We start from the raw sequence: 144,179 nt of genomic DNA, 5'->3' as shown, positions 1-144,179 counted from the left end.
TGGAGAAAGCATTTAAGCCGCAAAAGGTCATCCTCATCCTACATTCACTGCGGCTAATCAAAATGATAATACACACTTACGAAGGATCATCACAGACATGATTAAGAGCAAAAGTGCGAGCCAATAAACATCTGGATATTTCACTAATACGAAATGCCAAAAAAGTTTACATGAAAAGTTGTTAAAATAGAAATGATGGGACTTCACCTCAAGCAGGAAAGTCGTGGTTTAGCTCGGATTAAGGATGTATTTAGTATTTTGTGTCCATCTCTATATAGTACTCAGTTTTTTCATTGCTATAACTATGAATGAGCCACTTGGGATGTGAGACTGGGTCAGGAAATACCAGTGTGGAAGGCAGTGACTCTCCTTAGAATTCCTTTGGCTGGGAGGCCCTTTCTGACTGGCCAGGCTGGAATCTGTAGGAAAGAGGAAACAGGTCAGCTTATGCACTAGTGATCCCTCTCATCAGACTGCTGCAACTTTTCAAAGACAACCCTTTTCAAAGACAGAGGGAGTGAGAAAGAGAGGGAGAGTGACAGAGAACCAAATGGCATTTTTTTTTCCCAGGGAGGAACTAGGGTTCAGCATTCCTGGCATTGCCACTGGCCTTCAACAATCCATACTCTATCCTGTGTGCTGGGAGAGTGAATGGCCACAGTGTGTGTGAGGCTTGCAGGTCCCAGTTTGCCCTGCAAAAGGAGAACAGCCTGCGTTGCCGGCACACATTCGGAGTCTCGGACACCAGCTCTCCTTCCGTCCCCAGCCGCTAAGCCAAACACTGGGATGTCTGAGACGGTACTGTTGAGCCACCACACATGCCAGACCGCTGCTGAAAATGCACTCCAGAAAATAAACAGACTCAGGCCCCATGAAGACCAAATATTTGATCAATCTGAGAAAGGCAAGAAAGGAAAAAGAGAGAGAGGATTAATGTGCGAAGGGAGAGGAGGGGGATTGGAGAAGGAAGAGGATGGGGATGGCTGAAGATGAAAGGAGCTGCTATTGTACAGATCACACTTTCTGGTGGGGGTATATATATATATATCTATATATCTATAGATAGATAGATAGATAGATAGATAGATAGATAGATAGATAGATAGATAGATAGATAGATAGATAGATAGATAGATAGATAGATAGATAGATAGATAGATAGATAGATAGATAGATAGATAGATAGATAGATATTGTTTGGGCTTTTTTTGTTTTGTTTTTTTAAATTCGTTAGATTTTGCTTTGGTTTGGGTATCGGTGCAGCATCTCAGTTCAAACAGTCTTAAACAACCTGTTTTCAATTGCAAACAGGACTCACAAAACCATTCCTATGCACAGCAACCCAATTCACTTTGCAGCTAATGCTTGGACAGCACACAGTACTTCCTGGTTGTCCTGCTATAGCTGACTGGATAGGTGGTGTCTTGTTTGGTTGAGCTTTTTTGCTGTGCACACAGCCAGAGTTGTGGAACTTTAGGGGACCATATTAGGGACAGATGTTCCCAGTCACACAGTACAGTGTCAAGGATCTTTTTAAAAGAAACTGTTTCAAGTCGAGCTTTGAGAGCAGTGTGAAGAGAGCGAAATGTTCCAAAATAAATGGGAAGTATGAGCAGGTCACATGAGCAAGCTTTTTCCTCGCATGGATGACCCGAACATATGCTGATCTCATTATTTACAACTTTGGCTGTGTTTAAATATGAACATATAAATGAATAACGTGAAAAACAGGAAGAACTTTAAATATTTGAGTGGTGGACGTTACTGTTCCCAGAGTTCATTTGTCAAAGTATGACGAACACTAAGATTCTGTTTCCCATTTACATAGAGTGAAAGTCTGCACTGTTCATCTGTTCAGCCCTAAATGTCTCACGCACATGTGCAGAGCAGAGGAAACACTTTCATGGACTGTCAGTATAAATTTTGTGTTGTCATAGTTCATCTATTCTTAGAGAGTGAAGAAACAGATTATTATATGTATGGAAATATCATGGTTACTACTTCAACTGTAGTTCAACTGATTGCAAAAAAAGGATGTTTACCTTATGATCGCTTGCTGGCTTTTACAGTTTCCTCCCTTTAAATTATTACTTGCAACAATCCAGTAGTTAATTTTGTATTGGTGTCATAATAAAGTAGTTACTCTTCAATATTTGATACTCGTGAAGGTGTGATAGCTTGTTAGTTATTGAACAGTAACTGTATGTTATATCACATTCTGATGGTAATTGTGTAGCTGTCTTTCATGATAACATTCAGTGCTTTGCTGAGCCCAATATCCTCACTATACAGATTTTATGGCTCTGTATTTGCATCCTTTTTGCTGCTTGCACAAATGAAATGAAATAACCTTTATGTGAGGACAATCATCCTTTTCTATCAGGTACAACTAAACAGAGGTAAATTTGAAGTTTACGTAATACAAAAACACAAGGGTTAGGATGTGATTTACCTCTCCTGATCCAAACCCAGCAGAGGTTGGTGGTTGATGGAAACAGAAGCAATCCTGTCATTTTCCACCTCATCAGATCAGATGTCATTCCCTCTGACTTGCAATGAGTCAAACTGAAGTCCATCATCCATCAACCCTCACTGGCTTCTTGTCAGAACAGAGGCCTGGTGCCATTGCTCACTGAGCCATATTTCATAAGGAAACAAAAACACTGCTGGTAAAATATTGCTTCTTTTTATGACTCTTGATACAGAGTGTGTGGGTATCCAGTCGAGAGAAAAATGAGCCCCCAGTGCTAGCAAGCAGGAGGCATGTGCAATATCCCTGAAAAATATATATTCTTATGTTTGATATTTTATGTGAATTGATTCACACGTCTTATACCTCACAAATTCCATCCGGTTTGGATGGTTTCTTTTTGAATTTCAGAGAGAGCATATTTTATATTCAGAAAGCTGCAAAAATAGTTTTTTTCATTATTATTTTGTTTGATCATGAATCAAACCATCATTCCTTTAAAGTTTACCTAATTTTTATCCACACTTCACAGACTCAAGTTGTTTTTCATCCAAAAAAAGCTTCTTTTTTGCCCATCCTGGCTGTTGTCTGCGTATCATTTGGTTGCGGTTGAATTCAAAAGACGACCAGATGTGCTGAGGTTTTCTTTATTTGAAGGTTGGGTGTGCTATGTAGCTCAGGCCTAATGGGAAAGCATGGTATACCTTGTCTGTGTGGACTCATGCTGTTACATAACAGTTACGTAAGCTGTCTGAGGCCAACTGATAAATAAGGCTTATTATACAGTACTAGCCCAGCTTGGTGTGCTGAATAGTTGCAGTGGCTGGAGGCTAATCAATCACTTGGGGGAGAATTTACAGACACTGTTTATTCAAACAGACTGCTGATATAGTCTGAAGTGAAACTGTGTATTACCACTGGCTTCATCTTCAGAGCCAAAGTGAGCACCTGGCAATCAAAACAGGCCACTTTCAACTTAGAAGATCCAAATGCAGGATCAGGGCCAGACTTTCCCAGGTCCCTCCCCTCTGTTTTCTCATGGCCCCACAGTGGTGGAGACTCTTGCAGCGTTAAAAGGAACAGCCCTACCTCCCATCCTCTACACCCCATATTAACAGTCAGAGGCCCCATTCGGTACAGTGGCCATTAATATTTATGAGAGCAGAGCTCCTCACGGGGGCCCAAGAGTGACAAACACTGTGACCTTTGAGAGAGCCAGTGTTTACAGTGGCCATCAGGAAACCGGTCGGATAAGGGAAGAGAACACCCCCGCCCATCTTTCTCCGAACCAAATGAAAGCAGGCTGGTGTTTGGTCCGAGCAGATGTTGGTATCACACTGTTACTTTCACATGAGCGCTCTTGTGAATGCCTGTGAGCTGAAAGCAACCATGTCGTATTAAAAGAAAACCCTGCGCCATTCCGAGACGTGTCATTTCCATTCGGCACATCTTTCCCAAAATTGTGCCGTTCACTCACACGGAGGCTCATTTTGTTTATAGTCTACACCCTGGATGGTCTGGGACTCTCTTAAAAATACAGTTCATTATTTGCAGTCTGGGAGTGACTCAACAGAATTCAGCATTCAGCCCCTTCTGTGTTCCAGCTCTTTTTTTGTCATGAAAACACAGAAAGCGGCGTCTGTTCACCGTCTGTGATGCTGTTGTAAATTATAGCTTACTCACTAATTTGTACAAATAAAGTGGTGAAAGGAGAGCACTCACATGAGGAGAATTGTGTTCTGCTTATTTTGGAAGAATAAATCTGGCTACTGAAGGAATTACAGAATGTGTGACTACAGGAAAATTATGACTTGCTTTGACTCTGGTGATTGATTCATCACTAAACTGGTCTTTATGGGGAGTTTGGCACTATTATTATATTATTTTATCTTTACTACTGTGTGGTTTCATAGGAGTAAAAGTAATGGTAAAGTCACCTTTACTTCATTTTCATTTGGTTTGGAGGAAGATGTGAGGGGGTGTCCTTTTCCTTTACAGGACTGGTTTATAGTGTAAGAAGAAGACAACATGGAAATGCTTCTACAAAACAGAATGATTTAAGATGCTCCTAATAATAAATAAAAGGAAGCTCTGTATTATGCATATAACTGCATCTGCTCAGCTCTTATCTCGACACTGGTTCATCTGATCTGCTTCAGCTTTGGCAGATGTCTTACTGGGGTCTCGAGGAAATGCGTCGTAAAGTTTCAAGTTACCTGGATGGCTTGTGGTCGGATTTAGGGCATCTGCTTCTGTTTTACTGACATCATATGGGAGTATAGATAGATCGTTAATATCAGAAAAGGACATTTTAAATAGGAAATGTGAAAAAAATCAGACTTAAAAATGTTTAATTTGGAAGGCCTGAAGATAACTGAAAAGGAGTATACTCTTTTCTGGAAGTTAGAAGGTGTAGGGTGAAAATTTAAATTTTGCCATAAAGGAAATAAATACTTGTCTTGATTAACTGAGGTGCACTTAGCATTTTTTCTTAACTTCTAGAACCACAGATTACAAACATTGTAAGGATAATTACTACTGCAGAAGGCCAGAGCACATTTTTGGTCCCATGGTGTAGAATGCACCCTTTATACATAAACCTTTGTCTACATAAAAGAAGCCTAGTTACATAACAAAGGAGTGGTTTCATAAAAGGTATCTGTGTTAAGTCGCTCAAGCAAAGGCCAGACTTAAACCCAACATATGATCTGTGTAGGGACCAAACAGCCCGAATGAATGGGATAAACGACCCAAATCCAGGTTTCCAAAGTCTGTAGAAAGTTTGCCAGCACTAAAAGCTGTTACCTGCTGTCAGAGGGGCTTGAATTTTAGCTACATGCTAAAAAAAAAAGCTTAGTTTTAGATACTAGGCTCACCATCATGTTCATTGGGCATTTCACATATGGGGAAATTCCAAAAACAGATGAAAAGCTTTTCTAACCCTTGTCTTAAATAGGTCTCTGGCAACATTGTCCATGTTAAGAAGATAAATTAAGAGTGCTGTACAGGGGATTTAACTATTAATAAATCTAGTGAAACTTTTAAAAGTGTACTTTTTGCCTTTATGGGTCACCTAGACTTGATTATTTAAAAAATTGATGTTTTCTCTATTAAAAATTAAATAAGTAAAAGAGAAGTGCTATACTTTCTATCATCGTTAAAAAACCGTCCAAAAAGGGAGTGAAAACATATGTACAACAGATTTTTTTTAATTGCTGGATTTTTATATTGTCACTTAAATGTCAAACAGTTACACTCTCTTGGACAGAAATTTCCCAATAAATGTGTTTTTAACTCAATCGGTGGTACGAAAAGTGCACCAAGAACCCAAGTTGGATGCATAGTTTTTACAGCCCACTATATGAAATTGGCAACTCGTTTGCATTTCAGGACAACAAATAAACATCACCATGGTGAAGCCGCTCTGAATATCCACAGATGCTACAAATAGAAATCTTGTGAGCTCCTGGGAATTGCTTGCTAACGACATGATGATGGATGGAGCAATGCCACCCAGTCCAGTAAACCACTTTACGAGAAAAATTTCAGCACCACTTCCTTCATTCTTCAGCTGTAAAAGACTGAAATTAGTATGAGTCCAGTTCAATCATTCCAGAGTTAAAGAATTTAATTTTTTTATTATGCTGCAGTTGTGGGTGATTGTACTTTTTTGGAATTTAATTTGCAATGCAACCATTGAAACGGGGAAAGCACTTTGGATTCGTCGACTTCCTCTCTAGTTTTCCCTAAACCCCACCTCCCAAGATAAATATTCCTTTAACTTCCTCCTTCAAGTTCACTGCATTCATTCTTTTAGAGGGTTCAGCCACCCGTGTATCGTCTCAACTGAGGACAAATTTGTTTTTCTTCTACAATCCCCTCTGACAGCCAGTATGTCGAGATAGGGAGCTGAGATTTGATAACAGTGACGTCTCGTACAGTGGAGACCACTCTTGGTATTATGCTTGTCTTGACCCTTCCCATCCACCCACAGGTGGTGTCTATCACCGCTAAAGAAGACATTTCCGCAATCTATTCGGCAAACCTTCTGAGCAACATTCACATTGCAGTTGTCAGATAGAGATTACTGTCTGCAGAAGACTGACACATGAGGGGAGGAGAAAATGATAACAAGACCTTTTAAGTTCCAATGTCTGTGGTGAGAGTTCATCCCAGGAGGCCCACCCACGTAGACCGGAGAAAACAGAGCTGAGAAGGCCAAGCTGCTTAGAGCTGGTGGGCGCTGTGGAACACTATGAACCACAGTGCTTTCCACAGTGTCATATTTATCTGTGGTCTTTGTCCAGGAAAAACACAGCTGTGGTTACACTGCCTTAAATCTCAGGTGCATGATTTTTCTGCTCCTCTTGAAGAAAGTTGCTGGCCGTTGATTCTGAATAAATTAACTTAAAGACTCCACCATGGTTTGCTTTAATGTTTTATAACTACGATTTTTAAAGCTATCTAAAAAAAAATCCACACGAAATTAATCATTTGTAGAATTTTATTTGAAAATAAAAGGAGCATATTTTAACTGTGTGTACCAACAAATACCAAGCAGTGGGTCTTGGCACAAAGATTGAAGTCTCTGAAGGCTACCTGCTAATTTGCTTGATGGTCAGTAGGGGCAATCGTAGCTCAAGGAGTTGGCAGTTCGTCTTGTACCCGGAAGGTTGCCGGTTCGAGCCCCGGCTCGGACAGTCAGTCTCGGTCGCTGTGTCCTTGGGCCCGACACTTCACTTGCCGCCTACTGGTGTTGGCCAGAGGGGCCGATGGCGCGATATGGCAGCTGTGGCTACAACTGTAGCTTGCCTCCACCAGTGTGTGAATGTGAGAGTGAATGAATAGTGGAATTGGAAAGCGCTATATAAATGGAATCCATTACTGTTATTATTATAGGTGAAGCAGTGAAAACTTTTAACATCCTGCTGTTGTTTGCACAAAACTAAAGACAGAACACTTCAACTTTGTTTCCCTGCCACTTAGGCTCTCCAGTCAGAGGCTGCATATTTGATAAGATTGATATTTATGTAACATTTATTCTCAGTGCAAATCCTAACAACATGTAAGTCCCATAACTTATGTTTGAACTTACTTACAGCATTAACGCAGTCATGCAGTGCTAGGGAGCTGTCTGTGATCATCTGGGAACCAAATTCCATGAGGAAAAAATGTCTAATTCCTGACTGGTTGCAAGTGGTTGCTGGCGGTCGTTGTGAAACCGTTTGTTAAAATGTCAGTGACCCCCTAGTAACCACCTATCACTAGGAAAAAGTGTGTATCCCCCAACTGATTGATGAGTGGTTACTAGGGTTTTTAATTATCAAATAAGACACACTCTGGCATGCCAGAAGCACAATGCACAACCAGCTGGGCATAGTGTAAATATGTGCTGTATATTCATGTTCTTATAATAAAAGTGCAGTAAAATGTTCTTATTCAGTTTAATCAATACATCATCTAAAACAATAAAGAAAAATACAGTAAATGATGACAGAAATCACATGGGCATTTCCTTTAAAAAATTAGCAAAAAATAAAAAATATTCAAATAAATTACTGTAAATACAGTTATATCAGTTATCCAGTTTATTATTATTAGTTTATTATGCTATGGAGACCAAACGGCAAATCACAATCACATATCACGTGTGCGAAACTGGCCGTGACTGAACACGAAGCACTTGTCTGATACGACTGCAGTCAAATCAGCTTTGGTATTTTTAAGCGTGCCCTTTTTTTGGTCAGTGGCGTTGCAGGTAACGGTCAAGATACTGGATAATTAAGGCAGAATAAAGGACACAAATAATTTATTATTATTATTTGGGATGTCCCAGCTAAAACGGGACAGTTGGCAACCCGAGTGGTTACCAGAGGTTGCTGGCAGTCATCAAGTTAGCTGCAGAGAGGTACGTACTAAAAACCTCGTGCTGCTTTGGTCACTACGTAACAATCTCTAACAGTGTTTTGTTCGGACAACATCGTGTTATCCGCAAATACGTACAAGGCTAAAAAGCACCGGACTCCATTGCTAACATTAGCATGCTAAATTATATGCAATACTGCTAGCATATTCATGTTCACATTGTAGGTAAACCTGTCTAGAACTTCTTTATACCTTTAAATATTTTCTGATTAATACAATGCTACAATGATGGTTTTCATCAGGACACCAACTACTAGTTTGCAACCTACTGGCAAAGTTTAAGAATCATTAGGACTAGTTGTTATTACAGAAAGCTTGTGACTGGTGCCTGCACCTTCACCAATACAGATACAGATTTGGGGGCAGGGATAGTTCAGTAGGTAGAGTGGTCCCCCCCATGATCGGAAGGGCAGGGGTTCAAATCCACTGAATGGTACCCCTGAGCAAGGTACTGTCCCTACACCCTGCACCCCGGTGCGCCTGCTTAGTGGCTGCCCACTGCTTCACTGAGGGAATCTGTTAAATGCAGAGAGAGTAATTTCCCCATGGGGACCAATAAAATATACATTATTATTATACCCCTTACCTAAATTTACAAAATTTCACGTCTGGGCCAAAGTTTTGGTATAATCAGGTAAAAACTATCTTTGAGATTCTAAAATGATGGCTAATCAGAAGTCTCTTTGTCACTAAGTAGATCAAAGGCAACCAAAGAATCAAGCAAAACAGCATTAAATTTCATAAGTTTGAAGTCAACAGCCTACAGCCAAATTCAGATCATCAAACTCTATAGCGCTGATGCATGTGTTTATATATGAATTTATGTATGAAATTTCAGAGCAATCCATCTGCAGTAGACTGACTGGCCTCCATTTTCATAAACAGAGTCATGCTCACAGGGCTACAAGTTCAGCCTTAATCTTGAGCAAATTAAACTTTGACAACTTGCTGTAGTTTGTTTATTATCATTTACACACTTACTCCCAGCTCTCTAAAAGTCTCTTGAGGTCTGGCCACCAGACGCAGAAATCGTTGGGCTGTTAAAGGTAAGGCAAGCTCCGTCTCGGTTGCCGTGTTCACGCATGCTTATCCCATGGAGCTCCCTGTGGGAGTCCTACTGCATGTTTCCTTGACTGTTTGTGTAGCAGTTTGGAGAAAATTCTGACAGCTAATCCACTGAGGATTAGCTGTCCTCACTGGCTGTTTCCCTAGCTGCATTTATACCTCGCCTCTTTAATCACTCTGACAGATGCATTTCTTCCAATTGAACTTATAACCAAGGACTTCACTTATTTGTTCCAGCACTTCCTTAATGACCAAGTACTATGTCTTGTTTACCCACAAATATTTAGCAGGTGTGTCAAGCTATTTGCCATTTCATGCTCAAGTAAATACCAAGAAGTCGTCCCCAGTTATGCAAAAGTAATTACAAAATATCATAGGAGAGAAATATTGGTGAGGAGAAATAAATAAAAAGCATGCTCATCATCAGTATATCATGTATATATCGAGTATATCATGACATTATTGAAAAGGCGGCACTTCCATTTTACCACCTGGCTCTCAGCAGCACCTATTAGAGCTCAACTCATCCAAGGTAACAGAGATCTCCATTTTTGAGACTATAGGGCAAAGGGAAACCTTTGTCAGATTCACAGCTGGCGGGACGTGACTAAAGCACAGGTGCAACTCTGCTCAGGGAGGCAAAAAAAGGGAGGCACAGAGCTTGAACAAATAAGTGTTTTTGTGTAGCTGATGGAACACAGACAACACACAAGCTGTTTTGTGTGTGATTGAGAAAGATAGCGAAACATACACAGAGGGGAGATCTACAGCAACTGAAACTGAGAAAGTGCGATACACCGACCGGAGATAAAGTATGCATTTATTCTGCATGTCTCTAGACAAATTTGAGTCAACATCTTATCATCCACATCTTACTTCTCTTCCAAGAATGTGAAAAGAAAGACCAAAGTATCACCATCGTTAAACTTTTGATATTTTTTTTTTAATGACACAAGTACCCTGACCCTAGATATAGAAATTTACAGTAACCTGAATGAAAAAGATTCAAAAACAGTTCATACATAACAACTATTACAAAGGTCATATTCAGGCACTTGAAACCATATACAGTCCTTGTTTGTCATGCTACACAAAGAATGTCTTTGGTCCTTTTCCCTCCCAGTCAGGTCAGCTGAAACCACAGTCAGAACAAAAAAATGACAAAAAAAGTTTGGTTTCGTAACCAGTATTTACATTTCATTAAGACCCGAGCCTACATCAGACACAAACTGAAAAAGTTCATATATAAAGCCTTCATATTTTTCCATATACATCCACATTGGTTATGAAATACCAGAACAAAAAGGTATAATTATAATGGCTCATATTAGATTTCTTTTTTTTTTACAGCAGTGTTAATTGATATAACTTAGTGGAATATTTTTGATACAAGAGTTGGCAAAACAACAAAGTTGGGGGTCAAAATAACATTGTTACAGGGATACCAAGCACATGACACCCTAAAATCCCAATGCATCAGCATCCATCATGTTCTAGCTTCAAGAGCTCCATCGCTGTTATAACTATATATTACTGAAACTTGTTTTATGTCTTCAGCTGTCGCATTTCTAACACAATTCAGTCGATTTGCTAACATTTTCCACTTGCAGCAGGTTTAGATGCTTGAGCATATGTAAATTTGTGCAACTGGCTTTCTTATCACTTGTTTAAAAAAATTGTTTAATAAAATGATATTAGTGAGAATCATTCAACACAACAGGAAAAATATGTAAACAGAACAATAAGGTAGTGAATTGGGCTGTACTGTAAATATGCAGATGATCATGATTCTTTTATGCGCTGGGTCAATAACAAATTAAACTTTGTGTAGTTGCTAATAGCTGTGTGACCTATTAACTGAATGTTTAGGGCACAAAAGTTTTTTAGATGAAAATGCCCTGAGCAATAAGTTGGCAGTTAGATTCCTTCCTGTCTGGCCAAACCTTAGTACATGTCATTTGCCTCCCTCCTTTTCTTTACGATCTTCACTTTCCCTACCAAATTATCCTTTAAAAATTCAAAACAGGCACACATTGAAAATATAATTTCCTGTTTTGAAACGCAAGTTCATCTAACAAAACAAAGACCTACTCCGTGAAGGCAGCAGAGCCAGAAACTTAAGATGTACAGCTCACAGACCCAGTAAATAGCTTCACACTGAGAAGAATGGATTGTCTTCTACAGCCATGGCTGTTCGACACAACACTGACCCCTTACAGTGAACATTTCGGTTAATGAATGTTCTGCTTACATCAAAGTAAAGGTTCAAAAAAGAAAAGGAAACATAAACTTTCCACACAGTGATAAAAGACACTGCTCAGCTGCAAGGCAGCCATGTTTGATAAGAGTTACTGCACGTAGCCATGGGTGACTGAACTTGCGCCACGTAGTAATTGCTGAAGTTGACGTCTCTGACATAGGGAGCAGGCTGGTAGTAGCAGGTGATGTTGGACAGAGCGGGGATGGCATTCTGTTCGGCCATTACACGCAACGCCAGGGCAGAAATAAGAGCCAGCGTTTGCCGGCGCTCGTGTCCCATCAGACACACAGTGCTTTCATCCACCACTTGTCTCAGAGTCACCAGATACTCATAGCGCTTGTCCTCCATGCCCGCAAAGTGGTTCTGCAGATATCCCTCCAGCTTTCTCTGCTGCTCGCTTATGTCGGGGAAGTCGATGAAGAAGCGCGAGCACATGTAGCGCTGCATCTGTTTCATCTGAGTTGCAGAAGATGGATGGAAACCGCGCACCAGCAGGTGGCAGTACTTGAGCAGGCCGCCGCCCCGGATCTCTTCTGGACTGCGGGTGGCGATGGTCTTGGAGCGGAGGTGATCCAGAGCTTCCTCAAAGTCTCCATACATACTCTCTCCCTGGACTGTAGGGTGGAAGGTCTCGGACATGGCTGTTTCCGAGCAGCGGTCGAACAGCAGCAATGAGTCCAGAGTAATCTGGAAGGAGTCGACGCTGAACTCGAACTGCCTTCTCAGCGTGTCCACAAACTTCAGTTCCACGTTTTTGCCAGTGTTGTTGGAAAGTGAGATGAGGCTCCAGCGATCTGTCTCGTTGCAAACTTTCACCAGCTTCTGAACATACGCCTCCTTTAGGGCAAGGGCTGTGATTCGGTCTCTGCATACCCCTTCGGGCAAGAAGTCCACCAGGCAGTCCAGCACCACATCCTTCACCAGCCGGAAGGTTTTGTCATCAGTCAAACTCAAGCCAAAGATCAGGTCCAGGTCTTTGTAGCCAAGGCCGTTGTCCTCATGAAGTACGTGGCTGGCTGCTGAACCATTCAGCTTAACATCACGTACCATCACGCCATGCTCCTCCAGTCGAGCCCTGACCACCTGAAAGTAAAGACACAGAGAAAAGACACAAAATGAGAGACTAAACACTTTATTAGGTTTATTGTGAAAGTAGAATGCACAATAAAGCATAAATTTGTAATTGAGTTTGATTAAGTTTAAGTATATATTTTTTTAATCTTTCCTTGCATAAAGTAGTTGCTATGTTTTATTATTGTTTAGGGCTTACATGAAGAACACATCTCTGGAGTGAACTAAACGCTGCAGCTTTTTTAAAGAGCAACTGGCACTTAAGTGACTACTTATTGGTGTAGTCTCTCACTCAAAGAGATGACCTCCATTTACATTATAAAGTGACAGACCAGCGACAGCATAAGCAAGAGCACCCACAAACCTCCCTCTGGCAACAGAGCTCTCTATAAGTAGACGGGCCAAAGCCAGATTGCCAGGTGACTGCGAATGCTTTTCCCCCACTTCACCATAAATTCCACTTAACAAGTGAAAGATCCCAGATTCAGTCCCAGGACGAGATACCAGTCCCCTGAGGGGCTGTGTTAGAAAGTTTATCTGGTATAAAAATCTGCCAAATCAAATACGTGGAGTTACTCACTGTGGTGACCTCTAGTGAATAAAGCGGGATTTATGGTTCAGCAGGGGTAACACATTTATAGTCCTCAAGCAGTCTGAGGACGGTCCGTCTACCCATAGAGAGCTTTTTTGGTGATGGAGGCAGTGTACAAAATATATGCCACAACCAGTGTGTGGGCTACTCTTGCTTAGGGTGTTGTTAGTCTATCAGCCAGCTGCAGACGCAAGCAGAGTTACAATATACAAGTAACAAGAATTGAAACCGAGTAAAACCAAAGTTTTTTTTCATGGTTTTCCCATTCCTGGTGAACTCCGCTGTGACCCCTAACCCTATTCCAACCCACCTGTCAACTAACGTATCTTCAACAGGCACATAGGTCATGCACATCCAGCGACGCACTGTTAGGATTTTGGAGAACAAAATAGGAGCACATCTAAAAACCCTTCTCCGCTCACTGTGCAACTAGAACCATGTATGCGGACAGACATTTGTGGCACCATAAATTACGCTTCAGGGAGCAGCTGACTGTAGCTTTTTTTTTTATCTCAAAAAGCTGCTCCACAGAGATAAGATGTGGAAAAGATGCAGCATGTCTGTGCTTGACGGGTGTAAGTGACTCATAAAAGGAACTGTTGAGCTTTGAACTTTTAAACTTATGAATGTGGACCAAATTGAGAAAGGCGTTTATAAGGTTATTGGAACACACTGTACAGATGTACTGCTGTGGTTCTTGGGAAAATTACAGAACTACAGACAGTTAAGATCTTTGTGCTTCCTGTCTGTTACATCACTCAAATCACACTCAGGGGGTTGGGGGGGGAGAGCAACTAACAAAGCCAAGTCTGAAGAAATCCAAAGCACAGCTGTTCACAATTCATTAAAACGCTCTCACTATGTTATGGGAATCTGATGTTACTGTTCAACGGTGTGATGTCTCTTCACTGAATGCATAGAGACAAGCAATGCCTATCCAGTCAGGTAATCCTATATACTAAAAGAGAGTTTAACCATAATGCTGCGTTTAACCTGCAAAAAATACAGGGCACACATACTGAATGCTAAAATATTACTCTAAGCCTTAAGCTGAACTCTAACCTTGGACAAGAATATTAGAATATATCAGAATATTTAATTTTTGGTTTTATTAAACTTTTCTCCCATATTTGGTCATTCGGGGAACAAATTTTAAAAAATGGATGCTTGATTTTTACACCAGATGACTTTCTAACCCAACACTGGAGGATTTGTGTCTCCTCCCAGAATCAAACCAGGAATCTTTTGCTTATTACTTAAATGTGTAAACTACTATACTATGGAGCCACTAAATATGTAATGATTATACCAAGGCAATCTAACATACAGTATCATGCACTGTGCTTAATACTAGAGATGGACCGATCCGATATTACGTATCGGTATCGGTCCGATACTGACCTAAATTACTGGATCGGATATCGGAGAGAAATAAAAAATGTAATCCGATCCATTAAATATCAAAAAAGCACCTCACAAAACTTGCGACACGGCGTAACTCGGCTCATAACCGTAGCATGTCAGAGCAGTGTGCTCACGTGATAGAGGCTGTGTGTATTTGTAGCCTGCTAGCAAACATTTCATCTCCGAGGAAGTTATGTCAGAGAGAAGTAAAGCAAGTGTGTAAGTTCATCTCTGAATGTTTGTAAAGCATTCCCGCGTTAAGCTTAACAACCGATATATAGAGCAACTGCCTCTTCTCTCTCTCTCCTGCTGCTACTTCAATCGTGAAACTGCTTAATGATCAGCTGATCGGCTTTTCTGTCGCGAGTCCGTCTCTCTTCTTAGTTTTTGGCCCACTTTTCACCAGAAAGAGGAAACCAGCGGCTGAACAACAGCAGCACGTTTAACCTTGATAAGCTGTTGTTAGAATTTATTTAATATTACTTTCTACACCAGGATCTTTTTCTATGCAGCTGACGGCTGGTAACTGTGCAGGGGCGGATCTAGCAAAGTTTAGCCAGGGGGGCCGACAGGCCATTAACAGGGAAAAGGGGGGCACAAAGATATACTTTTCTTTCTTATTCTCATTTAAAATATCTAGCTTTTAATTATTTAATAATTATCTGAATCTTACACCCAAAGTTTTAATCTGATGTAAAATGTATAGAAGTCCATTACTGTATATAGTAACTGTTAAGTCTAATATACCCTATTAAGCTGTAGTACTTTTTCCTTTGGGAAAGTACCATCTGTGAATTCTGCAATTCTGTTGAAGAAAGATGTTGAATCTATTTAATTATTCCTGAAAAATAATTTATTTCTGTGAATTTTTTTCACCCTGCATCAAATTAAAGTTGATTACACTGATTAAGCATCATGAGGAAGAGGCTGGTTCCCTATTTTCTTTTGCTGGGAGTTTGCAACCCTATTAGTTAGGTTGCTTAATATTTCTGCTAAGTACTCTTTAAAATACCAGAATAGGGAGGATGGAGTAGGTTTAACTTTATTAGATTGATCAGTGTTGCTGATCTATGAAATATTTTGGGTGCAGTGTTTTGTTTTTTTTTTGTTTTTTGTTTTTTTACATACAGGTATAACAGAATAGCTTTAGTGTTGTTGTTGTTTTTTAACTTGAGTATGAACTTATACAAAAAGCAGCAAGATATTAAAAAAACAGTTTTATTGATTAAAAAACACACTATATCGGATTCATATCGGTATCGGCAGATATCCAAATTTATGATATCGGTATCGGTATCGGACATAAAAAAGTGGTATCGTGCCATCTCTACTTAATACACAGACAATGAAATGCTACATGTCCTGACAACTGAATGGTAGTTTCTTAAAACCTTTTAAACTACAGATTCTGAAAAAAAAGCAACATATTTCTAATAATTCAATCAGTTTGACCACAAATCCAGTATACGTTCTAGTTTTCTGTTACCTAAACCTAAACGAAACAACAAGCAAACACTTCAAGAGCAGCCAAATATATATAGTATATTGTGCTATTAAATGAACTAAAGAAACCCCATTACTCCAAAATCTAATGAGAAAAGGTAAGATATTTTTGCAGAGAGAAATTATGCAGGATTTCACTCCAATGGACAAGACTGCAGAGATTTTTTTAACCTATCCAAGGGAAACCCACAGAAAGTATTTTCACTGACCTCACACTTAAACAGGTGGTTTGAGTTAACAGCACACTATAATGTGTTTGTTTGGGAGTCCCAAAAGTAGTGTATGGGGAAGTACAGCTGTGCTAGCCCCACAGAATGCATCCTTTACCACTCATAAAACAGGATGGTACATTTCCCAAATGACTCACCAGCACCTGATGAGAGCCTAACACTTACAGTGATGTTAGAGTAAAAACACATTACAAAAAGAATTGCAAACACACCAGACTGTCTGGTGTTGACAACGCCTTGGCGACAGTCTTTCCACTTTCCTTCTGGCATCTTAATAGTTTCCTTGACTATTTCATTTAAGCTGTGGACAAAGTGTGTTTTTATTATAGCTGTTTGAAATGACCCAGCCAGTTGCCAGCACATAGTCCCCTGGACGCCAATGAGAGCTCTGGGCAGTGAGACAGATTATCCCTGTGCCAAGTAAATGGCGACATCAAATGAGGAGTTATGAGTCCCTGACCTTCAAATCCACTCCAAGACTAACCCAGCCAGTCAGTAGTACAGTAGCTTGGCAGACAGCGGGGGATGCTGATGATGGTTTTACTTCTGACTTGAAATGCTTCCTCAAATTTCTTATGCACGGGTGCTCATTTCACCTGTGCTCTTAGACAAGAATGGGTTGTGTGCTGAAACATGATGCTCTTGTGATAAAAGTTTTCAAAGAAGGATTCAGTTTCAAGGATTCACTTAAGTTTTAATGTGTCAGTCCACTCAAACTTTATTTGCTAGGAATATATCCAAGGGACCAATTTGGGGGGACTTTTGCTGTATTAGATGTCTGTGCCAGCCATGTAAGATTAAACTGGTGAGAACCACTCTAGTGTGTGTGGATTTATTAGTAAAAAACAGTCTTACTAACCCCACAACCATCTCACTTATCTCATATAAAATCACAAATTAAAAGACTCGGATACAGCACTGGAACAGAATCGTAATAGTTTAGGTGTAAGCATGTAAACTGTTCAGTATGAAAACTTGAGGTGGAAAAACTAGTAATTAAAACGTATACACACTCTTTAATTTTTTAAATTTCATTATGTTTAACACTTAGTTTGTTTGTTTTTTGCCAACTGTATTTTATAACAAGCTATCCTTGCCTATGGCATTGTAATTATTTTTGCTGCTTTAAATATAGTTATACTTAAAAGTAGTCTGTGTATTTGTATTTTAACTCTAAAATCAAGCAAACCAAAACAATAATACCAAGAAACTTTGGTCTTTGAACTCCTGAGTGTTTTTTTTTAGATAACGTGATAACTTGATCCAACCTCGATCCAACCTAGCTACCAAGTCTGAGCAGCATACACCTGAGTTCGCTTTCTGGGATGTAGTATAGTACAGCCGATGTGTAGAGCACACTAGCTGTAGCAACTAACCCTGTTGGCCATGAATGGAACCATAACCACGTAATCAGCTAATCCAGAACTCACTGACTTCTTCCTGTGGTTTGTATTCACACATTTTGGTTAACTTGCAGTTTTCTCGTGTCAAAAGAAGCCAAACTACAGGAAAAAGCTACAAGTTTACAAACACAGCTGATTCAGACCAGAGTAAATGAACTATAGGTTTCAAAAGATAGATTCACTTTATAAAATTTTAATTCGTACCACAAGATGGTTTGATGTAACCTTTACTGCACCAGGTAATTCATTGAGAATGCATCATATTTACAAATACAACCTAGAAAAAGGCATTGGGTGATGAACAATTTATTATAAAGTTTGAGTAATGACAGAGAGTACCCTTAAACATTTTTTAATGTATGGGTTTTAAAATGTAAAAATAAAATCTACACCTTGTGTGTTCCAGATATAGCTATTGCCCTGTCCACAAAAGAAATGATGGGAAGTTTTAGTTTGCAAACTTTCAATTTGAAATTAAAATGAGCAGACAGAAACTCCAACTCATGAATGGAAAGCCCAGCCAAAGAGATACCATCAACACTAAAAAAAAAACATTCAGCCTAGAAATGAATGTTCCCAGGTTACCTCCTCTCGAGAACTGGGAGCATGTGGTGTCTTCATGTTGCTCGGTCCCAACAATAGCCTACTGAGGAGTTGGTTTACAGTCTGGCAAGGGCAACAGCGGCTCAGGCGACTGCTCTCCATTCACCACAGTAACACTTTGTCATGCCCAACCCTCAAGCCCACTGTTATTACAGGCACTAATCCCATCCTCATATTCTGCTTCAAACCCAGGCCATTCGCTACTGTCTGGAGAGTGGAGTAATGTTTCAAGGTTTCATGAAAAATAAGAACCCATACCTCTGCCTCCACATATGAACCCATTCAACAATTTCCGTAACTATGATGCATGCGTCACGTAATCTGCGTTTTTCATCATGTGATATGATGCTCCTCGGTATGTAGTACACTGGGTGTGTGTAGGTTTAGTCTGCTGAGAGGGATATCACAGGATCTGGCTTTGAGCTGTCAACGTTCACAAAAGTGTGAGTAATGGCAAAAGTTTTTCCTTCACTGCTCCCAGGGTTCAGTCACAACCAGACCACAAACAGATGTTATTTTAATGTGGATATTAGACAAATACACTGTTAAGAGATTGTCCTGTGACCCTTTGGGACTGTGATCCATCAGTTACTTTGCCCAGTATGACAGAACAAAATACTAGTGTGGCTACAAAATCACTTAGGGGGATGACTTTGTCTGGTGGGAAGGTTGAAAAAGTGGCAAACTAGTGGTTTTGAATGTTGCAGCCTATTTACTGTGAAACACCCCGCATTACTGTCAACCATTTGATAGTGGCTTAAATCTCAAAACTTTTTCCCCCTCCAACCACACTGCCACTGGTTTCCATTCATGGCCACATGGTATAAAAATCAACTTGCAGACATTAAGTCTTTCAACAGGGAGCATTGTGTCGCTTCATTTTTTTTTGTCACGATATCTGCTAGAGGTGGGAATCACCATACATCCCACGATACGATATTATCACAATACTTAACGCACGATACGATATTATTGCAATTTTTTTAAATATTTTGCGATATTCAGATTCTGTACATAAAGGTAAACTTTATCAATATTCATTTTATCTAATAACAAAGTCTCGCACTCAGTCTTTCTCTCATTTCAGTCAGTTTTATTGTTGACAAACTGAACGGTTTGTATTACAGTCTAGTCCAACTTAACTGAATGCAACCATCTGGTACAATTATAGCTATTCTGAACTATGCAATTTATGAAAACTATGAAGCCCATTCAGCAACTGAAGAATTTGAAAGTAAATTAAAACAAAATATAATTTTACATTAAATAAAAAGTTTTAAACTTAATTAAAATAAAACATGTCTTAAATTAAAATAAGTAAACTGTCTTGTTTATTGCTGCCAAAAAAAAGTTAAACACATTTGGACAGTGAAGGAATGTCAAGATTCTTGCTCTGAAGTCAGAGTTCCAGTCCACAAAAACCTTTTTTGTAACAAAATATCGATTTCTGCTGTCCCTGTATCGATACATTATTAGCAAACAAAATATCACGATACTACACAGTATCGATTTTTTCCCCCACCCCTAATATCTGCATGGTCATACAGAACACAATTTCAAATCAGTCTACACTTATAGATGCAGTGCCTTCATGGTTTCCACCAGAAAGGTTAATCCTGACAGGTTCAGCTGACACAGAGAAGGTGGTTTCAGGGATTTACTGTTGCACTCAATTGATATATTTCTGTAAATGAGCTGTTTCTGTGAGTAACAGATCAAACAGTGAAGCTGTTAGCCCACTTTATAGCTTCTACCAGCAGACATCTTAACATTTCACATTTGGCCAAAAAATGATAGACCTCACACTCACAGTGGATAAGATCAGCTAAGCTGCCATAGCATTTGCCAGGTTCTTCCATACTTTTTGAACTCCTTCGTAGAGATTTGAGCTGGATGTGTGTGACTTCTTAACTACACATTTAAACATTGTTGTTCTTACTTGAAATCCTAATCTGCTCAATTAGTTTTTATTTTATTGACAGCAGCAATAGCAGCTATGTGTTGGTTCAAAGATGTTATGACGCCACCTCCCACTGCTACATTAAGTACTTTCCCAGATTTTCTTAAACACATTTCCAGAAACCGTGGCTCCACTTCTCAAAACTCAAAACACAAACTACACATCTAGTGTAAAATGAAACACACCACTCAAAACCATCTTATCAAAACTTATTTCTTCCACGGAACAAAAAAATACACACAAGCATATTTATGTCAACTGAACTAACAAGAGAATTTTTAGAATTGCTTTCCGCTGCCTCCTCCGCCTCTCGCTCTGCCTCTTCCTCTATAAAACACCTGTATACGTTACTTGAAGCCTCTTTCACACAATGACACATGATCGAATTGTTCTTCGAATTGAGCCTGAACAAGCACAACTGCACAGTTTCTTCTTTAGTCACCCTTTCCACTCACTATGTGTTTATACACCTCTTTGTATTATTTATTAGTTATTATTGATCACTGTCTTCATCCACTCACCCCAACCAGTTTCAAAAGACGGTTGCCTCTCTCTGAGCCTGGTTCTGCCAGAGGTTTATTCCTGTTAGTAGGGAGTTTAACCTTGCCACTGTCACAAAAGTGCTCGCACATACATAAAATACATACATAAAATTGAACTGAATTGAACTGAATTAACTGGGACTTAGCGTGTTGCATTTTGTAAGCCAGTGTTCCTATGTCAACAATGTGTGCAAATTCATGCAAACTGCATTCAGAGATTTGCAAAACTGACAGTGGAATAGTGCAGAGTTTAGCTGGACGGAGGCACGTTGTTTGTAGATGAGCTTCATGTTTTCAGAATTGTGACATCAATGAGTGATGTCACAATTGCTACATCCATCTTTTACATACAGTCTATAGTTTTAGTAAGTTAAAAAAAAACTTTACTGGTGTTTTGGGTTAAGCAGTATTGAGTATGCCAATGTCTCAGCACTCAAACACAATAGATAAAGAATATTCTGGATAAGAAATTTTCTTAAGAATTTAATCCGAAAGTTCCACAAAAAGAATGCAGGCTCATTGTAAGAAAAAAGGGTTAAGGTCCCCTATGACTAGAGGACTATGTAATGGAAGAAAGGCATTACAGGGGAGAGATTACATTGGTAGGCCTCTTTGATTATAGGGGTCTTTGAAATGTGTGTGTGTGTGTGTGTGTGTGTGTGTGTGTGTGTGTGTGTGTGTGTGTGTGTGTGTGCGCGCAAGGGTCTTCCCTCCCCCATATGAACACAGTAGAAAATATTAATCAATCAAGCAACATATGAACCAGGATTACAGGCTATTAATGTCCGGAAAAACTGCAGCCCACGCAAATCCCCACATGTTCCAATTCTAGTAAATATACTGTGGTGTGGTCATTATCTCACAGAAACTGTGAAAAAGGAGGAGAAGCACTAGTGAGCTAGTGGAAAACTGCAGTCACAGTGTCAGATCATTTCCGCTAATGTGTCTGACTGTAAGTGATCGAGTATCTTTTAAAGTTTTATCAGTTCTGCCAAAAATCCTAATTACTGCAGAAAAACAGCAGAATGTGGAGCAAACAAAATATTTCAATATGTAGGCCTGATTTTGATTAACCGGGCTTGTTTAGAAGTTATGTTACTGTGTACCTTTGGAGCAAGTGAAATCTCATTGACTCCACAGTCACTGCAAAATAAATATACTGCACTCACCCACTGTCAGCAGACTACTGTAAACTGCTATTTTCTAATTACTAAAAACTTTATTACCAAGATGGCATATGACACAGTTGTGAGCTACAGTGGCGGAATATCTTTATATATGCAGAGCATTAAAATTGCCTTTCACCCAAAAAGGTAACACACCTTGTGTCAAATCAATCAAAATAACAGTTTTTCATTAATTTCTTTCTTTTTTTTTCTCTGTTTGTTGAGAATAGGGCGATATGGGAATACATGAAACTAAGAGAAGATGTACTTTTCCCTCTTCTCTGTCACTTCTGCTTCAGTGCGTTTTATTAGATAGCAAAACGACTATGAGAGAGCTAGTGAGAGGGGTCTCACCTGAACGATCTGCCGGGGCTGCACGGACAGCGTGGGGAAGTTTCCTCGGCCGTGGATCGGTACGCTCTCTCCAAGGATGGAGTCCAAACGCCGAACCTGATCCCATGACAGCACGCTCACCCGCCGACTCTGCTCCGAGACATCACCGGAGGACATGACGACCGGAGGCAACGGGACGTCCAGAGAAAGTGTCGTTGCACTGTTAGAACAACTTGAAGCAATTCTCCTCACACGAGGAAGAGCCGGTGATGTTAGGGCGACAGTGGGTGTGAAAAGCTCCCAGTGCGTCTCCCTCTCTCACTCACTGTCTGTTCTTGTGGAAAAACTTTCAGAAAGCTCCAAAATGTGTTAACTCTTTTAGAACATCGCACATTCCCAGAACAAAACTTCCTGCGCCTGCGTCGCTCTCTGTCTCCACTGACTGTCTGTCTGTGCGCATTAGAGCCGCCTCTGGACTCGCCCGGGGTTTTAACCGAGCAGGGATTAACGGGCGCCACCCCATTGGCTGGCCAGAGCCTTAATAATGCTTCAGCATACAGACTGCACTCCGTTTGCACACAGACCCACACACACCTACTTCCCTTGCGTCACATGGCATGTTCAATGACTGTAGGAAGTATAGTAATTACTGTGTGCAAGTAAAAAAAAACACAACCTTGAACTGCTCACGTCAGGCTTCAAGACTTTACCCAAACTGCATACAGAACCTCATCTCACACTGGTCTGTTTAATAGGAAGGAGAAAAGACAAAGGAAGTTTACTTCAAATGCATTTTGCAAAAATAAAAAGCAAAAATAAATATATGCGCAACTAAAATGTATGGAAACAAATCATAATATTATCATATTCAAATTCAGTGTTTTTAATGGAGTAAGCTGAAAGTTCATTGTAAAAAAAATAACAGATTTCCTTTTTGATTTGATACTGTGAAGCTTAAACAATTAAAAACAGTAACATTAGCAATCATAACATGCTTCTATAAAGCCAAAGTCCTGAGCTATTTTCACAAGAAAAGAAAAGGAAACTTCTTGAGCCGGTGTTAAAAGATGAACAAATGCTTCACATCACAACATTTGTCTGGCCTTTTCCTCTAGGACTATTTTCTGAATATCCTGCTGTTAGCAGACTAGCATCATTTATCCCTCATGCGACTGTATGGTAAACAGTGGGATTAAAGTTTGGTTGGGTTTAGATACAATGACAGAATGACAGAATTGCATTTCAAGAAAGATAATTAATTTTTTGTTAAAATAACTACTTTGGTTAAGTTAGAGAAACATTGTTACACAGTTATAAAGCCATTGTTATGCCTTAAATAGCAACAGCAATGATCTCTTAAATAATAGCCAAACGTTTTGGAGGTCCATGCATCTACCCCAAACTATTTTCTTTTCTTTCAGACATCTAGAAAACAAAGAAAAATTGACATTCAAAACTTCTAAAACATGTATTCTATATTGATTCCAAGTATCTGCACACATTTTCATGGCAATCTGTCTGAAAGTTAAGCTAATAGCATTTCATCTTAAACTGCTCCCCCAAGTCATCCTTGTCAAAGAAGAGATCAGAGCCCCTTCGCTAGCCCTGCTTTGTTCCTGGACAGAAACTTGTCATCTGTTTTGTTTTTATTTTCTGTAATTGGTGTTGCAAGAAGGTGTTGCTTTTAACTGGAACCACTACATTAATTCAATTCAATTCAATTTTATTTATATAGCACCAAATCACAACAAAAGTTGCCTCAAGGCGCTTCATAGATACAGAGAAAAACCCAACAATCATATGACCCCCTATGAGCAAGCACTTTGGCGATGGTGGGAAGGAAAAACTCCCTTTTAAGAGGAAGAAACCTCCGGCAGAACCAGGCTCAGGGAGGGGCGGCCATCTGCTGCGACCGGTTGGGGTGAGAGAAGAAAAACAGGACAAAGACATGCTGTGGAAGAGAGACAGAGATTAATAACAGATATGATTCAATGCAGAGACTATTAACACATAGTGAGTGAGAAAGGTGACTGGAAAAGAAAAACTCAATGCATCAAAATTAGAATTCAGAATTAGAGGAAATGTGAAAAGAATTTTGCTCAGTGGAAGACATGACCATTTTTCACTCCACGCTCAAAGGAAAATGACCTAATTCGTTTTGGTGATACCATTATGTACAACATAAGGTCATGATGAAGAGTCACACATTTCTGGATGTTTAGGTTGACCATCATACCCGTGTTAGAGAGATTATTCACTTTTGACCCCTGTGGGATGACACAAAGGGATTTGTGACCTTAATTTGCTTTGTCGTTGTTTCATTTTCTTAAGAGCAATTTGTGTGTCTCCTACCATGACAGAAAAAAAACAGGGAAGCCCCAGTGTCATTTTAAAGCAGAATGACAACATGGAAAAATATTGCCATGATTTGCATATCATGTGCATAATGTAAATACTGTACGTCAGTCTGCATTGACTCAACCGGCAATAGCAAATACCACACACTGCACTGTTATCACCAGCTCTACAAAAAGTGTTGTTTTTTTATTGTTGACAGTACACATGAATATAGTTCCTATTTATTTATTTATATTTAAACAGTAGCTGCTGATACCTAAAGTACAACTCATTTTCTGGCCTTTTATGGGTCCATACATTATTCACATAATGTATGGACTATTTGCAGTTTGAAATAATATAATTAATTTGAATAGTATTTCTTTATTTTTTCTTTGCTTATTTCAAGTGGCCTCAAATGAACAGCCAATTGTGTGTGACATTAATGGTGACATCACAATAGCTAAATCTGTGTTTTAAATGCAGTACATGTAAACAACTCAAAATTTAGTTGGTTATTTCCCAGTATTAGTTGTATTGTATTGTATTGATATGAAACCACAAAGGAAGTCTTCAATCAGAATGTCCTTTAAGTTACAGAAGCTAGTGGAAGCCAGTTGACTTGACAGGATCTTCATGAAAAAGATGTATAGTGCTGTGCAAACATCTTGAGTCAATCCCTATTCCTTCTAATGGGAAGTGGGTGCAAAGATTTATTGAAATGCACAAACATACATGCTTTATTTTCAAGTCAATATTTGGTTTGACTACTTTTTTGGATGTTTGCCGCCTTTTGTTCCACTCTATATCAAGATAGTCACACTCGTCTTCAATAAGTTTTGAGGTTCGAGCTCTGGGGATGACAATCCATGACTGAAGTCTTCGATTGTGTATTTTTATATCCGGGCATGCTTTTACTGCATTGGCAGTAGCTAGGAATCATTTTCATGTTGTGAAATGAAACACCTACCAATCAGACACTTGCATGTGCTTGCTTGTGGTATTGCATGCTTGATCAAAATATGACAGCACTTTTCTGTGTTCATAATTCTATCTATTTTGACAATATCCTTAATATCACTGCCTGAAATGTAGCCCCGAACCATGAAAGAGCCTCCATCATGTACACACTGTTGTATTTCTCTCCTAAACTGCTCTGAACGTATGTTTGAAGAGTTGAAACAAATATTTCAAATTTGGATTCATTACTGTATAAGACCTGTTACTACTGATTTTCAGTCCAACTCTTGTGTAATTTGGGTCACCTCAGCCTTTTCTCTTTTTTCACGTCTTGAACAATGGCTTATGATGACAGTTCAGTTAAAATCTTAAACACAAATCCCAAAATTAAAACTACATTCACAAAAGGCCAGATTATTCTTTCAAAATCAAACCATCACCTCAAATTCAGTTATTGTGTGGTCAAAATCAAACAATGTGTTCAGATCATACACACTGCAAGTAAAAATATATTTACCACAGACCATTGATTAGACACTGCATCAAACAATTTAAGATAGAGCACCATGGAATCCAGTTCAAACACTAAAATAGATATAAAGTAATTTAGTGCAAGTGATACAGAAAGACAGATTTCAGAAATTGAGTATTTTCAGTATATGCACTCCAAGTTACGTATGTATTTACATTACAATATAGTTTACAGTACTGTAAAAGTAGCAATTGCGGCTACTACCCTAAACTAACAGTAGGAATATGAGTATCGAATTTTTGCTGAAAGTGTGTGTAGGTTACACTTACTTGCACATACTGACATTGAAGATCTTTGACTCTTGCAGAGTTGAGCTGCCAGGTGCCAGTTATTACAGTTTTGCAACACAAGTGTCAAGTCAAGTCATCTTTATTTATATAGCACATCAAGTGTCGGCCAAAGTGCTGAACAGAGGGTTAATATAATCAAATAGAAATAATTAACATAGATAAGATTAAAACATTATAGAAAACATTGTGAGACATCCATATATGTTTGTAAAAATATATGTGTACATGCAAATATGCACATACATATACAAAAGTGTGCACACACAAGCACAAGCATACGTGAACATAAAATACGTGTATACACATGCAAACATCATCCAAATGAGATAAAAGACCAGAATAGCTAAAACAAAATAAAAGTGGTGTCAGAGAGATCCGAAAGCCTTTGAAAATAGGTAGGTCTTCAGCTTTGATTTGAAGATTTCCAAAGACAAAGAGGATTTTATAAAAGAGGGAAGACTGTTCCAGAGTCTCGGAGCGGCAATGGAGAAAGCCCTGTAAACTGTAAACGCTGCTATAGTTACACCCTCTTGCACACGCTCTACAGTAAAATAACAAATGACGAAACAATGAAGTTCACAGGTTAGAGTTAAATGTCAATCATATATATATCACCTCTGTAATGTTCTTGATATTTATAATTGAGTGATTTGTATATATTAGTGCTATTTCTTAAGTTTGTAAAGTTTGTAATATATTGTATTAATTAATTGGTTTAGTCTGTTACTGTTACTGTCTGGGAGCAACTGTAACCCACATAATTTCCTTAGGGACTATTAAAGTATTCTGATTCTGATAATGAACACAAAGGTTCTGAGCAGCAGGTAATCAAAGGGCACATACATCACTGGCTTTAATAGGTTAATAGTGGAATATTGGCCAAGGTCAGGATGGACTGAAGACAGGGAGACAACGAGGTTAATGCATGGAAGCAAAACATAAAGAAAGAAACACAGCCAATTTATCAGTAGTAGTAGGTAGCAGACAATCTGGCAAAGAGTGAAGGCTCGAGCAGGTCCTTAAATATTTAATTAAATTTACATAGCATGAAATCACTACAGTTGCCTCACAAAACTTTATATTGTAAGATAAAGACTATACAATAAAATAAATAGTGGGTCTTGATTGCGAGCTGATGAAGCACAGGTGTGTTTGAGCGGGGAGCCTGTAACTCATCTCTTACTGTACTCATCACTGGGTCATCCCTTGAGTTAAGTGCCTTTTTTATGCTTGAATGATTAATAGGCCTGCGTTAAGTGACCTAAAAAGAACATAAAAATGGGTAGGTACAGGGACTGGACTGAAAATAAGTGACACATTTGTTTTTTGAAGCTGCAACCTAACCAGAGAAGCCCAGACCTCACTGTCCCTAGCGCCTTCCTTTAGCTCATAGGTGTCAAACTCTGGCCCGCGGGCCAAATTTGGCCCGCAGCCTAATTACATTTGGCCCGTGAAGCCATACCAAATTACTATTAGAGCTGGCCTACTGGTATTATACAGCTAATATATATATAGTTTAGTATTAAGCTTTGCTAGTTCCATATTCAGTTTTTCAGCAAAACTTGTTTGAGTCCATAAGAAAAGATTCATTCTTATATCTAGAGGAAGATTTTTTTTTTTCAATAAATATTAATGTTAGCCCGCGACTTTGTTCCAGTTTTGAATTTTGGCCCACTGTGTATTTGAGTTTGACACCCCTGCTTTAGCTCATCTGGAGGAACATTAATATGTTCCCAGACCAGCCGAGGGATGTAATCTCTCCATGGTGTCATGGGTCTACCCCAGTAGGACATGACTGTAATACCTCAACCACGAATGCCCCAGAGGCATTCTAGTTTGATTCCTTGATCACCTCAACCACATTTTTTTCTATTTGAAAGAGTAGCAGCTCAACTCTGAGGACCTTTAAAATCATTAATCTCCTTGCTCTATCTCTAAGGAAGATGCCAGCCACACGTTGGAGAAAAATAATTTCTGCCAATTGTACCTGCAGTCTCATTCTTTCACCCGTGACCATAGGAGAGGTTAGAAATGTAGATAGACCGGTAAATCAACACCTTTGCTTTTACACTCAGCTCTCTCTTTACCACAACAGACCAGTACATTAGAGTACTGAATCAAAGCCAATACAGGCCCAGTCTGTCAATCTCCAGCTCCCCTCTCCCCCCCCCCCCCCCCCTCGTGAACAAGACCCAAAGATACTTGAACTCCTTACCTTGGGGCAATAAATTGTCCCTGACCTAGAGTGGACACTCCATTATTTTCTTGGTGAAAACCATAGACTCAAGCTTGGAGGTGCTAATTATCATTCCTAATTCTTCACATACAGATATGAAGCATTATGAAGCTGGAAGTCACCAAATGATAAAGGCAACAAAACCACATCATCTACAAAAGCCATAGATGAAATCCCAAGACCAGGGGTGTCAAACTCCAGGCCTCGAGGGCCAGTGTCCTGCAGGTTTTAGATGTGTCCTTGATCCAACACAGCTGATTTAAATGGCTAAATTACCCCCTCAACATGTCTTGAAGTTCTCCAGAGGCCTGGTAATGAACTAATCATTTGATTCAGGTATGTTGACCCATGGTGAGATCTAAAACCTGCAAGACACTGGCCCTCGAGGCCTGGAGTTCGACACCCTTGCCCTAGATCATCAATGTGGAAAACCTGGGCTACTTGGCTACAGCTAGAAATTCTGTCGAAAAACTCATGAATAGAATTATTAACAGAGGGCAGCCCAGCAGAGTCAAAAACGGAGAAGGAGTCCAACGTATTGCTGCCTTTGTGGACCAAGGTCTGGCTGCGGTCATACAGGGACAGAATGATTTGTAACAGTGAGCCAGATACTGGCGCATCTCCAACAGGAAGGGGGGGACACTGTCAAATCCCTTCTCCAAGTCCACAAAACACATGTAGACTGGTTGGTCAAACTCCCACGCACGCTCAAAAATCTTCGAGAGGCTAATGAGCGGCTCCAGCAATCCACGACCAGGTAAAAACCTCCTGAATCTGAGGTTCAAACAAAGGGATGAACCATCGGTCCTGAAGAGGGACTATCACCCCATTTTGCCAATGCAGAGGCACCACCCGAGATTGCTGCTGTTTTTACTAAGTTCATTATTTTTGGACACTATTGTTGATCGTTTGCAATTTTATTGATGAACAATATATATTTTGCTATTCAATATTACAAACCTAAACTTATATTATATTGGTAGTGCTATTGAATTTAACTGGAGTGTCACTTTTGACTACAGGGTAAGATATATGTGAGTTTCTATAGAATATGAAGCCATAGCTCAGTGCTGTGAGAACACATACATCTTAAGTGTCATCTTGCAATTCATTTGCATCTATTCCTCCATTCCATGGAATTTGCTAGTGAGAAAAGCCTCTGACTTCCCAAATTGGCACACTTGTTATTTTTCCACAAAAGGTCACCATAGGGTCTGTCGTCCATGTTTTTCAATTGCACTGACTTTTCCTCCCTGAAAAGAAGGAATATGTGTTTGTGTGTTTGAAAAAGCCACAAAGAAATACAGCAGAACACTGTGTTGACAGATTAGATGATGGCATTTCAAACTAGCCTTTTGTAAAATGTGACAAATGCAGATTTGCTTATCTCGTTAGGCTGATATCAACTCTGATTAACATTTATATTAGCAAATATCATTATCACTGCCCTGTCAATCATAATGTATCCTTCAAAAATCAGTTATCCTTACGTAAAGTTCATTATAATAATATTACAGAAACATTTAGGCTAGGATTTTATAACAAATTCAAATGTTTTATTGGGAGTAAACATATTTGTGGTATGAAAATTATATAATAAAGCTCAGCTGCAGGGGCTTCTGGGTTACATCACAGCCATTTCTCAGGCATTTATCTGTGATGAGCTATGTTGCTCAACTAGCCTCCTGGTATTTGCATTTGGTACCTTGGTTACCTAACAGCCTGTGTGTTTGTGTAATGTCAGCATGGAAACTATAGGGCAGTCCCATTGATGGTGAAAATACCATTGACTGCAGGATTTGATTTAGGACTGTGTGGACTGGATTTCTGGCCTGTTACCCCTGAATATATTTTGGTGACTTAATAACATTAATATACCTGTACACATCTTGTTTGACACCATATTGTCTCAAACAATAAGCTTTTAACTGCTATTTACTGGATTTTGACATACACTTCCAACTCCACTTAATAAAGGACTTAGATCAACATCTTAACTAATTTTTACTAACTAATTTTTAGGAAATTCAGGACATTTATAGAAAATTTGGTAGAGATTAAAGTTATTTAACAGATTAAATCTCAAAGTAATTTAATGTTGATAATTGAATATTTTAATAAATAGATTAATCTGTTAAAGATTCAGGTGTTGTCACGTCTCCAGCCACTTTAACCTTCCTACACTCTCTTCTTCACCTCTCTTGTCCACTGTTCATTGGATGACTGACCCCACCTATTTAAAGTAATCTACCTTCTCTCTGAGCTGATCCCTGATATAAATCCGCCCTGATTTTGGATCCATCTGTAACTCCTACCAGCCACCTTACCACTGTCTTGGCATCCAGTCATATGCTTCAACTTCTAGTCACAGTGTAACTCCCTCTGACCCCCTCCATACTTCTCCATCAACACTCTCAAACCAAACATCACATCTATAGTGTGCTTTCTCTGCATTAAGGAATTAAGCTTCATCACCTCTTTCCCATATCTTCACTACAACAGTTCTGCACATCAACTTTGTTGAAATTCTGTATCAGTACACTTCTTCTCATCTGTCATCGTGTCATCTGGATCAATCATATTCCCAGTCTTTATCATCATCTTACCTGCCTTAACTGTTACACATGCGTCATCCCTTTCTGAATGCCATGTTAAGTTCTGCCTTTGTGTTTGGCCAGGCAAAAATCACTGGTGTTTGTTTACTCAACATATAAAAGTTCTGACTTCAGTTCTAGCTTAATCATATGGGAAAGATGAATGAACTGAAATGTCTTGATGCATTCTCAATCATCCAGGTAAGTAAATCTCCAAAGGTGGATTCTGTTCATATGGACGTAGCGTTTTCAGTGGGAGAAACGTTTCGTCACTCATCCAAGTGACTTCAGTGAAGAAGAAGTCACTTGGATGAGTGACGAAACGTTGAACAGAATCAACCTTTGGAAAATGAACTGAAATGTCACTTTATACACATTTTTATTTATCTACTAACTAAAGATACATGTTTGACTGTGACAACATTTGACTGTTTATCAGCTTAAAATAATGAAGGCAACCAGCTGCCTTTTTTAAAAATTCGGTTAACTTATTTGAATTTCCAGGACCATCATTTGGAATTATTATCAGTGAAAGGTACAAATAGGACAAGCAGCTGCTGAACTCACACCCAACTCTGGAGTTTCACTGGACAAAGTTTTATAGTTTGTCCCAGATCACTGTTTTGCTTTTCTGGCCTACAACTTAAACATTTTGGTTGATACTCACATTGGTTTAATGGTTTTGTGTTTGGTGCAGCAGACAAAAATTGCACTTAGCTAATTAAAATAGACACATCTGCTGTTCATCATATATGATGAACAGCAGATGTGTCTATTTTAATGAGAAAACAAAGATGAGATTTTGTGTAAGAAATCTCCTATAGGAGATTTCTTACACAAAATCTGTCTTGTTACACAATCTCAGACGGATTTTAGGTTTGTTCCTACATCAGAAAAGGACTGTGAAACTAAACAGTTCCTTTAGCTTACAGATGGCATTAAAGAAATCATTTTATTCCTCAGTGAATGTGGGGAAAATTTAGCAAACCAAATAAAACTCATCCTCATTACCATGTTAAATCATATGATTTTATAAGCATTTAAACATGCCAGAAGTATTACTGCATCCAGACAGTATATTGTCCACTCTTGCGTTGTTTCAAAATGAGTCTGCGATTCTTGCTTGTGGCAAAGCAAAAAAGAAACTGCTTTCGTCAGTCAGACGCAAACAAAGAGATACTGAATGTAAACTGGGTACATTTCTACATCGTGACTAATACAACCAACCCAGTGTGGTCTATGAATTGGTGACATGAACACTGTTATGTAAGACATGCTGTGGATTTCCCAGTTACATAAGCTACATTTAATACCAACAAACCAGTATCTCAGCAGCTTTTCTTTGCCCAACTGTTTTGAACACCAAGTGACGTTTCCTGGCCATTTCTTATATAAAAAGTACATTGTTCATCTCTGTTATGAACAATGAGCACCTCTGTTAGTTCCCTGACATTTTACATTATTCTTTAAGCTCCGAGACGTTTTCGTAAAGCCAAAAAAAGACTTGCCAGGCAGTGTTGACACAAGTGAACCAAAAGGACACCGTTTCTTAAGCACTTCCCTTGTTTCACATTGCTGTCAACTTTAATCAGTATGTTCATTATTCCCAGACCTGAGCCACATAGAAAACTCAAGAAGGCTTTGTACCTAAAATCCAAAAGGGTCATCATTTCATCGGTGTTACTCAACAACACCTACCACCAGTCCACAACTGGCTGACCTTTGAAAACAATACCTTGTTGTTTCTACACCAATGTCAGTCAACCCTGGTGTCTGTTCAAAGTCATCATCATCAACATTTTTGCTGGGGTAGAGAAAAAAACTTCACTGGGAATGAAAAAATACACCCCTTATTACTGCTGCTGCCAAATAAGACAAACTACACTCTATGATACTCTATTATGCTCACATTACTCTAACTATAGTTAGAGAAAACTTTGTAACAGTGTAGCCTTGATGATCTGTAACAAAAATGATGTTCGTTGGTAAGTCAATAAGGACAAATTCCTTATTGACTTACCAGTAAGGATTTATTGACACCATTGACATCAATGATTCAGGTTACAGGCTTAATTCTTAACTGATTCTCTGAATCATAACCATATCTATTTTTCATGGAAAAAGGGTGGGTACACAAACTCTGAGACTGAAAAAACAAGCCAATACAAAAGAATCACTGGGTGCTAGCTCCATAACGCTGGGGGATTCCCATGATGCATTGAGTATTTCTTTTCCAGTCACCTTTTCTCACTCAATATATGTTAATATACCTCACTACATTGAATCATTCTTGTTATTAATCTCTGTCTCTCTTCCACAGCATGTCTTTTATCCTGTTTTGCTTTTCACACCCCAACCGGTCACAGCAGATTACCGCCCCTCCCTGAGCCTGGCCCTGCTGGAGGTTTCTTCCTGTTCCACTGTCACTAAAGTGTTTGCTCATAGAGGGTGATGTGATTGTTGGGCTTTTCTCTGTATGTGTTACTGTAGGGTCTACCTTACAATAACAAACTTTCGCCTTGAGGTGACTGTTGTTGTGATTTGGCACTATATAAATAAAACTGAATTGAATTGAAGTTATTGAAACACTTCCCTTCATCTGTTTGCTGTTAAATCTGATCATCATTTTCACAATTCATGGGCTTGCAGCACATATTAAACCCAGAAGGCCTCGTGTTTAAACACCAAAAGGTCCTAATTTTGTTTAACCTCTCAGTGTCATGTTTCGGCTGTGTGGCAGGCAGGGATTGGACCCAAACGCAAACTCACGGGGACAGAACTTGAACTCAAAAGCACAGCTTTATTGCTGGAAAATAGAACACAAGCAATACAAAACTAAACTGGGAAAAGCTAATTATAATGCATACCGGGAGAATCACACACAGCATGAGGGACAACGCAACACTGACTCAGAGAAACACAGGGTTTAAATACACTGGGAAGTAACGAGGGGAATGAGACAGAAGGAGGGCACAGCTAGGAGAAATCAGGACTGACGAGACAAGCAAAGCAGGACGCATTCACATAAGACACGGACCTTCAAAGTAAAACAGGAAGGATCACACAGAGACACAAACTTGACACAGTGGAGACAGCAACTATGAAACACAGAGACATAAACTATAGGGAAGAGGACTCTAAGAACCGAAAGACACAGAGGGAAACTCAAACATGCAGACACAGACTTACACAGAACAGAGGGGACACAGAGAAACATGAAGGGCAAGGGATCAAAACTAGAAACCATAGAATAACTCGCACAAGTACAATAATACAAAAATCACAAAGAACTAAAAACGCTGGGTCAGGAGACCCAGGACCCTGACGCTCAGCGTCCATTAGCAACCCATAATGTTATGTTCATCACAAATGATGACTTAGACCTAAAAGGTTGACTGGTGCAGAAGATGAATCATAATGTAAATGCAATATAGAGCACCTTAGCTTGTTTTCCCCTCATGTTAAATATAGCTATTACAGGGGATTATTGGGGATTTCTTTTGCTCTGTATTGCCACAAATTTGGAAAGCAGTCTGTCGTGGTCTTGGATTACTAGAAAGTATATCTTCTGTTACTGGTGTTTTTATGTATCTACTTACCCCTGCTATCTTACCCTGTTATCTCATTTAGTGTTAGCCTGCATGCCTCAATGTTAGGCACCAGTCAAACAGTCAGTTTTGCTTAGGAAGGTCTAACACCATATTACTAAGAAGCTTAGACTTAGTGCAGTCAGATTTCTGTGTATTCTTATAATTTTGCTTCACATGTTTCCTTGAACTCATGATGTTTTCTGTTTCAGTTGAGCGTGCTAAAAAATGTGTGCTAATGCTGCTCATGGTCCCTAAGAGCACTCGTGCTACCAGAATGATTATTCATTATTGATAAAAGATTTCCTTTCTTGTTTTATTTTTATTACATGAAACATTGTGAAGTATATGTAGTGACAAAAGCAGTTACCACTGTTGTGGTTCACAGTATCACACAGTATCACAGATCAGCCCCATGTTTTGCCTTTAATTGTCCTAAAAACACTGTGAATCACAGCTTCTTGGACCTACTGCTTTAAAAACCGTTCAATGCTAAAAATGTATTATTTAAAAATGTAACAAATGACTACAGTGTAGTGTAAAGTTGTTCCATGTGCTGTATATAGGTGGAAGGAACTGTAAAGTAAGAGAAAGCAGTTTGGAATTCTTAGTTAAAAACTTAACATGCGTAGCGATTTACCTGAATATTAAAGCCACTTCCTGTCTTGTTTAAGGTGTACTGATGTTCCTCTTCAGGCCAGGACTCTGCAGTCTATTTACACCTACAGGCCAGTGGACACTCTTTCAAGGATGAGGATGTACACATCCTGGACAGGGAGGAACGCTGGCTTGAACGCGGAGTCAAGGAGGCCATTTACGTGAAAAGGGAAAGACCATCTCTGAATCGAGGAGGGGGCCTAAGGGTACATCTTTCGCCATCTTACAATGCTGTGATTGCAGCCATTCCCCAACTCTCTGTGAATGGCACTCATGGCCATTGATCAGTGGGTTTTGGTCAGTGGTTGTTGATCAATGGTCATGAGAATTTGCATAATTACGATTAAGGAACTGACCTCCCAGCCCATTGTTCCTCAGCGGGCTGGTTTCAGTCATTATGCAAATGTACTGTTTATAAGATTGGGGAAACCTGCAGCTGAGGCTGAAGAAGTCACTTGGATGAGTGACGAAACGTTTCTCCCACAAAACGCTACATCCAGATGAACAGAATCAACTTTTGGAGGTGTACTCATGTTGTTTTCTCATCTTTGTCACGAGAAAAGCAACATCATGAGTCATTTTAGAAATCGTTTGTTGTAAGTCTGATGTGTTCATACCTTTCGTTTCCTTTTTTTTTAAATTTTGTAATATATATATATATATATCTATATCTATATAGATATATATATCAGGTTTTAGTGGGATTAGGTTAATTGGTAGTTCTAAGACAAAACTACTAAGTTTTGGTAGTTTTGTAATTTTAATCATTCTCCCATATCTTCACAATCAGGGCCGAAAAATATGAATTAAATTCAATAATTCCTGACACATATTGAAAACTATAATCGTATTCTTTTTTTCAGTAAAGTAAATGTTAGGGTAAAGATGCAGAACAAGGGTTAGAATAGTCATCAATGATGACTCAGACCTCACAGGGTTAACATTTGATAATAAAACACGTATCTGGTTTTTGGAAGTGTATTATGTCACAAACAAAGCAGATTTCCAGGGATCTCAGCTAAAGAGTTGCTCATGCTTAAGCTGGATTTTAAAAAAAAAACATCTCTAGCAAGTTGTGACGTAATAAATCTATATTCAGACAGACTGTATACAAACGGAGGAATTTTAATGCTGTTGTTATCCTTTCAAGGAGTGGCTGAAAAAGGTCACTCGGAAAAGAAACTCTTATCACTCACAACTTAAGGCAGGTTACCTGCTAATGCTCTTACAGTGGCTAATGTTAATAGTCATGAGTTAACCATTAAACAAATAAGGGTGTAGTGCCTTTCAGTTTGTTTTTACACCACAACTCTTTTGTTGTGCTTTGGTTGCATATCAGAACTGTAGGTTGATGTTTTTCTGATGTTTCCATACAGCATGTAAATGATCTATATATTTACTTGAATCATATGTAAAAACATACGTAAATAATGTTGCGTAATTCTTGAAATAGTGGCACAGGTTTGGGATAAAGTTGTGCTGCTACTTTTCCAGGAGAAAGTAAAGTTTTTTTGAAACATAATTGAAAACATATGAAAAGGTTATTTTTAGCTTGTAATCTAGCCAATCCTTTTATGGCTCTAATAGAGTTTATATTATACAGATAAACTTAGAGTTTTATTATGATGTGAAATATGACATTAAAGTAGAAACTTGAGCCTTGAGCTATTAGTTTTTATTTGCTTTACATACATGCTTTCTTTAATCTTGTCGCCATCACCAGCATCTAGAGAATTACCACTCAGACAAGACCAGAGAGAATAAAGGCCCAATGAAAACTTTAACCTTATTACTGTGAGATGACTGAGCTAACTTCTTTACCAAGGCACAGGCAGATAAGGAATAAAAACCTGTCATTATGTAACAATTATTTTTCTTTTAATTTAACTAATCCCACCTTAAAATATAATAAAATTAATTATCAAGTGTTGGGTCAAAAATGTACCACACATCTATGTCTGAGAGTGGACCCAGTTCTATTTGTTCACCAGGCAGGTTTAAAGCATTCTGTAGATTCACAAACATACACAAATGTATGAAGCTAATTAAAATATCTTAATTTTATTAAATTAAAATATGTATAAATGTCCAAGGTAAATCCAGAATAATTGAAAACGGGCAAAACGCAGAGAATTCCCTTCACACCACATGATGAGTAGAGATCAAAACGTGCTTTATGAGGTGCCATGTGCCAGTAAAAACTAATGAATGCTCCATTAGGGGTAAACCAATTTTCCCTATAGCATCAAACAACCATGACGTCTACTTTGGCCTCTTGCAGCTACACTTTCATCCCAGTGCTCAGTAGCTGATGCTGGAGGCTGATCTGGGCACACCTGTCAAAGCCTTTGAAGAAGGAAGACTGCTGCTTCTGGTCCCATCTCCAGGAGTATAGTATTTGTGGCTTGCATCAGGATTCCCACCCAATTACTCAAAACACCTAGAGTTTGATATTATAACCACCTGTGGCGTGGTTACATCCTGGTTTTTAGGGCTTTCTATCACATTAAAGCCCTATTCAGATGGGATTAACTTTATAGTGGCAGATGGAGTAACGTGATCATTATGATGATGACTGGATGTGTAAAGCGCTTTGGGGTCCTTAGGGACTAGTAAAGCGCTATACAAATACAGGCCATTTAACATTTACCATAACTGATTGTAATTCAAGAGCTGTCTTGAAAGGGCAGCTCCTTTATTTGGTACATAATAATGTGCATGATAGCACTCACATAACGCATTGGATTTCAGAATTCCTGTTTTTCTTAATGTCCTAATTCTGTTTAAATACAGCCTATCACAAATAGCACAGTAGGAGAAAAGAAAATTTCCCAAAGGTGTATAAGACTGGCTGTCATTCATCCAATAGGGGGAAGCTTTGACAATAGTGTCAAAAGTGCTTCATTCAAATATTGTTAGATATTTATAACAGGTAGATTTTATCTTTTATCCTGTCTTCCTTCTCTCTCCCCAACCAGTCGCAGCAGATGGCCCCGCCCCTCCCTGAGCCTGGCCCTGCCAGAGGTTTCTTCCAGTTAGAAAGGGAGTTTTTCCTTCCCACTGTCGCCAAAGTGCTTGCTCATAGGGGTCATATGATTGTTGGGTTTTTCTCTGTATCTATTATTATAGGTTCTACCTTACAATATAAAGACCTTGAGGTGACTGTTGTTGTGATTTGGTGCTGTATAAATAAAACTGAATAAGTCTGTGAAGGTTCTCAGTCATCCAGGTCATCGTAGTCAAAGGAGCTTGCAAAGAAAAGCGTCTGGACTTCTTTAAGTTTACTTGAAGACGTTTCACCTCTCATCCGAGAAGCTTCTTCAGTTCTAAGGTCAAATGGTGGAGAGTCCCAGATATAAACCTAGTGGGAGTATCCCCCCACAGAGGGACAAAAGGACCCCCTGATGATCTTCTAATCGCCTGAGCCAAGGTGTGAAACTGGGTGTGGGTCCCAATCAGCCAGAGTTTCGGGTGTGTTCATTGTGAAACCTGGCCCCACCTTATCATGCGAATTCCTGAGGTCAGATGGCCCAGGATGTGAGTGGGCGTTAAGGCGTCTGGGAAGGGATCTCAACTGAATAAAACTGAATAGATTTAACCCAAAGAGCTTGAAAACAAAAATTACGTGGAGCTTGACAGCAAGCTTTATTAGACAGTTGGCTTGCAAGAGAAGATAATTCAACAAATCACAAAACTACAAGCTTGTCACTCACTGTCTTCTGTGTCTGACTTGACCTGATATATTAAACATTAAAATATTATATTAAACAGATTGCTTTTAAAAAGTAAGTAATTTTTTGTTTGTTATGAGTTAGCTGAACCAGTTCATATTTCACATACAAATTTGCTCAGTACATACAGAGAAAAATACAACAATCAAATGACCCCCTGTGAGCAAGCACGTTGGCGACAGTGGGAAGGAAAAACTCCCTTTTAACAGGAAGAAACCTCCGACAGAACCAGGCTCAGGGAGGGGCGGCCATCTGCTGCGACCGGTTGGGGAGAGAGAAGGAAGACAGGATAAAAGACATGCTGTGGAAGAGAGACAGAGATTAATAACAAGTACAGTAAGAGTACTGGTAATTATGGTGACTGATAAATCAAAACCTAAAACGGGAAGAAGAAGAAACCTTCAAATATGTTTTCAGATACGTTTTAATGATTTGAGCAGAGTTCGGCAGAGTGTAAACAAATAAAGAAATAAATATATGAAAAATATTTGCTGATGTTTCAGATGATGTGATTTTGAAATCATTGAATTTTGGTATCTTTTTTAAGTCAAATATCGGTCAGCCTCTAGATAAAACTATACATACACTTTCACTAAGCAACTCTTTGTAAGAAAACGCCAAGCATCCTTTTAGATATCCTCTTGCTTTATTTTTAATATATGCACTTTTCTAAATGAATATGAAGGTCTTGCTATGTTAAGTCCCTTCTGTCCGCAATTGAAAAAAGACAGCCTTTCAATGCTTCTCGGAGCCATAGGCCATAAGTGGTTCTTTTTATAAGGACACAGTGCCAATTCAGAGTCCTGGCTGTTGGTCAGCATATAGAACCGCTGACCGACAGCCACCCAAGTGCCGATTTCCCTTTAGTGAAAAGGTGATCCAGAGCATCTCAGTTTTATTTATGTAGCTGCAATTGAAGACTGCACTTGCATATGAAATTATATGTGGTCTGGACAAAATAGCAGAGCTACCACATGAAAAGGATTCTAAAACTACTAAAGTCACAATAAAAAGAGCAATCTGACAAATTAAGATCCAGTGGATGTTAGTGGTAAAAACTGAGGGTACACCTCAGTGAATCAGTGAATCTTAACACACTTTGACAAATGTCAAATTCTCATTTTTGCTGGTATTTTCAGCAGCCAGTAACAAAATCCCCAAACCATCCCCCTAAAACTCAATAATTTCCACATTTAGTGTGTCTCATATATCCCCGAAAAAGTTGTTGTATCTGTCAAAAGGTTTCTCCCACTATATTTTACATGCACGAGTTTTACTCATTTTGGAATTGATTTTGATTTGCACATGAAAGTCGCTCTCTCAGCTTTCATGTGCAAGCTTTCTGTAACTGAGGCTTAGAGGCAGCACAGTGGTGCAGAGGTTAGTATTGTCAGCTCACAGCAAGACGCTTTTTGAATTGAACATGCTGAGTGGCATCGATTTTATATAGTCCCACTGTGCGTTTTGATTTCCTCACACAGTTCAAACTGACAGAATCACACGTGCAGTAGATGTAAATGTGAGTGTGAATGGTTTGTTTCCTGTCTGTGATAGACTGGCACCTCAATGCCAAACAAAAGTTCTCATCAGCAGGTGGGAGAAAATATCTGAAACAGCGTATTGGTATTGCTATTTATTAAAAAAATAATAATATTTTCCATTTTTAAAGGGTGACAAACCTGAATTTAGAGATTGGAGAGGTTAATGATGGAGCAAATTACTTCACAGCTCATATGTATTATTTTTTTTTAAAAACACTGAAAATGTTACTTAAGCATTAAAACTACTGCATTAAGTTTAGAAAAAGATAAAAGTTTGAGTTAAAATATAATGCTTAAATTTTTTAAGAGCTGTTTTCATAGTTACCATGGTAACTATTGGCATCCCCACTTTGTTTCGAGAAAATCTGTAGATGTAAAATATACTATCTACGGTCCATGAAAACATACAGAGCGTTTTCTGTGACCATTTTCATATGTATAAACACTCTTGACATTTCGTTAGCTCCTACTTTGGCTCAGTCCTGTTCACAAGGTGTACTAATTGAGATTGACCTACTGACCTTAAACGTGTAGCACATTACAGTTTTAGCTGCTAGCAGGTCAAACTTTCAGTATATATGTGAAAGTCACATCTTGTTTTTATATGTGGTCTGTGCCCAAACCTTCCTTCAGAACCAAGTCCTGATGATTTAGCCACATGGCTTTAAAAGAACTGGATTAGAAGGAAAACAACGGATTTCGAACGAAAACAACAGAATTAGAATGACAAGAACGGAACTTGAATGAAAACTAAGGAATTTGAATGAAAACAACAGAATTAGAGGAAAAACATTATTTGAATAAAAACAACAGAATTAGAATGAAGAGAACAGAATTTGAATAAAAAGAACAAAATTTGAATGAAAATACAGTATTAGAAAAAAGAGAACAGAAATTGAATGAGAACAACAGAATTAGACTGACAAGAATGGAATTTGAATGAAAACACCGGAAGTTGAAAGAGAACAACAGAATTTGAAAGAAAAAACAGAATTAGAATGACAAGAACGGAATTTGAATGAAAACAACAGAATTTGGATGAGAAGAACGGAATTTGAATGAAAACACAGGAATTTGAATGAAAACAACAGAATTAGAGTGAAAACAACAGAATTTGGATGAGAAGAACGGAATTTGAATGAAAACACAGGAATTTGAATGAAAACAACAGAATTAGAGTGAAAACAACAAAATTTGAATGAAAACAACAGAATTTGAAAGAAAACAACAACATTCGAATGACAAGAACGGAATTTGAATGAAAACAACAAAATTTGAATGAAAACAACAAAATTTGAATGAAAAGAACTGGATTAGAAAGAAAACAACGGATTTCGAATGAAAACAACAGAATTAGAATGACAAGAATGGAATTTGAATGAAAACAAAAGACTCAGAATGAAAAGAACTGAATTAGATTTAAAAGAACTGGATTAGAAGGAAAACAACGGATTTCGAACGAAAACAACAGAATTAGAATGACAAGAACGGAACTTGAATGAAAACAAAGGAATTTGAATGAAAACAATAGAATTAGAATGAAAACAACAGAAATAGAGTGAAAACAACAGAATTTGAATGAAAACAAAAGTATTCGAATGACAAGAATGGAATTTGAATGAAAACAATAGAATTAGAATGAAAACAACAGAATCAGAATGAAAAGAACTGAATTTGAATGAAAACAACAGAAATAGAGTGAAAACAACAGAATTTGAATGAAAACAAAAGTATTCGAATGACAAGAATGGAATTTGAATGAAAACACAGGAATTTGAATGAAAACAATAGAATTAGAACGAAAACAACAGAATTAGAATGAAAAGAACTGAATTAGAACGTAAAGAACTGAATTAGAACGAAAAGAACAAAATTTGACTGAAAAAACAGTATTAGAATAAAGAGAACAGAACTTGAATGAGAACAACAGAATTAGAATGACAAGAATGGAATTTGAATGAAAACACCAGAATTTGAATGAAAAGAACAAAATTTGAATGAAAACAACAGAATTTGAAAGAAAACAACAACATTCGAATGACAAGAACGGAATTTGAATGAAAACAACAAAATTTGAATGAAAAGAACTGGATTAGAAGGAAAACAACGGATTTCGAACGAAAACAACATAATTAGAATGACAAGAATGGAATTTGAATGAAAACACAGGAATTTGAATGAAAACAATGGAATTACAATGAAAAGAACTGAATTAGAATGAAAAGAACAAAATTTGAATGAAAAAACAGTATTAGAATAAAGAGAACAGAACTTCAATGAGAACAACAGAATTAGAAAGAAAACAACGGAATTTGAATGAAAACAACAGAATTAGAATGAAGAGAACAGAATTAGAATGTAAAGAACTGAATTAGAAGGAAAACAACAGAATTTGAATGAAAACACAGGAATTTGAAAGAAAACAACAGAATTAGAATGAAGAGAACAGAATTAGATTTAAAGGCCTCTGGTAAGGTCCCCGGTTCAGGCGCAAAGCCTCGATTCTCCACACCCCTTAACTAATGTTTTCCATTAGCTTTGAGGCACATATGCAGGCTTACCTGAGCTTCAGCCCCCCAACCTGGCTCCCTTTCTCCTCTAGAAGAGAACAAAGGCACCGTGATCCTCATTACATGCCACAGTGAAGATTGAACACAGATGTCAGGCCGTTTACGTTCAACCCAAAAACCTCTTTAACAGGCACATAAATTCATTGGAGTCCGTTCGTTTGATGTTGGACTTGGCTTGCAGGCGAGCCATATACGTCACAGGATTGACAAACTGTGGATCTTTGAAGTCTTGCACTGGTAATCCAGATATTTTGAAGGGTTACTGGATGAAATCAGAGCTACAAAGCTTAGATTGTGATGGTCAGTTAAAATCAGAAGTTTCTCATTCTTAACAAACTTTTTTTAATTATCTTTCCAAATAGGAAATGATGAAACTTTACAATTGCATACTACAGTTATTTCCTTCAACGACACTAAAATGTACCCCTGTGTGCACTTTAACGAGCAATTAATGTAACCAACCTTGGAGATTTTATAAGCCAAGGAAACACTGTAAATGTAATAAGAGTGTTTAATTTGAAAGAGAATTTATTAAATGTTCCTTACAACAATATACCTTTATGCTGTTTTGCATATGGAACATGACTTAATGGCACAGCAGCATCTTTCAGGGGTGGTCCTCTATCATTAGGGCTCCATAGTTATGCTCCATAGGTATCCATAGGTACACTCTTGTGGGCAGAACACATGGCACCCAACTGTGTGAACAGTAACGTGGAGAATAATGTCATAAAGACCTCCCCAAGTAGCAGTAACTCAGAGGACCGTCATATGGAGCTTAGAGAAAAGTTCTGTGTGTGCAAATTCTTTCTTTTATATTATGTTATATGTGAAGGGTAAATTAATGTTCTTGAATAAAGTGAATATTGCATAAACTTTAGGTTGTGTGTAAAAGAAAGACTAGCCTGAAAAGTGAAGCCTATGTGTGTATTGTCTTAAACCTCTATTCTTTGTCAAGACAAACAAAGCGTGATTCCTTTGGTTTCAAAAGGACTTCCAGGTGTACGCAAACTTGATCCTTAGATCCTGGTGTGACTTAATGGTAGGAATATTGCAATAGCTGACATTTGCTGTTTGATGACTGCACGCAAGTACAATGCTAGTTTGAGTAAAACACGTCAGTCTTGGGGTTAAGTTGAGTTACTAAAGCAACAAAATTTGCAGCTTGGGCGAGGTTAGGGTTATGCTTAGACAACTAAAACAATGTTGGGTAGGGTTAGGGAGACGCTTTGGTTATGGTGAAACAACAAAACCTTTTACTCAAATTAAAATGTGACTCACAGTGTGTAATGAATCATTTAAAGCCCAATGCCTTTGTCCATTTGCCACCTTCACCACAACACATGGTGTACTTTCTAACCTGCTATTTCCATGGCAGATGGCCAACAGTGACTCATAGACGTTGTCCTTAATTTAGATTTTTCTCACTTTATTAAAAGTAAGGTAACATTTTTAGACTGGAGTCAGTCTAACAGAAAGATTAGATTTCTATTAGATTGTACGTTTGTTAGCAACTTTGGCCATTTCAATGAAGTTAAATAAAGAGTAAGTGTTAATTTGGTCACTTCTATAACTGGTCATTATTATGTCCTCATGTTTTCAGCTTGGCTTTAACAAGCTCTTCTTTCAGCAAGTCAGCTGTGTGTTTAGCACTGTGAACACTGTGAGAAATCCAACAATTCACTCTCAATGTTGCTTTATTTTGACTTGCATGGAGTCAAAAATGAATAAAGAGTGGTGAGCCCTTTGATTATATTTTCCCACTGATTTATTTTTACTTACACAACACGGCCCATTGACAGAATTGCAGTGCTTTCTCTATTTTAAGGCTCTTATTTTCTGCTTCTTGGCTGAGCTTGCACGAAAGGCCTGACCCAAGCTCAGGTCCATTTAGAGCTTCCATTGCAGAAACCATCCCAACAACCTTCCGAGTTCAAAAACAAGCTCAGCAGAATGATTTCTTTCATTATTGTGCACGCAAAAAACATGCCTTTAATTTCTTTCTCAGTTGATATGACATGATGATGATTATATAGAAGGGTACTCCACTGTCATAATTGCTGCATTACTAGTTAGATTAAGGATTTTATTTTTTATATAAAATGTTAATTTAACTTTAAATATTTCTCTCTACAGATTTAATTTGTATATATGCATATATTTGTTTGCATCTATGTATGTATAAGCTGAAACCTTACAGCAGAGAAGAAGGAACCTTTCCCTGAAAAAATACACACACACACAGTCCAACCCTTTCACCAGGATTTCACGCTGGTGGACCCCACACAGTGTTAGAGGCTGAAAGGTTGGTGGTGAGGTGGGTGAGGCAATGCCAACCCATGCTGTAAAAATGCCCACACTTTATACTAATTGCATCACGAAAAAACCTGACACAGTAATTCTGTTTCAGTAAGGGGGAAACTTGAGAGAGAGAGAAATGTTTGGGGGTGGGGGTTATTCAGAGGGAAGTAAACCATGAGTTCGAATTGAGAAATAAAACACATGGCTCCTGTTCTCTTCTACATGGTCACAAATGCTTCAAGTTTCTTTTAGTTTTTATTTAGCACGTATTCTCAAGGTTCACAGTTTCCATTTGCCTGCTGTCAGTCTGCCAATCAATGAAGAAACACTAATTGAGAGATTCAGTCAGTCAGTCTACAATGGGATTAAATGAACAGTGGATTTCTCAGATGAAGTTCCAAACTTAATGTTTTCTAAAGTTATCTTTCTGTGCTGTATTTATTATAGGAAAGTCAATATTTATCACCTCCAAATCCAAAATGATGAGCCTACCCATATGGAAAAGATATATATAAATCTCATAAAGTTTGTATCTGTCTTGTGTGAAACTTGTATGAAAAGCATACAAGAGTGAAAACAGATATAAGATCCCTTACTTATTTTATTTAAAATTTATATAAATGAAACTTGTATGTTTTGGATACTTACTAAAACAATATATGAAAGTAATGACAAAGTGGCCACTTTCATGAGTAAATCATATAAGCCTTATATGATTCACTATATGAAGTAGGCCACATCTTATGCAAGTCTTTTATAAGTTTATTCTATTTCTTTTCCATATGGGTAACTTTACTCGTAATGGCACTGCAACGTAGACACATCAGTGCAACAGTATGAATGCAAATATGACTTCCCTGACTCAGTACAGGCCTACAGATGAACCTTAACCTGAAATCTCAAACTCATGTTTCTGAGAACTTGGTGAATATGAGTTACCAGTTATTTTACTCTTCTGAGGCTAGGCATGGGAATCAAGAACTGGTTCTTGCAGATAACCAGTTCCCAGTAGCTCAGTTCCTTGGAATTATTTGTCGATTCGGTTCATCTGTTCCACTTGAACTTCCATTACAGTCAGCTGTTTTCAGTTCATGTACCAGATAGTGGTGCAGTCTACAGTGTGTATTAAACATTACTTTATTTTTATTGCACAAAAGGACAAGAGTGCAATGGTAAAGTGCAAGCTTCATTATTCTGCTAACGCAACTTCACATGCTAACGTTAAGCTAGCCAAGATCCCAGAGTGATGTTAAAAGCGAGCGAATGCTGACGCCAGCCCAGCAGTCAAACCCTGAACTGCTTACAAACGGATGAGCAGTCAGGCTGCACCCTCGATTTCTCCTGTTCTCCTGTTCATGTTTCTTAAGTAGAATCACCGTGCCGATCGCTGTGATGTGTCTTTGTTCTGGTTTTCTTCTTTACTTTTTGCTGTCACATTTATACTCATACCTAAATATTAATAGAGAAATATCATATGTGTTTCCTCATTAGGATTTGTGTTGTTGTGTGTAACTACAACCTATATATTTATATTGTTGTTGTTGTTGTGTGTTTCAGATCATTTTACGGAGAAACGAGAAGGTAATGTATGTATTACTTTTTTCTGGAAATAATTAAGTAATGTTGTGCAATACTTTTAAGAAAAGTGCGTGGGCGTTGTTTTTTTATAACAATCCCAACACTGATCACAACATAGAAAGGACATACCTCAAACAAGCATAAATATTTGACCACACAGCATACAATTAATTAAGTCAGCCAAAGAGGGTGATTAGATGTTATCAGAGCCAAGAGGTGAATTCATAGTAAAGGGTGATGAAAAGTTTTAACCTGCAACACACAAAGGCCACACTCATTAGGAAAAGTGATGGGATCTCCTTGGCAACATTTCAGTGTTTTCATGATGTTGCCATACACGACACAGGAGGGGGAGATTCTCCATAAACATTTATTTGTTCTTCCGAGGAACTCATTAAACAAGGCAGCTTCTTTTATCCGAGGGTAACCTAATTTGTCTTGACATTCTTCAGAGGACAGCATGAGAGGGGAGCCCTGCTTCCCTCATAAGTTGAACACATGTAGGACAAACAGGTTACCTATGAGTTGGAGTGCAGAGACATTATCATTTAGATATTAAACAGCTGATGTCCACTATTTTCATCTTTTACATCAGTATTTATGTTTTCACCAACTTTTTACTTTTACGCCTTACATTTGTACACAGATACTTTCTTTTTGAGAACAGCCTCATTACTTTGGTTTTAAGACATTTAAGTGGAGTTATTATTTACTTGCATTCATTGAGAACAGTGAACACTTACCTGTCATACCACCCTGTGGTAGCTGGACTTGAACCTGTGAAAGGTTGGTTGGCCCCCAGTAGCTTTAATGTCATGTGAAAGTTCTGAATATCAATCAGCCAGAATTGGGATTGACAGAAGTAGGATTTAAAAATAGGCCCGCACAGGGCTCTACTACAGCTTTCACCACTGTCCATGAAGATCATGACTTAACAGAAGTTTTCCTTAAATACCATGCTTTCCCTCCTGGCAGGCATGCGACTGTGCCATAGACCTCCTATCTCTTATCATTCTCCGCTAGTTGCCTTTACAGGCTGTGACATCCTGAAAGAGAGGCTATGGAGAAATGCATCCCTGAATCGTTAGCTCAGCCTCTAGTTCATTCACACTTTTTCCTGTGCTCACACTGCCTTGATCACTGTTAGGATTGGATTTTGACTAGCCTTCTAAAGTGCAGCTAACTTATTGTCACTCCCCAAACTTCCAACAGCATTCCAGACTGCAGCAATCCTAGTTAAACATGTATTCTAACTTCATGGTATACCCTGTTACATAGACTCTGATCGGGACCATCAATTCACTTGCAAGGTGCTCTGTACAGCTTTGGGGGCACAAATAAGTGTATCTTCTGGTTTCCAACTTCAGACCAATGGCCAGACAGAACACCTGAATCAGGACGTGGAAGCTGCCCTTCAGCGTGTTGTCTCATCCAACCCTTCCTCCTGGAGCACCCAGTTGTTTTGGCTGGAGTATGGGCATAACATGGATATTCTCTACAACAAGTTTTTCTCCTTTGGAAGTATCTCAAGGCTACCAACCTCCACTGTTTCGTGCCTTGGAGAGTGAAATAACAGTCCCCTCTGTTCAACATAACGTTAACAAAAGCCAATCAGAATAAATGGCTAACAGACCCAAGACGCACTCCAACTTAAGTTTTCCACCCAGGCCAATCTGTTTTGCTCTCTTCTAAAGACATTCCTTTGACAAAACTTACTCAAAGAAACTGTCACCTAGAAATACTCGAAATCAAACCTCTTGTTAACCCAGTGTCTGTTCACCTAAGACCATAAGGGTCTATAATGTATCCCATGTCTTTCAGTTGAAGTCTGTATCCACCAGCCTGTGGTACCAGTACCAGCCTATTTACCATTAACATTCGAGCCTGGAACTTTTGGATCCCAGAATTTTTTTAAAGATTTTTTACCTTTCCTGAATTTAGGAGTTGCCGTTTCCATTAAATCAACGTACATCAAATTCTTGAATTTCCGATTCATAGTTTTCATCAACAATATCCTTAGATGAACTCTGGCCTGGCACGATTGCTCATTGTGGCCCTCACAGTTTTGCATCTGTTACTGAAAGTCTATTTTTAAAACTGGCCTAGGGCTTAAAGAGATGATAGTGTTTGTCTGGTCATGTCTGCAAAATTCAGAAACAGTAATCAGTCTTTTGTTAGCATTTTCGTTCAAGCTGAAATCACAGTGATTGGGAGCTCTTACAAAGATCAGGGACAATGATTTTACAGTTCAGTACTGTTCATCTCATAAAGCACCAAGGACCTTTTTCAATGTGGCTGTTATTCATTCATTTATTTTTAGATCGTTCTGAAAGTCCTGTCATGTCCATTTGTACTTTTCTGTCAGCTGACTGCTTATGTTTGAAAGAGATGCTGCTTTCAAACATAAGCAGCATCTCTGTGACAAAAGAGCTATAGTTCTGTCTCACCTGACCCAAAGGTGTGCTTCCAGTATGCATAATCTTTCTCCAGGTTGTCTTTAGCATTCTTCAGGTGGGCTTGAAGGTGGTTCATCTGCAGAAGTTTTTCTTGTTCTGCAACCTTATAGTCCAATTTTGTGCAGGGTTCTTTTGATTGTCATCTTTGAGACGAACTTGGCTCAGTCGTTATCTTGTGTCTCAGCAGTTGTTCGCATCTATAACTAAGTTTCTTTCCACATTCTTTCTAATAGTTTGCTTCCTACCTCTGCCAGGCTTGTTGTGTATTGTTTGGCTCTCTTTGAATTTCTTGATGATACTTCTCACTCCAGTTCTTGACATTTGGAAATGTTTGTGAGAACTTTGTATATCCATCTTTCCTTTGTTTTTGTTTTTGTTTTAAAAAGCACTTTGGAAATTTTTGACAAAAACATGTCAAGTTTCCAAAAAGTTTTAAATTTGACCTCTATAAACACTTGCCTGCTAAGGTTATGGGCTCAGTCACTGGTTTTGGAGGTAATTGCACACTCTTTGACTTGTCAGTCAAAAGTCGTTAGCTAATTACATAGTTAGAATCACTCCTTCTCATCAAATGTGGCTTTTAGCAACCAAGATGGTGATGGCCGCAATGCTTATCTTAAGGCTTCAAAACAGGACTTGACAGCTCCATTAGGTGACATCACATCTTTTATACTCTCTGTGTTTTAAAGTAATTGGTGAAAAACAACTTGGAATACAATTGGGCAATAAATGGTAAATAGAAATAATCTGTTTCAAAAACTCTCCATGCTTACAGATTTTGTATGTTCATTCAGACATAATATATAAATTAATTTGACCATGAATCAGCACAACAGTGTGAGCGATTTCTAGCAATAGTAAATGGCCAGATGCAAAGGGAGAAAGACCTGAAGGTGACTGGAATATAATATAAACTTAATGCTTCTTTACAATAAATCTTATTCTGTTAGAAAGGCTGTTTATTTCACCATAAATGGTGCCACATTTGAAAGGAAAATAGATTTTTGGGTTGAACAGCAAAGTTGAGTTTGTGGGTTTTGCCCATGAACAGCTTATCCTCCTATTGACCTTCTGGTACTCCAGGTGCTGACAGTCAGGTACCTGCAAGCATGGCCCTGGCTAAAGTGATCAGTTGTTATCTGCTCCAAGCATGTCCCATTTGACTAATCTGGATTGGGTTCCTTTCATAGCACAGCTTCAACCTGCTGTTCTTCTATTAAATATTTTCTGTCATTTGTAATTAGTGTGGCATTCCTTTATAATCAATCATTGTCTTAGTGATCAGTGATTAAAATCTCCTATATAACCTTACCTTACAATGTGCTTATTCAATTAACTGCTGAAGATAATAGAAAAATATAACTACAGGTTAGCCAGTGCTGATCAGAGGAAGCTGGTGACAAAGAGGAAGAGCAACAATCGCATTCATCTCTCTCATCTCTCTGTCTCTAGACTCAACTCCAGTCCTTTTCTGACACAACTGGATAATCTGGCTTTTAAGCATTGTTTCATTGTATTTTGCTCAGAGGTGTGTCCAGCCTTCCCTGGTGTCCCAACACTAATGTCTCACAGTGTTAATCTTACAATGCATAACACCATAACATGAGAGCAAATTAGAGAACTGCAATATAAATTTAATATGCCTTTACTTCTTCACTTGATCACTTAATTAGTTTGTTTCCTTAGTCAGTTACCGCTTACAATAAGCATGGACTCACAAACCGAACAATTAATTTTAATAGAGACTAATTCATTTAAACAGAATAATGTCCATTAGACACAAAACCCTAGCCTTCTAGAGACTATCTGCTCCCAGACCACCTAAAAAATTAACTACTATAAAAAAAATTTTTTGTTATAGATATTCACAAAGAATATCTATAACAACAGTGATCAACAACAACATTAAATTTTACAATAATGGATTACACTGTACTGGAAAACCAAAATCAGTCTTAATGTTTAAAGTGGTACTATTACTGTTATCTTCAGCAATACCATTTGCCAACACGATGCAGATTCAATTAATTTCTATTCAATTCAATTCAATTACATTTTATTTATACAGCACCAAATCACAACAACAGTCGCCTCAAGGCACTTTATATTGTAAGGTAGACCCTACAGTAAAACATACAGAGAAAAACCCAACAATCATATGACCCCCTATGAGCAAGCACTTTGGCGACAGTGGGAAGGAAAAACTCCCTTTTAACAGGAAGAAACCTCCGGCAGAACCAGGCTCAGGGAGGGGCGGGGCCATCTGCCGCGACCGGTTGGGGAGAGAGAAGGAAGACAGGATAAAAACATGCTGTGGAAGAGAGACAGAGATTAATAACAAGTAAGATTCAGTGCAGAGAGGCCTATTAACAACGTGAACCAGAGCAACAATCCAACTTTACTCCAACAGAGATAGATGATCTTGTTAATAGTTTTACATCCTTACTGTGTACGACTCTGGATAAAAAGAAAGCAATAAATCAGCGAGCTTTGACTCCCAGGTATATTTTCAAACACACTGTGAATGCTTTCCAGATACACTGTATATCAAAAGACAATTAACTGATCATTTGCATAGTAATGCACAGAAACAACTGACAGTGGACTATCTGTGCTTATGCTGTTAGACCTAAAGATTAAAACACATTGCAGGTATTAAAGGAAATGCACTGCAATAGTTTAAATCGCATCCAGCTCATAAATTCCAATTTGCGCATGAAGACGGAGAGTCTTCCAGACACATGACAGTTAGTCAAGGAGTTTCACTGGGTTCTATGCTGGGACCAGTTCTACTTCACTAACCTTAGAAAATGCAACATACATTGTCACCACTATGCAGATGATCCCCAGCTTTATCTATGAAGCCAAATGACACAAATCAGTTAGATAAACAGACATGTCTTAAAGATCTTGGAAACATGGTATCTCTCCAGATTCTTACTCTAGATGGTATTACCTTGGCCTCCAGTAACACTGGAGGAATCTTGGTGTCATTTTTAATCAATATGTTCTTCAACACACACATTAAATATATATAGGGTTGCTTTCTTGCATCTGTCCAATCTCTTTAATCCTGCCACGGAGTGATGCTGAAAAACTAGTTCATGCTAGATTGACCGCTTTCTTGGTCAATCTTTGGTCAATCCAAAAAGCTGCAGCAAGAGTACTAACGGGGACTAGAAAGAGAGATCATATTTCCCCTGTAATTACTTTATCTTTGCTGGCTTCCCATTAAATCCAGAATTGAAATTTAAAATCTTTCTCTTCACATACAAAGTCTTGAAAGACCTCATTGTACTATATTATCCCAACAGACCACTTCGGCTGACTTACTGGCTGACTCGTGGTTCTAAAAGTAGAATGGTAGGCAGAGCTTTCTGCTGTTAGGTGCATCATTGAACTTTTGTCTTCACTCTCTCTTACTGTAGTCTGTGTTTTGTTCTGGATCCCTATCCTCACTTTTTGTTTCTCCTTTTCTCCTCACCCACCAAATGATAGTGGCAGATGACTTCCCCTCCCCAAGCCTAGGACTGCCGAAGGTTTCTTCCTGTTAAAAGGGAGTTTTTTCTTACTACATTGCAAAGTGCTGATTTAATGGTTGGGATTTTCTTCAGAATACTGTAGGGTTACCATGCAGTAGAAAGCACTTTGAGGTAATTGTTTTGTGATTTATTGCTATATGACTAAACCAGACATTGAATGGAAGTGAAACAGAATAACTTATGCATTTTTGTCTTATTCTACTTTCCACTTCTACTATACTAAATGAAAAATATTCTACTTGGTACTCCACAGCATAGTTTTTTCTTTACTTTTTTTGCAGATTTTAAAATATACAGCATCACATCACAGGATATTAGGACATTTATAAGTATAGAAAATTACCCATTAGCATATTCAATTCATTTCAATTCAGTTTTATTTATATAGTGCCAAATTACAACAACAGTTGCTTCAAGGTGCTTTATATTGTAAGGTAGACTCTACAATAAGACATACAGAGAAAAACCCAACAATCATATGACCCCCTATGAGCAAGCACTTTGGCGACAGTGGGAAGGAAAAACTCCCTTTTAACAGGAAGGAACAGGCTCAGGATTATATAGGATATATCATTACAATCCTCTCCAACTGACACATTAAAGTAATACTTAAATCAAGGAATCAGTTATAATCCAATAAAATAAATAAACTGAAAATGAGTATTTTACTTTTGGCACTTTAAGCATATTTTAAAATATTCGTAGTGTTCCTTCTGTAGTATTGTGACAAATAAAAGAAGCTTGTTTGCTTCTGATGCTTGTTTCACGATTCTGCAAAACAGAACTTAATCATTCAATACAAAAAAGTTTCATACTTTGTATTGAATAAACTTTTATGTGGCTCCACATGAACCTGAAAATCAGACTTAATGTTTTCTACACCAAATTCTCTACAGTATATTTATTTTTTTACTAATTGGACAGATGTGGTACTGTGATCTTTTTTTTTCCATTGCAAAGAGGACAAAAGAAAAATCTTTTGATTATTTTCCGTTTTAAACATCTGAGAAGAGGAAACAAAACACCAAATTGTCCAAACAGTGGCTCACTGACTGATTTACTGACTCCAGTTCACGCTCACGGACCACCAGTGCCACCTTGTGGTCAGCTTAAAAAATACACAGATTGTTCAGTGAGTTGTATTTTTCTTTCCTTTATTTTGACAGGAGCATTGGCTTAATTTACCTTACAGTTGGTACAAATACAGTACAGTATGTTTCTCCTAATAAATGCATCACTCGCATTCACTTAGTGATGTCACTGAGGGTGTTGGGGTGACTTTTGACACAGCAGATGCTGCACAGACACTCTTTAGGTGAACTATAGACGGACAGTGTGTACATGATAGTTGGGGTCTTTGCACTCTTGTGCAGCTATTGCCATCGGGTCACAATGTGTGTGAACACATGTCACATTGAACTTGCATATTGAATACCTAACCTAAAGCTTTCACCTGAGAACAAACCAGTACATCCTCCATTCACACAAGTCTCAGATTTGTCAAAGTGCACAAAGAAAAACAATTTTAGGGAAAGGAGAAGACAGAAGGTATTGCTATTACTGACACAAGGTGTGTGTGCAGGAGGTGGACATGTGAAAAGGAGCTTTAAATCATTGTGTGATGGTGACAAGAATACAAGCGGGAATCAGTAATGCTGTTTCAGTTTTGAAACACAACACTGGTTTCCTACAAAAAGGTGTGTTGAGATGGTGTAATGTTTGAATGTATTTAAAGAAACATATCATAAAATACACCTTTTAGTCATGACCATGCAGTTGCACTCAATTCCATTTTACAGCACGAAGATCTGAACAACAGTACACACCACTAAACTGATTTACATCTTATCCATTGTGCTGTTCGTGCAAGGTCATCGGAAAAATCCACACAACAACATTCACATTTTGCTTATTTTAGAACACAAAGTCATCACCTTCAGTGAAAAATTAGGTGTTTTACATATAGATTTGAATCATTAATCCAATATTCAATGTCACTAAGGTCAGTGGACCAAATCTTTGCCTGCATTATTATAGATGTGGGGGGAAAACAAGTGCATAGTTCAGTTATATCCTTATCTCTGCATTTGGTACCCTCAGGTTCTGTTAGACTGACACCCAGTGGAAGCAGCCACAGAGCCAGATAGTTTTTAAAGAGGTGGGCAGGTTGAGCTCAGAACTTATTTCTAGTTCTTGTTTCCCCATTTTACAGATTGTTGTAGTACCAAATGATTGCTTACCAGATGTACCAAATCATTCCTAATCATTTAGGCATGACTGCCATAGAAAGGTATGCCATAGGACTCATGCATAACAAGCATTTTTATGTAAAACTTAAAAAAAAATAGTTTTTAAAAGTGTCAAGTAACAGAACTGAAACAAAAGCTTATTAATAGTATTAATAATTAATTAAAAATGTTCCAAAAAGAATCACCTCCTCAAACACAGCCCAGAGATCCAGTTCAGAGATTTAAATTAGCAAAACAGACAATGACAGGTGGTGGTACAGAGCAGACATACCCCTAAAGCCCTACAACAATCCAAATGAATAAATTACAAGATATTTCAACCACTGTACAGTAAAGGCTCTTTTGCAGACATTGCCGTTTGACACTTACTGGGCAGAAGGGGTGGCCAAACCTTACCCACCTGTGGTGGCTGTGGTGACTAAATATTTACTCCATATAAATTCTGTACCAGATTATATGGATTATATTGCAATAGGAGAGCAAAGAGAAGACAGGAAGCCTGGGAGAAAACCAGGGGGAAGACATGTCTTGAGGCAAATGGGTTGCCTGCTTAACCCAGTGAGCTAAACAGGTGATTCCGCAAGAAAGTGTTTTGAGGATAGTGCTTTTGTCTACGAGTCCTGCGACTTGTTCCATTAATCACTGCCTGTACAGCTTGAGATGTGAACATTTTTGGGTGGATTTTCCCTTCAAGGATCCTCTCTTTATAGATATACACAATTCAGAGCTTCCATCCACCTGATACATTAAAGCCGCTGTTTCACAAATTTGGTGAAATCTGACATGCTGGTAAATTTGTTTTTTTACACAAGAATCTACGGCTCACAGCCCTTCTTAGAACTTTTCTCTACACCAACGCTATGTTGCATCTAGAATCCTCTTCATCCAATCTGTCCTATTTCCACTGTGATTGTCTTACTCAGTGACCAAACATCTTCAACGCTCCTGGAGTTTCAGAGAACCAACAGGAATAACCAAACAAAAAAAATCATATAACTTGGATCTGACTGTGTTACAGCATGCAAGCCTCAAACAGTGTTTGACTTGTGAAAAACATCATTCAAGACAGTCAGTGCAACGGGGTGAGGCTGCCTCCTTTGTGGCTCCTGGCTTTGGAGTCAGGGGCAGCGTCCGGAGAGGTAGGGGAAACAGGGACATCACATGCAGCGTTGGGAATATGCAGAGCCTCTCGTCTGCATTTCTTTGAGCGAGCTTTGGTGTGACGTGGACGAGAAGTATCGCCATGGGAGCTGGACGTATGGTTACCCCTGCAGCCTTTAGAGAACTCCGATGTGGGGTCAGAGTTCAACGCTGGGCTGGTTTCTGGGCAGGAATGAGCATTCTGAGGTTTCCCCTGAGGACACGAGGTGGACAGGAGCGGAGAAAGCGCAGCCGATTCTAGCAGACCTTTAGTTCCCTGTGTGCACTGCAAGGGCGGTGCAAGAAAGAGGAAGTAAAAAAAGTAATAAAACAAGTGACAAAACAAGCTAGTGATATTAACAGGGAAAACATCAGTCTCTGAAATTACTTCAGTAAATATAACATGAGTCAAAGGCCAACTAGGAGTGCAAGCAGGATCCACACGTGATCTCAAGCAGGATATCCAAAATATTTCATGCCACAGACATGCATAGGCATGCACATTGAACCTGGCCAGTCACATTTCATATTTGATTTAGCCCAAGAAGCCTGTTTATTTATTACACCAAACTTTTAGAATGGCACTAAAACAAAGTGTGATAGCTTGCAAGAGCTGGTTTTAAAAAAGGATTGATGAAGTTTAAGTAGCAGCTGCCAGAATATTCAGACTTTAACAGGGCGTCCACACAAGAAGCAGTTTGCTTGGTGCCTGTGGCTTCATCACTGACGACTGGTCACTAGTGAACATTAAAAGCATTCCATCGTATGTCAGTCAACCGTATCCTTCACTCTCGTTGGTAGTCGTTTCCACCATTCAAGTAGAATGTAAGAAGTCTAACTCAGAACCTGCCCACTTTATGTCATCAGCAGTTATTTTGCCTGTCGCTGTTAAAGTTGCTGAATGTCATTGATATTCTGTTACCTCTGGTTCCCACATTATTGTCATAAATATCATAAAAGATGAACATAGTGACTATGACATCACTGACTGTTTTGTGAGATTCTTTTATGAAGCCTTGAGGAGAACATGTTCAAACAGCACATGTCCTTAGCCAATGAGCACACTCTGGATAATCCTGCTTTTTGACCCTTATTATGACCAAAATTTACAAGTTCCCAAAATGAGTGACTGAGCCCATAGAATCGATAACTCCGAGAAAAATAACAACACCAAAACTAAAAATGTGTCAAACTCCAGTCCTCGAGGGCCGGTGTCCCGAAACTTTTAAATATGTCCCTGCTGCAACACAACTGAATAACATTAGGTCATTAGCAAGACTCTATAGAACTTGAGTGCATGCTGAGGTGGCAACCCCTAACCCTACTCAAGCAATTTTAAATAAGTGTATGTGTTTGAAAGATGCTGCTGTAACATGAATCAAAAGGCTGAATTGCCACCTCAGCGTGCAGTCAAGTTCTATAGTCTTGCTGATGACCTAATGTTATTCAGGTGTGTTGCAGCAGGTACACAGAAAGGTTTCAGGACACCGGCCCTTGAGGACTGGAGTTTGACAGCTGTGGTTTAAGGGGATCGCTTTTGTGCTGTCCCTGGCTGCAACAATGAGTTTTACGTTAAGAAACCGAGGATATACTGTCCACTTTCACTGTCTGTCTCTTTCGCAGTAATTGGCTCTTCATTATTTGGCTACCTGCACTGAAATGGGAAAATCCGGCTGTTAGCTGTAAAGAATTTAACAAACATGACTAGACTCGCAGACAGTGTTAAATCTATATCAGTTTTTGAGAGCAGGGCTCCGTGATGTAAATTAGCCTTTTTACGTGTAGTGTTTCACGTCCTCTTAAAGGCTTCATTTCTCAGATCAGGAAGATAAGTCCATCTTTTACGGTATCATCACTGCTAGTTCTTCCAGTGTGGATGCTTCTTACGTGTCATGCTGGATCCATTAAAGAGAACTCCATATCACTATCCCTGCAGGCTTGCCCAAAGGATCAGACTCAGGTCAGGCTTTACACTGAGATCACAAACTGTAAGATTCTTCTGGGAGATGTTGAAGTTTAACAAACATCTTCTATGCTTTTTAAACCACCTGCAGACGAAGAAGTCCCGACCAAAACGATAAAACTTAGCATTGTTTACAGTCAGTGGTCTTCAGTAAATGCTTTATAAACTTTTATAATTGTGGTTTATGTGAAAAACTCTTGTCTGTAATACAATGAGTGACCACTGGGACAAGCTGGCTAAAAGGAAGTGATTGGATGCATTGGCTCTGTTAATGCATCCATTATCAAGCGTGCATTTGTGTGGTGGGTTCTTTGCAATTTAACAGTTTACATTTTCAAGCTGACACATCCAAGTTGATCTGAACTGAGATTAAAGGTTCAGTAGCTCAAAACAGTAAATGTTTACAAGTACAGCAGCAGACCCTGAACCTGACTTCTTTCTGCTTGTTGGCAGATGTTTTTATCCCACTCTGTAACGTTACACAGCCTTTACCTTATAAACATACCTGCCTTGAGATGCTTTGCTTTAAACTGACGCCAAATAAAAAACACCGAATTAAACAGAGATTGGCTGGGATCTTTATAAGCATGCAAATGTACTTTTAAAAAGTACATTTTATTACTAAAGCAATTTAACACACAATGAAAATAGAAAGTAGCAGTTAGCTCAGCCAAACGAAGACCAGTAAAACCAAAAGCGTGAGCTGGAAGGAGCTGTTAAACTGCACAGAACTGACTGGAAGTTCAGTTTGGTGATAATATTTGATACTATGAGCAACCTGTTTTACATGAACTGATCATTTCTTAGTATAAAATGTTGCTTTGGGCACTTTTTAAATGCAACTATTCACCCGAATTCGCTTCAAAATGTCTTTAGCCTTGAATCTAAATTAGTCTGACAAATGAATGAATTTTAACAGCATAAGCTCTGGAAAAATTTTTCATTTAAATGCTAAACCATTTTTTTTCTCCATATGCTAGTTTGTATTCAAAGTTTATACGCTACGTATAATTCGGGGTTGAGAAAATGTGCTGTCACCATGTGGGTATATTTCAACACTGTTTCCACCCCTAAACCTAAAAATTATACACACATGGGAAATCTCTAAGCACTGTTAAAGCCCTGAAGTTCATTCCTTAAGAAGCTGGTTTAATGGCTGTCATTATGTTTCACTGACCTCTGAATGAACATCTTCCTACAGTTGTTTTTGTCAGTCTTTGAACGGTCTGATGGTTAGCACAAGAGAGTTGTTTGATCCGTAACTATGCACCCTTTACTGTGATCAATTATACACTTCAATGCATTTAACATTGGCCATGGTTAAAGCCATGCGGGAGTAAAGCAGCCAAGCAAAGGGGCATGCAAAGACAACGGCGGCCACAGGCTGTCTGCACTCACTCTCCCTTTCTCTATACAGGCTTACCAAGCTCAAGGCTTGCTTTTCTTTGCTCTAACAGCGGCTAATCAGCCAGTGCAGGACAGAGCAAAGTCCAGACACTTCTCCTCCTAGTGTTGGTGGAGGGACGCAGGCACAGAGACACACCACACAGAGAACAGTGAGTCAGCACTGGGTGAGCAGACACACAGGGAGGGACTGATTCTGGGTTTGTCTCGTAGGAAAAATATAGAAAAGTATGTCTCCTTGTACTGTGATATGAAAACGGTGATGATGGATGGATACAAAATGAAAAATGACAACACACATGATGAACTGCACGGACAAAAATTTTATGTTATACATTACAGATACTAAAAACAGAAACGTCGTTAAAAAAAATAAATTAAAAAAAAAACACGTAAAAATGAAACAAAGGCATGACGGGAAGCAAGAGATGAAGGATATGAGGAGCTTCCCTCGTCACAAATCTTTTGGCATTTTAACTTTTTATATGCAGACAGACATGACAGGAGAAAACAAACAGCATACACTCAAATTTACAAACCGCTGTTACAGAAATAGCTTTCTTTACAGCGTCACCAGCTTATCAACTGACTTCAAAAGGCTAACTTATACACACTCAAAAACACAAGACTCCAGCTTCAACTGACTCTCACTGTACTACGCGATATGTGAATATATTGAGGCTCAGACTGCAACTCTATCTGAACTCTGGGCAAGTCTTGTAAACAAAACTGGCTTAAAAACACTTCAAGTATCTTTTTATATCCCTTGCTGTCAGAGAGAACAGCAAGAGAGATGCTCTGTGAGGAGGAGCTGGAAACACTTCTTACATCTCCTGCTCTCTAAACACCCGGAGCTGGTACACGATACTGCATAGAATTAAACACTGAGGAAAAATGTGCATACAGAGAGTAGTACTCTCTATTAAAAATAGCACAAGAAGAATTTTATGTGTGCATTTCCATGAGGTAGACATGGCTGAACAACAGCTAAAGACACCATATTAAATGACACTTTAACAAAGTAGTTCAAGTTAAAACAAAAAACAAAAAAACAGCAGCAGGACCTCAGTTGACTATTTCCTGAATTAAAATACGCACCTGCCAAAGCATCATTAGTTCTGTTATTTAAACCTGGACATTAGAGCTACTTTTTCATGTTTGTCATCTATATTTCTAAGATATGCCTTCAACAAAAATTATAAATCAATACGTTCACATTTTGTTTTTTTAAGAAACAAACAAGATTAAGAGGTGTTACTGGGTGACTGGCTACTGTTGGTCTTTATGAGTTTATTTCTTTTTTCTAATTTAATTGTCTGCGTCTTTGACAATTCAACTTAATAATTATTCAGTATTCGCGATTCAAAGAGTGCTGCTAGCAGCAGACCTCAATATCATCAGGGCAGGGACTTTGTGACAATTAACATACCTCTATTGGTCACTCTACGAAGTCATAAATCATGTATGAGAATTAGCCCAAAACTGTGTGCGAGCAGCACGGTGGCACAGCGGTTAGCACTGTTGCCTCACAGCAAGAAGATCGTGGCCAGGGTCTTTCTGAGTGGAGTTTGCATGTTCTCCCTGTGTTTCCGTGGGTTTTCTCCAGGTACTCCGGCTTCCTCCCACAGTCCAAAGACATGCACTTAGTAGGGATAGGTTAACTGGAAACTCTAAATTTCCCATAGGTGTGAATGGTTGTCCATGTGTTAGAATGGCGACCTGTCCAGGGTGTACCCTGCCTCTCGCCCTAACACAGCTGGGATAGGCTCCACCCCACCCCCACCCCTGCGACCCTGAAAAAGGATAAGCGGAAGTGGATGGATGGACTATGTGTGTGGTTGTGCCCCTTGGTCATTTATAAAAATATTATATCCCTCCCCCAACTCTTCCTTTAACTCTTGCATCTGATGACATCCCCCTCTACCCTTAATGATGAGTTTTGACACCTCAGTATATATCAATAAAAACATGGTTTGGCAACCATTAGAATTAGTAGAATATAGCAAATAGAATAGTTTGTCCTTTGTAGAGTCTAACCAGTATAGGAACACCAATACTGACAGTTGGCAATTTAAAATCCAAAATACTTGTCTACCACTACTGCTCTCATCTTTCAAACACACAGACCATAAACAGACTTCTCTGAATTTTTTTATATTTAGTTAATGAGGAGTTCTTAAAGATAGGACAACTCAGTTTCAAAATAATGTTGTCATAAAATATTAAAAATGTAAAAAGTAACCCAGTTTAAGTAGTCTTCAAACTGTGATTGTACTGCTTCAAAAGCTCCCAGCTACATTCTCTTCATTTGATGTTCTTCTAGGTCCTTCAGCTTTCGGTTTAAAACCAAAACAGGTGTTGAGTGGCAAGTAAGTACTCCTAACTAGTACCCTATCTGGCTTTCATAATCATAATAAATTAATAAGTAAAGCGAGCTAAAACATTGCGGCTCTTTACTAGAATAAGAAATAGAATAATAGAAATAAGCTTTTTTTTAAACTCCACCAACCAAACCAAACAAATGCGCCATAACGTTCAACTATCCCTTTAACTTCCAATAAGAGGCATAATACTGTGCGATAAACCTCTGACTAGAGTGTTAATACACCAAACCTTTACATGACAGTCAACAACAGGCAGCAGACAGATGCTGGGTTGGGGCTACAGCAGGCAATGAGGTTTCTCTCAGGCAAAGAAAGAGTTTTGGTGGCAGTCAGAGGGTGCAGGCACGGGAGAGGGGGATTTCTGCAATGCAAAAGCGGCTCCTACCACATTTATCTCGCTTTTAGCGGCCAGGGTGGGCAGCTCGATGTCAGCACTGCCAGTCTGGGCAGACTCATCTGCCGGCAGGAAACCCCGTCTGTCAATCAAGCTGAAATGGCACAGAAAGATACGAATGTTCAGGTTATGAGGCGAGGATGTTCCTCCATTAATACCAATATCTTGTCATCTTTGTCATGAATGCAGAACGCACATCACAGATTAAGAATTAGGAATTCTTCCTCCCCGCCATCTCCAACTACGTACTCTCTTGGCTGTCTGGTTTTCCATCTGAGAGTCTTTATCTTGTAATAGTAAGTGGTTGAGACAACTAAACTGGTGCTACTTACACACATAAAACTAAATTGCAATTAAACAATGAACTGAAGCTCTGTAATTCAAAAATAGCCACAATCCAGCTGATGTATTGCTACAGGTTTATTAGTACTGCACTCTCTTTATCAACTCATACAAGCTTATTTAAAATTATCAGTGATTGCTTCTTTCATAAAGTATGCATGCTTGCAAATGAAATATGCACCATCTTAAACAGCCCATTAGTAATAAAATAGCTAAAACTAATATACAAGGATCCTCACAAGCATCTCTCTTTGTTACTTGGACTTGATATTAAAGATTTAATGATGGAAGGAGTAATTCATAAAGAGGACCAACCTTGGCGGCATGGGCGCACAAAGCACCGAACAACAGTTGATAAAGATGTTTTTATGACTGTATGGGTTTGTAACATCTTCTCCACTCTTCCCTGACCAGGAGCCTTTAATCTAAAAAAAATATAAATATAAATATAAAAAATAAAAACAAATCACATATAATTGCCCCTTGGGGATAAATAAAGTCTTTCTGATTCTGATATAAAACATATGACATGCTTTTCCCCAAACATTATTTTGGAAGTAGAGTTTGTTCACTTTGTGAATACAAAAGTATCTGCAAGATTTTCCTTACTATTAACAAAATATTATTATTAATATTTGTGTTGTTGTTACTATTGTTATTGTTAATTAAAAGTATTCTAATGTTAAATATACTTCCACACTAACAGAAAATTTATATTAATTATATTTACACACATTTCTTTGAACTCTCAAATTACATACAGAGTATATTTTCTTTGATTTAACAAGCATCACAAAATGAACAAAATAACATGATGTCGTCTAACAAACTGAGTCATAAAAGCAGCTTTGGGTACTCACATCTTCGTTAGTGGTAAGATTGGAAGCAACCAGGTATGTATGGAAGCCTGAGAGGCCCAAAATGGACCAAACTGAAAAGAAACATATCACCAGCTCCACTGCAGTGAAAGACTGAGTCAAGGAAAGCAAAGTTATCAAAACACTGGCTACATAGGAAAAAACAAAAGACTTGAAAATTGTGCCAAATTTGTTTCACTGGCACAATGCAAGAAATATATAAGACATAACAACAGCTAATCAACTAAAACATATCCCCATTCGAGCACTGGATATTTGCCAAATTGTTATTTAGAACCTGATATCAGCCCAGAAAGCCTCAGTCTGTACTTCCCTACGGATTACAGTAATTTTTGTTTCCTAATATAAAGTGAAGAAAAACACGGTTAAAAACAGTACAAATAAGAAAAATTATCACAGATGGCAATGGTGTCTATGAATATGTTATATATACATATGCAAGCTGACTGATTTTCATCCGACTTCTGTCACTGACTGTGTTTTTTGAGTAAAAAAGTCTTATTCGGTACAGGATATCTCCCCGGACTCTCCTGAAGCGCAAACACTAGGCCCTTCCCACCCTGAGCTCCTGAAAAAGAGGAAAGTGAGCAGGATTTCAAGATGACATAAAATTTAATTTGTGTGGGAAATGACCGAGCTGATCCACGTATATGGCTTTTGTCAGACATTAAACTGCTCTGCTTTTGTGAACCACGCCTGGCAGTCCGAATGAAACAAAACAAACAAGCAGGCGCTATTTGAAGCCGGCTACTTCCCAAGCATGAAACACCTGCAGATCAGAGCAAAACCACATACTCAGTGCTAGGTGTGTGGTCACACAGCCGAAGATGAACGCCGTCAAGAAGGAGAGTGACACGATGAAGGTGTAGAAAAACCGGTAGTTACGTTTCCCTACACAGTTCCCAACCCAGGGGCAATGATGGTCGAATCTCTCTGAAAGACAGTGATCAACTCACATTTTAGGAATGTTAAAAAAAACAAAACTCTAGAGCACTGAGCTATATAAAAGTGCGCTCTCTGCAGCTCTGTGAAGCCTCTTTTTATTATTTATGGGTTGTAAATGTCAGTGTCGCTGTGTGTTCACAGCTCACCCACACAGTTGTCACACAGGCTGCAGTGGGAGGTGCGCGGAGGGCGGAACATCTTGCAGGTGAAGCAGTACTTGAGCTTCACCACCTGCTGATTGATTAGCACTTCCTTGGTGCGAGGCGGAGGTCGATAGCTGGTGTTTCCAGTGTTGTCTACAGAGAAGAACAGTGAAAATAGGGACACAGTGTTGTGCTTTAAATCTAAGGTAGGTGTGCAGTTATTGCTGAAGTAAGCATCCGGTTCCCACTTCCATCAAAGTCATGGCAGCAAACTTACAAGTGTCACATTCACAAACCACTTTAAAGCACGATAAAAGTGTGAATGGATACCATCACATTATCAGCAATGCGTGCACATCATTAGGGCTGCACGCATCTCTGGTCAGTACTTTGAGCCTTTTGAAGATTGCTCTAAAAGATAATTTCAAAAAGTTTTCCCTCAATCAGTGCTACACACTTGAACCCACAGGGGAAGGGGGCAGTGCTACCTGGACAGGTGGCCAGTGTGTCGCAGGGCTAGAACATGGAGCCAAACATTCATACTCATATTCAAACCTACAGCCAATTTTGAAACACAAATGAACCTGAACACTGGTTGTGTCTATGGGCAGTTTGAAGAACCTGGAGTGTCTGGAGTCTCCATGCACACAAAACAGGGATTTACACATTTGCATTTCAAACTTCAATCCCCACACCTCTCATTGACTTTAAATGCAGTGCACAACTAAACTGTGAATCTGTACCTTTGTTTTGCTTTCAGTGCTTGCACTTAAAAGTTGAGAAAGTTCTCCAATGCCAGCACCATGGCAGCCAATCAAATCCATCCATCACATCATGTTATTTAAATATGAAGGAAGTTGATGCTTGTGTAATTCAGCATCAAAATGGAGAACATTAGCAACAGGCAGTTAGTGTGACTCATGCTAAGTGATCCTTAAAGCTCAGTTAGCTTGCCTTGTTAATGGCTGGCTGTTACTGCTTTGACTATCCCACAAGAAAAGACAAGCAAAGATGTCAGGTACTCCCACTGTCAATCAATGAAGCATAGTGTACGTATGAATCCTGTTTTAAAAATTTTTTTTTAAAAATTTCAACCTATAATCATTTTCTGTCACACTTCACATCCTTGTAAAATCACGTCTGACCACTTCACTGGGTTGTAACAACTTGCGCCTTTATCCACTCTTACTCAGGGCGAGGGGTGGATTATAGCCCAATAATAGCCTGAGCAGAAAGACATCTGGTGTCAGGTGTGCAGCTCGTAACAGCAGATGGAAAATGATGTGTCATCTTTCACAAAATGACTAACCTGCAAAAACTGTTTTTTAAAGTTCTCTTTCCCAGTAACTTGGACACTGTGCCTGAGAGGTTGACCAACATGAGAAAAATAATAGAAAAAAAAGAAAAAAAATACCCGCTATTCTTTTTGCGCAACTTACAGATGGTTCCTTATGGGTTTTTTTGTTTATTTTTATTTTTACAATAGTCGGTGTCAGCCATTCCATACCATACTAAACCGTGCGCTAATTCAAACTAAGAAGCTACACAAGAGAGCTTTCCAGAATCTTTCCTGAAACATTGGGGCCCAAATAAATGTTCAACAGTCACGCCAGAATCTTCATTTCAAAAATAGCTGTTGTACAGTTCAGTTGGATAACATGTGGATCTTACATCACCACTGCCTAAACTCTGGTCATGAGTAGGAGTTTCCAAAGTGCACAGAAAGCCAGCTTTAGACATGTAGGTCATTATAACGATGCAAGTCATATGGAAAGTAAAAATAATATTGGCATGGCATAAAACTGACAGTGAACATAACTGATGAGCTTTGAACAGGTCTGAGGTGTGAAAGATTGGGGAAAATAAATCTGCATAAAATCTAGTGAAAACTTCAGTCCAAAATTAGAAGGCAGCAGACACTTTTCAACGTGCCAACATGACGTTTATTACACTGAGTCACAGCAAATTCCACTTATGTTCTTTTATGTCTTGATGACTTCCGCATCATTAAAACGACCTGAAGAATTTTAAATTGTGACTGAGCCATTAAAATGTACACGCATGTGTGATTCCAGAATAAATAATTAGCGACACCAGAACAGCGCTTTCATTCTCTTGAAACTATGAATGGTGTTTTAATCAAAATAAAGTCAAGGCCACTGACTCTTCAATAACTTAGAATAAAATAACCTGTGTTTAAGCAGTACTGGTTTATGGGTAAGATTCCCTGTCCTATACGAAACTTTAGAGCCAAAACACAGTGCAGAAATATCCCAAAAGAGAAAAAAATGTGACAACACTGGACAGCATTTCCTGCACACAGATTTTAGGCCAACCAAGTATATTTGGTGACTAATTTTTCCTTTTCCATATGTGTCTCAATGAGCACCATCATTTCCAACATGGCTGATTTATTAAGAACAATTCTTATCATTCTTGTTTGACAAAATCTGTATAACAGGGTGCTAGGTTACCAACTAATGCTAGCATGCTTGATTAGCAGGCTACTTACATAAACTGCACACGTACAACAAACACACTTATATCTGCTAGCACAGCACAGACTAAAATATTACTCACCAAATCCGAAGCACAAACTTCTTAGACGGGCTGTACTTTACAAGAAGGCACATTATTTATCAAACAATCATATGAAACAACCAGAAAACACACCAAAAGGTAGTGAAGGCGAGATGTATCGACTACAGTTCTCTGTATCAGACGACATATCAATCAAGAGGGTCATGCCCCTACCACTAGTATGCTGATAATTAGAAAGCCTTACACCACCCAGTGTAAGGTTTATGCTACAGATGCCTCACAGCTGCTTACCAAAATCACTTTTTGTATTTCTGCAATGTTAATCCACCTTTATTTTTTTATTAAGATGCCAAATTAGTTATTTAGCTGAATTCCTGAACAGAAAAGTTGTTTTTTTTTTTGTGGTTGAATCTAATGTTTGATTCACTTCTGACTTCTTCTCTGATTTGGATACAAAAATATGGATAATAAATAATATTATGTTTTTACTTTTTTTTAACAAGTTTTTGACAAATTTCTAAAATATTAATGTTTGCTGTTTTTATGACAGCTGGTCTAATACATTTGTTAAGCACTGTATACAAAATCCATCCACCATGGAGTTATTATGAGGGGGGGAACTATAGAGGCAATTTTAAATGTATCTTGCTATCTAATCACATGATTCATGTGTATAAATCGCATGTTTTTGTTTTCGTTACAGCCGCAGCTAGTCTGTCACGTTATCACCTTCTCAGAAACACTTGTGTTTTATTTTGAGTGCTTTTACAGCATTTTTCTATATGCAGGCTTTTTCTTGAATTGCAGTGCATTTGACCTCTCAGTGCCACCATTGGGTTGGCTTGTTTTTGGAGTCTGCCTCCAGTGGCTATTTGAGGAACTGCAGATATTGGGCATTTAAGCCTTTTCAGCCCCAGAGACTGATGTTTAGCACACAGTACACTCAAGTGCATATAGTCCCACTCCTCCTATTATCCAGCAGTGTTTCCAACAGAATGTCAGTCTGTAGGAAACAATTCGGGACGTCAAATTCAAAGGCCTTGCAGACAACCTCATAGTTACTAGTGCAGCTATTAGACATTACCAATCTGTTTCTCAATGTCTGCAGCCTCATCTGGTGTTGCTCTGGGCAGGATGCCGGGGTCGGTGAAGCTGGTCTGGAGCAGGGTGATGAGCACAAACACAAAGAGGACTCCTCCAATAACAGGTATGCAGCTGGTCAGGTGTTTGACCAGGAACGGACAACTGAGAAACAAACACAGGCAGGGGTAATTACCAAGGCACACTGGGAAAAGATGCAGACAATGTTCTGTCACATATAACTGAGCCTACCTTCTTCTTTTCTTTAACTCACTGATGGATTTAATTTTAATTAACATTCAACTCTTTTAATTGCCATAAAACTCCCAGAAGACTGAACACATTTTCACTCTACTGTGGCAGAAAGAATCCTGTTTCTATTATTAAGCACTAGTTCTTAAAAATGTGCACTTAGCTTCAAATATTAAGAAAAAAAACATTAAGAATAAACATAATTGCAACACACAGGTTAAAACAAATATCGATACAGTGAAGGGTCAAAAATGCGCTTTGGTCAGTATTTTTTTTTTTGTTTTGCTTTGTTTTTTTGAGCAATCTGCATCATTAAATATCATCCTGTTAAGTCCAGCTGTATGTTAGCGAGTCTCTTGCTTTTGGAAAAAACAAACAAACAAACAAACAAACAATATAAATAAATAAAACAGATTTGATGCGCCAGACAGGGCTCAGTTCATTAAAATATCCGCTTAAAAAGCAGCTTTGTATCATCTGTGGACAACTTTTGGACGGAACTCGCAATCAGTATTACAGAACCATATAATATAAGACGAACTCACTCAAATATAAAAAATAAACCACTTGTGACGAGGATGAGACCCAGGGTAAGGGGAAGGACCCCACTCTGTCGGGCCACTATGATCCGTCCATCGCAGTAGAAGCGATTCTTTCCGGGGAAAACTTCCCACTTTCTCCTGGGTCTTCTCGGCTCCTTCTTCTTCTCCGTGTCATTCCCATGATGAGGCGGAGGGGTCGGGGTGGGCGTCGGAAGTGCTTGCGGGTCTATTTGTTGATACTCGCAGTTTTTCATTGTTTATAACGGAGTCTGGCCGCTCTGTCCTAGTTCGGACACCCGGTGCATTTGTCCAGCGACCGACAGCATCACCGACTCCCGTGTATTTTGAGGTAGCTGAAAGGAGCGAATGTCGTCTTTCCAAGGAGAAAATAAGCTAATCCCACACCGAGGATATCCAGCTGTAAATAACCACGAGACCCCGTGCTCGAAATTACATATCTGTTTATTCTCATAACTCCTAATTTATTATTTATAAAAGTTTATCTCCAAAAAGACAGCACAAATTCAACCTATAACACAATGACCATCGTTAGCTTCTTAGCTTTCCCATTCATCCTAGCAAGCTCATCCAGCTGCGGAGTTATTTAACAACAGTAAATCCAAAGTGCTGTTACCACTGCTAGCTTGTTAGCTTCCTCGACTTATAGATTATTGCCGGCCTTTATGCTAAGCTCCGGCGGTCCTTTATGAGTCAATGACATGTAACACAAAAACTTTGTTATTTTTAATGCATATCGCTCTACTAGGAGGAGTCCTGACACATTCGTGACTACCTGCTGTTTAGCTACGTTGCCATAAAACGAGCCGTGTTGTCAAAGTAAACGCAAAGAAATGTAGTATTTCCGGTTGGTTTTCTTTCTAAATAAACCACAACATTCAATATTATATTTTATGAACCATAATAATAAAAGTCATACGAAAATATTGGTTAAAGATGTACTTTATTTACTCGCACTGTTGTTACTAAATTGTTCTCTCAAATATATGTAAAAAAAAAAATATCAGTATACTTTCATGCGGAATATCCGGTAATTCAATGACCAGTGTAGGTGACTTGACGCTGGTTCACAGATAAGGACAATAACCACCGGAAATGTGTTAAAAAAAAATAAAAGTGTAAGAATTACCTTTTATAATGGTAGGCTGGGTATAACTGTGTTTTAACTGTTGTTGTTTTTTTTTTTATCATTGCCTTCCTGAGAAAAGTTAAGACGCCCGTGATGCGCTATTATCGTGCAAGATACAAAATTACATTGGCAATTTGATGTACATTTTATTTTGTGAGTCACTTACAACCGGAAGGCCAACCTCTGGCTGTAGCTACCTGGTGCGCCTCTTCTACCTTGACGCTCAGGTACACAGATTTGGTCGAAAACTTTGTTGAAACTGGCGTTTTGGGGCGAAATTCATACACGAAACGTTCGGAATGGATTACAATAAATAAATACGTACCATAAAGTGGAGAATCTAGCATTAATTCGGGAGTCGGCCGGTGGACGCACCGCGTAAACTGTGAGTAATGTTAGGTGAGAAAGTCCTCAAATGGAGGAAACTGCCGCAATGACAAGTCGCCATGAAAGCGAAAATAATATTTGTATTTGAGACGAAATTCGAGCTCATATGTTCCTAAAGTTACCGTCAAATCGAGTTTGTGATTAGATAAAGACAAAACCGCAATACTATAGTCCCGTTTGACTTGTTTTTTTAAAAGCTAAGTCATACTGTTGATAAATGTCCAGGCGTATATCGTCACAACACAGGTTGCCAAACACTACTGAAGAATTGCTTCATTGGGAGTTAATTGTCGTTTTCTAATAAGATTCATGTAATAAATAAATAAATAAATACAAATGTAAAATAATTATAATTTATAATTACACCTTTTTTTTAAAAAAAATTCGGCATTCATTCGTCTTTACTCAGGTTGTTTTAATGACTGGCGAAATAGCCACACTTGTTGTTAAATTAATTTTAATGAAGGCTTCTATTTTAGAATATGGCATTCAAATTTATAAGATATCCATAGAGTAGCCTTCATCATTGTTATGTGTTCTTATTGAGTAAAAGGAAATAAAACTATATAATTCTGAAATGAATATAGGTGTGAATCATCAGGAAAGTGTACTCATTGGAGTTTCAATGAGTATTTTGTGATCTCCATGACATCATGCAGTATATTTGATATAAGAACGGGTAATTGTGTTTGACTGTGTGTACACATACTCCGTAAAACCTGTTGGGCTGCATTACCTGCCACCTGCGGATATTAGTTTAACGATTGTTTTGAAGAGAAATGCCCTCAGGTGCTTAGAGCACACTTATTTCCTGCTTGACAATGTGGATTTATAAGAAGCGTTTTGTTTAGCTGTACTATTTCAACCCTGTCTCATCGTTTAATTGAACCTCAGATGACCTCAATGTTTTCTCTGATGCAGTCAATCATGTCTGCTGGCACCTCCAGCAGCCTTACGCATGGTTCAGGACGTGGCGCAGGCCACAGGCTTCGGTCCAGCCGGAGCAACAGCCAGGGGTCGTCCTATGAAGAACGTTGTGTGGACCCAGTTGAAGACAGAGCACAAAACCCAGAGCCGAAAGGAGTCCACAAAGCTGACCTGAAGGATGCTAATGGCAGACAGTATGAGACCATTGGCTTCATTCCTGGCTCAGCTGAGCCATCCACTGCAACCCAAACCTGCAATCCATGCGCTTCTCCAAGAAGCTGTAGGACTTTTATATGTAGCATACTTACTTGCGGCCTGTACAGGGTCTGCCAGAACTCCATCCTCGCTCCATGCCTGGCACCAAAGGAGAGTTCACCAGATGAACCAGAGAGGTTGAGTCTCCAAGCTATGAACACAAGAGACTACAAAGAAGAGTACACTGCAGAAGAACCCTGGTTGGAGGATCTCCACATTGCTGGAGTCAAAGTGGACAGCACAATAGAGTATTTAGGTGCTAAAACCAATCCTCCCACTTTGCCATACGTGCCACCTCCTGGTGTTCAGACACTGCCGAGCCACCAGTCGCTGCATGAGTCTATAAGGATTGATGAATGGGAGGATGGGGAGGAGAATGTGGACTCCCTGATTACTAAGAAGCTGCTGGAGCTCTACTCTGAATATCAGATTGAAGAACTGGCCCGGTGCACCTCAGACTCTGTGTTCCTGAAAAAGAGCAAGGCCATCAACCAGCTCATCAACTCACTGGCTGAGGAGCATAAAATGGATGAGCAGGAGGCCGAGTGTCGGCTAGTGCGTGGAATCATCCGCATTAGCACTCGGAAGAGTACGAAGAAGAGGCCGCACATCTCCAGGAATGAGAGGACACTGTCGGACAGCGGAAACGAGACGATGAGGGAGAGCGAGTCCTTTTCAGTGAGCAACAACAGTAAGTCCTGACCGACTCCTTTAGTACAGAAATATCAGAGTTCCTGCCGGCATCTAGGAAATGCTTCAGTGCCATCAAGTAACAATCTCATTTTTCTCTGTTTACCTAAGATGACTACAAATCAAATCCCAATATCCAAATATCAGATTTGACCTCCTCTGATCAGTGTGCCAGGGAGATTTGGAGGAACAATGGAGGTAAGAAATCTGCACTATTCTGCTTTGTTGAAAGTCTGTCCTAAACGAGCTATTCTGATAAAGTCAATTTATTAGACTAGCTCCACTGTACAATAGACGATATAAGCCATTCAGTGCCAGTAAATAGAAACTGCAAGTAAAATCCGCAACTCTGCTGAGAGACATTGCAGTCATGGTGTTACATAACATTCTGAGTGGTTTATTCATTATCAAGACTGATTATAGATGCTTCAGTCACCATGAGGTTACATAGATGAGGCCTGCTAAGGCTCTTCTATGTACTACTTACTATATACTAGAAGTAGGATGTGGGAGGGGCACAGGATTCAATTCAATCATTCAAGTTTTCTTTACATTTATACTTTCTGTAACTTTTCTGTTTTAGAGCCTTTATGGATTAAAAAATAATGTGCATCAGTGAATGTTACAGTCACACTTTGTCACATATGTGTGAGCAGCTGTGCGGTTTCATCTCTCAGTAAGTCGGGAACAGACATCTGCTGTTTTGCACCAGTCAAAAAGTAGCTTTTGGAGCAGTTGCGTCATTTCTATTGAGTTGCTTCACTCAGTTTCAGTGAGCGTGGAGCCCCTGCAGGTGGGGCACTGACAACTAGGTAAACAGTATGAAGTGAAATTAGGTCAGTATTTAAGTGATTTTCCAAATTATTTTGAACCGTTTTTATTGTTAATGATTCATAAAAAAATATTATTGGGGCATGAACGTTTTGAAGCAGGACATGCCAGAACAGGTTTGAGAACCACTGCTTTACACTAACAGTTCATCTGTGAACTTTATGACTGAAGAAAATTTAAAAAGAAATCATATCAAACTACAAGCTACCAAACATAAATTACACTGGCAGTGTGGTTGGATTATTTAGATAACCGAAAAGAAAGCTAACATTTGTGATTTTTGACTAATCAATGTTTTTCATGATCTGGCTTTCACAATTATGTGTTTTTGTCATTAACTGATAACTGAGTTCAGGCAATAGAAAAGTTTTGTTTAGAAATAGGTTAGCACTAAGTTAAATATTTACGAAGACTAAGGAATACGTTGTTTTGTTTTGTTTTTCTAAAAGCATTTAGCAATTGGCAAAACTAAGATTGACATTTTCTCACACCTTTGTTTCCTTTCATTCTCTTTTTTTCACGGCCTAATTCATATGTAATTAAGTTTGTTATCACAAATCAAATAAAAGGGAATCGGTGGGAATTACAATAGCTAAATAAAACATCCTAAATTGTATCAAAGTTGTACTAATTGCTTTATTCATGGGTTAATGTGAGATTCTACGTGTGGGGTACAGTGTAAAAATTAAGCATGGGGGGAATTCACTAGAAAGAAGACCTGTAAAAATTTGTTTTGTAAGCTACAGTAGATTTGTTCTTTTTGCATACAGGCTGTGATCACCTGAGCTGTGCTGTAAGCTCTAAGCTTTATTGCTCTCTGTAGTGTTAACTGAATTCAGTAACATAATCGCACAGATAAGCTTAAAGTGATAAGCACAGTTTCACTTTGCTTGGTGTAACATTGATCATCAAAACCATAGCTTGCCCTGCACCAGTACAACATGCATTACTGTAAACTTTACCACAACACTGCAAACTAGCTACTTTAGCCTGCACTGAACTGTACTGAATGGTCTATATTTTCATCCAGCCTTATAATAAAAATGTATGCTACAGCTATACATCATGTTTGATCCAATATCTAATTTTAAAACTCCAGCATACTTCAGAACCGTACCTAAACATTAAATTTCAGATTTATTAGCTGTCACTGAGCACTTTGAAAATGTTCCCTTATATTCCTCTCCTGTCTTCTCTTTCTTACCATTCTTTCCATCTTTGAGAGTGAGCTTATTGCATATTTGTATCCTTGACAATATAGCCGCTGTACTACATATTGTGGAACTGTTTGTGTTTGGTGCTGGGCTGTTGGAAACATTTCCAGATGGCTGCCATTGATAAACATTACTCCACCTATGCTTGTTTGTTTTTTGTAGCTCTAGCCAGAGTGGCAAATTTGCTGCCATCAGCAATAAGTGTGATGAGAACATAAAATAATATGGATCCTAAAGAGTTCTATCTTTTGCCCAAAATGACCACAGTTTACCAACAAGGGGTTCACGCTATTGGCTCAGACTATCCACTATGAACTGATTGGAGTGAATGGAGATAAATGGCAAAAGTGGTTCTGGACTGAACTTATTTCAGTATTTTAATAGTCTTGTTTTTTTCTTACAAATAAGATAAAATTGCACATAATACAGTAGCATTGTGCTGTATATTGATTAGGTGGAATGAGATTTGCAGCAGATTGTGATTCCCTTAATTCAAATAGCTAGCGAATAACTAATAACAAATAACTAACTTATAATCATGGTAAACTCACAACAAACATTTCAACCAACTTGGTTCGTTGCAAACAGTTCCTGTTTGATGTATGGGATTTAAATTACCGTATGAATGCCCCGAAAAGCGGTTTATGATGGGTCATGTCACTTATACTTACAAAAGAATATTTAAAAACAATTAAAACACAGTTAAAAATAATTAAAATCTGAACTGCAGTACTGTGTAGCACTGCTTTAGCTTTTCTCATATTTCTTTATAGTTTTGATGAAAATAGGTGCAGCGATTTATTGAAACATGGGTAAATGCAAATACCATATGGAAAGCAAAAGCAGAGTGTACACTTCTAACAAGTTTGGAATGACTATCTTTATTCTTTAAAACAGCCTAAACTCTGTTCTTGTCATTTTTAATCTACAGGATTCTTGAAAAACATTCCAAAGCTCATATTTGGATGTTTGCTGCCTTTTATTCAATTTTTTCTTATCAACTTGATCTCACGCTGCTTTAATAATGTTTAATTCTGAGGAGGCCAATCCATGACTGACAGTGACTCCATTAATGCTTTTACTGCATTAGCAGTGGGTTTGTGATTGTTGGTGTGCTAAAAAAATAATAATAAAGTCATTGCCTGTTAGATGATTTTAGATGGTTTTACATGGCGGTATCTTAGATACTTTTAAGTGTTCATAATTCCTACAATTTTGATAAAATTCTTAGCACCACAGGCTTAAATGCAGTCCCATACCATGACAGAGCCTCCATTGTGTTTTACAAATTAATTCTTAATAATAGTAATGTTGGAAAAATTGGAAAAACATATATTTTGTCTTTAAATAAGGGTATGATCATGGTCTACTTTTTGTTGAGCGGCGCTGGTTTTAACAGATTTTGGTTTAAAAGGTGTAGCACGGTTATTAGCACTGTTGCCTCACAGCAAGAAGGGCCTGAGTTCGATTCCACCACCTAGCCAGGGCCTGGTGGTGGTCTTAGGGATCATCAGGATATTTTTTTAGTAAATATGAAACAAGCCTTTGTGTTCTTTTCAGTCTGCAGACCAAAACTTGATGTCCTTTCTCTTTTATATATTGTGGAATCATGAACACTGACTTTTAAACTTTTTTCTTTTGTGAGTCATCGGTGCAATCTTGGAGTAATTTTGATTGGCTGGCCACTCCTGGGAAGGATCACCACTTTTGCAATTTTTCTCCTTTTGTAGAACTTATTGGAGTATCAAAGTCTTAAAAAGGCCTTTGTCACCCTTTCCAGACTGATAGATGATAAATGTCCTTGACTGTTTCTTATCTGTTCTTAAAGTAACTTCAGATCGTGGCATGATGTCTTGTTTTGTTTTTGGGGTTTTAGATCTTTTAGCTGGCTTCATCTGAAACATTTAAATAAAGTTTATTAAGCAACACAGAGTGTGTGTATGTTTTGCAGAATTTGAATCTGAGCAGAGAGCATAGCCCTGTACAATTAAGAATTCGTCCTGCTACTTCTGTCAGTACTAGGGATGGGTACCGGTATCCGGTGCCATGATGGCACCGGTTCTGACATAAACGGTAGTAACCAGACCGAAAAGCAGCGCACATTTCGGTGCTTTATTTCGGTGCTTTTTTTTCCTAAGATGTCATACACTTTGAATTCTAGCCAATCATTTTACGTTTCCGAGGATAGTAGGCGGGTCCAGGTACGTACGTTCTTTTAGAACAGAGCTACAGATTAAAAATGCCCAAGACGAAGCGGTCAAAGTCTGGCTGTACTTCACAGCAAAAGATGCAAACTCAGCAGCCTGCAACAAGTGCTTTAAGGTGATACTGTGATACTGTGCAAAGGAGGTCACACCTCAAATCCGATGAAACACCTGGCGACGCATAGCGTTTTTTTTTAAAAGCCGGGAAATGCGCCGTATTTGATAGCTTGCTGCGAGACCTCACACCGTGCACATCTACTGCGGGTGTGGTGCTTGTTATCAGACCCGGAGTTAGCAACATCCCCCAAGAACCCGAAGAGTACAGTCCTGGCCCCTAGCCCTGCCAGTGTAGCAGAAATGATGATGGCAGCAGCAGCCGTTCTTCTCTGCGTGAGTAGCTTAATGTTGTTCGTGTGTAATTTACGTTGAGTAGGCTAACCACGTTATTAAATTAATGCATGTAAGGTGAACTAGCAAACACCGTCGTAGTTACATGCGACTGTCTTCTTGTTTGATGGCAGATACTCCCTTCACCCTGGCCAAAAAGGCTAAAATGACCAAAGAAAAAGTGGAAAACAGTTAAACATGAGAGGTTTTTGGACAAAGTTTGTGTTTTTTCCATTGTTTAAGCACTGCTTCCAGCCAAGAGTGATACCATATATGCCCTATAGCTGCAGGAAAGGCTAATATTGTTATCTTTTTACAAAAAAACAGCTGAACATGGGAGGTTTTTGGACAAAGTTTGTTTTCTCCATTCTTTAAGCACCGGTTCGAGCACCGTTTAAGCACCGGCACCGTTTCAAAAGTACCGGTTTGGTACCGGTATCGGATAAAACCTAAACGATACCCATCCCTAGTCAGTATTCACATCATCAATAAACTCTGGTTCCACTGGCAGCCATTCATGCCAATGGCAAAATGTTGCCTCCACAATGTTAGATAATGTGGTATACCTTGGATCACTAGATCATGAATCATTTCTCTCCTTTTTAATACTTTCCTCATCATTCTGGTGCAAGTTAATCTTGGTTTCGTCTGTCCTTTTTTTATTTTTATTAGGTTTTTAATGTCTAATTAGCACTTCTGTTCTTGAATGTAACCAGTGGTTTGCACCTTATTGTAAATGATCTGCATTTCCATTCATGAAGACATCTCTCGTTTGTAAGACCTTGAGTGTTTTTGACTTGGTTACTTGTTCTGAAATCACATATATTCTGTGGTCTTCCGAAGCTCTTTAGATGTCATATTAACAGATCCAGTGAAAAAGGTCCAGTCTTTTATCTGTGTGATTGGTCATGAAACAACAAGAAAACAGGCTTCACGATGACGATGAAACTGACTATTAGTCAATTGTCTAGTTATTTTCATGCTTCTAAAAATGAGGTCCTATAAAAATAGCTGTAATTTCTGAACTGTTAATTCAGCACTTCTGTTAAACCTTTTGAATTAAAACTGAAAGTTTGCACTTCAATCATATCTTGGTTGTTTGAGCCGGAAGCAAAACTACAAAACATATCATGAAGTTATGCTTATCTGTATAACAATAGCAAGCAATTTTCATCTTTTATATAAAAAAATATACATACAAGTATTAAGTAGGTAAGAAACACAATTCAAGAACATTTGGAAAAGGTTCACATTTAATAATAATAATGGATTGCATTTATATAGCGCTTTTCTAAACACTCAAAGCACTTTACAATTCTGCTATTCATTCACTCTCACATTCACACACTGGTGGTTGTAGCCACAGCTGCCCTGGGGCAGACTGACAGAAGCGAGGCTGCCATATCGCGCCATCGGCCCCTCTGGCCATCACCAGTAGGCGGTAGGGTGAAGTGCCCAAGAACACAACGACCAGGACAGACAGAGTTGGGGATCAAACCGGCAACTTTCCGGTTACAAGATGAGCTTCCCAACCCCCTGAACCACGGTCGAAATTTTTAATGGACCATCCATCTAAAAATTTCAACAAAGAAGTGCGTTACAATGTACAGGTGACAGAACCATGGAAGGGTACAACACCGTCACATGTGGAACTAAGCAGTAGTAGCACTTGCTGAGATCTTGAAACATTCACATACATATATTTCCACTCCTGTGTAGAAAGCTTACACCACTACACCAAGAGTAGCAGAGTAGTTTATTGAAAATATGACTTCTGTGAAATTTTAGAGATTTCTATAGCCATGAAATGAACACAGGCCTTTTGACACCAAGAACTCATGTTTCTAAGTAGATGGTAATTCACACCTGATCTGAGAAATGAGAAAAGGAACTAACAACAATCGACAAAACTAAGCAGTTATTAAGACCTTTAACAGCAAGTGGTCTTTAACCTGTGAAAGGCACCGCTCTGGGTGAGCAGGTGGCGTGGACACCTACGTTTATGAATGCAATAACCTGAAAACAAGCGATGTAGGACCTTCAAATTGATACAATAGGTGCATCTACTAAAAATCCAGGACGAGTTTGAATCTCAGCAACCTTGAGCTCAAGGTCGGAGGTCCAATTTTCTGAAAACCTTGCAAATGGAATAACTCACAAACAAGGTGACGTAGCATTTTGAAATTGGTATGTCTACTAGGAGGCTGAAGGGTAGCACTGGTGGTTGCCAGTGTTGTTATTTGATTGTGTCCTTCCCTGCAGTGTGAGTGCTGCCTGTAGATGAGTGGAACAGTATGAAACATAGTCAGGTTTGTGTTTTGCATAACCCGTACACTGGTTTAAGTGCATCCTCTTCCATTTGTATGTGAAGCAAAACAAACAACAGGAAACCACACAGCAAACTTTACTCTTGTGTGTCAAAAAACAAGTACTGTTGTTTGCTTGGATCGGTATTGAAAGTATCAGTTTTGGTGACTTTACTCTTACTGCCACACAAACATTATGTGTATTGTCTGTATGATATGCAAGGAAGCAAAATGAGTCTGCCACGTTTGCATGTTCATGCTCATGATAGCTTGTCTTTCTTTTCTGTGTTCTTGCAGGTCACACTTCTAGTTCCCCGACATCATACTCCACTTCACACACAGAGACAAATTCTTCAGGTGTCCCGCTGATCCGCACCTATGTGAGAACATGATTCACTCACCACATCTTTCTTTATTTATCAAACTCTGTCCAAAAGGTGACATACGGGACCTCGAAAAGAGACCCTACTTGCACATATGAGTGCCTGGCTGAGCCAAGCTGTTTGCAGAGACCGTGGCTTTGCTGTGGCAAAAGGAAAATGTGAAATTTCACATTGTCTGAAGGACTTCAGTGAACTCAGGGCTCTGTGTGTAGATATTTCTGGTTTATAAATGTTATGTTTGTGTTTGAAGGATTGCTTAATAGGGAGCTTGCCCTGCAGGCAGACGTCATCAGCAGCTCTTAGGTGTTGTATCATACATGTTGTATAACCGTCCCCTCGTCCTTGAAGGAGTTAGGATCCTAAGAGCTTGCTCTGATTTTACTCTTAGATTTAAAGTTTGTCGTTGGTGTTGTTTCTGTTGTTTTGCACATTTCAAATGCCTTCATTATTGTTGATTTGATTTGATGAGTATGTGTTTGCTTTCAGTTTTTTGGTTATGTCGCAAATATATAGTTAATGAGTCTACATAAAGTTCTGATAGTTTCCAGAATTTGAATAATTTTCTAAGTGAAGCACCTGGTTGGTGTCACTGCATACTTTCTATGTAGAGGAAAAGTAGAGTTTTCATTGTAATTGTATTGTGTTTCGTTACGTCCAATTGGAAATACAAGTTGAAGGCTGCAAAAAAAGGCCTTCAGGTGGTGTTTTTTTTTTTAATTTTATATCATTAGTTAATATTCAGACAACATGGAATGTGTTTTTTGTTTTTTCAAATCAGTTTATTATTTGTTTCAAAACATGAAGTTCATACAAAGCTGATAACTCTGAAGCTCATATCTTAACTGTGTGCTGGATACATTTTGATTGTGACTGTTTTACCGTTTGCTTTCAATTCTCAAATATTATGTGAGCCAGCGTGATCTGCAGCTACACTGTAGGTTGTATCGTGTACCGTAACTTATTAGCGATGTTTATCTCAAGCTGACTCATGAAGTGAAGGTGTGTTTTCATGACAACAAATGTACTTGCTGTATTTACCCTCGGGTCCTGACGGGGATTTTCCCAGCTGAGTCACTCAGTCCATTTTTTTTTTTGCCCTTTAGCATTATCAGTTTATGGTTACAGTTGTTAAGGAACATAACTGTAGTAACTTAATACAAATGGTAAACTAGTTCACGTATTCTGCAATGTGTCACCCACAATCTGTTTTACTTGCATGTGTAAAGAATAAAGTTTTTTTGTAGTCATTCTGTAAAATCTTCCAGAATACTTGAGGTTTTTGTAGTGCCCAACCCCAGCATGGTTAGAATGGAATGATGGGAAACTTGTTCTGGTTTGGACCAACAAGACCAACATTTAGGTGAAGTAATGAATTGCTGACTATATCTATCAAACTATACTTCTTACTTTACTGAAAGGGTTGAATTGTTTGGTGAAGCCTTTTGCATTTTGTTGCTAATGACACATTATAGCTGTAGCTGATCGAATGTTTGGGTGTTTCTCTTTGTTTTTCTCTTTTTCTTTTTTCAGCAGAAATATGTTGTATCAGGAACTAATCTCTGATATCAGATGTGTCTTTTTTAAACCAATAAAGATTATGAAGTGGAACAAAAACAGGATGTTTTGTTTGTCACAGTATGGCCACATGAGGGAGTCAGAGCGTGCATTAGAGAGTCTTTCCTCTCTTTCTTCCTCCTGCAATAATAAGATCATGTGTTTTCAGATTTTTTGTTTATTTATTTAAGTAAGCAGCTAATGAAATTTAAAAAAGGGTTATATTTTGTGATTTTCGTGACACTTGTATGAACACTACATTCAGGAATGACAAAAAGACAAAAAGCATCCCTCTTAATAAATGTAACATTTTTGTATTGGATATAAGGTTATTTCATAGACAAAAAATGTTGTACTCATAAACATACAATGATTAGTGTATAATTATGTCTTCCAACAAATTGATGTATTCCAGTTTGTGGAAGCCGACATGTTCACAGCCATCTTAAAAACAGCGGACGAGATGGACTTTGCATTTCCAGCTAATCGCGTTTTATTTAACTAGACACCAGCCACATAAGTACTATGCCATAAGTTACTTTTGATTTAAAGATCACAAATATTGATTTAAAACTCTGTATGACCCTTTAACATTTGTGCATGTATACTTTCATCATCTCTTTCGCCTTCTCCACCACTACTCTCTTTGCTTCCTCATTTCAACCTCATCCTCTTAAATGCCAACCTTTCCCTTAAAGATCTGGGCATTCATTTTTTTCTTCTTTTTGTTTTGCATATTTTAATCAATATTTTATTGTTGTGGTTTGCAGTGTCTTGTGTTGTTTCGTTTTAAATTTGTTTAATAGGAAAAATCTGAAAATAGTTAAAAGTTGAATTGTAAATAGTTGGTTTTTCTATTTTATAATTTATTTTTTTAAATGTTATGTGGAGTGAATAAATAAAAGCATATTTATATAATAAACATATATACATAGAAAACACATTTTTAAACATTAGTAATTAATTTTGTGCATAATTGTATATTGTTGTTAATAATAAATTAATTAAAGCAACAAAACAACCTGAAGAGCCGCTTGGGAGCTGAAAGAGCCGGCTCTTTTTAGTGAGCCGAGCCGAAAGAGCTGGTTCTCTAAAAAGAGCCGGAATTCCCATCACTAGGTCTTTGTGTGGAATCCGTTTACGTGCTCTCATTTACTGTTTGGTGGTTGTTGAAATAGTTTTGTGAGCTTTAACCTGAGATTCTGGCGTTTCTGGCAAAATACATTTATATTTAAAAGTCGATTCAGGATTTAATGAATCGATATCGCTTTATTCAAGCTACTCACCTCTCTCTAACCACCTGCACTTTCAAATGTAAACACGGACTCTGGACCACGGCCAATCAGTGTTGCCAACTTAGCGACTTTGTCGCTATATTTAGCGAGTTTTCAGACCCCTTACCGACTTTTTTTCTAAAAAAAGTCGCTAAAAAAAGACATGAAAGCGCATATCGCTTTTACTCTCAACAAGCAGCGGGTGCTGTAACGCAGTCAGTTCTTCTTTTACTCTTTTACTCTTATGCTGTTTTGTGGATCACAAGGTTTAAAAATTCTTGTAAACACACACACACAAAGTAACTCCACCAGAGTGCCTATTTCGGGTCACTTTTGCCGGTCCAAGCCCGGGTAAAGGAGCAGGGTTGGAATTGTGACATTAAAAAAAACAATAATTGCTAAAAGAAATTTAATTTGTAGTTCTAAATAAACTCTAAATGCATTTAGGACGTTTTTTACTCACTTTATGTCTCTTCCACGATGTTATTTCTCTCTCCAACAACTAGGTTACAATTAGATTAGCATGACCAATTATGCAAATTAGGCGATGACGTCATTTGGCGACTTCTAGTGACTTTTAGGACAGCCAATAGCGATTTTCCTTACTGAGGAGTTGGCAACACTGCGGCCAATCAGAGAGGTCCCGCCCCTGACTATCTTTGATTGGTTTAGACCACGATAGGGACATAATGCCTGTTAGTTGTTGACCACACGGAGACTTTCAAAGTTGCGGAGACCAAGGATTTTTTTTAGTCGCCCCATTTAAAAATTCGACCAAATTGGTCGCACTCTATAGCCCTGTTGAAGTAGCAACAGGCAGAGGCAGTCGCTCCATGTATCGGTTGTTAAGCTTAACGTGGGAGTGCTTTACAAACATTCAGAGATGAACTTACACACTTGCTTTTCTTCTCTCTGGGACAACAGTCTCAACCAGACTGCCGACAGGTCTCGTACACCACAGCCGCTCTATCACGTGACACATACTGCTCCGACATGGTAAGATATGAGCTGGGTTATGCCATGTTGCAAGTTTTGTGAAGTGCTTTTGTGATATTTAATGGATCGGATTACATGTTTTATTTCTCTCCGATATCCGATCCAATAATTTAGGTCAGTATCAGACTGATACCGATACGTAATATCAGATCGGTCCATCTCTAGAAAGAAAGTACATTTGTTTAAAAATGTAGGGAGTAAAAGTAAAAAAAAAAGTAGTCACAAAAAACTACTCAAGTACTGATAACTTAAAATTGTACTTAAGTACAGTAATGAATTTATACTTGGTTACTTCCCACCTCAGCTCATTATAAATATATCATAGAATAAAGGCTATTCTACGGTGGCCCTGAGAGGCCAAACGGACTGCAATTTCAGAAAACACTTGCAAAAAGAAAAACGCTGCAAAAAGAAAAACACTGCAAAAAGAAAAACACTGCAAAAAGAAAAATGCTGCAAAAAGAAAAACGCTGCAAAAGCACACACAACACAACGGAAATGTTTCTGGTAGTGATGGGCAGATGAAGCTTCATGAAGCACTGAAGCTTTTCATCCAATTGGTTCACCCCAGCGCAAAGCGTCTTGAAGCTTCATTTGCTCTAGTAGGACATCTACTGGACGTAAAAATATTAGTTGGCATGAATTTGAAGAGTGTGGCCTTTTGCACACAGCCTGTAAAAGGAGCGTGTAAAACATCTATATTGTAGTGATGGCAGTATACTGTGTATATTTATACTGGCAGTATGGAAAATGATTATTTGGAAATGCTTAAAATGGAAATGATCATTTACTGTGAGGTGAGGTGTGGTTGGGGTGTGGACAGTGGTTGTGCTTTTGTAACATTGAGGTATGGACAGCTACACACTGAGGCTTTGAGCCTCAGTCCTGCCCACATTTTATTCTGTAAAAACTAAATTTTCACTGCTTTTATGGCCTTTTTAGTGGGGAGAACATAGCTAGGATTTAATGATTTAACAAATCTTTTAAATCCTTTGTCCTCCACAATGCTAAATGGCTGGGAGTCCTCAATCACCATGCTAACCAGGTCTTCATCTATTTGAGATTGCTCTGCTGAGGAAAGACAACAAAAACAAAGCACAAATATAAATATCACACACGTCACTTATTGCATTGCATAATATTGTTATATTGCCTAAGCATGGATGAGGTGTTGTTGTTATATCCCAGCTCCCTGGCACATAGCAAACACTTCACCTTGTACAAAAGTACAGACAGCTTAACATAAGTTTTATTGCACCATCAGTATTATGAAAATACAGCTTCTGTAGAAATTTACATACCTTGTTGGGAGGAATAAAATCAAAATGTTCCCACACGGGGAGGACATCCTCCTCTTCTTAGCTGGCTCCATTCTTTCCTGACTTTCTCTCCTCACTCTCATAAACTTCCAAACTGTCTCCAAACTCTCACTAACCGCAACTCTCCATCAAACACCCACATTTTGAATGAAGTCTGAGGGGTTTATATCGCTGTCATAGCTCGCGGCAAAGTTCGAACCACTTCATGAAATAGTCACGTGGTACAGCCGGGCAGCGAGGCTTCGGACGTCATCATTTTCAGCTCCTCCCATAAATGAAGCAAGCCTCGATACGCGCATCGCGGAAACGCCCCCTAAATTACTCGACACAAGCTTCGAAGCCTCGATACAGAACGTCACATCACTAGTTTCTGGGGAGACAATAACCGGACGGACCAGTTGCACGAACCAAAACATGTATGTATGGCTGTATCCCAATTCAGGGTCTGCAGCCTTAAAGTACGCAGCCTTAACGGTCCACAAGGGCCGCGTACTCAAAGACCGCTGAGGCCGGAAGTGCGAGGCTTGTAGGCTTGTGAAATGGGACGGTCTAGCCTCCGTCGCGCTGCCCAGGTTGCCTAGCAACCATGATACTAACAGCTGGAAACGTTTCATACAGCTTTGTTTGACAGAAATGAAGGAGAATATATTTTGTTCATTTGTTTCTACATGAGCTTTGTGTGATTTGATAAGTATCTGAGGCTGAGACCACAGGACTGTAAAACATGATTGTTGGGCTTCATTTCTGTACTGAACAGTCATTTAAGATTAGCTAGTAAATAACAATTAGCTAATGTTGTTCATGAGACTAAAGTCATCTCACTTTGGTAATGTAAATATAATATGGCCAATATTATATTAATCATTATTAGTTATTACAGCAGTGAACATGAACTCTGTACCAAACACTGAGCTTCAGTAAAGATTCAAGTTGCATTTATTTATATTTCCTATCACCTTAAATCTTCACTTAAAGACAAGTATCTTTGAGAGTGTATCTATAGATGTATTATATATAAGAGACAAATATTGTTCATTTAATATGTTGGCATTACTAAATTTGGCTCAATGCTTATATATGTGTAAAAAGCAAATGTACGAGCTGTGAAAACTGTTTCTGATAGAATGAAGAGTAGACTGATATATTAAATATTCCTTTATTGGGTGAGAAAATCAGACCATGTCATAACTGCTTTAAGTCATACAGAATAGATATCAGAGCTTTAAACAGGCTGACTTCTGCTAAATGGGTCAAACTGGGCAGAAAGTATACAAACACATAACATCCTTATAAAATATGATGTAACACTATAGATCAACTTACCTCAGAATATATAAAGCATATAAACAATTACAACAATATGATGCAACAAACACAGCAGTACTACTAATCCAAAATACTCAAAGCTTCATAGAACTGAAACAAACATTTATTTTTAGGTCCATTCTGCTGCTGATACATACTTTAGGTTTCTGAATATTAAACTTATTTCTGCCTTTCATAGTGTGTAACTTGAAGGCCCTGAGTACTTTCTCCCACACTGAAAACACTGGAATGATAAAATTATTTGAAAATTACCTAATAAGACTGATTCAGAACAGACAATTAGTTATAACTTTCCTAGCAGTCCTTCACAAACAGGGAACAGTCTGTCTATTCTCTCCATCTGTCAGCTGCTGCTGGCTCTTCCTCCTCCTCTTCCTCACACACTGCTGAGTTTGTCCTGGTGGATCATCAGGGGTGCAAAGCCTCACCGATGATGTGCAGCAGTGGGTCCCTCAGTCTGTCCTCACTCTGGACACTTGCAGTTGTCACACATGGAAATCAAATGTGTGATAAGCTGCAGGATTCAAACACAAGTGTAACTTATAAATACATGTTCATACTTTTATTACACAATCAGAGAGAAAAAAACAGAGAGAGAGTGCAGGACAGACAGACAGGTGACAGTCTCACTGCTACAAAACAGCACAAGAGAAGGAGGATTTAGTGTTTGTGTTATTACGAGTGCTCAACAAGAAGAGTTCCCAGATGGTACAGTGGACACATGTGTGACTCCTGTGATTAAAGCATCTTTCTTTCAGCTTAACGAGTGAACCGCCAGCTCGTTCAAACACACGTTAAAGCCCGTTTGGCTCGACACCACCGAACAGAGGCAGCAATATAACATAGCTAACATTAACAGTGCAGTGGATCCTGCTTGTGCTGTGATATTTGGCAGCATTCACTGACTTTCAGCTTGTGTTTGTGGATATATGACTGACTTTAATTATCCATATAATCATCACATTTTCTGTAAGATTAATGTCAAGTATTGAACGGCGTATATTTTAAAGTAAGGCTTTAAAACCCAGTTAGTACTAAAATTGCTAATGGCACTTAACTTTGCCGGTATGTGGCCAACAGTAATGTTTTAACGTTCTTCTTTATTAAACATTTGCACATAAATAAGTGACATAATATTCAGTACTTACTTTAAAAAAAGTTTACTCTTCGTGCGCCCCGCTTCTGCCGTTTTTTTCCGGCAAAATTATCCACACCACCGCCGCGCTATAAAGTCTTGGATATGTTGGGCCATGGAGGATACACCAACCCATCCTTAAGATTCAGGAAAATGAGGGCCGCATTTGGAGCAGCCTTTGAATTGGGACAGCCTTCGTTGCGTCGCTGTGACCTAATCGGCCTTAAAATGCGGCCTTTAAGGCTGCAGACCCTGAATACAGTGCACCTTAGCATATGCTACTTCCGGTGGGGAAACTCCTGTAGGGCGCTTTGTTTTCCGGTGTGATACTTGCTCTTCAGTACACCACTGAAGCCTATGTAAGTAAGGTTAGGGTTTTATTGTTTTTAGCGTTTTAGGCTGAGAGTTGCTCACAGTAAACCAGTGGCACCAAACTTGGCAAGAGGTTTGAATTAGGGGTGGGCGGTATAAATAGATTACTGTTATGCAATTTTGTGGATCACAAGGTTTAAAACTACTAATAAACACACACCCACACACACAAATTAATTTCACCAGAGTGCCAATTTCAGGTCACTTTTGCTGGTCCAAGCCCGGATAAAGGAGCAGGGTTGGAATTGTGACATTAAAAAACAATAATTCCTAAAAGAAATTTAATTTGTAGTTCTAAATAAATTCGAAATGCATTTAGGACATTTTTACTCACTTTCTCTTCCACGATGTTATTTCTCTCTCCAACAACGTAGGTTACAGGTCTGTAGACGACGCTATCAACATGGCTCTACACTTCATCCTGCAGCATCTGGACTCCCCAGGAACCTACGCCAGGATCCTGTTTGTGGACTTCAGCTCTGCCTTCAACACCATCCTTCCAGACCATCTCCAAGGCAAGCTTTCCCAGATGAATGTGCCTGATCCCATCTGCCGGTGGATCACTGACTTCCTGACGGACAGGAAGCAGCATGTGAGGCTGGGAAAGACCATCAGCACCGGCCTCAGGGCTGTGTTCTTTCTCCTCTGCTCTTCTCCCTGTGCACCAACTGCTGCACCTCCATCCACCAGTTTGTCAAGCTAATCAAGTTTGCAGATGACGCCACCGTTATTGGACTCATCTCGGACGGGGATGAGTCTGCCTACAGGAGGGAGGTTGAACGTCTGGTGTCCTGGTGCAGCCACAACAACCTGGTGCTGAATGGCCAGAAGACAGTGGAGATTATTGTGGACTTCAGGAAGCACACAGCCCCACTCCCCCCCATCATCCTGACTGACACCTAGAGCAGGGCGATATGGCCAAAAATATTTATCACGATATATATTTGAAAATTTGCGATAACGATATAACTGACGATATAATTGATGCGAGACAAAATACAACTCCACAACATTACTAGCGCAAAAAGACAACCTTCCATTTACTTTCACTTAAACAAGAAGCTGGTTTTTATGTACATTAAAGCTTTATAAAAATGTAACAGTGCAAATAGAAATTCCTTGCTGAAAGTTTAACCAAAAGGCATTTCCAGTAGAAATGGGCTGACATATCCTGAGCATAACCATGTATAATATCCACTGAAGTTAAAAAGAGGTGCTTTGCAACATTAAACTGCAGTGTGCAGTACGTATTTTTCGGACCATAAGGTGCACGGGATTATAAGGCACATTAAGCGAAACAAAGCAGTCAGATAAATCAAACTTTATTAAACTCATTCTTCTTGCTTCCTCCACTTCTGTACCATTGATTCATTAATGTTGAATTCTCTGGCAGCTGTTCTATTCCCATGTTGTTGCAGTATATTAATGACTAACCTTGTATTGTGGATGGATTATCTCAGTTGTTCTCCTGCCTGAAGTTTGGTCCGTTTACAGCATCCTGCCATGCGATTGCATTTGTCTCTAACTATCAGGAACCTTAACGTTAACTTTTATAAGTGGAAAAGTGTTAGTGTTCGTCCTCCAGCTTCACTGTGCTACTGTTATGCTAACATAGCTGTGTCGCTAGCGATCACGTAGCACATCATTATATACCAGCTAGCCCAACTTCAGTAATCCTACAAACGTCACTGCTGTTTAGTTTCCTGTCTTCATTTATGTTGGAAGTGATAGCAGAGCTGTACATTTGAATTTTTTCAGAAATCTCTCAGTCAGAACATGCAATATCGTGCTTGGGTAACTAGCGAAACTAGCGAGCTAACTTCCGCTAGCTTCCTGCTAACTTCTAACTCCTTTAATGTAATAAATTTTGTTTTCATGGATGCCTGGAAGTTAAACTTCATAGTTACACCTGGTAAAGCAGCAATGCTGATCGTTTTATTAAAGATGAAAGAATTTAGACAGTTTTTAACTCTCAGTGATGCTGCAGTGTTCGTTTGACCTGAAGCTTACAGTTTTTTACAGCTTACAGAGTTTAGGACCCAGATTACTCCCAGATTTAAGAGCATCTTAGTCCGACAAATACGACAATAACGACGGCCGCTTGCATGTTCTGCAAAAAAATGTGCTTTGTCGTGTATCTGACGGACAAACACCAAACCAGTTCCACATCACTGAAGTTGCACCATTTTTACAAACCAATTCTGGTTTCACTCAACAATCGGCCATGTGCGTATGAAAACAAAGGCACTGCGCATGCGCGTTTTACCCATATTCTATCGCGATATTTCATTTTCCTATCGTTGCCTAACATTATACCGGTATTACCGTGAACGGTATAATATGGCCCAGCCCTACTGACACCCTCATCACCTCTGTGGACTCATTCCGCTTTCTGGGTACCACCATCACCCAGGACCTGAAGTGGGAGCCCACCATCACCTCCGTCATTAAGAAAGCCCAGCAGAGGATGTACTTCCTGAGGCAGCTGAAGAAATTCACCCTGCCAACACGGATGATGATACAATTCTACACTGCAATCATCGCGTCCATCCTCACCTCCTCCATCACCGTGTGGTACGCTGGAGCCACTATCAGGGACAAACAGAGACTGCAGCGTGTTGTGCGCTCTGCTGAGAAGGTGATTGGCTGCAGACTCCCATCTCTGCAGGACCTGTACACCTCCAGGACACTGGGGCGTGCAGCTCGGATCACAGCTGACCCTTCTCACCCTGGACACAGTCTGTTTGACCTGCTCCCCTCAGGCAGGAGGCTCCGGTCCATTCGCACCAGAACCTCTCGCCATAAGAACAGTTTCTTCCCCTCTGCTGTTGGTGTTACGGGTCCCAGATGTGAAGACCACAATAACAAAAATAATACAAATCTGTAAAAATAAAGGTAGAGTCTTAGAGAAAGAATCACAGGAGCACTCCTATCTTTTCCCGAATTGCGTCTCTTATTTCCGATCAACAAATATAATTTACATCCAGTGCTTTCACTTGTCAGATATGCTCAATAACTGTAAAAGGTAAATAAAAGGCATTTGGCAAATATATGTATCTATGGTCATTACATTTCTCCAGTTTACACTGTTAATTACACTATTCCTTCACTCATTTACATCAGCAGTGCAGATACCATATAATGCCTTAAACGTCTTATTGCTCTTTCTCACATATAGGGCAAACTCAAAATAGCTTATCCACAAATCTGATATAAGTGCATAAATCTTACTAGATTAGACAAAACACACCTGAATGTATTACTTTGCAATGTAACAACATAAATGTACATTCATTCTTAGCTTATTCTTAACATTTCCACATCACTTGAACCATAAAGAGTATATGAGATATTTTAAACTCGAATAATCTGATGTCAGGGCCTTTACAGTTAAATTGGAGCACCACACACAGATATTTGATTGTTAAATGGAGTTTACCAAGTTTAAATACATCCCGCGGGCTGGCGAACTCCGCGGTAACTCTCGCGAGACTTGGGGCTGCGCGGCTCGCCTTTACCACCGCTCCTGTGCCGCGCTTCAGTAACTTTCAACTAAACCCCACTTAAGGTTACATCGGCGGTGTCAACATAACTCTCAGTAAACACCGAAGTAGAACGAGGCACAAAACCCTCATACACTGTATTTTTAAGACGATACTGACCTGTAAAAATAAAGGTAGAGTCTCAGAGAAAGAATCACAGGAGCACTCGTATCGTTTCCCGAATTGCGTCTGAGAGGACAGGAAGTTGGTCCGCTCTAGGCAACCGCGGGCGAACGACTACAGTGTCAACATTTCCGCTTATTATTTCTCACTTTTACTCTCCTCAATTGTTATGGAATACACGTAATGAATGTAAAATAATAATTGTCTTAATTGCTGGCATATGTTTTTCTTAAAAATAATAAAATTTACCAAAATGTGGTAGCACATTTGTGTTCACCACATTGGACTCATGAACAATAACCATATGACTGTTCCCACCACTAACACATGACCCTACGCTGTGTTCACTGCATCATTCCATGTTTGGCACTGATCACCACCTGCACTCATGTATATATCTATCTACTTAGCACTTTTAATTCTTATTTTTATGTCTATTTAAGCGTTATATGACAGTATGTTTGCACTAAGTACCGCAGCAATTTCCTAATGTTGTAAACCTGCTCAACATTTGGCAATAAAACCCTTTCTGATTCTGATTACAATTACATTAGCATGACCTATTATGCAAATTAGGCGATGACGTCATTTAGCGACTTCTAGCGACTTTTCGGTCAGCCAATAGTGATTTTCCTTTCTGAGGAGTTGGCAACATTGCGTGAGGCTCCTGGCTATGGCAGCCGTAATGCTCCAGCAATCCATCAAGCGATGCGCCATCATAGCTTACCAAAGTCGTACTAAAACATTTTTTGACAGATTTCTATGTGCCGTGTACTACATAAAATCGGTTCGAGGTCAGAATTCATACATAAGGCACACTGTTGATTTTTGAGAAAATTAAAGGATTTTAAGTGTGCCTTATAGTGTGTAAAATACGTTATACAGAAGAAAAGAATATATCACGATATATATCGTTACCGCACATGCTTAAAATTATACCGTGATATGGATTTTAGGCCATATCGCCCAGCTCTACTCCCCAGTGCCATCAGCAGTCATGCAGTCCCAAACAATGACATCTCACCACCATGCTTGACTGTAGGCAAGACATAATTGTGTTTGTACTCCTCACCTGGTTGCCGCCACACAACCTTGAGAACCATCTGAACCAAATACGTTTGTCTTGGTCTCATCAGACCACAGGTAATCCATGTCCTTAGTCTGCTTGTCTTCGCAAACTGTTTGTAGGCTTTCTTGTGCATTATCTTTAGAAGAGGATTCCTTCTGGGATGAAAGCCATTTGATGCAGTGTATGAGCACTAACAGACTGACCCTCTACGCCTTCAACCTCTGCAGCAATGCTGGCAGCACTCATACATCCATTTTTAAAAGACACCCCCTGGATATGATGCTGAGCATGTGCACTCAACGTCTTTGGTCGACCGTGGCGAGGTTTGTTCTGAGTGGTACCTGTCCTGTTAAACTGGTGTGTGGTCTTGGCCCCCATGCTACAGCTCAGTTTCAGGGTGTTGCCAGTCTTCTTATAGCCTAGGCCATCTTTATAGAGAGTAAAAATTCTTCTTTTTTTTCAGATCCTCAGAGAAATCTTTGCCATGATGTGCCATGTTAGACTTCCAGTGACCAGTATGAGAGAAATAACACCAAATTCAACACACCTTCTCCCAATTTGCACCTGAGATCTTGTAACACTAATGAGTCACATAACACCAGGAAGAGAAATGGCTAATTGGGCACAATTTGGACATTTTCACTTAGGGGTGTACTCACTTTTGTTGCCAGCAGCTGTGTGGTGAGTTATTTAAAGGGGATGGCAAATTTAGACTTATACAAGCTGTACACTGACTACTTTACATTGTATCAAAGTGTCATATCTTCAATGTTCTCCCATGAAAAGATACAATAAAATATTTACAAAAATGTGAGCGGTGTACTTACTTTTGTGAGATACTGTATATATGTACATATAACAGATACAAAGTAAGAAAAAATCTGTTGCATAAAGTGTTAAGAAACTATTGGCAGAAAGATGTTGTCTCAGTTGCGCAACCTGACAAATTACTTTTCAAAACTACAAATCCTCAATTTAATGCTTTAAAAAAAATTTTTAGCAGTGAAATGATGTGTAATTTCAATTCAGCTTTACTGTCATTTCAATCATGGCAGAGTCTGTGCAATAGTGCATAATAACACTGTGGGTCAGTATTATCACCATTTTTGCTAGTACATACTCATATGGTAGCAAACTGTCAATTACAAGACAGGCCTGGCCTGAATCAGACTGAGCTTTATCATTCTGTTTGATTCTAATAAGAACAAAAAAACAAAATTCAAAATAAACATCATTTTGTATTCACTATGATGCGAACCTCACAACTGAGGCCGTAAATCCAGAAAAGTGTGTACACGGGACAAATCAAGGGCTTGAAATAAAATGTTTCCCACTGCTGTTACTGCAGCTTACTGTAACTTTGTCTCTCCAAAACGTGAAAAGGACATGGTGGACTATTGAGTTTATTACATGCTTTCTTACTCATCATTTGTCTCAGAAATATTAATTTCATACACCAAAGCATATTATTTTGTGCTTATTTTCTATGACTTTTATAGTACTGGCAATGTCATGTCACTGAGATAACCAAGAGGAGCCTTTCTTGTTTTTCTGTAGGAACACTTTTTGTTTGTTTTCAGGATTATGGAATTATTTATTGAGTATTGGTCTTATATGGAGCCATTTAGCTGTGTAAACAAGCAAGTGGTGGGAACGGTGAGCTTTATCAGATCCTGTGTGTTCATGTTGACTATTAGATTTGCTGCCTTAAGCTGTTAGTACTGGCTAGACTAACTGAATGTGAACTGACAGGCCTATACATAGTCAGTCACAAGCTGGTTTACATAAGGTAAAGATCAAATCAAATCAAATCAAAATTTATTTATATAGCACATATTAAAACAACAGTGTTGACCATAGTGCTTCACAGTCAGTAAAAGCATGAGACAGTTAAAACAAACTGTCACGGTTTGGCATGGCAAACCGTGGGGGGTGTGGGGAAGGAGGACCCAGGCGCAGTGCTCTATGTACAAGCAGTGCGTTTATTTACAGTGTGTGGAAATAACAACAATAAATCCCCGTGGTTTCCCCTGACTCCCGTGTCGTGTCTCTCCGTGACCAGTCCGTGTCTCAGCACTCCTCGTGCTGGCTGCTGTCTGGCGCTCCACACTTCTCCTGGGGACACAATAGACGCAGCCGTCAGGACACATATAACCGCGGGCATACACACACTAACTCAGTTCAACTAGATGACTAACGTGGAGACTCATGCAATGATCCCGCGTCGGTGGGAGCTCCAAGACTCTCCTAAATAGCTCCCCCGACGAGGCCTGATCAGCAGCAGGTGTGTGGCTTCGGGTGTGGCCAGACCGTCAGCAGGGCCACACCCACCAGGCCTGAAGGCGCCCACCGAAACACATATACACACACACACGTAAACAGGGAGAAGGACAGCAACACCAAATATACATACAATAATAATAATAATATAATTCATAACTGCTCAGGGATCCTTGGTCGCTCAGACCCAGGACCCTGACACAAACAATAAAAGAGGACAACAAACAATAGGTAACAACACACACGTGCATAAGAATATGTTATAGATAAATATTTTTAGAAGCTGTTTTCTCATGAGCTTATTAGGAAATATGTCTTACTCTACATTTGGGAGGACATTAGAAAATAAACTTGAATCACAAGAGACCTTTCAAGACATTTAATTCAGTCTCAAAAGTCCCGGACAGATGCTAAATCAGTTCATTTGTTTGAGGGAAGGGCAGAGGAAGGTGCTTAGACTGCCTCGGGGTGATTTTTCTGGAACATCCGTTATCATTGACTTTGCTCCGGAGATTTAGAGTTTACACAGACACGATTACATAACCTGGCATTCACGCTATGACCACACCACTTAAGTATGATTTGAACAGTGAGGCTTGTACGAACGTGTTTTATTATTGTAGTCATTTTGACCAAAAAAAGTTCTCACATTAAAAAAAATGTGACACACTTTGTCAGAAAAAAACAAAGTTCATCCTAAAACAAATTTCTCTGGAAACTATGAGGAAAATAAAACTAAAAGGACACACCCTATATTAATATACGCCCTGGTTTTATGGCTTCGAGATATCTATTTTCTTATAAAATCTTTGGCAAGAAAATGAGCAGGTTTTACAAGTCTTTTTGTAAACTGTGAGATTTAATGATGTTGTGTACTGTTAAAAAAAAAGTGGTTGAAACACTGTAAAACACTGAGCGAAGGCCATTGTGTGTGATATTTGTTTTGAATTCAATTCAGCTGCTAAAGAAAATTGCTAAAGTTTTCTATAACCAAGAGTCTTTGACCTGAATACTGAAATGAGCTCCTTTGTGGTTTAAGTATAAACTAACAGATCTTTGTAATTATTTTGTCTGAATTATTGGTCAGACATAACCTCTGCAGACTACAAGTGTGAATAAATATTTCACAACACACAGTTTTACCTTTGGAGCATACAGTGATGAATTATGCCACCGAGACCTCGAAAGCACGATATGGGAACGCATTTTCATTGCATGCGTTGCACTTATAATATTGTATTATCACCACAGGACCTGTACATTGTATTGCAATAAAAAAGTTTTCTCTGAATTTCTTAGAATGGAAGCTTTGAAACAAGACAGAGGGGATAAACTCAAATTCTGAAGTGCCTTTTAAAGAAGACTATTTGTACCAATTATACTTTACTCTCAGATCTATTATAAAGGTGCTGCTTTTGGGAGTGAGTCAAACATGAAGGTAATATCTGCATGTTTAGATTAAGGATTAATCTAAACAAGATTAATAATACTGGATTTTTAGCATAACCCCTGTTCCTTTGTATTCGTATTCTTATTCCAATTTATTCTATTTATCCCTTTTGTATACTCTGTATTAGGGGTGGGCGGTATAAATGGAATAGGGTAGAAACGATATAAATTTGGCCAACGATAGAGATTTTAGAGTAAGTAAGGTTAGGGTTTTATTGTTTTTAGCGTTTTAGGCTGGGAGTTGCTCACAGTAAACCAGTGGCACCAAACTTGGCAAGAGGTTTGAATTAGGGGTGGGCGGTATATACGGTAGAAACGATATAAAGTTGGCCAACGGTAGAGACCGCGATAGCGCATGTTGATGATGTCATCAAGCTGCGCCTGTTTTGGTCCAAAGCGGCTGCAAACAACATCATCAGCTAATTATGCCGAGCGACAGTAATAGCAAAGAGACAAGCACTTTTGGAATATGGGGAAAGCCAAAAAATGCGCTTCCTCCACTTCCCTACCATTGATTCATTAGTGCTGAATTCTCTCGCAGCTGCTCTATTCCCATGTTGTTGCAGTATATTAATCACTAACCTCATATTGTGGATGGATCATCTCAGTTGTTCTCCTGACTGAAGTTTGGTCTGTTTATAGCATTCTGCCATGGAACTGCATTTGTCCCTAACCACCAGAACTCCTCACGTTAACTTTTATCGAGTGGTAAGAAGTTAGCGTTCATCCTTCAGCTTCACTGTGCTAATGTTATGCTAACGTAGCTGTTTTGCTAGTGGTTACGTATCACATCATTAGCAGAGCTGTACGTTTTCAATTTTTCAAAAATGGTAAATGGCCTGTATTTGTATAGCGCTTTACTAGTCCCTAAGGACCCCAAAGCGCTTTACACATCCAGTCATCCACCCATTCACGCACACATTCACACAGAAATCTGTCAGAACATGGTATATCTGTTTAGGTGGAAACTAGCGAGCTAACTTCCTGCTAACTTCCTGCTAACTTCTAACTCCGTTGAATTTAATAAGTTCTGATTTCATGGATGTCTGGATGTTAAATGTAATTGTTACACCTGGTAAAGCAGCAACGCCGATCATTTTATTAAAGATGAAAGAATTTAGACAGTTTTAACTCTCAGTGATGCCGCAGTGTTCGTTTGACTTTGGGACCTGCTGTTAACGGAGTTTAGGACCCAGATTACTCCGTGAGGCTCCTGACTACGGCAGCCGTAATGCTCAAATAATCCATCAAGTGGTACGCCTTCATAGTTTACCAAAGTCGTACTAAAACATTTTTGACAGATTTCTGCGCGCCGTGTACCACATAAAATCGGTTCGACATCAGTAAGCACACCCAGAATTCATACATAAAGCACACTGTCGATGTTTGAGAAAATTAAAGGATTGTAAGTGTGCCTTATAGTGTGCAAAATACATTATACAGAAAAAAGAATATATTGCAATATATATCGTTACTGCACATGCTTCAAATTATACCGTGATATGGATTTTAGGCCATATCGCCCAGCCTTAACTCAAAGGTCTATCTTATAAAGTCCTTTTTTTGTTTTATTTAGACCTGGTTTAATTCTGGCCGTTGCAAGGCCTGGGTCGTGTAGCAGCTAACATCTTCTCCAGAGAGGTTGTCCCGGTGAGGGAGAAGTTCATGGCCCACTTCTCGGCGGAGGGAGCAGTGTCTTGGCAGCCAAAAGAATAGCCTATTTGAAGTCCCAGTGACTTCCCCACAACGGCTCTTTTAAGAGCCACCCACAAACCTCTAAAGAGCGTTCCTGCCTTTTTAAGTTTCTTAATAAGTGGAGCTTGTCTCCAAAATAAACTAACCTCTCTTTATTCTCTTAAATAATTGGTCTTCACTATGTTCCAATATAGTAGTATATTTTTTATTGGCCAATATTAAAGTTATTATTATATTTAATCAGTTATATCATTATTAGTTATTACAGCAGTGAACATGAACTCTGACAAATACTGAGATTCAGTAAAGATTCAAGTTGAAGTTATTTATATTTCCTATCAACTTAAATCTTCACTCAAAGACCAGTATCTTTGACAGTGTATATATAGATGTATTATATATAAGATAAGATAAGATGACCTTTATTAGTCCCACAGGTGGGAAATTTGTTTCGTTACAGCAAAAGTGCAAAGTTATGTAGCAGAAATTAGAAAACACTGGAATGGAATAAAATAAAATAAAATACTATATACAATAAGATAAGATAAAACTATAACAAAATAATGAAATAGAATAATATATACAATAGAACAAAATAGAATACAAATGCTATATACAGCTGAGTAAGAAAATACAAAAGTACAACTTTGTCAGAAAAAGAATTGCACTTATAGCAGTCTTATTGCACATGTGTGGGTTTGATCAGCTGCAAAAGTCTTTGTTGTAGAGTCTGATAGCAGTGGGGAGGAAAGACCTGCGAAACCTCTCCGTGGGTGCCGCAGCCTGCCACTGAAGGAGCTGCTCAGTGCTGTCAGATTCTCCTGCATGGAGTGGGAGATGTTGTCCAACAGGGATGAAAGATTAACCATTCAAACATTCTCCTGTCACTCACCACCTCCACTGGGTCCAGAGGGCATCTTACAACAGAGCTGGCCCTTCGAATCAGCCTGTTCAGTCTCTTCCTGTCCCCGGCAGAGATGTTGCCGCCCCAGCAGACCACACCGTAAAAGATAGCTGAGACACAAGAGACAAATATTGTTCTTTTAATATGTTGGCATTACTAAATTTGGCTCAATGCTTACGTATATGTGTAAAAAGAAAGTGTACGGGCTCTGATAACTATTTCTGACAGAATAAAGAGTAGACTGATATATTAAATGTTCCTGTATTGGGTGAGAAAATCCTACCATGTCATAACTGCTTTAAGTCATACAGAATAGATATCAGCGCTATACAAATACAGACTGCTAAATGGCCCAGTTTGACCCATTTAGCAGAATAGATCGTCCTGTTACATCCTTATAGATTATGATGTAACACTATAGATCAACTTACCTCAGAATATATAAAGCATATAAACAATTACAGCAATATGATGCAACAAACACAGCAGTACTACTAATCCAAAATACTCAAAGCTTCATAGAACTGAAACAAGCATTTATTTTTAGGTCCATTCTGCTGCTGATACATACTTTAGGTTTCTGAATATTAAACTTGTTGCTGCCTTTCATAGTGTGTAACTTGAAGGCCCTGAGTACTTTCTCCCACACTGAAAACACTGAAATGATAACATTATTTGAACATTACCTAATAAGACTAATTGTCTGTCCTGAATCAGTTATTTTAAACTAGCAGTCCTTCACAAACAGGGAACAGTCTGTCTATTCTCTCCATCTGTCAGCTGCTGCTGGCTCTTCCTCCTCCTCTTCCTCACACACTGCTGAGTTTGTCCTGGTGGATCATCAGGGGTGCAAAGCCTCACAGGTGATGTGCAGCAGTGGGTCCCTCAGTCTGTCCTCACTCTGGACACTTGCAGTTGTCACACATGGAAATCAAATGTGTGATAAGCTGCAGGATTCAAACACAAGTGTAACTTATAAATACATGTTCATACTTTTATTACACAATCAGAGAGAAAGAAACAGAGAGAGAGAGTGCAGGACAGACAGACAGGTGACAGTCTCAGGTGTATACACTGCTACAAAACAGCACAAGAGAAGGAGGATTTAGTGTTTGTGTTATTACGAGTGCTCAACAAGAAGAGTTCCCAGATGTTACAGTGGACACATGTGTGACTGCTGTGATTAAAGCATCTTTCTTTCAGCTTAACGAGTGAACCGTCAGCTCGTTCAAACACACGTTAAAGTCTGTTTGGCTCGACACCACCGAACAGAGGCAGCAATATAACATAGCTAACATTAACAGTGCAGTGAATCCTGCTTGTGCCGTGATATTCAGGACTGCAAACCGAGCAGCATCACTGACTTTCAGCCTGTTGTGTTTGTGGATATATGACTGACTTTAATTATCCACAAAATCATCAGATTCTCTGTAAGATTGAGGTCGACTATCGAACGGCGTATAAAGTAAAGGCTTTAAAACAAAGTAAACGCTGAAAGTACAAACATCGCTTATGTCACATAACTTTGCCGGCATGTGGCCAACAGTAATGTTTTAATGTTCTTCATTATTAAACATTCGCACATAAATAAGTGACATAATATTCAGTACTTACTTTTGAAAGTTTACTCTTTGGCCGCTCCGCTTCCACTTCTTTGAAGTGTCTCCCAGTCCCAGTGCACTTGTTAGCATGTTTTGGTTCGTGCAACTGGTCCGTCCGGTTATTGTCTCCCCAGAAACATTTCCGTTGTGTTGTGTGTGCTTTTGCAGCATTTTTCTTTTTGCAGCATTTTTGTTTTTGCAGCATTTTTCTTTTTGCAAGTGTTTTCTGAAGTTGCAGTCCGTTTGGCCTCTCAGGGCCACCGTACTATTCTACTCTAAATTGTGCAAAATTGGTATAGTGTGAGCTTTTTTGTTAATTTATCAGTACAAATAAGGAAAAGTTAAATGCAATGAATATTATTTAATCTTTTCCACTGCTACCTGCATTCAAGATATTGTAGATGTCAAGTCTGAAGCAGGTGAGCAGGACTTGGAGGCGGGACTCACATCTAAGGTTTAGGTTTAATTACAGATAACAGAAGATAATGCAATGTGCAGAACAAGGGTAATCCGGAGAGTGATCCGGAGAGAGGAAGACAGGGGGCGAAATCCCAACATCCTATCCACACGACATGAAAATTCACTCTCACTTTTCAGGTGTACTCTCTCTTACCTTTCATCATGGAACAGGACACCACGGACGACCTATGCACTGGAAAAACACACAATCACTAGTGATGTGTCCTCTGTGTCGAAGCTTCGAAGCGTGTGTCGGGTAATCTCGGGGGACTTTTTATAAAGCCCGTATCGAGGCTTGCTTTAATTACGTATGCAGTGACGTTCGAGGCCTCGCGGGCAGTCCGTACCACGTGACTGATTCAGGAACTGGCTCTCTGGTTCGCACCAGATTCGAAATAAAATGATTCCCCCATCACATTGTGTTGTGGAATTGGATGACGTACGTGTTACATAGTGTTACATAGTTACTTGAGCATTTCTTCTTCGATGGAACCAGCAAGGAGAAGATTTTCCCCTGTCTGGCAACATTTTGATCTCATCTCTCCTAATAAGGTATGCACACAGTAATAAATATCACAAATGATAAGTACCATAATATAAATAAACAACACCACAGATCCTATAATCTGATTTCTGTCTTTTAGTTTATTTAAGTGAAGCGCCACACCCTAGTTTGTGTCATTATCCAGATGTACATAAGCATGATTACACAATCATACCAAAACTCTGTCCTGATAGTTTCCACTGTATCTTTTGTATCAGACATACTGAGACAATATTCGGGATAAATAACCATGAAAACAATTTATTTATTCAGTTTAGAGGTTTACACATCACATCCTTATAATCATTGAGCCTGTTTCACTGGAATCGTCCACTTGATGGCGCAGTAGAGCAAATGAATCATCACAATGCTTCGAACCATGAGTCGACCAGTTGAATGGAAAGCTTCAGTTCATCACGGGGCTTCATCTCACCATCACTAACAATCACTGCTGGAAGCCACAAGGGACCACAGTTAGTTTCAACTAGGAAGAGACGGGATTTCACTAATAAGGTAGGTCAACAATCCAGCTATGAATGGCTGTCCACCCTGTCCTTAAGAAGGGGATGAGATTGCTCATCAGACACAGGTGAGTAGGGCAGGGACTCAGGGAGAGTCCTGCCCACTGTCGGATGCATACACATACAATAGAGAATGAGAAAAAGGGAGACCAGAGAACCAACAGAGAGGGCCGGGTCCGTTACAGTAGAGGTGTGTTGTTTAGGTGTGTCCATAAATCTTTTCAGTGACACTTACAGGTGCTTAAATAGCCCTGTATTTTTTATGAGGCATGTCACCCAAAAATGATCACAGATCCATCCTGGCCACCCCACTGAAACTTTCCTGGCTCTGAGCCACCAGTGCGCAATGTCCCCGGACAGCACAAAGTGTAAACATACTTCCAAGATTCCTACGTAGTGTTGCTACAAAAATTAATATTCATTAAAAATTACTTACATAAAAATGTATGTAAACCAAAAACATCAAATAATGACATAATAACTTTGGCAGTTAAAACTAAGTGGAAACTTAGATCTGTTGACAAAGTTGCTTTCAGTTTCACATATCCAGTGTTAACAAGCCAAATTTGATGGTAAGTTTCATTTCTAGTAAACTGCTCCACCCATGGGCTTAAATAAAACGAATAAATAGAAACCAAACCTCATTGCTGCTCTTGTACTTGATCTTGAGTGCGTCAAGGTAAGATTTCTATGGCTAAACTATTATCTTATATATTCTATATATTTAGAATATATCTATGTGAATTGTAATTGTGATTTACTTTTGAAATATTCTTGTTTTGTTGCATTTTTTAACTTTAGATGGATGCCATTTACAACCTACTCGCCAGAAACAGACTGGAAGGTTACTACAAAAAGTTTCTAGATCTAGGAGTGAAAGATGAAAGAGATTTCATTGACAGTGTAACAGAAGAAAATTTAACTCAGCTAGGTAAGAGCACTGAAGATGAAGTGGTTTTACATTCTTGAGTTTCTGAAGATGATATAAAATTAAATGGCAAATCAAACCTAGCTTTTATAGATTAACCAGTTACCCCTGTATGGAAAGTCTGGACTGGCACTCTTTTTAATATTAATAATAATAATAACTTAGATTTGTATAGCGCCTATCAAGAAATTCTAATGGTCAGAGATTGTTACCCTAAAATCCAATGCAGAAACTGGCTCTAACCGGTTGTGTCTGAATGTCTATCCCACTCATTCTTAAACTGTGGCACGTGTACCAATAATGGTATGTGGGCTCCCTCTAGTGGTACGTGGGAAGTCACCCAAAACAAACACTGCCTGGTGAGGTGGCAATTCAACCATTTGATTCACATTACAGCAGTTAATGAGTGAATGAACATGGTGCAATAAAAGTACTTTTAGAAGTACATTTTTCCAAACACTTACTTAAATTTACTTGAGTAGGGTTAGGGGTTGCAACCTCAGCATGGATTCATGTTCTATACTCTTGCTAATGACCTACTAATTTTATTTTAGGTGTGTTGCAATAGGGACATTGGAAAAGTTGCAGGACACCGGTCCACAAGGACTGGAGTTTGAGATCCCTTGATTAAATAGAAAATGATACAAAGAATTAAAACACGTTAAAAACACAACAGCCTTAATAAACGCAGAGTAGTTTGGACCCAGAAGCAGGGTTCATACGTCATAACTTAAAGGCCAGATATACCACCTGCTGTGAATGTTTTAATGCAGTAGTGTTGTCATTATTATCACTTGTCACATCCTGTTTATGACAGTTAAAATAAATAAGATTCATATAAGAAATAAAACTGTCTTGTGTAAACTGTATATGGTGTTAAATAGGCCTATATCACTGTACTTTAATGTCGGTCATAAGGGTGGTACTTTAAGAGCCACATATTGTACGAGGTGGTACTCATTGTGAAAAGTCTGAGAACCCACTTCCTCTAACCAAACATTGCATAATCTTAAAGGTCAAGGGCAATTCATCAGCTGCACCCATTAAAGGCAGCTATACAGATCCTTGCTCTCTGTACAATGGCTACATTATTATTTTGTAACCAGAAAAGGAATAGGCTTCTTTCTTTCATTCACACATCTGTTCACACACACAATCACATACATGTCCACTCACGGTGCTCTATTGCACTTATTCTTTGTCTCAACACACACTGATCAACACGGTTTATTTTCCTATCTTTATACTGTCTCATTCACTAAATTGATTAGGCATATATCTAATTGTAATTATATATGATTAACTGATTACCGGAATCACATATGATCACTTTGTTGTAGTACTCTGTGTTACTCTAACCATGAGAAGGCTAGATGTCAAGTCCTTTTTTTCACTATTGACTTATATTTTTTTTACTAGGGGATCTCACACCTTTCATCCCTTTGTTGAAATACCTTTAGATCCGTTAAACTGCTGAACATTTTTGTATAATTGTTTTTCATACCCAAATGAAATAAATATTTTGAAAATATTATAAATATGCTTGAAACTGTTTCTTCAGTATTTACACATCATTGCTATTTGTTTCCATTTTAAAAATATCTGATTAATATAGATGTATATTTCCAAACAGGATTAAGTCAAGTGGAAAAGAATCGGTTTTTTGAGATGAAAAAAACTATCAGCAGATTTAGAGCTCCAGAAAAATCAGCTGTAAGGTCTGTGCAAAAGTCCATGAAGACCTTGAATCTGCTGTACACATACCCCAAATGTCCAACTGAACCAAAATCCATCAAAGGTAAGATCTACTCCTTTATACATTTAAGGCTATTCATTCTCTCTCCCCACCATACCTCTCTGATTTGGTACGGATCTCCATCCCATCCCAGTGCCTCAGATCCTCCTCTTCTCTTTTTCTTTCTGTTCCTACCCCTCGTCTTATTACCATGGGGGGCAGGGCTTTTAGTCGCTCTGCCCCTCGACTTTGGAATTCTCCCTGACCTCAGAAACATCACTTCACTCCCTCTTTTTAAGTCCACCCTCAAAACCCACCTGTTCAAGATTGCCTACTCTATATAACTTCTCCATGATCCTAAACTTTCTTTTTTTATTGTGTTTATTTCCTGTTTTTATGCCTGTCTTATATGCTCTGTACAGTGTCTTTGGGTGTTTTGAAAGGCGCTTTTAAAAAAAAAAAGTATTATTATTATTATTACTATTATATGTATGACACTTTTTGGTCCCAAAAAGTTGATTCTGTTCGGGATGTAGTGTTTTCAGTAGGAGAAATGTTTCATCACTCATCCAAGTTAATTCTGTAGTCTCTACTAACTGCAGCATTGTTCATTCAGTGGTGCTAGTTTCACTCAATGTGCAAATGTACTGTTTATAAGGTTGGGGAAATCTGCAGTTAGCTGAGACTGAAGAAGTCACTTGGATGAGTGATGAAACATTTCTCCCACTGAAAACGTTAGGTCCAGATGAACAGAATCATCTTTTGGGGATTTCCTTGCCTGGATGATTGAGCATGCATTAAGACTAAGGAGCTTAGAAAGAAACGCGTCCGGACTTCTTTAAGTTTCCTTGAAGACGTTTCACCTCTCATCCGAGAAGCTTCTTCAGTTCTAACATGAATTGGTGGAGAGTCCCAGATTTTAAGCCCTATGGGAGTGTTCTCAAGAGGGTCATGGGGCCCCTATGGATCCTCTGCCTAATCACATGAGTCAAGGTATGAAAACGGGTGTGGGTCACAATCAGCCAAGGTTTCGGGTGAACCCATTGTGAAACCTAACCCCACCCTATTATGTGATTTACTGAGGTCAGATGGCCCTGGATTATAGATGGCAGACAGTTGGTGTTGTAAGCCACCGCCTCTGTTAAAAGCTGGTCGCTCACAGTGGACATAAATGGCTTCTTTCACTCCTCTTTCAAACCATCTGTCTTCTCTGTCCAAAATGTGAACATCCTCGAAAGAGTAAACTTTCATCTGCACCTAAAGGATAAAGGTCACTCTTGGGGACACTCCCGTAGGGCTTAAAATCTGGGACTCTCCATTAATTGCACTTAGAACTAAAGACGCTTCTCGGATAAGAGGTAAAACGTCTTCACGAAACTTAAAGAAGTCCAGACACTTTTCTTTTCTTTCCAAGCTCCTTAGACTACAATGACCTGAAGGCTTAGACATGATGCTGATGGCTGATGGTAAGGGAAAAATCTGATCTTTTATCAATAGTCACATTAGTATACTTAATCAGCAAGGCAAAATTAGAGCATACTTTCCATTTAGCAGTCAGTATAAACTTTTTTGATAGACCAATATCAAAATGGTTAACTTATGATGTTGGTATATTAAACTTGCAGATATGGATCCAGCACAAAACACAATTGAAGATCTAATGTTGAGGATTTGTCACCTTGAAAGTGTTGATCCCTCCAGAGGTGTCTGTCTCTACACAGTGGATGGAATGCCTTTGACAGATGATCCTTTCTTTAACACATGTAAGCTCATTTAGAGTTAAGGATTCAAAAAGGTAATGAGAAGGTATTCTTTCATTTTGCAACGTTGTATAGGACAAGAAAATGTATATTCAAAATATATAGTAGTATAATATAGCAATACAATAGAAAAAATACAATGGGACAGTTTAGTTAAGAGCACCAAGTGTGAAATCAAAATCTTTATTAAAGGCTTAAAATCATACTCAGATGTTCAGTTAGCAGTGCTCACAAATTCAAGAGTGAGCACTACAGGCAAAATTCTAGAAATATGACAAACCTTATCCATAAGAAAACAAACTAGAGGCAGGAACTAAAACAGGAAATGTTTATATGAAGAATTTACCAGAAAAGCTAACTAGATCAAGAATAAAATAAACATAAGGGAAACAAACGTGTAAATGGCTTTTGCATACTCTTTTCTTCACAGTTAAAACTGAGACTTGACCACTATTAAGCTGTGCTTGAAGCTGTTGTCCTGTGACTGATGCTCACGAGGGTATAGTACCACAGTGTGTTCCAACACTGCTTTTATGCAGAAAGTGGGGGTTTTAAGTAATCCAGAAAAGTTGGAACTCATGTAGGAATTAGTGGCACCAGCTTTCAAGAGTTGATCAACCTCCATTGCTGCAGAACAGCTTTAAATTGTACACCTATTTTGTGTTTGCTGAAAAAGGCCTTTTTTTAATAAATCTGAGATGTACATTATTTTTCAGTTTTGGGAAACCTTACCTTTGTTTTTAACTTCTGCCAGTTCACCACAATGTAGTGCATACACCACGTTTAAGCAACTATAAACATTGTATTTTTAAGTTGACTCGTACAGTACATAGATCGAACTACCAGGAAAAATCTCTAATATTAAAACATAACAAAGTCATGGCTTGAATTTCTGCAGTGTTTCCCAGAGTTTATTATCAATCTATTTTGTGAGTTTACAAGGATGAAAACAACATTAAAGAAAATCCCCTACAACATATAAGTGCCTGTTGAGGCAATTTCAGTGTTATGACTTTTAACTAAGGCCTGTATGTGCATTTATCATTTTTAGTTCACACTGACTTCACTTCCTTCCTGTATTTTCCTTCAAGGGAATTCATATTGCCTGTTAATCGAGCAGTCCATGAGACTTAAGTGAGAATGAGAGTCACTTTTTTTTCCTAGTATACAATCCTAAGATGATATTAACAAACTCGGGGTTGTTTTAATTATAATTCATTAGGTTTTTAATGTTTTCAGCACTGCAACATCAAAATGAGGTTTGAATAAGAATATAGTGAGTAGTATGGGCTTCAACTGATTCATTCATTTTTCTGCATATTGACACATATCTTTGTTAGTGTGATCCCATCAAAAGATGGTTTATGTTGTTACACATATTGTTAAAGCAAGATTTCTTCTTTTAATAGCATACATTATTGTCACATTTAGACAAGAAATGAAACCTCACAGGAGAAGTTGTTGCTTGAAATAAGTAGAAAACTAAATAAGTAAAGTGGCTACTTTTTTTTAATTTTATCTACAGGGTCTTTACAAGACAGACACATTAAAAGTGGAGATGTAATCTATGCTATTTTTACACCAAATGAGAATTTGGAAACGTCTACAAACTTCATGCAAAGGGTCATTGAAACCCAGGGAACCGATACCGTTCGATGTCATATCATGCTCAAGGTGAGTTTAATTAATACATATTCTCTTTTTTTGCCTAGCTGAGTTAAGTAAAAGGTTTGCATTTTAAATAGTTTAGCAAGATGAGTGATATTGAAAAATAGAGGATAACTCACAATTTTTGCTGCTGGTTTCTGGAAGGTCAACATTTTTACAAATTTAAACTATTGTGTCGGTTACATGATATACTGGTCAAAAAGGTAACACTTTTTAAACAGAGGGGGTTGTTAATCAGTTTCAGCAGTTGGTGACGGTAATGCACTATTTTGCTGTTTGCCAACTGCCAATAAATTATAAAAAAGAAGAAGAATCAGTTTTAGCTGCTTTGATATTTATGAAATTAACAACAGGTGTACTAGAGGGACAACAGCGAGACCACACTAAGGTGGAGGCAAGGTGGTTTTACAGGTGGAGGCAACTGATACTTTTTTCTCCTCTTCATCCTTTCGAACTGTTACTACTGGTAGCATGAGGTGATACCTGGAACCCACAAAGGTTGCACAGGTAGTTGAACTCCTTCAACTGCAATGGTACATCAACATGTGTCATTGCCAGAAGGTTTGCTGTGCCTCATAGCACAGTCTCAAGATCATGGAAGAGATTCCAGGAGACAGACAGTCACTCTAGGAGAGCTGGACAGGGCTGTAGAAGGTCCTTAACCAATATATTAATTTTGCCAATATATAATATTAGCAAAATGGACTAGGCTGCAGTATAATTTTTCACTTATTTTCCGAGGTGTCTTTGAATTCAGTCAGTAGTTTGATAATTATCCATTCATCCATCCATCCATCCATTCTTCCGCTTATCCGGGGCCGGGTCACGGGGGCAGCAGCCCAAGCAGAGAAGCCCAGACCTCCCTCTCCCCAGCCACCTCCTCCAGCTTGTCCAGGGGAACACCAAGGCGTTCCCAGTCCAGCCGAGAGATATAATCTCTCCAGCATGTCCGGGGTCTGCCCCGGGGCCTCCTCCCATGGGACATGCCCAGAACACCTCACCCAGGAGGCATCCTTGTCAAATGCCTGAACCACCTCAACTGGCTCCTTCTGGCAAACTTCTCACCCTATCTCTAAGGGAGAGGCCAGCCACCCTTCGATGGGAACCACCCCTTTCTTAAAGATGGTGATTCCCATCTTTAAGAAAGGGGACCGGAGGGTGTGTTCCAGCTACAGGGGAATCACACTCCTCAGCCTCCCTGGGAAAGTCTATGCCAGGGTGCTGGAGAGGAGAGTCCGTCTATTAGTCGAACCTCAGATACAGGAGGAACAATGCGGTTTTCGTCCTGGTCGCAGAACACTGGATCAGCTCTTTATCCTCTCGAGGATACTTGAGGGTGCGTGGGAGTTTGTCCAACCAGTCTACATGTGTTTTGTGGACTTGGAGAAGCCATTCGACCGTGTCCCTCGTGGGGTCCTGTGGGGGGTGCTCCAGGAGTATGGGGTGTCTGGCCCATTGCTACGGGCCATTCAGTCCTTATACAACCGTTGCAAGAGCTTGGTCCACATAGCCGTCAATAAGTCAGACTCGTTCCTGGTGGGTGATTGGCTCTACCAGGGCTGCCCTTTGTCACCAATTCTGTTCATAATTTTTATGGACAGAATTTCTAAGCGTGGTCAAGTGGCGGAAGGCTTTCACTTGGGTGGTCTCAGGATCTCATCTCTGCTTTTTGCAGATGATGTGGTTCTGTTGGCTTCATCAGGTGATGGCCAGCTCGCCTTGGAATGGTTCGCAGCCGAGTGTGAAGTGGTGGGAATGAGAATCAGCACCTCCAAATCTGAGGCCATGGTCCTCAGCCGGAAAAGGGTGGAGTGCCCACTCCAGGTCAGGGACGAGACCCTGCCCCAAGTGGAGGAGTTTAAGTATCTCGGGGTCATGTTCACGAGTGACGGGAGAAGGTGGGAGATCGAAAGACAGACAGGTCTGTTGTGGTGAAGAGAGAGCTGAGTGTAAACGCGAAGCTCTCAATTTACCGGTCAGTCTACGTCCCTACCCTCACCTATGGTCACGAGCTGTGGGTAGTGACTGAAAGAACGAGATCGCGGATACAAGCGCCAGAAAGGTTGATAATTAATTTTCTTCAAATGATGTAGCATTCTTTCAATCCTAACACATTACCAAGTCAATTTCAGTATAAATAGCCATCATGATTTTTTTTTCTATGGAGCTCTGGTGTGTTTTTTTGTGTGCCTTTATTTTTTAAGTGGTGTATAGTGTATAGCAAAGTGATAGCTGACAAATAAGTGCAGAAAATGGTACAGCCATTGTAGCTGACTGACAAGAAATGAACATGTTTTTCCACTTTATGGTGATTTCTCCCTCAATATATGCAGAGGAGTGGGAGCAGGTCAATGACATTTAACTTTATTTTTCTCATACAGGGAGATTTCGAAGTGAAAGTAAACTTGGCACTTGACACAATAGCTAATCTGAAGATCAGGCTTGCAGATGAAAGTGGAATCCCTGCACATGTTTTGCAATACAAGTAAGAATATATTTTAATTTACTGACAGCAATTCTTTAATCATTATTTACACTACCGTTTAAAAGTTTGGATTCATTTGGAAATGTCCTTGTATTTAAAAAGAAGAGTACAGTTATGGCACAACCGGAATTCCAAAATGTAACAGACTGTAGAAAAATATTTTCAATTTGATGTCAGCAACACGTAAAGGGGCCATGGTACCACTGTGTAACATCCCTTCTTTTAATAATTCTAATAACCAAACCAAACTACCAAATCGTCCACTTTTATAGAGGTGGTCACACTAATAATGACCAATTAATCTTGTGTATTTGAACATCAATATCCAGGTACCTCTTACCCTTTTAATTTCTATGGAAGCAGTAAGGGTACTCTGCATTTTGGATTCATTTTTGTTAAATAATGATACAATCTTCATATTTTCAGAGGTGAAATTGGCACTGGAAACACATTGGAAAGTTGTGGGATCACAGAGGAGTCCACAGTGCACTTCTCAATGTCCACATTTTCAGAGGAAGAGTTTGCTCCGCATGCATTCTTCATTTATGATGTTGTGCCCTCCATTCAACAAACCCGCAAAGGAATCAGTGTCCTCTTGTCATCTCTCTTTGTCATTGTAAGCATTGTATCATACTGTGACTGTATTTAGTGTTGGTAGAAGTAACTATATATGTTAATTTCCTCTATAATCCTGACACATATGTCAAAAAATACAGAGAAGACCAATACAAAGTGGTGTACACGTGAGAAGTGGAATGAAAATCATACATGATTCCAAACATTTTTTACAAATAAATAACTGCAAAGAGTGGTGTGCGTAATTATTCAGCCCCCTTTGGTCTGAGTGCAGTCAGTTGCCCATAGACATTGCCTGATGAGTGCTAATGACTAAACAGAGTGCACCTGTGTGTAATCTAATGTCAGTACAAATACAGCTGCTCTGTGACGGCCTCAGAGGTTGTCTAAGAGAATATTGGGAGCAACAACACCATGAAGTCCAAAGAACACACCAGACAGGTCAGGGATAAAGTTATTGAGAAATTTAAAGCAGGCTTAGGCTACAAAAAGATTTCCCAAGCCTTGAACATCCCACGGAGCACTGTTCAAGCGATCATTCAGAAATGGAAGGAGTATGGCACAACTGTAAACCTACCAAGACAAGGCCGTCCACCTAAACTCACAGGCCGAACAAGGAGAGCGCTGATCAGAAATGCAGCCAAGAGGCCCATGGTGACTCTGGACGAGCTGCAGAGATCTACAGCTCAGGTGGGGGAATCTGTCCATACGACAACTATTAGTCGTGCACTGCACAAAGTTGGCCTTGTGCAGAATGGGCAAGAATTTCAGTCGCTAGATGTGCAAAGCTGGTAGAGACATACCCTAAAAGACTGGCAGCTGGAATTGGAGCAAAAGGTGGTTCTACAAAGTATTGACTCAGGGGGCTGAATAATTACGCACACCCCACTTTGCAGTTATTTATTTGTAAAGAATGTTTGGAATCATGTATGATTTTCGTTCCACTTCTCACGTGTACACCACTTTGTGTTGGTCTTTCATGTGGAATTCCAATAGAATTGATTCATGTTTGTGGCTGTAATGTGACAAAATGTGGAAAAGTTCAAGGGGGCCAAATACTTTTGCAAGAAACTGTATATGATTACTGCTTACATACTTCTGTTTTAATTATTTGCAAAAGCAAAAACAAAACAAAAGCTTCCAGGTGTCTTCATTGTTTTAATATTTTAGAAGTATCTCCTTTGTGTAAGAATAACCTGAGATTTTGATTTTTGAATAATATTTTCCTTCCAGCAACGCAGATTTTCAGTTGATTCCCAAAAGAAACTGATTGGGTACATACGAAAACTAACTGGCTGTAACCCACTAGCCCAGAGTTTGTACCAGTTACTTTGTAAAAATGAAGGTATATCCAGCAATCAAAAGGTAAACTATGACAAGAATATAATTGAATTTTTACTACCTCTTGTTTGTTTCACATGTGACATTACAGAATAAGAGTTTCTTTCATGTGATGTTTTCTTTTTCTTTTTTGTTAGATCGCGGTAGTTGAAGGCTTGTATTTTCTTTTTAGAGAGCTTTTGCCAGGTCTTGGAACAAAACAAGGGGGAAAAGTCATCGAGGACCAAGATGTCTTTGAGTATTCAACACACTGTTGGGCATATCTCTTGTCAGAAGCGAAGGTAGCCAGCAAGCAAAGATTTCATTTCATCCACACTAAAACATTTACATGTTTACGTTTGGGTTTGAGCAAAATATTATTTAAACAGATGCCTGGCATTTTTATTTACAGTATCCTGCTTAAAAGCAACTAGCTGGTTTTACTTGCCAAATAGTAATTTAAATCCTATAAAAGATACCAAAATGAAAACTGAACAAAACTCATGTCACAGTGTTCAGTTTTTTATGGACCCTGTCATGATGTCCCTTGTTATGACCTATATGATCTCTCTTTGCTAGATCCCTTTTTGTCTGTAATAACTTTGTTGCAGAATATGTTGACTTGGTCCTGGATATAATATATAATTATTATTATGTATAATAATAATTAAAATATAAAGAGAAAGGATAGTGTGATAGTGTTGCTGTCTATGCTTTTGTACATTTTAACTTGGTATCGTTTCAATAGAAAGAAACATCAGAAAATGAAAATTATGCACCATATTTTCTGAATAATGAAGAAGGCAGACGTTTTTGTGAACCAGTCACTGTACCTGGAATACCAGGTGCCCTCGAAAGAGCTCTTGTGCTGCAAAAAATAAAAGGTAACAAACTGGCATTGTGGATCACTAATACTGGTTAAAATGTTAGTTAGATTGAGCGTGTGTCATCAGCAACATCTAGTAGGCTATATGACCACATTTTCCTGATTTCCTTTTTTATTTCTATGTTCAGAATATGTGTCAAAGTTGGAGATTTTGCAGATATTTGTGAATCTTAATCAATGTAAAAGTCTTCGGAGAGTTCAGCACATTTTCTTGTGCCAATGTAACTTATCAGAGAATGATTTTACTTTATGGATCTGTTTCCAAGATGGAGAGAAGATACCCAACTGCACTGCAGAAGTTTTACAAGAAACATCACTCAAGAGAGCCACTGACATTGAGAAAATTCTGCTCAGTGTTCATCCTTCACTTACGACCTATCATCTTTGGATTTCTCATGGCAGTGTGACTGGTCAGAAGTATGTATTATTATTATTTTCATATTTTAAAAATGTACCAAAATTAGCCCAAATTAAGACACCTAAAAAAAAAAGCTGTCAAATTTCTACATACTGTGTGTGTGTGTGTGTGCATGCATACATACATACATACATACATACATACATACATACATACATACATACATACATACATACATACATACATACATACATACATACATACATACATACATACATACATACATACATACATACATACATACATACATACATACATGTATGTGTGTGTGTATATACATATATATATATTTGACGGCTTTTGTGGTTACACGAATCAAGAACCATTAAACCCAACACATTTAACAGTGATTTCTGAATAACAGTTACATTTAAAAAAAAAAAAAAAAAAAAAAACACCCCACCATGGTTGTTTTCCTCTGATTACCCATGTTTGTTACCCAGTAACTGCTGATTTTTGTAATTAAATTCCAGTTTTGAGATAAACACTGGGAAAACCTTTGGAGACATGGTAAAGGAAATGGAAGCGTTCCCTCAACTCAAAGTTACTCCACCGCTGCGTTTGAAGGATCTAGGAACTCAAGACCCATGTCTTGTTTTCCTTAGAGAGGGTAAGAAGCCATGGAAGGCAAAAATCCATGAAGAGAAACTTGTGTTTGGGGGTATTTTATTAACAAAACCCTCAAGAAACAAAATAAACCTAGAGAATTCAATCACATAAATACAGAAATTGAAAATTGGAATAAAATTACCCAATTGCAGATACATTTCTTTCCTTCTGTATTAAACAACTTTTTGTTTTTTATCATTTGTCAGACAATCTTGGTGTTTATCTTAATAAAAATAAGTTAACTCCAGAAAAAATTGATGTCTTTGACTGTCTGGATGGCAAAACCCAGCATGTTGATGTGAATGTACTGGCAGCTTCGTGAGTATTGTGTCATTTATTTTCTTAACATTGTACAAATCTATATAGTTTAATGAAAAATATTATTTTGAGTTACTGTCAGAGCTATTGTAATCTTATTATCTTAAAGCTCTTATTATCCTTAAAGATAATTTTTTTTAATTGGCTCTTTGATAAGTTGTCTGTGATGTGTAGCACTGGCAAAAGTACAGACTTTGTTTACTTCAGTAGAAGTACAGATAGCTATGCTAAAAAATACTCCAGTAAAAGTTGAAGTACTGAATCAACTTCTTTATTCAAGTTAAAGTGAAAAAGTACAGGCTCTGAAATGTACTCAAAGAATGTAAAAAGTATCTCCTTGAAGATTCTCCTATACTGACACTACAGTTTATAAATGGTCACTGTATGACCTAACGTACAAGGACTAGATTAAAAATGAGAGAAAATGCAACCAGTGCCCAAAGAAAAACTAAAAGACCTTCCAAAGAAAACTAGAAAGCCACTGCTAAAGATTTCTTCTAGAAATTGAAAGAACTTTTTGCTCATTGGTAGCTAAATATGAAGAAATGACAGGTGGCTCAGGACTTTTGCACAGTACTCTAAAAATTTGAAATTTCCTAACATTCCTGTAGAACTGGTGACCATAGGGATGACCTCTCTTTTGACACAACAAGATCCCCAAAGGAAGCTGTACTGGTAACTTCAATTCTTTACTACTTCCTTTATTTGAAAATACAGTCTTAATTAGGTTACTGTTCTCATTTTTTTCTTTTCCTACACCTGGCCATTTTGATAAATATTAGTATAGAAGCTTGTAGGCATCAATTGTATAGAGAACTCTGTTAACTGATTCCTGCTTGTTCTTTTATCGTTGGTCAGGATAAGACTTTGTAAATGCTTAAAATAACATGGGGGTTTGCACTAAATAAATAGCTTAATCTATTTTGTGTAAGTATTCTTTGAATATAAAAAAGCATTTCACTTTGCACTTTGTGTAAATAGCATGATTTAAAAAAAAAACAAAAAAAAAAACTAAGAGGCTTTTAGGGGTCAGTTTGGAACTAATTTACAGTAAGGGTACAGGTAATAAATGCAAAAAGAAAATAGTAACGTAAGAAATGGTTTACAGAACATTTACTGAGACCTAAAATTCTTAAGCTTCTTGTTTTGGAGATTCAAAACATTATCTTCTAAAGCAGACAATACATGTGGGTGCAGTAATGTCACAGACTGGTTGCAAACTGAGTAAAATAGGTAATCAGACAGAGCTAATGCAATAATAATAATAATAATAATAATAATAATAATAATAATAATAATGGATTGCATTTATATAGTGCTTTTCAAGGAACCCAAAGCGCTTTTACAATGCCACTATTCATTCACTCTCACATTCACACACTGGTGGAGGCAAGCTACAGTTGTAGCCACAGCTGCCCTGAGACAGAATGACAGAAGCGAGGCTGCCATATCGCGCCATCGGCCCCTCTGGCCAACAGAGCAGTGATCTATTTTACACAAAGAGTCACAAAGACTGCATGTGGCAGGACAGGGTTTAAATAAAAGTCAGAAAAGGAAGGCAAGTCTTAAAATATAAAAGAAAGAAACAAACTGGGAAAAGGAATAAAACTGGAGACAGAACAATTTGTGACACATATTACATATTGCTCGATTTGTATGTTTGTAAAATATGAGTGATTAAATAAGGAAAGACAAATTGTTGCTACACTTTTATTTCATTAGGTACTGATTGATACAAGTTCATCGATGTCCGAGAAATGCTACGGAAGTGTGGAAATAGAAAAAATCCATGCTGTCAAGGAGCTTTTTGATAATTTTGCATCAAGGACTATGGCTTATGATTTTCATCATGTCATTGGCCTCGTTACATTTGACTCTAGAGTGAAAACTGTTCACACATTTACAGAAACACTGGAAAAGTTTAAGGTAAATAAACATTTTGTGTGTTAAATCTGTAATGTTTAGTCCTGTAATGTAAATCTTTAGGTTAATGCATATTCTTAATTTCTACATGACATGAAAAAATGAAATATATCTACACGCTTTTCTAGGAGCATGTGCGCACTCTTAAGGCATCTGGACGTACATTGCTGTATGATGCGCTGCAACATGGAATGAATGAGCTGAACAAAGTAAAGATAAAATTCCCAGATTGCAGACTCCGCATTCTATGTCTCACCGATGGAAATGATGTTGGGTAAATTTCCTTTACTATGCAAGTTAACTATAATCGAATAGTTTATTGTTGCTTATTAATTGAAATAATCATTTGTTCTGTGATTTTGAGCATTCACTTCATGCTTTTGTCAATAAGCAAAACAACACAAAGCCCCTTAAGCTATTTCCCCCCATAAAGGGTTAAAAGTAGGGTTAGGAACATAAAAGTAAATTGGAAAATTAATATACTTAATTAATGTTATATCATCTCTTTTGAGGATAGCTATATTTGGTCATAATGTTACTTGTGCATGTGCATAGCCTAGGTATTACTCAAAGTAAAATCTGTTAAGTCACATCTGTGGATTCAATCATTTAACATTAAAAAGTAAAACAAAACTTCACATAAAAGATAACTTCACGTTATATATAGATAAAATATCTGATTTTAAAAAATGAAGACATATAAGATTTAGATTTCTGGTTTGTCAGACACCACTGTGAGGAGTCCTTATCTTTAAGTCTAACCTCGCTTCTTCCTCTCCTCTCCATCTCGCAATGAGTATCTCGCACACATTTCTGTTTTCAAATCATGTCTCGAAACCCATCTGTTCAGAACTGCATAGCCTTCATTATAACTGGGTTTTAATCTGTTGTTGCCTTGACTAGTTTTATAGTTGTGATTTTGTGTTTACTTTGTTTTTATTTTGCTGTACAAACTGGATACAAAGAGTTTGTGTGTTTGCTGATGTTTGTTAAGCTGACAGTAATGTTGCCACTTTAAAACCATTACTCCCTCCATGCTCACTCCTTTTTTATAGGACAAGCTAGGTTCTGGAATACTATGACCACAGTTTATGGACACACCAACCAAAAATGTTGTTCTGAATGGTAAAAGCCCAATTGTACCACTGAGTATAGTGGTATAGATGCATAAATTGCATATTTTGTCTCGTTTTATCTCTTTGTATGCATCATGCCTTGTGATAGATGCATCAGTAGGATTGTCTTTTATGTGTTATTGTTCCTGCATTTAAGGTCAAATGGGTTTAATGTTTGAAATGTTTGGACACACCTACTCATTTAGTGTATTTTCTTTACTTTCATGACTATATACATTGTAGATTCTCACTGAAGGCATCAAAACTATGAATAAACACATGTGGAATTATGTAGTAAACAGAAAAGTGTGAAATAACTCAAAACATGTTTTATATTTTAGATTATTCAAAATAGCCACTCTTTGCTTTGGTTACGGCTTTGCACACTTTTGGGATTCTCTCTTGACGGAGTTCCCAGAGATGCTGAGCACTTGTTGGCCCTTTGCCTTCACTCTGCGGTCCATCTTATCCCAAACCATCTCGATTGGGTTTAGGTCAGGTGACTGTGATTGCCAAGCCATCTAGCACAGCACTCCATCACGCTCCCTCTTGCTCCAAATAGCCCTTACACAGCCCCAAGTGTGTGTATGGGGTCATTGTCCTGTTGAAAAATAAATGATGGTCCAACACAAACCTGATGCGATGGCATGTTGCTGTAAGATGCTGTGGTAGCCATGCTGGTTCAGTGTGCCTTCAATTTTGATTAAATCCCCAACAATGTCACCAGCAAAGCATCCCCACACATCACACCTCCTCCTCCATGCTTCACAGTGGGAATCATGCATGTAGAGATCATCATTCACCTTATCTGCTTCACACAAAGACACAGCGTGTGGAACCAAAGCTTTCAAATTTGGACTGATCAGACCAAAGCACAGATTTTCACTGGTCTGATGTCCATTTCTTGTGCTTCTTGGCCCAAATAAATTTCTTCTGCTTGTCATTTTTCCTTAGTGGTGGTTTTTTAGCAGCAATTTGACCATAAAGGCCTGATTCGTGCAGTCTCCTCTGAACAGTTGATATAGAGAACTCTGTGTGGCATTTATCTTAATCAGGTGAATTTATCCTCAGCAGCAGAGGTGACTCTTTGTCTTCTTTTCCTGGGGTGGTCCTCGTGTGAGCCAGTTATGTCGTAGCACTTGATGGTTTTTGCTACTCCACTTAGGGACACCTTCAAAGTTTTATCAATTTTCCTGACTGACTGACCTTCAGTTCTTAACCTCCTAAGACCCGAACTCTTCCACAGCATGCATTTTTAATTTCTCTTTGATATTTGGGCTGAGTGGGACCTGATGAATGTAAAAACAAAGAATTACCAGATTTTTGTTTGTTTTTTGTTTCTAAGAAAAATGAGAGCCACATATGAGGATATTTGTTTAAAATTTCGATAGAACAGTAGCAGTATAATGTCCTCGTAAGTGGATATCAGGCCCTTGTAGAGCAAAATTGAGTATTTTGGTCTAAATAACCCAAAATGTGATGTCCACATATGTGGACGGCAGGTCCTAGGAGGTTAAAGTAATGATGGACTGTCATTTCTCTTTACTTAGCTTATTGGTTCTTGCCAAATATGAATTCTAACAGTTGTCAAATAGGGCTGTCAGCTGTGTACCAACCTGACTTGTGCACAACAAAACTGATGGTCTCAACGCCATTTAGAAGGCAAGAAATTCCACAAATGAACCCTGACAAGATACACCTGTGAAGTGAAAACCATTTCAGGTGACTGCATCATGAAGCTCACTGAGAGAAGGCCGAGGGTTTGCAGCGCTGTCAACAAAGCAAAGGGTGTCTACTTTGAGGAATCTAAAATGCAAGACATATTTAGAGTTATTCGTCAATTTTTTCTTTGCTACATAATTCCATATATGTTGCTTTATATAATGTATTTGATGTCTTCAGTATCTAGCTACGATGTAGAAAGTAATAAAAATAAAGAAAAACCTAGAAGGTGTGTCCAAACGTTTGACTGGTAGTGTATATTTATATTTGTCTACATGTCTGTATATTTATCCAGGTCTTTAAACAAGCCAGATCAAGCTGCCATCAACCTAATAAAATCTAACGTCGTCGTGGATTCGATTCTTCTTGGAAAAGTAGAAAATAATATTCTACATGGAATCAGCATTGCAACAGGTATATATTTTTCTTGAAATATCATATTTAGTTTATCTCAATAAAGCTTCTCAATTAAACATTGTGAGGAGTGATAGAAATGCTGAGGATATTTGCACTGGAGCCATTTTGTTGTATTTAATTTGTGAAAATTACTAAAAACAAAATCTAAAATGTCCATTCTGTGTCTTTGAATATATCACCTTTATTAATAAGCACTGTTTTATAGATGGTCTTTTTTTTTTTTTTTTTTTTAAACCTTCTTATTTATCAAAAAGTTTATTTCATTAGAATGTTCCTTTTTCACTATGTTTAATAATGCATGGGCAGCTTGCAGTTAAGCTACTGACAATCTTATATTTCTTTTTTTTTTTTTCAGGTGGCTGCTGCTTCAACCCAGAGACAAGCAAGGATGGTTTACAACTTTTTGAAACTGAGACCGTTCTTTCTTTGGAGATGAGAAAATGTAAAACCAAAGCTGACCCAGCCTCCATCACTGAAGTTTGTCCATTGATTATTCCCTGATGAGATCTGTATTAACCCCTTTAAAACACAGGCCTCTAAAGATGCAACAATTTGTTGCTGTATATTTATTTAATTTTCAGAGTTTTCTGAGGAGTTACTTTGCTACTCATGGGTACGATACACTTCCAGAGGCTGTCTTACCAAGCCAGATAAGCAGTAAAGTGACAGTTACACAGAAGTAAGTGACAGAATACAGTTTTGCATGGATAGTTTTTAAAATACTTGTCAAGCACAAATGTTTTGAGTATTAAGTAAGTAAATCTTTTAACATACATTACTGTGCAAAAGTATTGAGTCATTTATAGTCTAGCACTGTGAAAGATGCAGAAATTGTGCGTAATTTATTTTTTTAAAAAGGGAAATAGGTACAGCGATCAGTGTTGGGGAGTAACGGAATACATGTACCGGCATTACGTATTTAAAATACAATGTTAGGCTATCCCTCTCTATCCCTTCTCCAACTTTGGTGCTTAAATGCAGGCGAGCAGCCCTTTTTCAAAAAAAAAATTTTAATCTCAATTTCCATCTGGGATTAATACAGTTTCTCTGATTGCTGGAAACCCAAACAAAACATGCAATAAGAGGCTTTAATGTAAGCGTCCTGTTAATGCTGGTGGTGTCAGTTACACAATGGACCCAGAGCCAGCAGTCCACAGGCAGGAATGCATTTCTTAGTTGGAAATTCCAACACCAATTCATAAGAAGAATGGGATGGGTGAAACTTCATTATCTTTGATGTACTATTGCTGTATGATTTTTATTACTATTAATGAAGGCTACCAGCAACTTAAGATTGTTAGACGGCGTTAGCTGAGGGTAGTTCATAGGCTGCAGACTGTTAGGCCGTTTCTCCATACTCAAGTACGAAGTCCGGACTAGCGAAAACGCGAGTTGACATGGGAGTCCGGACTTCCCAGGAACGCAGTGCGATCGTTGTTCAATTGGAACGGCAGTGTACTTGATGACATCACAGGTCCGTAGTTTTTACTGCCATCCCCTCCTGATTTAAGTGAGATTAATATTTGCAATGGAAATTACACATGACGCACAAAAAAATTAGACATGATGTAGTAGAGTTCTTTAAGAAAAAAAGATAATTTAGAAAAGTATCTTACGCACTTTGGCAAAATTCGCTGTTACGTATTGTCTGTTTCATAGTGTCTAATAAGCTTCCTACAGTTGAGCACGCATGACAGAAACTCAAACTTAATCCCTCTTAATAAAAATAGTATACATGTATGCCTGAATAAAAACAAACAAGTGAGATGTTAGAACGCTTTTATTTTTATTTTAGTAAACACTCAAAACTTACAATAAACAGCTGGGGTTTGGAAGAGAATTGAACAGATATTTAAAATATAATCTGATAATTTTTGGAGCAGCCTTTGGGATTAACATGATGTTCTCAGACTTGATGGATAGCATTAGCAACCTGCTAGCTGCAAATAATCATGTGCAGTTCCACATGATTATTAACAGACGTTAAAAAGAAAACAAATTACTGATACAGAAATAGTTTTTTTGTTTTTTTTTTTATATATATATATATGAAATCACTGCAAAAAGTGCAGTCTTACCTAATGTCCACACTACTGTTACTCATTTTTTGTTAAGATTTAAAAATCTAGTTGGTATTGGTATGGCAAGTAGCCTTCAGTAATAGTAATAAATCACACAGCAATAGTACATTCATGTAGTTGTAAAAAGCATGATAATATATTAAATAATCCCAGTATACAGAATACGTTACTCTCATTGAGTAACTTAATGGAATATGTTACAAAATACATTTTGGGCCATGTATTCTGTAATCTGTAGTGGAATACATTTAAAAGTAACCTTCCTAACACTGATAGCGATTTATTGAAGCATGTGCAAACACTCATTAAAACATTAGAATTATACAATTATAACAAGCTTGAAAGTCAATTTTAGTGTGGCCAGCACATTGAACACAGCCTGAAATCCCTTAGGTAAACTTTCTTGTAATTCTTTTAAGCAGTCAGGAATAGTTCTCCAGGCTTCTTGAAAGACAGTCAAAGCTCTTCTTTGGATGTTTCTGCCTTTTGTTCTCTCCTAATCTCCCCCATACCTGGTGGCAACAATTTGAACCAAATGGGGTGGTGGTGGGGCAAAAAAGTGCCTTTATATTACTACTTGGGTTCACCACTCCATAATTCAGTTCAATTCAATTTTATTTATATAGCGCCAAATCACTACTACAGTCACCTCAAGGCGCTTTATATTGTACAGTAGATTGTACAATAATAGATACAGAGAAAAACCCAACAATCATATGACCCCCTATGAGCAAGCACTTTGGCGACAGTGGGAAGGAAAAACTCCCTTTTAACAGGAAGAAACCTCCGGCAGAACCAGGCTCAGGGAGGGACGGGGCCATCTGCTGCGACCGGTTGGGGTGAGAGAAGGAAAACAGGATGAAAGACATGCTGTGGAAGAGAGACAGAGGTTAATAACAGATATGATTCAATGCAGAGAGGTCTATTAACACATAGTGAGTGAGAAAGGTGACTGGAAAGGAAAAACTCAATGCATCATGGGAATCCCCCGGCAGCCTACGTCTATTGCAGCATAACTAAGGGAGGATTCAGGGTTACCTGGTCCAGCCCTAACTATATGCTTTAGCAAAAAGGAAAGTTTTAAGCCTAATCTTGAAAGTAGAGATGGTGTCTGTGTCCCGAATCCAAACTGGAAGCTGGTTCCACAGAAGAGGGGCCTGAAAACTGAAGGCTCTCCCTCCTATTCTACTTTTAAATACTCCAGGAACAACAAGTAGGCCTACAGTGCGAGAGCGAAGTTCTCTAATAGGGTGATATGGTACTACAAGGTCATTAAGATAAGATGGGGCCTGATTATTTAAGACCTTGTATGTGAGGAGCAGGATTTTGAATTCAATTCTGGATTTAACAGGAAGCCAATGAAAGGAAGCCAAAACAGGAGAAATATGCTCTCTTTCTAGTCCTTGTCAGGACTCTTGCTGCAGCATTTTGGATTAGCTGAAGGCTTTTCAGGGAGTTTTTTGGACATCCTGATAATAATGAATTACAGTCGTCCAGCCTGGAAGTAATAAATGCATGAACTAGTTTTTCAGCGTCACTCTGAGACAGGATATTTCTAACTTTAGAGATGTTGCGCAAATGGAAGAAAGCAGTCTTACATATTTGTTTAATATGTGCATTGAAGGACATATCCTGGTCAAAAATGACTCCAAGGTTCCTCACAGCGTTACTGGAGGCCAAGGTAATGCCATCCAGAGTAAGAATCTGGTTAGATACCATATTTCTAAGATTTTCAGGGCCGAGTGCAATAACCTCAGTTTTATCTGAATTAAGAAGCAGAAAGTTAGCGGCCATCCAGGTCTTTATGTCTTTAAGACATTCCTGCAGTTTAACTAATTGGTGTGTGTTATCTGGCTTCATAGATAGAGCTGGGTGTCATCTGCATAGCAGTGAAAATTTATGCTATGTCTTCTAATGATGCTGCCTAAGGGAAGCATGTATAATGTAAGCAGAATTGGTCCTAGCAAGAACACCATAATTAACCTCAGTGTGTGAAGAGGACTCTCCATTTACATGAACAAATTGGAGTCTATTAGATAGATATGATACAAACCACTGCAGCGCAGTACCTGTAATACCTACAGCATGTTCTAATCGCTCTAATAGGATATTATGGTCAACAGTATCGAACGCTGCACTGAGGTCTAGCAGGACAAGCACAGAGATGAGTCCACTGTCAGAGGCCATAAGAAGATCATTTGTAACCTTCACTAAAGCTGTTTCTGTGCTGTGATGAGCTCTGAAACCTGACTGAAACTCTTCAAATAAACCATTCCTCTGCAGATCTGTCAGCTGTTTGACAACTACTCTTTCAAGGATTTTTGATATGAAAGGAAGGTTGGAGATTGGCCTATAATTAGCTAAGACTGCTGGGTCTAGAGATGCTTTTTGAGTAAAGGTTTAACTACAGCCAGCTTGAAGGCCTGTGGTACATAGCCGATTATTAGAGATAGGTTGATCATATTTAAGATCGAAGAATTAATTAATGGCAGGACTTCTTTGAGCAGTTTTGTAGGAATGGGGTCTAAAAGACACGTTGATGGTCTGGAGGAAGTAATTATTGAAGTTAACTCAGAAAGATCAATTGGAGAAAAAGAGTTTAAATGAATATCAATGGTACTAAAAGTAGCTGTAGATAATATTACATCTGTGAGATGATTATTGGTAATTTTTTCTCTAATGATTAAAATTTTATTTGTGAAGAAGTTCATGAAGTCATTACTAGTTAACGTTAAAGGGATGGTTGGCTCAAAAGAGCTCTGACTTTTTGTCAGCCTGGATACAGTGCTGAAGAGAAACCTGGGGTTGTTGACAGTCACCCTTTTTTCCAGGATGAACAGTTAAAAGATTTGGTTAAGCAATGCCAAGCTGTAGCAGTTGAAAAACGTAACTTGCTCGATATTGTTATGTCTTAAACTGATTTAGCTGATCATTGAATTGAACATGCTGGAAAGTACAGGAAAGTAAAGATTTAATTTTACTTACAGCCTATTACATACAAATACACATTTAATTAATATTTCAGACTTTGTCTTCTCTTGCATTAAGTGAACTACAACTGCAAAAATAATCACTAACATTAATGTTTCGAACTAGTGTTCTGAAAAAGAAGATTCAGGAGGACAAACATGGACGCTTCATGGAGAAAGACAAACGTATACTAGAGGAGCTGAAGAGTTTGCATTGCGACCCACACCCCTACATTACCATCTTTCCATTAGAAAGTGACTTCAGTAAGTGACATTTTTAATTTCTGTTTCTATTTCTGTAATTTTGTTTTGAATATTCTGATTCTGTTACTAATGATCAAGACCTAAGACTTGTGCCAAAATATTTGTTCATTGTCATCATAACACATTCCAAAGCAACATATTATCATAATCACATTACTTTTCAGTAATGCAGTAGTATAACACATTACTGTACTAAATTCAGTAATCACATTACAGTGTAATGAATTTCATACATTTCTCACAGACTCTCTAATTTTACTTGAAAAAAATTAAAACATTAAAGTTACTTTAAAAAAAAAAAAAAAAAAACTATATCTGTAAGTAGAGTTTTAAACTGCTATATCTTATTTTTAAACGTTTCAGCTTTCTGGAAGATTATCATGGAGGGTCCTCCTGAAACTCCTTATGAGAATGGCGTCTTTGATCTCTTCTGTCAGTTTGGTCCTGACTACCCAGTGAAGCCTCCAAGTGTTCGCTTTGTAAGTCGCGTATCCTGCCAAACAAATGGGTCTAGTTCAAGTCACACAAAAGCACAGTTTTTTTGAATGTTTTCAGGCAAGTACCAAATGAACTCTTGGTCCAGATAATGTGTGTACACTCATATGAGAAACTACAGAGATTCCATTGAGAGTAATTCCATTCAGAGTAGAAATTCAGTCCTGTCCCATTTTACACTGACAAAACTACTCATGGTCAATCTAAATCCCGCAGTAGTGGGGAAAAGTGACTATTTTTATAACTGCTTTCTTCCAAATATAAAGTTTTAACACCATCACTCTAGACTTTTACAAAACCTGTTTTTATGTGTACATATAGGTGCCTCCATTTTTTTTTCTTAACATTATTAAAGATATACCATTGTAACATTAACAATGTAGGGCGTATCTGCCACAACATTTTTGACCGGAACTACAATGCCCAAATCACCATGAGAGAAATCTTCGATGCGGTGTTTGGATTACTAATCAGCCCTGAGCCTGAAGATCCATTGGACAGGTAAGATGACAACCCTCACACACCTGTTCCACAACTCCTGCAGCAGATAACTTAATATTATGGGGAAATCTTTCAAAGTTGAATGAAAGTACTAAAATGTCTACTCTTTCATGATTATTATTTTTGATGAATGCCAATAACCATTTGAAAATTCAAGAGGCAGATTAGGCTTCATTTGGGCTTCATATACAAGCCATAATAGATAGATAGTTCCCAAAGGATGGAAATGGCTGTGGTGAACACATACTTCAAGAAGAGAGAGAAGCATTTTGTGATGTATTCGAGCGGAGGAAGTTGCACATAGGTGGACTGCATCTTATGTAGAAGGTGCAATATAAAAGAGACAGGAAACTGCAACGTGGTATCTTCCCTGACACCACTTCGGAAACCAAGAAGAGGAGGCGAGTGAATGTAGAGCCAAGGATTAAATGATGGAAGTTGAAGAAGGAAGAATGTAGCACAGAGTTCAGGGAAGGGTTAAGACAGGCTCTACTCAATCCAAATTAAGATTTTTAGCTCAACATTCAAAATATTTTAACCTGCATTGGGTTTCAGTTAATTCAGTCAATATTTGTCGATTCACCCCATACAATAGGTAAAGTATAGAACACCGAAAATGTCCCGCCCCGCGAGATAATGTCGTGTTTCAGTTATTAATGGCCGATATGTGGGAGCCCCGCAGCCCTGCTGAGAGTCAATGCAGGGGTAGGACTTTACTTTGATGATCACATTTAAAAGACAGAGACTGGGCTCATACCATTGTGTGAAAGAAGGAGGGCAGACATTCCAAAGACAACAAGTGTACTGGTACAGACCAGGTACACAGAGAGATGGGAAGCCAGATTTAAAAGCAAGTGTTTCTGGAAAAAAGTGAAGAAATGATCAAAAATGTCAAATGAGCAGAATCTGGCTGCATTTCAATGATATTGGAGACTGCAAAGCTTAGTGAAGAGAATTGATCAAATTAGGAGCTGGCTAAAGTGATACCTTTAAAAATAAGGTTTGAAAATATTGAATTACATGTTGCTTCCTTTAAAAAGATTAAATGTACAGTTTAGTATTGAATATTACATAAAATAAATTATATATAAAGTTTCTTTGAATGGCAGAGATGCAGACATGTCTGAATGTAGCACAGAGCCATGGCTCAGTGTCTGAATTAGTGTGTTACAGTGTTTGAGTCTCACAGGCCTGAATGTGCACTTGAAGCCATTTATGATTGTTTACTATTCTTCACTATGATTCTTCGTCTGATCTGCTGCTGAACAAAAACAAGCACAGTAGATATTTTTGACTTTTAACTGTATTTTCACATTTTACAGCTTTTCCCAACTGATATAAACATCCCTTATGGCCATTCATACCACACAAAATAATTAAGCACTAAACAATCAACCTGTTGAAGTCTGACTTCTCCGAAACTGGAGGCGAGAGGGAGAACATCCGGTTTAACAGGGTTTATCGCCAGATCTGTTATTTAAATATAGACATGTGTGGTATCCTCCGAAACGTCAGAATCGTTAAATGCTAAAAGCTCACAAAACCATTTCAACAAACACCAAACAGCTAAAACAATGAACGATTAAAGAGTATGTAAATAGATTCCTCAAAAAGATATAAACACAAAGCACCAATCCCCTGTGAAAGCTGACATCCCCACAGATTGCAAAACTCCACGTTTCGTCACTCTCTAACCAATATTCACTGAACCAGCAGCAAAAGAAGACGTTTAGAAAACAGTATCATGAATCTCCTATGGTTTCCACCTCAATAAATTCGCACTTACCACACAGCTCTATTTCTCACGATGCTTGGAGACCAGTTTCCCATCAAAAATCTCTTTTCAACTTTCAAATTTCACAAATTATGCCAAATTGCAAAATGCTTAACTATGTCTCTAATAAAACCCCTCTAATTTTGTGAAAAACAGAAAAGTTTCTGTTTTTCACATTCCGTAATAGAAATTTCAGTTTTTTATGACTACAAAAAATACAAAAATATAAATGAAAAAAAAAGAAAGAAAAAAACTGGGTATCTGGACAGTGAACTACCAGAACTTTTTCTGTAACATTCACATTTTGAATAGTGATTATCAGTCTGTCATTTGCCGTCTGTCATCTGCCAACATGGGATTGCCCAGCAGCTGTTCTATGGTTGTTGGAGAGGTATCAGAATTATACATCAGAATCATTACAGTGCCCAACGCAAGGTATGGGTAGCACTACTAATAAATAGCCATTTATAAAAGGTGTGCACCTTTACTTATCAAGATGTAACTCCAATGAATTGGTGGTTTGATTTATAAACATCCTTCCATCTTCTTCCGCTTGTCCGGGGCCCAAGCAGAGAAGCCCAGACCTCCCTCTCCCTGGCCACCTCCTCCAGCTTGGGGAACAAAAAGGCATTCCCAAGCCAGCAGAGAGATATAATCTTGTGTCCAGCGTGTCCTGGGACCCCGAGATACTTAAACTACTCCGCTTGAGGCAGGATCTTGTCCCTGACTCTTAGTGGGCACTCCACTCTTTACCGGTTGAGGACTATGGCCTCAGATTTGGAGGTGCTGATTCTCATACCCACCGCTTCATACTCAGCTATGAGCTATTGGAGGCCATCACCCGATGAAACCAACAGAACAACATCATCTGCAAAAAACAGATGAGGTTCCGAGACTACCCAAGTGAAAGCCTTCCCCCACTTGGCTATGCCTAGAAATTCTGTCCATAAAAATTGCTTACAGAATCAATAACAAAGGGCAGCCCACCGTATAAGAGTCCGAATTATTAACAGCTATGCGGACCAAGCCCTTGCAATGATTGTATAAGGATCGAATGGCCCATAGTAATGGGCCAGACATCCCGTATTCTCAAAGCACCTCCCACAGGACGCTCCGAAGGGCATGGTCCAATGCCTTCTCCAAGTCCAAAAAACCCATGTAGACTGGTTGAGCAAACTCCCATGCACCCTCAAGTATCCTCGAGAGGGTAAAGACCTCTTCCAGTGTTCCACAACCAGGACAAAAACTGCATTGCATTTCTTGTATTCGAGATTCAGCTAAAGGACAAACTCTCCTTTCCAGCACCCTGGCATAGACTTTCCCAAGTAGGCTGAGGATTGTGATCCCCCTATAGCTGTAACACACCCTCTGGTCCCCTTTCTTAAAGAAAGTCTGCCAATCATATGGTACTGCCCCTGATCTCTACGCAATATTACAGCGGTGTGTCAACCAAGACAGCCCTACAGCATCCAGAGCCTTCAGGAACTCAAGGTGGACCTCATCCACCCCAGGGGCACTGCCACCAAGGAGTTAATTAACTGCCTCAGTGACCTCACCCCCGGAGATAAACGAGTCATCCCCCTCGTACCAGTGGGGTTGAGGAGGTCCTCCAAGTATTTCTTCCACCGCCCAACCATGTTCTAAGTCCTACAGTTGCTCAAGTATATTCTACACTAGTATTAATTAGTGCTGTCAGTGTTAATCTTGTTAAGATAACATTAACGCAGCAAATCTCCGTTAGGGTGAAAATGGTACTTCATGGATATGCTTCCGAACTAAACAGACTGATATCCCTGAAGTTTAACTGACTTCATCTGTGATTAATTCTTGATCTTTGTCTTTCTTTCTTTCTTTCTTTCTTAGCAGTCTACTATCCCATCATAAGCAACGCGTTTGTCAGGCACAAACATTTACAAACAACTCATTAAATTGTTAGTGGGCTGAAGAAGTATTTAAATTAAATATCTGTTATTTTGAATTGAAGCATTCTAGCTGAAGAATACCTGACCAGCCACGACAAGTATGAACAAGAAGCCAAAAAACATACTGAGAAGACTGCTGGTGAATCACTGGATGAAAAGGAGAAGGTAAATCACCTATGTTGTTCTTGTGGTGTATAATACAGCAGAAATCTGACAATATGTAAGAAGTTATTATAGGTTAGAGTACCTGGCTTTTTGTTTAAAACAAATCGGGTAATGAATCTGTCCAGTCTGTATCTCTGCATGCTTTGCACATTTATTTCATAAGACAGGTCACCTAGGACTCTCAAACAGATACCAGATGGGCACCTACTAAAAATGTACAAGTTTTAATCTCATTGACGTTAACCTTGAATTTTCTGAAAATCTTGTGAATACGATAACTCAAGAAGGCAGTCACAGCCTCAAACAGCTTGCTTTTTCTTAGTACGCATCTGCCTCCTGCACCCTCACCACTTCTTCGGTCCAGAACATAAGAACAACTTTCTTTTACACTGCACAAACCAAAAATGATATTGTTCAGTCTTACAGAGTACATCAATTCCAGTGAGAGGGGCTCTTCTTTTCTACTGCTCTTCTAGTTTGAAGCCTGTTGTCCATTATAGCTTTGATATAAAACACTTTTGAAATTTACAAGTTTGAATATCTATGTCCAATCTCTTGATTGGAAAGGAGTTGCTGTGAACATTTTACATGCTTTCAGAAATCTAACTAACTTGCTGTCTGTTTGTTTTGAAAGAAACTGGTGGAACCTGAGAAAGAGTTTGTACCTCCTCATCTCACCTGTCCACTTACCAAGAAGCTATTTGTTGATCCTGTGAAAACAAACAAAGGAGCAGTGTATGAACGGAAGGCCATTGAAAAACACCTGAGAAAGTAGGTTTATTTATTATATTTATTATATATATACTGATTAATTAGAATTAGATTCCTTTTATTGTCATTATGTGTTCACACAATGACATTTTGTTTGCTAGCTCTAGGGAAGAAGCTGTTTCTCAGTCCTAGTGGAGCATGTTTTTATGTTCCTATACCCGTATAGCAAAATTGGTATGACCCGGATGTGGCCCACACAATGTGCTTGTCGAATTGCTGTTCCACTCTGTCCCTGTCCCTGTTTGGCTGATTTAATTGTCTTCTGGAGTTGGTAATTTGCATGTTTATAGTCAGATGTGGTCTAGGAGGCAAACGCAGTGTTCCGTGCTGGCAGCGCCTTGCGAACATCACTGTTAAGCCAAGGTTTTTGATTTGGGTAGACTTTAACATTTCCTGAAAAATCCGCAGACTGAGTCTCAATGTCGTCAGCAGCCATGCGAAACATTTCCCAGTCCATGTGATCAAACAGTCCCGTAACATGGGCTATGACTGGTCTGACCACCGGTGCACCCCCGTTATGCGTGGGGCTTACTCTTTCAGCTTCTGCCTATAGGCAGGCAGGAGCAGAATGGAGCAATTATCTGATTGGCCTAATGGAGCCCAGAGGAGGGCTTTGTACGCATCCCGGAAGGAAGTGTAACAATGGCTGCTCTCCTCTGCTATGTCCCAATTCAGGGGCTGCATCCTTTAGAAGCCGATTACGTCACAGCCAGGTGACAAAGGCTGTCCCAATTCGAAGGCTGCTCCAAATGCGGCCAACAACTGTGTCCTTCATTTCCCCGAATTTGAAGGATGAGTTGGGTGTATCCTTTGTGGCCCAACTTATCCCAGAATTCATAGCACGGCCCAGCCAATTCCAGTTTCCAACAATATGGCGCAAGCTACAGACGTCTCCAACGTTTGCGGAAACATCTGTTACCCACCAGCTCAATAGCTGACTGGGAAGTCGAGGCTCACTAGAGCCGGCGAGAACACCTGACTCCCGGCACATCGTTTTCAGACCATGTGCGGTCTTTTGCTACTCAGGTTTCAACATGATATATAAGTCACTTAGATTACTTAAAAATGTTATTGTTTGGCTTTTTTCAGTGTTTTATTTGTTCCTGAGTAAATCGGTTTAGCTGAGATTAAAGTTATGGTTTTCACAGAGCTGAATAAACGTCAAACTGATTAAACAGAAGTGTGAGATGGTAGAGAATTTACGGCAGTGTCCTGTTATATTTTAGATAGCAAGGAGCAGATGGCTGAGTTTATTAAACTCCACCGAGACAACGGTGACACAAATCTGAAGGCTAGATAGTCTCATTTCACAGCGCTGCACTTCCGGCCTTCTCGGTCTTTGGATGCCCCGCCCACGTAGACCACGAAGGCCGGGTCCTCCGAATGATGCAGCCCCTGAATTGGGACACAGCCCTCGTCTGTTGAAATGAATATGTTGGTGGAGTTTTGGTAAAACTTTCAAAGGAAACAGGTTTCCTTTGTTAAAGTCCCCAGTTGTGATAAATGCCGCCTCTGTGTGCGCGGTTTCCTGACTGCTGATCGCACTGTACAGTTCCCTGAGTGCGTGGATCTGTGTTGGCTTGCGGGGGAATGTAAACAGCCGTAATAAGCAGATCACACAGCAGACCCGCATCTCTCACTGTTTGTTGCATGTTGAACTTGGAACCTTGTTAAGACCCAACCATGCAAAATATGATTTCATTGCCGTTATGATGTTAATTTATTTGGAAAAAGTAAATGGTGAGAATTACCAGTAGTTTTAGGCACAGTGGCATAGCTTCCTGCTTCCCTCCTACAGCATTTTACTGACCTCATTAATCATCAGAAATATTTAGAAGGAAGCGCCAAATATTTCTGGCAGGAATACACAGACACACACATATTGTTGTGCAATTGGAGCACATTTAAGTATAAATTTGAAATTAACTACTGCATTTATTTAGTGACTTAAAGGTTGGACCAGTTTTCTGCAGCACAGGCGCTGTATCTCTGTGGAGGGTCAGGAGCAGTGTTGGTCAAGTTACTTGAAAAAAGTAATTAGTAAGGTCTTTGATCAGTGGGCTTTGGTCAGTAGTTGTTGATCAATGATCATGAGATTTTGCATATTAATGATGAAGGAACTGACCTCCCAGCCCATTGTTGATGCAGTGGTGCAAGTTTCAGTCATTATGCAAATGTACTGTTTATAAGATTGGGGAAACCTGCAGTCAGCTGAGACTGAAGAAGTCACTTGGATGAGTGACGAAACATTTCTCCCACTGAAAATGCCACGTCCAGATGAACAGAATCAACCTTTTGGGATTTACTTACCTGGATTATTGAGCATGCATCAAGATAAGGAGTTCAGTTAGTCAAGCAGGTTTCACAGTAGATCTGCTACTCCACTGTGCCGGGGTGTTGGTCAAGTTACTTGAAGTAATTAGTAACTAATTACTGATTATTTCTTGTGGAGTGCAATTTCACATTCCCCTGGCAGCGTGCTAGGTACTTGCTCAGAAGTTTAGGGGGTTTTTTCGCTGTAAAAAGACGTTTTCTTCCCACGCAGTGAACACCGGACGCTAATGTTTTTGTCACTTTTTATGGAATTAAGCTCAAAGTAATGTCAGTACTTCCACATGTAACGCGGTAAAGGACCAGGGCACCTGACTGCAGCTTCATAGATAATGAGCTATCAGAAGTAGCTTCGACTATGGAGCCTAAGTGTGTGAATAAAACACAGGAAACCAAAATAGAGCTCAAATATAAATAAATATATATTTTATGTATGTTATGAGAAATATATAGACAGATGTACAAAAAAATATATGCATATATATCACAAACAAAAATAATGTTGACAATACAAAACAGCTTATTAGGTTCCAAAGGGAGGTGGGATGAGGTTTAGTCCAGTATGGGATCACTTTAGTTTCATTGACCTGTGAGAGGTCATGTGTCAACAGTTCAGTTTAGTCCAAAGGTTCGCAAGTCCTACCGCAATGCCGCGGTGGTCGGGTGGCTCGCCATCCCGCGCTGATCAGGGCTGATCGTGAAAAAAAATAAAAATCTGACCTAAACAAGGTCAAAAACATAAATTATCATTCACAGAAGAAAATGAAACAGCATTCTACTGCTGTGACAAAATAAATACATAAATAACAAAGTCAAGTAATTAATGCCATGTTTCATACAACAATCAATAACCAAAACATTTCTTATAATGGCTATCATTCAAAATACTATTACAAAACAACATTCTCATGGGTCCCATTAAAGTATATTAGCAATTAGGCTAATAAACATTATCCAAAGCTAATCAAATATATTTACAAAACGCATTTAATCACAGGTGTTGCGCAACAAGTTCAATAATCTAAATGGAATTTAACTGAATGCAAAAGTCTCATAGGCCGTTTTGGCATTTAAATCAGAAAAGTAAAAAAAACATCCAAAACGGACAAAACTACAAAAATCAAATCACTCGTTCAACTCTTGATACGTTAATTCAACATTCGGCCATAGTGGAATAAACAAAAACAACAATATTCAATAAATAAAACTAGTAATTGCACTTACCGTCACTAGCCTAGCATTAGCTTACCGGCGTTTTAGAATGCGCAACCGCGGCTCCGCATTTTCATTAAACAAAACAAACAAATAACTCACCGTTGAGTCGATTGCGAGGTGGTGTAAAGATGAATGAATCGGCCGGGTTATTGCACGCTGTCAACTGGTATGTAGTGTATAATTTGTCGATATCTGACAAGTACGCCAACCACAGGGACAACAGCAGCCAGAAGAGCAGGGAACATGCAGCTGATTGACCCGGAACTTATACAGGGTTCATTCCCGCCAATATAAAAGAATTGGCGGAAGTGGGGTCAGACGTTACCGTGGTTACACACGCTTTAAACGCACAGTCGTACTCTCTCCCGTACTTATGATATTATCCATTGTTGATCTGCACATGTCTGTTACCACGAACGTCGCACTCGCCTACGTCATTGTTATGAGACACTCTCACAAACAAAAACAGTTTAGTAACGCAGTAACGCAGCGTGCTTACAGGAATGTAACAGTAATTTAATTGCTTTTTTGCAATTGTGATCCCTATATTACTCGTTACTTGAAAAAAGTAATCGGATTACAAATCAGAAGTTTCAATTTTTCATTTTTGAATTTTTTCTTTTTTTCATTATTAAATGGGTGATTAATTAATTAAAATTGAAATTAATTAATTAAATAAATATCTTTCTTTTCTTTTTTTTCCACCTGTCCCGTTTGGCTCTTTTGCCATCAGAATTATTGTCTAAAGGCAAAGAAAGATGCCCAACGGATTTACTTTACCAAATGGACCATCCCAGCCTTGCTGTATTGGTCTATTTGATTCACCTTTGCTTTTATTGTTTATTTTATTTTATTTTCACTTGCTACATACGGGACAGACATGACTGGGGGAAAGAAAAGGGAGAAAGAAAGAGAGGTAGGGAAAGAAAAACAGCGGGGAAGAGGAACGGTGATAAAGGGCAAAAGAACAAAAACAACAAAACAAACAGACAAAAAATACATATATCAATCACCTGGATCACCTGTTGAGAAAGAAAAAAGAGAAAACAAGCAAAAAAAAAAGCGGGGGGGAGAGAGCAATATAATAAACAACATCATCGCGATGATCTATGTGAATATAACAGTAAATACTAAATATTGAATATTATTGTGCAGCACGTAGGATCGACAGCGCACAGTGTGCTTTGAGGTAGGAGCCAAAAAGGGTGTAGTTTGTGTGTGTGAGCACCCATGTGTACATCTGTGAGCATGAGCGCACTTGTATTTAAAAGGTTCCTTCATGTAATGATCTGCTAGAGGGTGTGGGGAGCCATAGCCCCGTCCCCCAGGGCATGAAGCAGGTATGGAGGAGATCCAGGCTCCAGACATCCAGAGGCCCCCAGAGCACAAGAGACCAAGGAAGACCAACGGAGGGGCAACTGTGCCACTCTCCCGGAAAGAGCTGAGGAGAGCCCCAGATGAGGGGTCACTCAGCAGCCGCGGAGCAGAAGCCAGGGGGGGTTGCAGTGACGTGCCTGTGAGCTCCGCCGGCAGCCAGCTGTGCCAGAGTGACCGAGCCCCAGGCTGAGAGGCCGAGGGCACCCCACCCCCCGAGGGGGCCCGAGCGAGTCCGAGGCTCCAGGCCCCAGCAAGCAGCCACCAGGAGTGAGCCGGTGCGTACCTGGATGCCCTTCCCTGGACACCAAGAACCACCAATGCACCGATGTCTGAGGGCGTCTGCCACTAGCAGGGGGAGAGAGGCCTCCATACCTTGGAGTGCCTGAGATGTCCCTAGAGTGGCGTCTGATACCCGAACTGACATATAGACACAGACAAACAGGCACACACAGATATAAACATCCATTCCCACCCTCATGCACTCATCTGCAATTACTCAGCACTCACCCAACGTGGAGACAGACATAAATAGACACTGTACACACAATCACACTCCCCAAGCGTACTCTAAGCCCCGGGTCTAGGTACCCTTGCCCCTGGAGGGGGAAACTGCACCCAGACCCAGGTAGTGTTACACTCTTCCCTGGGGTGGAGAGAAGCAGACCGCCCCGACTCTGCAGCAGCAGGGAGGCCCCACATTCCAGACCCCAATCATACGGCCAAATCCTCCTCCCAGCCCCCCCGCCCCAACAGGCAACAGAGAACGGGGGTGTGTGAAGACTCCAAACCTCCCTCCGCCCGCTCATATGTAGTGTTGATGCATGTGTGTTCTAAGGTGCATTTAAAACCCAGGAGGGCATGGAGCTACCTGCCAGAGAGCAGCAGGTAAGCGCATAGCCCCTCCTAATAGCCCTCAGTGTCTACGTGTATTTAAAATTGAGAGGTGGGCAACGGCGCCAGGGGTGAGGTTGTACATCCTGATGGTCTTCTGGATGCCGTGTAGCGTGCCCACCCCCAAGGTTCTATATGTATGTGTTATGAGAGTGTGAGTAATGTGAATGTCTAAGTTGTGGGATAAAATTGAAGCACAGGTAGCCAGAAGGGGACAGAGGGGGGGATGCCTCCCCTGCACCCTGGTGGCACACCTGCACCCCAAGGCCCTGCATGTGTGGGTGATTGTGGTGGAGCAGGAAGAGGGAGGCAGCTGGAGATGGGGAGGGAAGGAAGGGAGGGGCAAGTGGCCCCTCCTTGGGGCCAGCTCCCCGCTGACCCCAGTAGGCACCCCCATAATCTGCAACCCACCAGGGCAAGGCGGCCCAGGCCCATCCGGACCAGGGCCCAGTCCACCAGCGCCGCCCGGCCCCACAGAGCACGGGACAGCCTACCCGACCCCACCACAGAGAAAACTGCACCCACCCCGTCATCCACTCATCTTCCAGACTACACAAGACAATAGACACTCAGGCTGAGTTCTTCCTCCACCTCTCCTATATCTCCCCCACTTGCAGAGTGAGCTCCTGGAGAGAAGAGACCTCCTGCAAAGATGTAACAGCCTCCCCACCAGCTGAAGAGCTCCTCAGGTGGCTCAATGCACCGGCGGCACCCCGGGCCAGGGCTGAGCCCCCATATGCCCATCCGCCCACAACTCTGGCGACACACCAACCAGGACCCAAGCCCCCAAGGCCCAGCCAGGGCCCCAGCCCGGAGACGGAGCACCCCCAGAACCCCACGCCCACCCCGGACCCACCCAGGCTACCAGGTCAGTAACCCACGTCCATCAGCACAGACCCTCCCCTAGCCCCGCTGCACGCAGCCACGAGGTAACTATCACCTAAGAGCCAACAGAGCCCTTAACAGGCCATGACTGCAACCCCGGGTTGAGCCCTCCAAGGAAGACGCTCCTGGGGATTCTGCCGACGCCCCAAGCCTTTCCCTACCCCCACACCAATCACAACAGCGAAGGTGGGACCAAACTATGACCCCCCCCCCCACCCCCCCACCCCACCCCCACTAGGTGATGGAGCTGATCAAAGGAGCCCAGAGCAATTGATCTGATGTGGTGGCAGAGGCTGTATCAAGAGTAATGTAATCTATCTCTTAGATAATTTCTATATTGGTTAGAATTAAGATTATTTTTATTTTTCCAGTTCATGAGGACTGTTTTCTTGGCTATGCATAGGGCAGTAAAAACCATATGGGCTATATTCTTTTCTGTAGTGACATTATCTAAGCTGCCCAACAAAGACACGAAAGGGGAAGTTGGAATGTTACATTTCAGACACTTTGATAAGTCTTCACATATCTCGCGCCAAAACTTCTGAACTGGTGGACAGAACCAAAGAGCGTGGATATAATTGTCCGGTGAATTGGTTTGGCAGTGTGAGCAGTTGTTGGTAGACGTAAAGCCCATCTTGAACATCCGATGACCTGTATAATGTACTCTGTGTAGTATTTTGTATTGAATTAACTGAAGACTGGGATTTCTAATTAAATGAAAGGTTTTTAAGCATATCTGAGACCAGAAGTTTTGGTCTAAGTTAACTGATAAATCCGCTTCCCATTTTGCAATAGGAAGTGATATTGATTCATCTGTTTTAGAAAGCATTCTGTATATTTTGGAAAGTAATTTTGGGGTTTTAAGAGTAAGAAATTGTACCACACTTGATGGTGTTTGTAGTTCAACTTGACCGGGTTTAAATTTCTTTTCTACTATGGATTTAATTTGTTGATATTCTAAAAATCTTTTCTTGTTGATCCCATATTGTGTAACTAGTCTGTCAAATGAAATAAATTCTGTTCCTTCTAGTATATGTTCTAAGTATTTGATTCCTTTACCACTCCAATCTGAAAAGTTTATCATATTATTGTTTTGTAATATGTCAGGGTTGTTCCAGATAGGTGTACGTTTGCATGGGATTAATGAAGACTCCGTCAATTTTAGAAACTCCCACCATGCTGTCAGAGAAGAGCTGATGTTGACACTTTTAAAGCATTCATGTCGTTGGATGTTTGAGCTGATAAATGGTAGGTCTGAAATCTCTAGATTATTGCAAAGTGCTTGTTCTACATCTAGCCAAGGTTCGTCTAGGAAGGTATGTTTTAGCCATCCTGAGATCAATTGAAGTCTGTTGGCTAAGAAGTAGTGCTGAAAGTTAGATAGATCTAATCCTCCTTTTGTAGTGTTTTTAAGCTTATACGTGGGGGTTTATCTTTCCAAAGGAATTTGGACATGTATGAATCTAGAGATCTGAACCAATCTTGTGGCGGTTTAGTTGGGATCGTTGAGAATAAATAATTTATTTTTGGTAAGACCATCATTTTTATAGCGGCAACCCTTCCCATGAGTGATATGGGTAAACATTTCCATCTAGCCAGATCGCCTTCTACTTTTTTTAAAAGTGGGATATGGTCTAATTTAGTTAAATCTGCAAGCTTGGGAGAAACATTAATACCTAAATATTTTATATTTCCCGATTGCAGTGGTGTAGAAGAAGAATTATGGAAGGAGCAATTAATCGGAAGGACTGTAGATTTTGACCAGTTAATTGAGTAATCTGATATTCTTCCAAAAGAGTTTATCAATTCAATTACCCCAGAGATATTGGTTTGTGAGTTTTGGAGAAAAAGTAACACATCATACGCATAAAGGCTGATTTTATGTTCCTCGTTCTTGCATTTTATGAGGAACCCCACGGGGCGATCGTGGCTCAAGAGTTGGCAGTTCGCCTTGTAATCGGAAGGTTGCCGGTTCGAGCCCCGGCTTGGACAGTCTCGGTCGTTGTGTCCTTGGGCAAGACACTTCACCCGTTGCCTACTGGTGGTGGTCAGAGGGCCCGGTGGCGCCAGTGTCCGGCAGCCTCGCCTCTGTCAGTGCGCCCCAGGGCAGCTGTGGCTACAATGTAGCTGTCATCACCAGTGTGTCAATGTGTGTGTGAATGGGTGGATGACTGGTTGTGTAAAGCGCTTTGGGGTCCTTAGGGACTAGAAAAGCGCTATACAAATACAGGCCATTTACAGGCCAATTACTGAATTCTGTCTAATTGCTGCTGCTAGTGGTTCAATAAAAATTGCAAACAGTGAAGGGGAAAGTGGGCATCCCTGCCTGGTGCCCCTCAGGAGACAGAAGCTGGGGTTATTTTCTCTAATCTCTTTGAGAGAGCTTTGCAGATTATTTTAAGGTCTACATTTATAAGGGATATTGGACGATAGCTTGAGGGATATACAGGGTCTTTGCCTGGTTTTAGCAGGAGATTAATGTTTGCAGAATTCATATTTGGTGGAAGTCTGCCCTTTTCTTTGATTTCCAACAACGTTCTGTAAAAAACTGGTGCTAGAATTGTCCAGAATTCTTTGTAGAATTCTGCAGGAAAGCCGTCTGGACCTGGAGCCTTATTATCGGGCAGTCTTATCAGGGCTTCCTGGAGTTCACCTGGTGTTAGTGGCGAATCCAGTGCCATTGCTTGAGTGTCTAATAATTTTGGAAGAGTTATGCTGTCCAAAAACTGATCAATTTCGTTTTTTAGATGGGTTTATTTGTGGTGAATACAAAGTTTTATAGAAATCCCTGAAAATGTTGTTTATTTATTTCGGGTCATATATTGTGTTCCCAGATAAATCTTGAATTAAATAAATAGCTAAACAATTAACTAAATGCCCATCCTTTTCATTTAAAACATTTGATAAATAATTTCACATTTTAATTAATGACACATTTCATTAATTTAATCTATATTTAATCATTCACATGTTTAGTAAAATATTTGTTTATTTCAAATTTTAATTAATTACTGATGTATTTAATGAATTATTTAATGGCATATTTAATTCAGTCATTTTGGCACTCCTTGCCCTCCATATTTCACAGCAAAATTTTATAATAGTAGTCACACAAATGTGATGTACAAATATTAGCCTGGGGAAACTTTGTGCTTCGAGTATTGCCGAGATATCTATGCGTGACTCTGATCATTCTAGCTATGACTGTTCATTTATTTGTAAAGCAAATGCATACAATACATCTAGAGTAGATGCAAGAGCAGTACCAAAGCTTTGCTTCCCTCTCCTGCAGTACAGTAGCGTTTCACTGAGATCTAAAAATTTAGAATGGAGTCCACCATATTTCTTCCATATTTCTCACATATTTCATTAAGGCAGAATGTATAACCATATACATTGTTGTTGCTATCATGGTGCTCTCTGTCTTACTTGCCATTTTGTATAACATCTAAAATACACTCTTCTCTAACAGGTCCAACCAATAATCAATTTGCGTTTAAATTTCCATTTTTAATTTTTGAATTACAAAAAACATTGCAGTGCCTTGCTTTCATGTTCAGAAACATTATTCAGCAATAACCGTAGAATGCAAGCATCACATTTTGTTTTCTGCTAAATTTTGCTGGTGCAGTGTGCACAGCATCTGTCATTTTATTTATAGAACCCCTGATCAATGCAAAAACATGCATTGAGGTATGTGTAGAAAGCTGTAAGTGAATGAACTTTCATTAGCACTGCAACCCCCGATGGATGCACAAGAAATTACCTTTTTTTTATATAAATGCAGCTTTTCATTAATGGGGCATTAATGTTCCTGTTCACACTGTGCACGTCACAGGCGGAGGATATCATTACAGTCATGGATCAGCTGGCAGTTGGTCAGGAATCCACCAGGTATCTGTCATGGTCCTGTCAGGAATGAGGCAGCAATTTTAAGTAGCTGTATCCATACATTTACCCTCTCATATTACTTTATAAAAATACAAAAATTACAATAAAAACAAAGTGATAGTTTGGAATGTCAAGTGAATTTGCTGTTTTGAAAAAGATACATTATTATACTCTGTACTTCTACCGTGTTACATGATGTAGCATATGACACCATAATCAATGCAGCAGCCTGATGTTCACTATCTTAGATCTACACATTGTGATAGTGCAGACCACAAAAACTATGATTAGACTGCTTGGTAGGAGCATCCAGTGTAAATAAAGTATATTCATCACCACAAGAATAATATCCCTATTAAACAATATGTAATAGGTTGTAAATGTATCAAGTTTACTCAGACTGCTAACAAAATACATAGGTTTATATGTTTGCACTGGTAGAATACTTTCTCAGTTTCAGCTCCGATAATCTATGAATAAACTTATTCAACTGTGAAGTCGAATAAGTCACTTTACTAGCTACCTGTACATTTTAGAATCCTTTTTAAAGTTTTATTTGTTTTTAAAATCTCTTAATGGCAAAATGAACATTTAATGTAAAAAATAAATTGAAAACCAAAGACCAAACTCAACATAAAGTCGTGTGTGTGTCTGTCTGTGTGTCTGTGTGTTTGTCTGTGTGATATTTATTTGCTGAGGCGTTTGGCACTCTTAAGGGGTTGACTCAATTTGTTTTAACATGTTTTATTTTATTTTATTTTTTTGTTTGTTTATTTGTATATATACAGCACTTTGTGAACCCTGGTTTAATGTTAAAGTACCATAAGGTATGGTATAGTGTCTATGAGCTTTAAATATGCCATTTGAAGTTCTTACATAGGGTTTGTAACTTACAAGGTTATAAAGTATGTGATGATAGTATGACTATACTCACATTGTCACCAGAACATCCAGAAATCTTATTTGGACATACTATTTCTGTGAGGATAATACTTTCTAAAGCAGCTACCTGTTCCATATGCAAGTATGTATTCTCCAATGTGATCTTTTTGTTTTGTTTGGCCCATAATGCTTGTTATACTCTCAACGTGTTTGGTTAAAATTGTCCTTACAAAGATAAAAGGAGGCAATCATCAAGGTCTTTATGAGCTGCTATGTTGAATATTTCCAGTGACCAAATCCTTTTTTACAGGTCCAGATATGATCCATTTGCTGAACCAAAGACTATTCTAAGAAGAACTGATCTACGTCCAGAGAAGGACATGAAGAGAATGGTGAAAAAATTCCGCTCTGGTCAAATTCTACAAACCAGGGTTTAGGAATTCCAGTGTTTTCTTATGTACATCAGTTCTTCATGCAACAGAGTATGTCAGTGAGTCAGTACTGAGTTATTTTATCTGCTGCAGATTTTTAACATAATATTGTATAATCACATTTGTATGTTTTTATGTTGAAAAATTCAAACGTAGTCTTACACTTTATTTTCAAGAATTATTTAAAAAATGAATTATTCAATTTAATAGGAATCTATATAATCACAAATATTTCCTCTCTGGTGCTGAGTGAATAAGAATGAAGATACAGCTGCACACACTTTTGTTGAAGCTGGTTCTTACATATGGACCTCACATTATCGTTTAATTTTTTGAATGAAATTGCTTCAGAATGAATGAAATTGTAATAAAAGGGCAAGATCTGTAACCATTTAACATTTTAGTGACATTGACCATCGCTGTATTCAGTTTTATTGTATATTGTCTATGTACACCAAAAAGGTGCCTATTCATGACTAGACTTTTAAATGCATTTAATGTTAAAAGTAAAATAAAGGTCACTCCCAGAATCTGCCAAAAGTAGTTTTTCCACATGTGATTTTAGAGTTATTTGAAATGCCAATACAGGAAAAAAAAAAACTGAAAAAACTAGGTTTTAAAAAATGAACATTTAAAAAAAGATAACCAGTGCTAACCAAAATTGAAATCAGAATTGAAAAATGTTGGTTTTGAAAATAATTATTTACAATTATCTTTTTGAAGGTCACAAGTGTAAAAGAGTTTATGAATGTTTCTGTTTTGTGTTTTTCTTAGGGTGTGGTATGAAAGTATTCCTAGATTTTGTATTTTAAAAGAGGGTAATTACTGATATAGTCTCATTACATTACATTGTATTTGGCCTGT

At 38.9% G+C, this 144,179-nt stretch overlaps 4 protein-coding genes and 3 long non-coding RNA genes across 8 annotated transcripts; 3 read left to right on the top strand and 4 right to left on the bottom strand.

Annotated features, from left to right (window-relative positions):
* Positions 1-8,855: 8,855 nt before the first annotated feature.
* On the bottom strand, positions 8,856-23,063 carry tent5bb (terminal nucleotidyltransferase 5Bb). The gene is made up of 2 exons (XM_084919614.1): positions 22,549-23,063; positions 8,856-12,803 (listed from the first exon to the last, which is right to left on the bottom strand). The coding sequence occupies exons 1-2, from the start codon at positions 22,702-22,704 to the stop codon at positions 11,778-11,780; spliced, it is 1,182 nt and encodes a 393-aa protein (XP_084775740.1). The 5' UTR covers positions 22,705-23,063; the 3' UTR covers positions 8,856-11,777.
* Positions 23,064-54,576: 31,513 nt separating this feature from the next.
* On the bottom strand, positions 54,577-70,552 carry zdhhc18b (zDHHC palmitoyltransferase 18b). The gene is made up of 9 exons (XM_084919358.1): positions 69,700-70,552; positions 68,907-69,067; positions 65,285-65,434; positions 64,989-65,126; positions 64,710-64,761; positions 64,176-64,278; positions 63,631-63,740; positions 62,965-63,067; positions 54,577-57,114 (listed from the first exon to the last, which is right to left on the bottom strand). The coding sequence occupies exons 1-9, from the start codon at positions 69,948-69,950 to the stop codon at positions 56,758-56,760; spliced, it is 1,425 nt and encodes a 474-aa protein (XP_084775484.1). The 5' UTR covers positions 69,951-70,552; the 3' UTR covers positions 54,577-56,757.
* A 472-nt stretch (positions 70,553-71,024) lies between these two features.
* On the top strand, positions 71,025-82,775 carry kdf1b (keratinocyte differentiation factor 1b). Of its 2 annotated transcripts, XM_084920028.1 has the most exons (4): positions 71,025-71,228; positions 72,152-73,103; positions 73,214-73,300; positions 80,342-82,775. In XM_084920028.1, exons 2-4 carry the CDS (start codon positions 72,158-72,160, stop codon positions 80,434-80,436), a joined length of 1,128 nt encoding a protein of 375 aa, XP_084776154.1. In that variant the 5' UTR covers positions 71,025-71,228; positions 72,152-72,157; the 3' UTR covers positions 80,437-82,775. The 2 variants fall into 2 exon arrangements, with proteins under 2 accessions (XP_084776154.1, XP_084776153.1); XM_084920027.1 differs by having other exon boundaries at positions 71,025-73,103.
* Positions 82,776-84,764: 1,989 nt separating this feature from the next.
* Positions 84,765-91,232, top strand: LOC146362529 (uncharacterized). The gene is made up of 2 exons (XR_014799274.1): positions 84,765-85,986; positions 88,778-91,232. It is a non-coding gene; the product is annotated as an uncharacterized LOC146362529 (long non-coding RNA).
* LOC146362528 (uncharacterized) lies at positions 85,951-92,138 on the bottom strand. The gene is made up of 3 exons (XR_014799273.1): positions 92,066-92,138; positions 88,738-89,219; positions 85,951-87,410 (listed from the first exon to the last, which is right to left on the bottom strand). It is a non-coding gene; the product is annotated as an uncharacterized LOC146362528 (long non-coding RNA).
* Positions 92,139-103,197: 11,059 nt separating this feature from the next.
* On the top strand, positions 103,198-143,703 carry LOC146362526 (uncharacterized). The gene is made up of 25 exons (XM_084919444.1): positions 103,198-103,269; positions 103,392-103,521; positions 105,152-105,316; positions 106,879-107,016; positions 108,539-108,687; positions 111,063-111,166; positions 111,593-111,782; positions 112,976-113,107; positions 113,221-113,364; positions 113,811-113,946; positions 114,215-114,365; positions 114,840-114,976; positions 115,182-115,293; positions 115,905-115,968; positions 117,016-117,219; positions 117,345-117,490; positions 120,349-120,467; positions 120,826-120,947; positions 121,052-121,149; positions 125,648-125,784; positions 126,148-126,272; positions 126,635-126,780; positions 130,539-130,641; positions 131,276-131,412; positions 143,195-143,703. Exons 2-25 carry the CDS (start codon positions 103,392-103,394, stop codon positions 143,319-143,321), a joined length of 3,216 nt encoding a protein of 1,071 aa, XP_084775570.1. The 5' UTR covers positions 103,198-103,269; the 3' UTR covers positions 143,322-143,703.
* On the bottom strand, positions 134,142-135,217 carry LOC146362527 (uncharacterized). Its single transcript, XR_014799240.1, has 2 exons — positions 135,058-135,217; positions 134,142-134,463 (listed from the first exon to the last, which is right to left on the bottom strand). It is a non-coding gene; the product is annotated as an uncharacterized LOC146362527 (long non-coding RNA).
* Positions 143,704-144,179: the final 476 nt, after the last annotated feature.

This window comes from Perissodus microlepis, chromosome 22, assembly GCF_051167445.1.
Source record: "Perissodus microlepis isolate ML-2025 ecotype Zambia chromosome 22, ASM5116744v1, whole genome shotgun sequence".
Lineage (NCBI taxonomy): Eukaryota > Metazoa > Chordata > Actinopteri > Cichliformes > Cichlidae > Perissodus > Perissodus microlepis.
Note: the sequence above shows the minus strand (reverse complement) of the source record. Positions and strands in the feature narration are given on the sequence as shown.

Bases quoted from the DNA above. Each gene is read 5' to 3' on its own strand.
- tent5bb (XM_084919614.1), bottom strand. From the start codon at position 22,704: ATGTCCTCCGGTGATGTCTCGGAGCAGAGTCGGCGGGTGAGCGTGCTG. The intron at 12,804-22,548 runs GTGAGACCCCTC...CTTTACTTTCAG, and splicing joins AGCCCCGGCAGATCGTTCAG to GTGGTCAGGGCTCGACTGGA.
- zdhhc18b (XM_084919358.1), bottom strand. From the start codon at position 69,950: ATGAAAAACTGCGAGTATCAACAAATAGACCCGCAAGCACTTCCGACG. The intron at 69,068-69,699 runs GTGAGTTCGTCT...TTTGTTTCTCAG, and splicing joins GGTTTATTTTTTATATTTGA to TTGTCCGTTCCTGGTCAAAC. The intron at 57,115-62,964 runs GTAGGAGCCGCT...CCGCCCTTGCAG, and splicing joins CTAAAAGCGAGATAAATGTG to TGCACACAGGGAACTAAAGG.
- kdf1b (XM_084920027.1), top strand. From the start codon at position 72,125: ATGACCTCAATGTTTTCTCTGATGCAGTCAATCATGTCTGCTGGCACC. The intron at 73,104-73,213 runs GTAAGTCCTGAC...TGTTTACCTAAG, and splicing joins CTTTTCAGTGAGCAACAACA to ATGACTACAAATCAAATCCC. The intron at 73,301-80,341 runs GTAAGAAATCTG...GTGTTCTTGCAG, and splicing joins GATTTGGAGGAACAATGGAG to GTCACACTTCTAGTTCCCCG.
- LOC146362526 (XM_084919444.1), top strand. From the start codon at position 103,392: ATGGATGCCATTTACAACCTACTCGCCAGAAACAGACTGGAAGGTTAC. The intron at 108,688-111,062 runs GTGAGTTTAATT...TTTCTCATACAG, and splicing joins GATGTCATATCATGCTCAAG to GGAGATTTCGAAGTGAAAGT. The intron at 115,294-115,904 runs GTGAGTATTGTG...ACATTCCTGTAG, and splicing joins GTGAATGTACTGGCAGCTTC to AACTGGTGACCATAGGGATG.